The 144,179-nt window shown below is 44.5% G+C and overlaps 2 protein-coding genes, 1 long non-coding RNA gene and 1 pseudogene across 14 annotated transcripts; 3 read left to right on the top strand and 1 right to left on the bottom strand.

Annotated features, from left to right (window-relative positions):
- The first annotated feature begins 19,384 nt into the window (after window positions 1-19,384).
- LOC110485941 lies at window positions 19,385-26,930 on the top strand. Of its 3 annotated transcripts, none has more exons than XR_005035494.1 (4): window positions 19,385-19,633; window positions 21,158-21,221; window positions 21,954-22,129; window positions 26,473-26,930. It is a non-coding gene; the product is annotated as an uncharacterized LOC110485941 (long non-coding RNA). The 3 variants fall into 3 exon arrangements; XR_005035495.1 differs by lacking the exon at window positions 26,473-26,930 and adding an exon at window positions 25,713-26,466; XR_002468011.2 differs by having other exon boundaries at window positions 19,405-19,633; window positions 26,519-26,930.
- A 1,674-nt stretch (window positions 26,931-28,604) lies between these two features.
- LOC110485940 (SEC14-like protein 1) lies at window positions 28,605-86,188 on the top strand. Of its 4 annotated transcripts, none has more exons than XM_036940610.1 (17): window positions 28,605-28,987; window positions 34,685-34,774; window positions 65,007-65,156; window positions 65,592-65,723; window positions 74,914-75,042; window positions 75,664-75,970; window positions 76,160-76,269; window positions 76,484-76,673; window positions 78,582-78,670; window positions 78,774-78,844; window positions 79,634-79,805; window positions 79,967-80,101; window positions 80,282-80,416; window positions 80,916-81,173; window positions 81,508-81,686; window positions 81,989-82,015; window positions 83,164-86,188. In XM_036940610.1, exons 2-17 carry the CDS (start codon window positions 34,712-34,714, stop codon window positions 83,261-83,263), a joined length of 2,247 nt encoding a protein of 748 aa, XP_036796505.1. In that variant the 5' UTR covers window positions 28,605-28,987; window positions 34,685-34,711; the 3' UTR covers window positions 83,264-86,188. The 4 variants fall into 4 exon arrangements, with proteins under 4 accessions (XP_036796505.1, XP_036796503.1, XP_036796506.1 ...); XM_036940608.1 differs by having other exon boundaries at window positions 76,439-76,673; XM_036940611.1 differs by lacking the exon at window positions 81,989-82,015 and having other exon boundaries at window positions 28,607-28,987.
- Window positions 86,189-87,927: 1,739 nt separating this feature from the next.
- Window positions 87,928-143,228, top strand: LOC110485939 (endonuclease V). Of its 7 annotated transcripts, none has more exons than XM_021557186.2 (10): window positions 87,928-88,309; window positions 94,835-95,006; window positions 99,973-100,107; window positions 101,655-101,694; window positions 101,905-102,017; window positions 107,049-107,117; window positions 107,276-107,404; window positions 112,516-112,572; window positions 120,280-120,384; window positions 142,921-143,228. In XM_021557186.2, exons 1-9 carry the CDS (start codon window positions 88,266-88,268, stop codon window positions 120,337-120,339), a joined length of 819 nt encoding a protein of 272 aa, XP_021412861.1. In that variant the 5' UTR covers window positions 87,928-88,265; the 3' UTR covers window positions 120,340-120,384; window positions 142,921-143,228. The 7 variants fall into 7 exon arrangements, 6 of the variants coding, with proteins under 6 accessions (XP_021412861.1, XP_021412862.1, XP_021412863.1 ...); XM_021557187.2 differs by having other exon boundaries at window positions 120,280-120,354; window positions 142,921-143,225; XR_005035493.1 differs by lacking the exons at window positions 112,516-112,572; window positions 142,921-143,228 and adding an exon at window positions 120,063-120,183.
- Window positions 96,019-97,197, bottom strand: LOC118938483 (annotated as a pseudogene).
- Window positions 143,229-144,179: the final 951 nt, after the last annotated feature.

Here is a 144,179-nt window from a genome sequence, read left to right as displayed (position 1 = left end):
AGCTTCCACGTCTGTATAGGACAAGAGATCATTCCAGTTCATTCCCTTAATTGCGTTTTCAAAATAGCTTAATTCACTCTTAGTTATTAGTTGATCCGGCTTTCTAACAGTAGAGAGGTTAAACCTGCTCTTAGACAGCTATCTGGCTATAACTGTCAGATGATCAGACAGCCCAGTAACCATATTGACTGATTTAGTCACTCTCTCTGGTTTATTACTGAACACCAAATCAATCTGTGTTTTAGAGCAACAAGTCACCCTGGTTGGACCTTTACTTGAGAGTTCTCATAGAATAGATGTTTCGGCGGTTGTCGGTATTCTCGTCCTAGGTTTACGTCATTTCTAGCTACAGACCAGTAATTCGTGTCTCACTTATTGTGTAGTGAATCGATAGTCTCAGAGTTGAACCATTTCCAGCCGTGTAACCAATGTTCCACGTGGTATAGTCCTTGTCCTTTGGTAGTTGTAGTTCAAACCACTTCACACACCAGCGTCACCCGGCATGTTTTTATCTTAGAAATTCGACCATTTGCTGCCTTAGTTTAAACTGTGGTTTGTGTGGTCTGGCGTGAATTTCATCAGGAGTGGGTTTTATAGGTTTCAGTAGAAAAGGGCGGTTCCATGATGCCTAATGTGATGTCTGGGCTCACGGGGGCGTGGTCACTGACTAGTTCATCTTTATATGAAAATCCATACTCTCATTTAGAAGGTGAATATCACATGACATCTTTCACAAATAGTTTCATGTTTAGTCACATACTTTCCACAATATTTAGATGTAAACCTGACAGTTGGGAAATGTACACTTTAAGAGATACCGTTATGTGTGTTTCCTGTCCTTTATGAGATCACCAGATGCACTCGTCATAATTGTCCCTTAAGTGTCTACGGACCCGTCCCACATTCTCAAAAGTAGAAATGGTTTAATTCTCCCATTTTGGGGATTTAGGAGTTTCTCTCTCTGTGCCGGGGGGGGGGGGGGGGGGGGGGCACTATCGACACCAAGAAAGGGCCACTTCGTTACAGTACAGTACAGTAGGGTTTTTGATTCCATTGGGCCTTTAATCTTCTCTTCAATCTTCTTCTGAAGGCAGCAACACCCCACCTATTGCTGAGCATCTGAAAGAGAGCATAACGCATTATAATCACACATTGGCTTGTGGCACAATGAACATAAACAGGCTAACTCTTTACCTAACAAATGACTTTGGTTTGTCTCAATCAAATCTTCAAAGCAGTGATTTCTCCTCTGCAGACTGGGCTGCCAGAGTCTGCCGATCTCCTTCTCCGCTTTCACCAGCTTTGTGGATAGCTCAGTGCCGGCCCCAGGCTCTTTTCGGAAATGCCTCTCTTCCTCCATTATTGCCATCTTGCCCTCCAGCTTAGCCTTGAGCTGCTCAAAGGAGATCCTCTTCGCCTGCCACGGCTCCACTTTGTTCACATTAGCCTGGATCTCCCTCCTCAGCTGGGTGCAGATGGTCGAGCCTGTTTCACTTTCAGCCAAGTTATTCTCCAGCTAACTCTTCTTCTCCTCAATTTTCCCTGGCTCACTCCTTAGCTCGTCGCAGGCGTTCTGCTCCTCTTTCAAAGCTCTGGCCAGCCGAGAGGCCCTGCTCTCCTCGCCCTGCAGCCTGGCCTCCATATCTGCCATCTCCTTCTCCAGCTGGGAGGCCCTGGTCTCAGACTCCTCGCTGATCTTAAGTCTGTCTTTCAGAGCCTTCTCCAGCTGGGAGGCCCTGGTCTCAGACTCCTCGCTGATCTTAAGTCTGTCTTTCAGAGCCTTCTCCGGCTGGGAGGCCCTGTTCTCAGACTCCTCGCTGATCTTAAGTCTGTCTTTCAGAGCCTTCTCCAGCTGGGAGGTCCTGCTCTGCTCTCCCTTCAGTTGATGACATGTCTCTTCAAGGTCTCTCTCCATCCACAAGGCCCTGACTTCCACCTCATCCAACTTCCTCTGCCGCTCCTCAATGGTTCTCTGCTGCGTGGCTCCACTGAGCTAGCTCCTCTTCAGGATGGCCTTGACGCTCTGCAGCTCCTCAATGGTTCTCTGCTGCGTGGCCCCACTGAGCTAGCTCCTCTTCAGGATGGCCTTGACGCTCTGCAGCTCCCAAAAAATGTATTTGAACATTTCATCGTTGGTGTTCTGCTATAGATACGTTTCAACACAGATCCCAAAAATGATTGTACGCGATTGAGAAAAACAGTAAGTAATGAAAGATATTTATTTTATTTTTATTTTATTTATTTCACCTTTATTTAACCAGGTAGGCAAGTTGAGAACAAGTTCTCATTTACAATTGCGACCTGGCCAAGATAAAGCAAAGCAGTTCGACACATACAACGACAGAGTTACACATGGAGTAAAACAAACATACAGTCAATAATACAGTATAAGCAAGTCTATATACGATGTGAGCAAATGAGGTGAGATAAGGGAGGTAAAGGCAAAAAGGCCATGGTGGCAAAGTAAATACGATATAGCAAGTAAAACACTGGAATGGTAGATTTGCAATGGGAGAATGTGCAAAGTAGAAATAAAAATAATGGGGTGCAAAGGAGCAAAATAAATAAATAAATTAAATACAGTAGGGAAAGAGGTAGTTGTTTGGGCTAAATTATAGGTGGGCTATGTACAGGTGCAGTAATCTGTGAGCTGCTCTGACAGTTGGTGCTTAAAGCTAGTGAGGGAGATAAGTGTTTCCAGTTTCAGAGATTTTTGTAGTTCGTTCCAGTCATTGGCCGCAGAGAACTGGAAGGAGAGGCGGCCAAAGAAAGAATTGGTTTTGGGGGTGACTAGAGAGATATACCTGCTGGAGCGTGTGCTACAGGTGGGAGATGCAATGGTGACCAGCGAGCTGAGATAAGGGGGGACTTTACCTAGCAGGGTCTTGTAGATGACATGGAGCCAGTGGGTTTGGCGACGAGTATGAAGCGAGGGCCAGCCAACGAGAGCGTACAGGTCGCAATGGTGGGTAGTATATGGGGCTTTGGTGACAAAACGGACTGCACTGTGATAGACTGCATCCAATTTGTTGAGTAGGGTATTGGAGGCTATTTTGTAAATGACATCGCCAAAGTCGAGGATTGGCAGGATGGTCAGTTTTACAAGGGTCTGTTTGGCAGCATGAGTGAAGGATGCTTTGCTGCGAAATAGGAAGCCAATTCTAGATTTAACTTTGGATTGGAGATGTTTGATATGGGTCTGGAAGGAGAGTTTACAGTCTAACCAGACACCTAAGTATTTGTAGTTGTCCACGTATTCTAAGTCAGAGCCGTCCAGAGTAGTAATGTTGGACAGGCGGGTAGGTACAGGTAGCGATCGGTTGAAGAGCATGCATTTAGTTTTACTTGTATTTAAGAGCAATTGGAGGCCACGGAAGGAGAGTTGTATGGCATTGAAGCTTGCCTGGAGGGTTGTTAACACAGTGTCCAAAGAAGGGCCAGAAGTATACAGAATGGTGTCGTCTGCGTAGAGGTGGATCAGAGACTCACCAGCAGCAAGAGCGACCTCATTGATGTATACAGAGAAGAGAGTCGGTCCAAGAATTGAACCCTGTGGCACCCCCATAGAGACTGTCAGAGGTCTGGACAGCAGACCCTCCGATTTGACACACTGAACTCTATCAGAGAAGTAGTTGGTGAACCAGGCGAGGCAATCATTTGAGAAACCAAGGCTGTCGAGTCTGCCGATGAGGATGTGGTGATTGACAGAGTCGAAAGCCTTGGCCAGATCAATGAATACGGCTGCACAGTACTGTTTCTTATCGATGGCGGTTAAGATATAATTTAGGACCTTGAGCGTGGCTGAGGTGCACCCATGACCAGCTCTGAAACCAGATTGCATAGCAGAGAAGGTATGGTGAGATTCGAAATGGTCGGTAATCTGTTTGTTGACTTGGCTTTCGAAGACCTTAGAAAGACATGGTAGGATAGACATAGGTCTGTAGCAGTTTGGGTCAAGAGTGTCACCCCCTTTGAAGAGGGGGATGACCGCAGCTGCTTTCCAATCTTTGGGAATCTCAGACGACACGAAAGAGAGGTTGAACAGGCTAGTAATAGGGGTGGCAACAATTTTGGCAGATAATTTTAGAAAGAAAGGGTCCAGATTGTCTAGCCCGGCTGATTTGTAGGGGTCCAGATTTTGCAGCTCATTCAGAACATCAGCTGAGCAGATTTGGGAGAAGGAGAAATGGGGAAGGCTTGGGCGAGTTGTTGTGGGGCAGTGCTGTTGACCGGGGTAGGAGTAGCCAGGTGGAAAGCATGGCCAGCCGTAGAAAAATGCTTATTGAAATTCTCAATTATGGTGGATTTATCAGTGGTGACAGTGTTTCCTATCTTCAGTGCAGTGGGCAGCTGGGAGGAGGTGTTCTTATTCTCCATGGACTTTACAGTGTCCCAGAACTTTTTTGAGTTAGTGTTGCAGGAAGCAAATTTCTGCTTGAAAAAGCTAGCCTTGGCTTTTCTAACTGCCTGTGTATAATGGTTTCTAGCTTCCCTGAACAGCTGCATATCACGGCGGCTGTTCGATGCTAATGCAGAACGCCATAGGATGTTTTTGTGTTGGTTAAGGGCAGTCAGGTCTGGGGAGAACCAAGGGCTATATCTGTTCCTGGTTCTAAATTTCTTGAATGGGGCATGTTTATTTAAGATGGTTAGGAAGGCATTTAAAAAAAATATCCAGGCATCCTCTACTGACGGGATGAGATCAATATCCTTCCAGGATACCCCGGCCAGGTCGATTAGAAAGGCCTGCTCGCTGAAGTGTTTCAGGGAGCGTTTTACAGTGATGAGTGGAGGTCGTTTGACCGCTGACCCATTACGGATGCAGGCAATGAGGCAGTGATCGCTGAGATCTTGGTTGAAAACAGCAGAGGTGTATTTAGAGGGCAAGTTGGTTAGGATGATATCTATGAGGGTGCCCGTGTTTAAGGCTTTGGGGAGGTACCTGGTAGGTTCATTGATAATTTGTGTGAGGTTGAGGGCATCAAGTTTAGATTGTAGGATGGCTGGGGTGTTAAGCATGTTCCAGTTTAGGTCGCCAAGCAGCACAAGCTCTGAAGATAGATGGGGGGCAATCAGTTCACATATGGTGTCCAGAGCACAGCTGGGGGCAGAGGGTGGTCTATAGCAGGCGGCAACGGTGAGAGACTTGTTTTTAGAGAGGTGGATTTTTAAAAGTAGAAGTTCAAATTGTTTGGGTACAGACCTGGATAGTAGGACAGAACTCTGCAGGCTATCTTTGCAGTAGATTGCAACACCGCCCCCTTTGGCAGTTCTATCTTGTCTGAAAATGTTGTAGTTTGGAATTAAAATGTCAGAATTTTTGATGGTCTTCCTAAGCCAGGATTCAGACACAGCTAGAACATCCGGGTTGGCAGAGTGTGCTAAAGCAGTGAATAGAACAAACTTAGGGAGGAGGCTTCTAATGTTAACATGCATGAAACCAAGGCTATTACGGTTACAGAAGTCGTCAAAAGAGAGCGCCTGGGGAATAGGAGTGGAGCTAGGCACTGCAGGGCCTGGATTCACCTCTACATCGCCAGAGGAACAGAGTAGGAGTAGAATAAGGGTGCGGCTAAAAGCAATAAGAATTGGTCGTTTAGAACGTCTGGAACAGAGAGTAAAAGGAGGTTTCTGGGGGCGATAAAATAGCATCAAGGTATAATGTACAGACAAAGGTAAGGTAGGATGTGAATACAGTGGAGGTAAACCTAGGTATTGAGTGATGAAGAGAGAGATATTGTCTCTAGAAACATCATTGAAACCAGGAGATGTCATTGCATGTGTGGGTGGTGGAACTAATAGGTTGGATAAGGTATAATGAGCAGGACTAGAGGCTCTACAGTGAAATAAGCCAATAAACACTAACCAGAACAGCAATGGACAAGGCATATTGACATTAAGGAGAGGCATGCTCAGTCGAGTGATCAAACGGGTCCAGTGAGTGGAGAGGTTGGTTGGGGGTCACGGCGATTTAGACAGCTAAATCGGTAGCAAGCTAGCATAGGAGCAAGCTAGCATAGGATGGAGGTCTGTTATTAGCTAACTCTTGCGTTCCGTCAGTAGATTAGTGGGTTTCCGTGTGGTAGAGGGGATTAATCCAAATCACACAACAACAACAAAAATAAAAACAATAGATATAGTTATAGAGGCCCAAGAAGAAAAATAAATAAATAAAAATAAAATAAAAATTGTCCGATTGTCTATTCAGATAGCAGCCGATAAGATAGCCAACGGCTAGCAGGCCGCAGATGGGCGCCCAGGCAACGTTGCGCCGGAGGAGCCAGCCGGACAATTCCCTCGGGTAGACAACGTCGGCAGTCCAGCTGTGAAGGCCCGGTGGGGCTCCGCGGAGGCAGCAAAACGGGTCCGGATAGGTGACTGCAGCCCAGGAGTGATTGATGGAACTCTTCAGCTGGCTAGCTCCGGAACAATTGATGTTAGCTCCGGAATCGACGAAAGCCGATAGTCACACGGATAGCAGCTAGCTAGCTGTGAGATCCAGGTATGGATGTCCAGAGCCAGCGGCCGAAATCCAGGGACATGGAGAGAAAAATTGGTCCGGTATGTTCCGTTCCGAGCCGCGCTGCGCTGCACCGCGCCGTACAAAACTGGCGATAGATTCTCGAGCCAAAGGACAGCCGATGACCACAAACCGTGGTTAGCTGAGTACTAACGATTAGCCAGTAAATAAGCTAACTAGCTTCTGAACTAGCTTCTGAACCAGCTTCAGAGTAGCTTCTGGACCAGCTTCTGGCTAGCTCCCGGCTAGCTTCTGGCTAATTTCTGGCTAATTTCTGGCTAGCCTCTCGGAGGATTACAGATCTGAGGTAAATAATACTTTTTTATATAAATATAAATTGGTGAAGCGGATTGCAGGAGAGTGTTCTGAAGATGAGTTTTTGGAAAATTAAAAATGTATGTGAAAAAAAAAGTTGTAAATATATATATATATATATATATATATATATATATATATATATATATATATATATATATATATATATATATATATATATATATATATATATATACGGGACACGACAGGACGAGGACAAAAATACGTCTGAACTGCTATGCCATCTTGATGGATGGATATGATGCAACACAGAGGATAAACATATATTATAGCATACATACCTATCTTGTACAATATATTGTATACCACCTTATAGAATTACATTTGAGTCATTTAGCAGCGCTCTTATCCAGAGCAAATTACATTTAGTGCATTCATTTTAAGATAGCTAGGTGGGACAACCACATATCACAAGCATAGTAAGTACACCTTTCCTCAATAAAGTACTTCTCAGCAAAGTCAGAGTTAGAAAGGGGGGGGGGGGGGGGGGGGTAATTGTAAGTGTTGGTTCAGGAAAGTTATTATTTATCCAGTACAGTATATTCCTTTGACTCTTTAACACATCACAAAAGTTTTCATAATATTGACACTAGTGGAGCCTGCTGAGGGGAGGACGGCTCATAATAATTGCTGGAATGGAGTCAATGGAATGGTATCATATATATTTAAGCAATAATGCACGAGGCGGTGTGGTATACACCACGGCTAAGGGCTGTTCTTAAGCACGACGCAACGTGGAGTTGGCCATCTACCACAAACCTCCGAGGTGCCTTATTGCCATTATCAACTGGTTACCAATATAGTTAGAGCAGTAAAAATACATGTTTTGTCATACCCGTGGTATACGGTCTGACAAGCATTTCGCTACACTTGCATTGACATCTGCTAACCATGTGTATGTGACAAATACAATTTGATTTGATATACAACGGCTGTCAGCCAATTAGCATTCAGTGCTCGAACCACCCAGTTATAAATATATATATATATATATATATATATATATACATACAGTGCCTTGCGAAAGTATTCGGCCCCCTTGAACTTTGCGACCTTTTGCCACATTTCAGGCTTCAAACATAAAGATATAAAACTGTATTTTTTTGTGAAGAATCAACAACAAGTGGGACACCATCATGAAGTGGAACGACATTTATTGGATATTTCAAACTTTTTTGACAAATCAAAAACTGAAAAATTGGGCGTGCAAAATTATTCAGCCCCTTTACTTTCAGTGCAGCAAACTCTCTCCAGAAGTTCAGTGAGGATCTCTGAATGATCCAATGTTGACCTAAATGACTAATGATGATAAATACAATCCACCTGTGTGTAATCAAGTCTCCGTATAAATGCACCTGCACTGTGATAGTCTCAGAGGTCCATTAAAAGCGCAGCGAGCATCATGAAGAACAAGGAACACACCAGGCAGGTCCGAGATACAGTTGTGAAGAAGTTTAAAGCATGATTTGGATACAAAAAGATTTCCCAAGCTTTAAACATCCCAAGGAGCACTGTGCAAGCGATAATATTGAAATGGAAGGAGTATCAGACCACTGCAAATCTACCAAGACCTGGCCCTCCCTCTAAACTTTCAGCTCATACAAGGAGAAGACTGATCAGAGATGCAGCCAAGAGGCCCATGATCACGCTGGATGAACTGCAGAGATCTACAGCTGAGGTGGGAGACTCTGTCCATAGGACAACAATCAGTTGTATATTGCACAAATCTGGCCTTTATGGAAGAGTGGCAAGAAGAAAGCCATTTCTTAAAGATATCCATAAAAGTGTCGTTTAAAGTTTGCCACAAGCCACCTGGGAGACACACCAAACATGTGGAAGAAGGTGCTCTGGTCAGATGAAACCAAAATTGAACTTTTTGGCAACAATGCAAAACGTTATGTTTGGCGTAAAAGCCACACAGCTCATCACCCTGGACACACCATCCCCACTGTCAAACATGATGGTGGCAGCATCATGGTTTGGGCCTGCTTTTCTTCAGCAGGGACAGGGAAGATGGTTAAAATTGATGGGAAGATGGATGGAGCCAAATACAGGACCATTCTGGAAGAAAACCTGATGGAGTCTGCAAAAGACCTGAGACTGGGACGGAGATTTTGTCTTCCAACAAGACAATGATCCAAAACATAAAGCAAAATCAACAATGGAATGGTTCAAAAATAAACATATCCAGGTGTTAGAATGGCCAAGTCAAAGTCCAGACCTGAGCTCGAGCTGTTTTGCAAGGAGGAATGGGAAAAAAATTCAGTGCATGTGCAAAACTGATAGAGACATACCCCAAGTGACTTACAGCTGTAATCGCAGCAAAAGGTGGCGCTACAAAGTATTAACTTAAGGGGGCTGAATAATTTTGCACGCCCAATTTTTCAGTTTTTGATTCGTTAAAAAAGTTTGAAATATCCAATAAATGTCGTTCCACTTCATGATTGTGTCCCACTTGTTGTTGATTCTTCACAAAAAAATACAGTTTTATATCTTTATATTTGGAGCCTGAAATGTGGCAAAAGGTCGCAAAATTCAAGGGGGCCGAATACTTAGGAACACCTTCCTAATTAGGAACACCTTTCTAATATTAAGTTGCACCCCCTTTTGCCCTCAAAACAGTCTCAATTTGTTGAGGCATGGGCTCTAAAAGGTGTCAAAAACATTCCACAGGGATGCTGGTCCATGTTGACTCCAATATTTCCCACGATTGTGTCAAGTTGGCTGGATGTCCTTTGGGTGGCGGAACATTCTTGATACACACGGGAAACTGTTGAGGGTATTAAAAAAAACAGCAGCATTGCAGTTCTTGACACACTCAAATCACTGCGTCTGGCACCTGCTACCATACCCGTTTCAAAGGCACTTACATCTTTTGTCTTGCCCATTCATCCTCTGAATGACACACACGCAATCTATGTCTCAATTGTCTCAAGGCTTCAAAATCCTACTTTAACCTGTCTCCTCCCCTTTGTCCACACTGATTGAAGAGGATTTGACAAGTGACATCAGTAAGGGATCTTAGCTTTCACCTGGATTCATCTGGTCAGTCTATCATGGAATGTTTTCCTAACGTTTTCCAAGTGAATTAAGTATTTTTTATTGGGCATGTATTCCCTACAATACTGTAGCTAATGTAAATATATATACATAAAGTTAGAATACACATTACATTAGATTTTTTTTTGCCAACCTGGAGGATGGTATTACCAATGGTGTATTTAAAAAGGAAGTTCAGTGTTTTACAACTTCATGTTAGATGGTCCAGGCAAGGTAATAAAGAACAAATTCCTATTTACAATGACAGCCTGGCCAGTGACGAATGAGAAGTGCAGAGCGATGCATAAAATAACAAAACAACATTGAAATCACAGGACAAGACAGACAGAAGGACATATGACAAAACACAAAAGTTACAGCACAAGGAGAACAGATATCACAACCCAACGGGACAGGACCACATGGCCACAACACAACACAACACAACACAACCCAATGGGACAGGAACACATGGCCACATCACAACACAACCCAACGGGACAGGAACACGTGGCCACAACACAACACTTAGTAAAAACAGTCAGCATAGATAGTAGACAGTCAGCAATACATGTGACAGAATATCAGGTAGAGTATCTATATGGAACATTTTAAGCGTCCATTGGAATGTTCATAATTCACATGCTATTTGTTAGAATAACTGTCACGACTCCTACCGAAGGTGGCTCCGCTTCCCGTTCGGGTGGCGCTCGTCGTCACCGGCCTACTAGCTGCCACTGATCTTTTCCTCCCCCTCCTTGTCTGTTTATTAGTTACACCTGTTGTTAATTAGATTTATTAGTTGGACTTTATTAGCCAGCCGGCCCGCCTGCTGGGTGTGCGGGATTGTTTTATGTGTACTCATTATACACGCCTGTAAGTCACAGTTGTTCGTGTACGTGAGTTGTTTTTGGGACTGTTTAGTTCCCCTGTGTTTTTGGGGCATTTGTTTTGAGTGGCGTCTGTTTTCACCTGGTTGGTGAATAAAGAAGTTGCGCTACTCTGAAACTCTCTGTCTACTGCGTCTGACTCCTTCCTCCGCTACACCCCGGGCATTACAATGACACGTTTTCAGTGAGAATGACCATGAATGACATGATTAGATAGATAGGTTGCTGTGTATCCAGGTGGAACCCAGACCCAGGGCGTTGAGTGACCAGCTGATGGAGTGGAGGCCACCGTGGAAATGCGGGACCGGGGAATGCAGGAACAGGCTTGGACTAAGCAGCTGGGCAGCAGGCAAATGCCGGGACCTCAGAGTGGACGGTCGTCATGTAGCCACAGGTAGCGGGTGTGAGGAGCTGCGATTCTGTTTGTTGACAATCACTAATTAGGATCAGAAATCTTATCTAATCCTAAAGAAGCTCCAACCAAATCCTAAAGCTGCTCCAATGGCCATGGTGTGACTGTGAAGCCTCCCTTTTTCTCCCCAGTCTGTTAAAGAACTTGATGTCGCCTATAGGAAGTCCATGGAGTTTCCTCCTTGGCTACATTCTTCCGCGTCCAGGTTAAAGTATTGTCAGCCAAGTATTGGTTCATGATGAACATGATGATGATTACAGAGTATGCTGTGTACTTGTCTTGGATAATTTGCAGGTCCTCCCGGTGGTTCAAAGTACTCCTGAGGTTAACCTGAACCAGCCCTCTCAAAAGATGAATGCTCCATCCAGCGATGATGTCCTACAGACTACGGAGGGTAAAGCCAAACCCCTCGGACGACAAACTTATCGATAGCCCTCCTGACAATGAACCACCACTCTGTGACAACATACAGGCCTTCCCTCATGGGAAGGTATAGACCTCCACCCATGTCGAATGGCCAGGACAACACTACCGACGCTAACAATACAACGGAGGATGAGAATGCCATTTCAACAAGGAACAAGGTTTTGGCGTGAGATACGACCCTTCCATTACTCCTGTCAGACCGTCGCCATTCCACCCGTGGCTAATGAGGAGATCTCCCAGGCTATTCCTCTCGCCTTTGCCATTAGGCAGTCCCCAAATGTCAACGCCCCACCTCCCAATGATGCCAGCTCATTTGCCCCAAACACTGAGGGGTGGTTCGGCCACCTCTTTCATTGGAGGAATGGGGACTTTGCTGGCTCTCCTCACAGGACAAGACAGACAGAAGGACAGGGACAGGGACATATGACAAAACACAAAAGTTACAGCACAAGGAGAACAGATATCACAATGATATCACTCCATGAGTGCAGGTGATTGTTTTAGTCAACACGAGGTTTAAACTCTAATACTGTCAGCCACCCGTGTTACACAGCTTTATACCTGGTAATGAACGTCTCAAACAACACATCATCGGTCATTATCTTCATTTCTTGACCTTGTATTTGTTATGAAGAAGATGACGTTATGTTTTTCTTCTCATGTAGTAATTGACTTTTCTTTCTCAATCATTTAACCCCAAAATCAGGAGGTCTCGAGGCATGGTCAGCAGCAGCATCTTCAAAGGCATCTTTGAAATGTTCAAGACAACGTATGAAACAGCTTCTTCAAAACTGAATAAACACAAGATGTATTCAGGTTAATTCTACTCTCAGACATTTCTTCGGAATAGGTCAAGTTTGAAGTAGTATTTTTTTCTGATTTTACATGGCCATTGACTATTCCATGGGCCATGACTTATTTTGAATTATTTTGGTCAATTGTGTCTCACTCCTTGGGCTACATTTCCCTCTTCAATTAAAAATGGTAGGGGGGGGGGGGGGGTGCTCCCCAAGAGAGAGAAACTGAGAACAGCTGCACAGTGATACAGAAGAAGAGGACCCGACATGTGGTCTCAAACCACAATTCAGTGCACATACACACCCACATTATTTTACAAACATGTCTGCGTCCCAAATGATGACCTCTACCCTTTATAGTACACTACTTCTGACCAGAGCACTGGTCAAAAGTAGTGTCCTATAGAGGGAATAGGCCATATGAGATGCATAAACATTCAGATACAGTGCATTGCGAAAGTATTCGGCCCCCTTGAACTTTGCGACCTTTTGCCACATTTCAGGCTTCAAACATAAAGATATAAAACTCTATTTTTTTGTGAAGAATCAACAACAAGTGGGACACAATCATGAAGTGGAACGACATTTATTGGATATTTCAAACTTTTTTAACAAATCAAAAACTGAAAAATTGGGCGTGCAAAATTATTCAGCCCCTTTACTTTCAGTGCAGCAAACTCTCTCCAGAAGTTCAGTGAGGATCTCTGAATAATCCAATGTTGACCTAAATGACTAATGATGATAAATACAATCCACCTTTGTGTAATCAAGTCTCCGTATAAATGCACCTGCACTGTGATAGTCTCAGAGGTCCGTTAAAAGCGCAGAGAGCATCATGAAGAGCAAGGAACACACCAGGCAGGTCCGAGATACTGTTGTGAAGAAGTTTGAAGCCGGATTTGGATACAAAAAGATTTCCCAAGCTTTAAACATCCCAAGGAGCACTGTGCAAGCGATAATATTGAAATGGAAGGAGTATCAGACCACTGCAAATCTACCAAGACCTGGCCGTCCCTCTAAACTTTCAGCTCATACAAGGAGAAGACTGATCAGAGATGAACTGCAGAGATCTACAGCTGAGGTGGGAGACTCTGTCCATAGGACAACAATCAGTTGTATATTGCACAAATCTGGCCTTTATGGAAGAGTGGCAAGAAGAAAGCCATTTCTTAAAGATATCCATAAAAAGTGTTGTTTAAAGTTTGCCACAAGCCACCTGGGAGACACACCAAACATGTGGAAGAAGGTGCTCTGGTCAGATGAAACCAAAATTGAACTTTTTGGCAACAATGCAAAACGTTATGTTTGGCGTAAAAGCAACACAGCTCATCACCCTGAACACACCAACCCCACTGTCAAACATGGTGGTGGCAGCATCGTGGTTTGGGCCTGCTGTTCTTCAGCAGGGACAGGGAAGATGGTTAAAATTGATGGGAAGATGGATGGAGCCAAATACAGGACCATTCTGGAAGAAAACCTGATGGAGTCTGCAAAAGACCTGAGACTGGGACGGAGATTTGTCTTCCAACAAGACAATGATCCAAAACATAAAGCAAAATCTACAATGGAATGGTTCAAAAAATAAACACATCCAGGTGTTAGAATGGCCAAGTCAAAGTCCAGACCTGAATCCAATCGAGAATCTGTGGAAAGAACTGAAAACTGCTGTTCACAAATGCTCTCCATCCAACCTCACTGAGCTCGAGCTGTTTTGCAAGGAGGAATGGGAAAAAATTTCAGCCTCTCGATGTGCAAAACTGATAGAGACATACCCCAAACGACTTACAGCTGTAATCACAGCAAAAGGTGGAGCTACAAAGTATTAACTTAAGGGGGCTGAATAATTTTGCACGCCCAATTTTTCAGTTTTTTATTTGTTAAAAAAGTTTGAAATATCCAATAAACGTCGCTCCACTTCATGATTGTGTCCCACTTGTTGTTGATTCTTCACAAAAAAATACAGTTTTATATCTTTATGTTTGAAGCCTGAAATGTGGCAAAAGGTCACAAAGTTCAAGGGGGCCGAATACTTTCGCAAGGCACTGTAGATGGCACAGGGGGGTGATAATAAAAGTGGTCTGTGATGTTCTACTCCAGATCATGGTTCAGTTTGCTCATGAGTCCCCGTTGAAAATTCAAACACAAAGGTTTTCTGCTACATGTTTTGTGACCTCTATGCATTATGTTATATTAGATACCAGACAGACAGAAGATGCTTCTGAGAGGAAAAGAAGACGCCATACCTAGTGTCTATACCGGGCCTTCGGAAAGTATTCAGATCCCTTGACTTTTTTCACGTTTTGTTAAGTTACTGTCTTATTCTAAAATTTATTTTAAAAATATATATTCTCAGCAATCTACACACAATACCCCATAATGACAAAGCAAAAGCAGTTGTTTTTTAAAAACATTTTAGCAAATGTTTTAAGAATAAAAAACAGAAATACCTCATTTACACAAGTATTCAGACCCTTTGCTATTAGACTCGAAATTGAGCTCAGGTGCATCCTGTTTCTATTTATCATCCCTGAGATGTTTCTACAACTTGATTGGAGTCCACCTGTGGTAAATTCAATTGATTGGATGTGATTTGGAAAGGTACATACTTGTCTATATAAGGTCCCACAGTTGACAGTGCATGTCAGACCAAACACCAAGCCAATGAGGTCGAAAGAATTGTCCGTAGAGCTCCGAGACAGGATTGTTTGGTGACCTAGAACCCGATGGTCACTCTGACAGAGCTCTAGAGTTCCTCTATGGAGATGGGAGAACCTTCCAGAAGGACAACCATCTCTGCAGCACTCCACCAATCAGGCCTTTATGATAGTGGCCAGACTGAAGCCACTCCTCAGTAAAAGGCACGTGACAGCCCGCTTGGAGTTTGCCAAAAGGCACCTAGTCTGATGAAACCAAGACTGAACTCTTTGGCCTGAATGCCAAGCGCCACGTCTGGAGGAAACCTGGCACCATCCCTACAGTAAAGCATGGTTGTGGCAGCATCATTCTGTGGCAATGTTTTTCAACGGCAGGCACTGGGAGACTGGTCAGGATCGAGGCAAAGATGAATGGAGCAAAGTACAGAGAGATCCTTGATGAAAACCTGCTCCAGAGCGCTCAGGACCTCAGACTGGGGCGAAGGTTCACCTTCCAACAGGACAACGGCCCTAAGCACACAGCCAAGACAACGCAGGAGTGACATTGGGACAAGTCTATGAATGAACTTGAGTGGCCCAGCCAGAGCCCGGACCTGAACCCGACCGAACATCTCTGGAGAGACCTGAAAATAACTGTGGAGCTACCTGACAGCTTGAGAGGATCTGCAGAGAAGAATGGGAGAAACTCCTCAAATACAGGTTTGCCAATCTTGTAGCGTCATACTCAAGAAGACTCGATGCTGTAATCGCTGCCAAAGGTGCTTCAACAAAGTACTGAGTAAAGGGTCTGAATACTTATGCAAATGTAAAAATGTTTTATTTATTTTATTTTATAAATTAGCAAACCTGTTTCTGCTTTGTCATTATAGGGTATTTTGTGTAGATTGACTGAAAAAAACAATTGAATCAATTTTAGAATAAGTCTGTAACGTAACAAAATATGGACAAAGTCACGGGGTCTGAATACTTTCCGAAGGCACTGTATATCCTCCTGAGACCTAACAATTATTTTTTGTGCTCTCTAATGGACATTCGTTTTTATTTTGTCTCTAAGGCCACACATGCCACGGTTTTAGTGCCTGTTGTACCTTTTGAGAGGACATTCCAGGCCTTTAAATGATATCACAATTCATACCACTTTATCAAAATGATAAATCATAAAGTTCTTATTGAACTCAAAAGCTACAAAAAAATATAATTGCTAAACTGTCCATTGACTATGAAAATAGTAGATGAAGTGCGTATGGGTGGCTGGTTATTGAGGGGGGGGGGGGGGGGGCTGGCTGAAGGTTTCAGTATAGTAAGCTGCTCTTTATAGGAGGCGTTGGGAGTTTCAGAGCTGCACTGAAGTGAAGACAGAAGTATGTGAAGACATCTCTTTCTCTGATACCACCTCTGGTTCCAACAGAAGAGATCACCATGTTCCTTTCTACTGCTTCTATCACAACCCTGCTACTCACTCTGTCTGGCAGGACCGATTTAACACTGACTAACTCCAGTAAAATGAAATCACTGACTACAGATTATATTGTAAATTTGGAGATGATTACTTCCAGAAGTATTAATACCAGATCCATTGATATACTCTGCAATCACTAAGAGGCACAATGGGCTTGTAGTTTAGGATCATGATGATGTATTTTTTATCCACAATAGCAAAATGTTTCTACATTTCTGCAGGTATGGAAGCTCTGACACTGACCCAGGAAAAGTAGTTTCAATGAGCAAGGCAAAGGCAAAAGCCTGATATGGACAGTGGTGGTGCAAAGATCGCAGGAGCAGGGGAATAGTGATACTAAGGGCAGGCATTTATTTCAAGTAAGAAAGTCGGGGAGGGGAAGACGGTAGGAAGGGACAGAAGAGAGGTTATTTTTTACAAGATTAAGGGTGGGACGCAGCCGGTTGAATAAGACTTTAAATGTGACCGGAAAGCATCCAACAGGAAAGTGTGATTATTGCCAGGAAACCATTGGGAATGCATTGTTACAGTGTGGTCAGTGGGAAAGAGAGGTGGCTCTCAAATGGAAAAAGAGCGAGAGAGAGTATCCCCTTTTCCCTCTAGTATGAGGAATTAGTTTCACAAATATATTGAGTAGAACGTCATTAGATTAGATTTAGTCTCAAATAGTTGATATTTTTTAAGAGAAACGGGGCTAACAAGTACAGTAGGATTTCGATTCTCCCTGGCTCTGGCCCACACTCCAGTACACTAGGTGGCGGTAATGCACCATAACGCTGGATGCCAACCACCGATACATGTATTTTGTCCCAAACATGTAGTGGGGATTACACAGGTCTTCTGAAAGATCTGGTGAAGGAGAAGATTACGGACAAGAAAAAAAGAACGGTGGAAATGGTTATGACGGAATATGGAACGAGGGAACTTTTCAAAGAACTTGAGGAAATGGAGAGCGACGAGAGTGAAGATGAATTAGATGTGGTGGTAGGTGCAGTTATGACTGTTGAGAAGAAGTAGAGTGTAGAGGGAAGCAGTGAGGCGAGGAAGGTTGGCGTTAAGTGCAAAAAGAGGGAAAAGTGTTCCAATAGCTCAGAAATGGAACCCTGACGAGAGTATGGATGAAGTTCCTGCAGTGAGGACCACCGTGGAAGGGCCTCGGTCCGAGGGTGTAAAGGATGATTATGGCCCAGTGGTATTAAGATTTGTGGAGAGAATGGATCCTTGCATTTTGGCTGATCCAAATGTGGTGTTAGGTTGGGTGGAGAAGAGGTTGGGTACTGTTGAGTTGCTAAGTACTGTAACTAGGAGTGGACTAATGAGAATTTGTTGTGTTTCTTCAGCCCAGAGAGAGCGGACGTTCTGGATGACGCGAATAGGGACAAGAAATGTGACTTGCTTTGCTCTCCGGAGCAGAGCACGGTTGAAAGGAGTGATAACTGGGGTGGCATTAAATGTTGAGGAAGATCAGTTGAAAGTGAAGAATCCTGGTGTCTGTGATGCTTGTCGTTTGGTGAAACGCAGTGGAGAGCGTGGGGAAACAGAGAAGACGTCTTTTCTGTTGAGTTTTGATGTAGAGTCTTTGCCAGATAAGGCTAAGTAGGTAGTGTAAGTTATCACATGAGAGTGTTTGTTCCTAAAATACTTAGGTGTTTTAGGTGTCAGGTTTATGGTCATGTGCAGGAGGGCATAAGACAAAGGAATGTGTAGTTTTGGTAGAGAAAGTTGTGTGTGTTAATTGTGGGGGTGCCCATGTGGCTGAAGATCGGACGTGTCAGGTTGAGGTTGCTAGGGTCAGAGTAGTACATGAAGTGTTGTATGCTGAAGCAGTGAAGAGAGTGGCAGAGGACTTGGGATTGCAAGGTTTTTCCTGCAGAAAAGTTGCAGGGGGTGTTGAGTGGTAGAGTTCTGTCCCTCCAGACCATTGGTCTGGAGTAGGATTAGACAGGGTAAATAGTGGGGTGGTATTTTTATGTATTTATAACATTTTTAAAGAGAGGGCTAATAGTTGGCAGGGTAATTTTTCCTTTTCCCGAAATGTTATAGTGCTGTATTACAAAGAATTGAATGTATACTGAACAAAAATATAAACAGAGTTACACAAGCATTTCGCTACACCCACAGTGACATCTGCTAAACACGTGTACGTGACCAATAAAATTTGATTTGATTATAAGGGAATCAGTCAATTTAAATAAATGCATTAGGCCCTAATCTATTGATTTCACATGACTGGGCAGGGGTGCAGCCATGGGTGGGCTTGGGGAGCCAGGCCCAGCTAATCAGAATGAGTTTTTCCCACAAAAAGGGCTTTATGATAAACATAAATACTCCTCAGTTTCATCAGCTGTCTGGGTGACTGGTCTCAGACAATCCCGCAGGTGAAGAAGCTGGATGAGGAGGTCCAGGGCTGGAGTGGTTACACGTGAACTGCAGTTGTGAGGCCGGTTGGACATACTGCAAAATTCTCTAACATTATTAATATTCAATTCTCTGGCAACAGCTCTGGTAGGCATTCTTGCAGTCAGCATGCCAATTGCACACTCCCTCAAAACTTGAGACATCTGTGGCATTGGGTTGTATGACAAAACTGCACATTCTAGAGTGGCCTTTTATTGTCTGCAGCACAAGGTGCACCTGTGTAATGATCATGCTGTTTAATCAGCTTCTTGATATGCCACACCTGTCAAGTGGATGCGTTAACTTGGCAAAGGATAAATGCTCACTTACATGGATGCAAACAAATTAGTGCACAAAATTTTAGCGAAATAAGCTTTTGGTGCGTATGGAACTTTTTTTATATATTTTATTTCAGTTCATGAAATGGGACCAACACTTTACATGTTGGGTTTATATATTTTTGTTCAGTATAGGTAGGTCGTGAATGGTCTCTCTCCAGTACAGTAGGTGGCAGTGTGCAGCTTAAATTGGATGCGCTCCGCCAAAGCAATCCAAAAGAAGAAGTATTTTTTTTGTCCTCGTCTGAGGCGGCAAACGAGCGAAGTGGAGCACCTTTTTTAAAAACTTTTGTTAAACCCTTACATGTTGCTATGTCTTAACTAAAGGAGATGATTCGCATGGATGGAAATGACCGAAACGAATGGTAAGAAATATGGTCTTTGCTAACTTGCCGGCCAAACGGTAACTTTAGCTAGCTAGGTTTGTTAAACGTCCAAGCAGGCCAAACAAGTGACGGGGTCCAAATTTGTAAAGAAAAAAATAAGGCGGTACTTGTTTCTCGTAACTGTTGTATTTATAATATGTGTATCCGTTCCAAATGCCACCCTATTCCCTATTTTGACCAGGGCACTTAGGAAATAGGGTGCCATTTGGCAATCAATGTGTAGCGATAGCTAAATCTGGTTTTGGACAGGTATGTAGGGTAGCCGTCAATGGCCGTAGGCTGCAGCGTGTTAAAATCTGGTGACTGACGTACACACTTTAAACTACCTATACTACTTAGAGACCCCTCTTTCAAAGATGCCAATCTCTTCTAGTCATGGTAGTGAAAATAATAGGCGACTTGGCATTTTTATACATGACCCAAAGCATTATCGGATGTTAATTGCTTGACGAATTCAGAAACCACACGTGTGCAAGCTTTCAATACACGTTGTATCCTTTATATGCTCAAGTGTTTCCTTTATTTTGGCGGTTACCCGTATACTAAAGCAGTGGGTTTTGTGAAGCCTGGCAGTTGTGAGCATGTATACAGCAGTTTGACGCTCATATGATAATGCACACATACATTTTGTCTTTTAGAAAACATAAATGGTCCCTTCCCTCAATTGTTTTGTGTTAATCTAAAATTCAGTAATGTATTTACTATTCAACTAGATTCGTTTTCACTAGCAAGCTATCTAACTTCAGTGGCAAAGGGGTACTATAGAAAATAGTATAGGTTTAGCTAGTAGTCAAATCAAATCAAATTTATTTATATAGCCCTTCGTACATCAGCTGATATCTCAAAGTGCTGTACAGAAACCCAGCCTAAAACCCCAAACAGCAAGCAATGCAGGTGTAAAAGCACGGTGGCTAGGAAAAACTCCCTAGAAAGGCCAAAACCTAGAGAGGAACCAGGCTATGTGGGGTGGCCTGTCCTCTTCTGGCTGTGCCGGGTGGAGATTATAACAGAACGTGGCCAAGATGATCTACACCTGCATTGCTTGCTGTTTGGGGTTTTAGGCTGGGTTTCTGTACAGCACTTTGAGATATCAGCTGATGTACGAAGGGCTATATAAATAAATTTGATTTGATGTTCAAATGTTCATAAATGACCAGCATGGTCTAATAATAAGGCAGAACAGTTGAAACTGGAGCAGCAGCATGGCCAGGTGGACTGGGGACAGCAAGGAGTCATCATGTCAGGTAGTCCTGGGGCATGGTCCTAGGGCTCAGGTCCTCCGAGAGAGAGAAGGAGAGAATTAGAGAACGTCTACTGCCACAAAGATTTCCCTGTTGCTGGTAATGATACCTGTTGTCCAGTAGAGGGAGTGCATGCTAGGATAAGATCAATACACATGAGGGACAGAAAATATTCTGTCTAATATATGAAACCAATGTTTATAACCTCAACAATAAACTGCTCTACTAAAACACTGATCTCCTACCTTTCCCCATCCTGTAGTGGCTCAGCATATCTCAACGAGTCCGGTGTCCTTGAAGTCAAGAGATGCATGCTGACAATAAAGGTGCAAACATATTTGTGGTACCAAGATCATGGATCCCTCACCTTTTGCTTTTGAATGTGCATGCTTTTGATAATCTGGTCTTGGGCAGGTGCTGCAGTTTGGATGTATGCTGCAGCGTGCCTTGTTGGACCTAGACTATAACGGGGGTTCTGTGAAGCCTTCCCTAGCAGTTGCAGGTGTGAGCATGTATACAGCAGTTTGATGCTCTTGTATGATACTGCAGACAAACTCTGTTGATAAAATAAGTGTCCCTTCTATCTTTTTGTGTTGAGATGCTGTAGATGTATTTACAATTCAATTAAGCTAGATTGGCTTTTGCCAACTGACTTCAGTGGGGATAGGGGTACTGTAGAAGAATATACAGGTTTAGTAGTCTAACTCATTCCATGCCTTTTTTATTTCCTTTTCAATTTGTGTGCAATAAAGACCTAAACAACCAGGTGACTGGAGTTTAAAACTAATCAATGAGCTGAATTGATCACGCAAGTACAGGAGAGAAGTGAAAACCCGTAAGCACTTGTCCCTCAGCGGAGTTTGACACGTGGTCTAGTGACAGATTTCCCTGTTGGTGATAACGTTGTCCAGTAGAGGGCACACTAGGATAAGATCAATAAACTCATGAGGGACTGATCAAATATTGTCTTATAAATTGAGCTGTCTGACATATGAAACCAATGTTTCAGATCAGCAAACTACTGTACTAAAAACGTATCTTCTGTTTCTCACCTGTAGTGTGTCGGCATCTCATCGTGTCCGATGTCCGTGATGAACTCACATGGTGGGGCGTCTATTGAGACCAGATGCATGACTACACCGAAGGGGCAAAGCATAGAAATATATTGACAGATTCTATTTCTGTTGGATCTAGAAATAGATCCTTCTCACCTCTGCTGTAATTAGCCTACCTGGTAAGTAGGCTATGTTGGTTTGGCCTATAGTGCATCTGTCCTAAGTGACTCCCTATTTGATGCAGTACTTTTGACCTGGGCCCATGTGGCTCTGGTCAGACGTGAACTACATAGGGAATGATGTGTCGTTCTGGACGTGCATGCTTTTGATAATCTGGTCTTAGGCAGGTGCTGCAGTGTATCCGTCGTGGCCGTATGCTGCAGCGTGCCTTGTTGGACCTAGACTATAACAGAGGGGGTTCTGTGAAGCCTTCCCTGGCAGTTGCAGGTGTGAGCATGTATACAGCAGTTTGATGCTCTTGTATGATACTGCACACGTCTTTAGAAAACAGATTTATCCCTTCCTTATATTTTATGGTGGTTAAATGCTGTTGGTTTATTGTGCAACTCCTAGCCTATTTCCTCATTGCATGTGTCATGCTTCGTAAAAAGAAACGCACACCTATTAAGACGAGGTGCTGGCTAGCGGAGTAGAAAACTTGAAAATAAAAGAGCCGCACACAGGCTACGCCCACCATTTTCAACATCTTGTATGAAGGTTTGTCAATTACATAAGGGATAATCAAGGGGCTGTGTGTTCTGTGGAAGGCGACGCGCTAGCGGAGTGGAACTTACCTACCAGGGAGTTGCATTATTTTCTAGCGAACACATAAAACCCCCGCGTTAGTTATCCGTTTTGTACCATGGCAATAATTTGGCACATTTACCAGGATAAATGTGTTCCAAATTCACTGAAGTAGCTAGCAAGTTTAAAGCAAGACTTATTTAGCTAACCAAACCAGAGATGGGATTCCCGTTGGGCAATGGAGGAACTCATAACGCCTCCGTCAGCAGATTGTCACCCAATCGTGTTCACATTGTCATGCAGCATCCTGCGGTTATGCTAATTGCCATACAACTCTCCTTCCGTGGCCTCCAACTGCTCTTAAACGCAAAAAAAAACTATGCATGCTATTCAACCGATCATTGCCCGCACCTGCCCGCCCATCCAGCATCACTACTCTGGGCGGCTCTGACTTAGAATACGTGGATAACTACAAATGCCTAGGTGTCTGGCTAGACTAAACTCTCCTTCCAGACTCACATTAAGCATCTCCAATCAGAAATTAAATCTAGAATCGGCTTCCTATTTCGCCACAAAGCATCCTTCACTCATGCTGCCAAACATACCCTCGTAAAACTGACTATCCTACCGATCCTTGACTTCGGCGATGTCATTTACAAAATAGCCTCCAACACTCTACTAAGCAAATTGGATGCAGTCTATCACAGTGCCATCTGTTTTGTCACCAAAGCCCCATATACACTGCTCAAAAAAATAAAAGGAACACTTAAACAACACAATGTAACTCCAAGTCAATCACACTTCTGTGAAATCAAACTGTCCACTTAGGAAGCAACACTGATTGGCAATAAATTTCACATGCTGTTGTGCAAATGGAATAGACAACAGGTGGAAATTATAGGCAATTAGCAAGACACCCCCAATAAAAGAGTGGTTCTGCAGGTGGTGCCCACAGACCACTTCTCAGTTCCTATGCTTCCTGGCTGATGTTTTGGTCACTTTTGAATGCTGGCGGTGCTTTCACTCTAGTGGTAGCATGAGACGGAGTCTACAACCCACACAAGTGGCTCAGGTAGTGCAGCTCATCCAGGATGGGACATCAGGAGGAGCACTGCCAGAGCCCTGCAAAATGACCTCCAGCATGCCACAAATGTGCATGTGTCTGCTCAAACGGTCAGAAACAGACTCCATGATGGTGGTATGAGGGCCCGACATCCACAGGTGGGGGTTGTGCTTACAGCCCAACACCGTGCAGGACGTTTGGCATTTGTCAGAGAACACCAAGATTGGCAAATTCGCCACTGGCGCCCTGTGCTCTTCACAGATGAAAGCAGGTTCACACTGAGCACGTGACAGTCTGTAGACGCCGTGGAGAACGTTCTGCTGCCTGCAACATCCTCCAGCATGACTGGTTTGGCGGTGGGTCAGTCATGGTGTGGAGTGGCATTTCTTTGGGGGGCAGCACAGCCCTCCATGTGCTCGCCAGAGGTAGCCTGTCTGCCATTAGGTACCGAGATGAGCTCCTCAGACCCTTTGTAAGACCATATGCTGGTGCGGTTGGCCCTGGGTTCCTCCTAATGCAAGACAATGCTAGACCTCATGTGGCTGGAGTGTGTCAGCAGTTCCTGCAAGAGGAAGGCATTGACGCTATGGACTGGCCCGCCCGTTCCCCAAACCTGAATCCAATTGAGCACATCTGGGACATCATGTCTCGCTCCATCCACCAACGCCACGTTGCACCACAGACTGTCCAGGAGTTGGCGGCTGCTTTAGTCCAGGTCTGGGTGGAGATCCCTCAGGAGACCATCCGCCACCTCATCAAGAGCATGCCCAGGCGTTGTAGGGAGGTCATACAGGCACGTGGAGGCCACACACACTACTGAGCCTAATTTTGACTTGTTTTAAGGACATTACATCAAAGTTGGATCAGCCTTTAGTGTGGTTTTCCACTTTAATTGAGTGTGACTCCAAATCCAGACCTCCATGGGTTGATAAATTAGATTTCCATTGATCATTTTTGTGATTTTGTTGTCAGCACTTTCAACTATATAAAGAAAGTATTTAATAAGAATATTTCATTCATTCAGATCTAGGATGTGTTATTTTAGTGTTCCCTTTATTTTTTTGAGCAGTGTACTACCCACCACTACGACCTGTACGCTCTCGTTTGCTGGCCCTCGCTTCATACTCGTCGCCAAACCCACTGGCTGCAGGTTATTTACAAGTCTCTGCTAGGTAAAGCCCCGCCTTATCTCAGCCTACTGGTAACCATAGCAGCACACGCTCCAGCAGGTATATCTCACTGGTCACCCCCAAAGCCAATTCCTCCTTTGGTCGCCTTTCCTTCCAGTTCTCTGCTGCCACTGACTGGAACGAACTGCAAAAATCACTGAAGCTGGAGATTCTCATCTCCCTCACTAGCTTTAAGAACCAGCTCACAGATCACTGCACCTGTTCATAGCCCATCTGTATATCTATCTACCTCATTCCCATACTGTTTATTTATTTTGCTCCTTTTGCACCACAGTATCTCTACTTGCACATCCATCTTTTGCACATCTACCATTCCAGTGTTTAATTGCCATATTGTAATTACTTTGCGACCATGGCCTATTTATTGCCTTAACTCCCTTATTTGACCTTATTTGCACTCACTGTATATAGACTTTCTTTTTTCTTACTGAATTATTGACTGTATGTTTTGTTCATTCTATGTGGAACTCTGTATGTGTCGAACTGCTATGCTTTATCTTGGCCAGGTCGCAGTTGCAAATGAGAACTTGTTCTCAACTAGCTTACCTGATTAAATAATAGTGAAATAAATAAAATAATTGTCATGCAATCCCTTCTCAAAGTCAGGGTATTAGTTGAGAAACCTGCCAATTTTTCTCAACAGTACTTAATGTCACTGAGAACAAGTTAATGATCTTGAGAGAGAAATGTTTAATGTTGTACTTCTTGATGAAATTCATGCTAATGTTTTCGTCCACATTGACTCCCCTTCACTCCTTGTCCCAGAAAGCACCGCACGGCCCATTGACGACACATGGGCAACTTACACAATGGCCGTTAATACGATTCCAATGGAATTTCCCCATATCCTCAAAAGTATCTCTGACCAACCCAGCAGTCCTATTTTGCTATTATGAAAATGTAATTCAACAATGCCAATGTTTTAAATGTGTCTTTTACTTTCAAAAGCAGTTCAAACAGAGAACATGGAAGACTGAACTGTAGCCACTGAATTCTACCGTGCTGATGTATTGTGCGTTATAGGGAAATAATGCACGCTCTAAAATGCCCTTCAAGCCAATCCGTAACGAGTATTTAACAATGCTGTGGTATAAAGTAGGGGGCATGAGAGCTACTAAAAAAAATGAAGTGTAATTTATTTTTATGGCTTTCAAATGGGCCCGTTCTTTTTGTCATAACTGGTGAAATAATGGTTAATACACAACTAAGGGGGCCCCATAAAATGTATTCAGGATTTTTTTCGTTTAAATGTTACTCTCAGTAGGCTTAATATAAATATATATTGACAATGAAAAATGATGGTCGGGGGGGACTAACAAATTTGAGTTTACTTCTCTATGCATTAATCAAGAAGGGAATGTCTGCTGCAGCACAGTTTGCTAAACAATGGCTACCCAATTGAGACAATCATATATTTTTGTCAGGTAAGCCTACTAATGTCAATGTGGCGTTGATTGGGTAGCACCCGGGAGCTTTTTGTTTATGACCGTCTGCGATAGAACTCATAAAAAGCATATATTTTCAGAATTGTTGGAGAAAAAGTTTCCAAACCCATCTGTTTGAACCCCCAGGAGGTGATGCCCAGTGGGTTCTGACTCATCAGTTGATGCACTTCCACCACTTCCTGGTTCCAACGCTTGTCCTGATGGAGTGAAGGAGCAGAATCAAACTAACCGTTGCTGTTTTGACTGTATATTCATAGAAATAGATTAAATGTAATCTATAGTGGTGTATTGTCACCAGGAGAACCATTTGTCAAAGATTCAGTGAAGTATGATATTATCCACTTCCTCAAGGAGAAGGTAGCATGAGAATGTTATTGCAATGCTCTTGCAGGGGGCTCTGTAACGCCCATATCACATTGGTATGAATGTATTTCTGGAATATACTGTTCTCTTAGTGGCGTAAACTAATGTGGCATGATGTCAACTATTTTGCCTTACATTTGTCCATGATTCATCAATAAAACTAGTAAACAAACTTGTATCCATGTCAATCTATTCCTTTTTAATACAGCAAACATTAAACCAAATTAAGACATTTTGCACCACCTACTGTAGTTTTAACCTTGGTGGGTTTGATGGTAGACTTTGGTTTGGGGCTGAATGTTACTAGTTTGCCTTTGAAATGTGATTGCCTCCATTCTATCAGCACTACCCATCTGTGCCAAATGTCTTGCATACTTAGTGTGTAATTCCATGGCCCGGAGAATAAGCTTCGTCCCAAGGCTGCTGCTTATGCCCAGAAAGCCTTGTTATTGATGGCACTGTTATGAAATATGACCTAAAAATCCCTATGTACTCAGAATGGAGAGGATAGACTGACATTGCCCTGTGTGGATCTTAGAGGATTATCTTAAAGTTGTTCTACTTATATCGAATATCCGAACTCTGTGCATGATTCCACGTCCATGTGAAATGTTTCCATATTGAGGCTGAACGCAAATGATTCATACCTCTTAATATCCCTGCTGGGATTTGGTCTTCTCAAATGGTTATTCAACAGGAAGCCCAGCCCTAGGGGAAGTGGGTAGTTGTGAGACTACACATGTAACACGCAACAGTTCACACTGTGACATATTGTCCTAAATGTATCAAAGGGAATGTTGATAAAGGCATTGCAACGTGGAAGCAGATCTTATTACATGGCTAATGGGGTTAGTATTGAAAATGTCATTAACAGTTTATTAAAGTTTAAATTGAAATCATGCACTTTCAGGTTAGGTGGAAATCCTGAAACTATCTTATCAAATGGTTCCTCCTTTGTATCCCATGACTCATTTTGCTGTACAGTATACTGGTGATTGAATTCCCAATGTTGACCCAATGCAGCCTATTACATATTCCTTATGCAATTGTATCTTATAACATAATCGTTTTGGGGGACCCTTCAACTCATGCTTATGATGAACTGTACTGCCAACTCACTTATGCCACTTTTTTTTTTATTTTTTTTTATTTTTTTGAAAGACTGGCACGTGCACATGGACTTTATCAGAATTGAGCTGAAATCCAGTAAATGGATTCTAGAGACTGAGTTGTGCTCATGAGTTGTGAAGTGCATGCCATGTCATGCTGTATTTTAAATGGATAAAGCCCTCTTATAAATTATGCAAGATTCAGGGATTTAGATTATATTTGAGTGCAGAATTAGGCAAATATCTTATGAATGTATTATGGATTTTAGGGGATCCGCACACTAAATTACACTCATTTTGCAAATGGAAGTATGAGGAAAGAGCTCAGTTAACAAATGTCACATGGTCCTATTTCCAATATCATGAATTGATGCATGGTCATGAGAACTTTTTTCAAATTTGCATGTGCCCAGTTCCCTGAGCAGTGAAGCTGACGTAGCTTTATCCTCTTCTCATCACGGTATAAAGGACATTTTACAATAATCTTGTGACCGCTGAGCTGGTAGCATAAATGTAATTTTCAAGCACCATATGGCAGCTCCCGTCTCATATTCTGTCCCATCACTCAACTATTATTTCCCTGATAGGTCAACATAATATTTAGAAACTGATTCACATTCAGTGATTACATTTTAAAATATATATATATATATTTTATTGTAACCGTATATGAAAAGGATGGAGAAGCAGTGGAATTGTTTTGTATGAGCGGACCGCACCGCGGCACTGCTGAGCTCCGTCCGTACCAAATGGGAGGGGCGTAACTGTCAATGCGAAAACTCCAGCTTTCAAATAGTCATTCTCCGGTCCTCACGGCTCAAACCTTCAGCTGGCTGTTTTTTTTTTTAGCTCGCTAGCGGCATCTGGAATCTTTTCACTGTGTTAGCTCTCTATGCGTTTTTAAAATGCTGCTGTTGTCGTTATCAGGTCGATGGCTAACTGGCTAGCATAACCGCTAGCTAACGTTCAGCACTGGTTCGTCACCGACCGGCGAAAAAGGAACCGAATAAGATTATGGATTAACAGTATAACGGTACTTGAGTGCCCTGCCCAGACTAAACAATACGAGCCAAATATATCGAAAGAAGCAGATAATTGCTAAAGATATCCCGTTTATTCACTGGTGAGTATCATTTATAGTTGTTCAGTTATGCATGTGTGATTTCGTATTACCTGCAAGCCACATGCCTGCAGTGATTGTGTACTGTGATGACCTGCTAATGTAGCTCAAATGTAGACTAAATAACCTGAACTATGCTTTTAACGACTTCACATGTTATAGGTTGTAGCTACAGTATATAGCGTGTGTGTGAGAGAGCGCGAGACTGTCACTCACTGAGCATCACTGAGTGCGTGTTCTGAATTTCTGAAGGGCTCAGCTATGTGTTTGAGTGGCACTGGCACAGCTTGTTTGTACTGCATTACAATGCTTCTGGACATCGCTATGGTATAATGGACAACATTGAACAAAGAACCTGTGTTGTGGTTTGCTTTCTGAAATGTCACCTGTTCTTTTCTCCTTGACTTACATATTTTGTTCAACAGGGAAGTATCATCTCTCTTTTGAAACATGACGGTAACAATTGTTCACCTGTTTTTTTAAGTAGCCTAAATAACCCCTATAGTTGGCTAAATAGCCTAGTTTCACTAGTAGAATATGATGAGCTTTTACAGACAGTAGAATAGATGTAGCCTTGTTGCCAGTCTTCTGCTCTCTTGCCAACTCCTATGAAATTGTCATGCCTAATAAATATATATATTTTTTTTAAACACGGACTGACACCCAGGCTAGTGTGATGTTTTAGTTGAAAAGCCCCATATCCCTCAGAAGTATAGCTCTGGTCCAGTGCGTTACGAGCGGCTTATACTTTCTTAAACGTTGGAGGCTCACCCTAACCCTAGCCGACCCTAACGCCCTGGTTGGATCAGACCTACCAGAAGTAGTGCTGTGTAGCAAGTGTTAACACCCCTATCACACAAGGTCCCTCCCTTCCTTGCGCACTGCTGCTGAAAACGTCAAGCAACACTTACTGCTCAATAACATGTATCTGCACGCTAAATAAATCAACAACACTGAACAAGTAAGGTTTGCCATGTAAAGACAGGCAGAGTACCTGCCCAATCTTATCGCATGTCCTTGTCGGTACAGGTTTACAGCAACACTTACATTTCACAATGTGATTTTTCTTTTGAGATCTGGGTTGTGTTCAGTAGGCACAATGCGTAAGAAAATGGTCTGAAACAGGGAGGTAGTACAATCTGAACCTGTCCAATAAGAAGCGCTCGTTGTGGCCCTAATAAACACATCCCTGGCTTACCCAATAGCTGTTAGACAACAGGGCGATTCCACGCCAGGACAGTCCGGAAATATTTAACGTATCCAGATTGGTCTGGCAATTCTCACAAACTTTTGGAGGAAGTATGTTTGACATGCTTTTGACATTTGTATCACAATCCATTTGAGAAAATCCTAATGAAAGTGGCAATTTTAGGCCCTTTTTTAGACTATAGGGCCTACATTTCTCCATGACCAAAGACCCATAACCCGTACAAGATAACGTCTGTGTCCAAATACCCATACCAGCGTACTAAATAGTATGCGTAAAAGGAAGGGTTATAGTATGATATTTTGAAAATGTGTTGCGATTGAGTCCCACCATTAGTTTATTTTGGTACAGCGTGTCAATTTATCCGATTATCAGTTGTCAGACACGTGAGTCAAAAAAGATGAGTGAATTATACTAGATTAAGGCTCGGTTATGTTAGGGCGGGCCTTCCCTTAATAAACACAAACTCACGTCCTTCTGCTCCGTGCAGCACAAGAAGTATGAATGTCCTGATTTCTGCTGATGCCGTATCACTGTAAATGCTGCACGGCCAATGCAGACGTTGGATTGACCATGCAGTGCCTGAAGAATGCACGTCTTTCTCCAGAATGTGGTCTCTCCTGACAATTTATGCACATTCATTGTTTCATAACTTCATTGTTTGATTGTTAGTGTCTATCAATTCCCCATTACATACAGTAGCTCACTAGTAGTACATTTACTGTTAATTCCTAATCTACAATGTTTGTTTGGTTCCAGTCATTTCTGTTAATGCGTTCAATGTATTATTATTCCAGTCTTTGACTATTCTCATTGTCTGAGTGAACATGTTGTTTGCAGAGTGCATAACCTGTGGTACACTTGTGAGAAACAAGTTTTGGTTTATTTCATTCCATTTATGAGTTTTATCAATTTAGTTGGAGCGCTCCTGTCAATGTTGAGTAAGGACGTGCACCTGATTCCGCATAGAACTAGGCCTATAGGCTACATGGCCTGCGTGCAAATGTAGGCATATACAGTTGAAGTCGGAAGTTTACATACACTTAGGTTGGAGTCATTAAAACTTGTTTTTAAACCACTCCACAAATTTCTTGTTAACAAACTATAGTTTTGGCAAGTCGGTTAGGACATCTACTTTGCATGACACAGGTTATTTTTCCAACAATTATTTAGACAGATTATTTCACTTATAATTCACTGTATCACACATAATTCCAGTGCCTTTAAACAGCTTGGAAAATTCCAGAAAATTATGTCATGGCTTTAGAAGCTTCTGAGGCTAATTTACTAATTTGAGTCAAGTGGAGGTGTACCTATGGATGTATTTCAATGCCTACCTTCAAACTCAGTCTCTTTGCTTGACATCATGGGAAAATCAAAAGAAATCAGCCAAGACCTCAGAAAAAGATTTGTAGCCTCCCACAAGTCTGGTTCATCCTTGGGAGCAATTTCCAAATGCCTGAAGGTACCACGTTCAACTGTACAAACAATAGTATACAAGTATTAACACCATTGGACCACGCAGCCGTCATACCGCTCAGGAAGGAGACGTGTTCTGTCACAAAGCCCTGACATCAATCCCATAACAAAATTGTGGGCAGAACTGAAAAGGCGAGCAAGGAGGCCTACAAACCTGACTCAATTACACCAGCTCTGTCTGGAGGAATGGGCCAAAATTCACCCAACTCATTGTGGGAAGCTTGTGGAAGGCTACCTGTAACGTTTGACCCAAGTTAAAAAATTTAAAGGCAATGCTACCAAATACTAATTGAGTGTATGTAAACTTCTGACCCACTGGGAATGTGATGAAAGAATTAGAAGCTGAAATAAATAGTTCTCTACTATTATTCTGACATTTCACATTCTTAAAATAAAGTGGGGATCCTAACTGACCTAAGACAGGGAATTTATACTAGGATTAAATGTCAGGCATTGTGAAAAACTGAGTTTAAATGAATTTGGCTAATGTGTGCGTAAACTTCTGACTTCAACTGTAAATGTGCCCGTTTGGGGATCTGATCGTATTTCTGATTGGCTTAACGCACCACCGCTAATGAGCTGTGGAGCTTCTCAAAGTCATGTTTTCTTCACATCAGACAGCAAGCAAATAAAGTCTGTTTTTACATTAATTGAGAATGACAATAGTTCCTAAAAGTATTTTTTAAAATCTTTCCAGCTTTCTCCCTTTCGACAACCACTTGGCGTGAAAGGGGAAAAATGTCATGCTCTAACCCAGTGGAAGCGTCATGAAATAGGCCTACTTAATGACTTCTTATCCGTTGCGCAAATAGCCTACAGCTGTGTCTGTCCTGAGTTCATTGGCACAGGAAACTCTGAAGGCCCAGAATAAGTTAATAGTTGATACGTTTCAAGTAGTGATGCACCTATATGATATTTTTGGCCGATATCCAATATTTTCCTTGCCAAAAGAAATGATACCGATATTTACAATTTTAGCTGCCTTTTTAAGCATTCTATTACAGTTAAATAGTTAACACACATGGACACTGCATCTCAGTGCAAGAGGCGTAACAACAGTCCCTGGTTTGAATCCAGGCTTTATCGCATCCGGCAGGGATTGGGAGTCCCATAGGGCGGTGCACAATTGGCCCAGTGTCGTCCGTGCTGTCATTGTAAATAAGAATTTGTTCTTAACGGACTTGCCTAGTTAAATAATGGTTACACACACCACACTGACCAAAAAGTTATTTTGTTGTCATTTACGTATTCCCCCACTACCAGTAAAACATAATCAAAAGCTATTTCTTTCACTTACTTTCTGTACTGTTTCATTCATGTGTTCAGTCATTTCATTCTCAATCAGGATTTCATTATCTTGACTTTAATGGATTTCACCTTTTTGAGTTCTTGCTGAAATGTTCTTACTCTTTCAAATGACTGCCCAACTTGTTGACTGCTCGATCCACACAGCAGACATTGTGGGCTAGGTTAGGAATGCTGTGTTGCACATGTAGTGAAAAAAATTACATGGTGTCATGTACCTATATAGGTGTGCACAGTAGCTTTGACATCCGTTTTTTAACATCGGCGTTAAACTACACATCGGGCCGATACCAATGTGGCTATTTTAGGTAATATCGGCTGATTCCGATATGTTTACCAATTTTTTTATATTGTGCATCCCTAGTTTCAAGTTCATTGCAGACGTTGGGATTTATAGTATATTTATTATTATCAGGATATGTTCTACCTGCAGGCTACAATGTTTTTATTTGTTGGCTTTATAGGCAATTTTTACATAGTTGGTAATGGCAATAGAAGTTACTTTTTAGGATTGTATCATTTTTTATTTAGATTTGGATATCATTTTGATTAACCACATGACAATGATTTTGATAGTAAGTTTCAAGAAAATATACACATGAAAATTATAACTGGCACACAGATAGGTAGAAATGGTAAGATAAATTGGCATTCCGCATGAGAAAGGTTACACGTGGAGTTGGCAACCTATTACAGGCAACTTCAGGAGAGTAATGGCAGAATCTGCGAAAGCCAGTAGAAGTGGGAGAATGGTCGGGTTTAGTTTTTGTTTGTTGTTATCTTGATCTCTGGCTCCCTCTTGAGTCATTTGTCATATTTCATCAAACAGTGTGCATAAGGCATCAGACAAGCTCAATGCATCAATAGTTGATTTTATTTAAACACACAGGGTGTGTCTATATATGGAGAAAAAAAACACGTTTTTTAACATTTTGATCCACCCCCCCCCCAACCTCCAAATTAGCATGCAGTGGTTTCAGGGTCAATATCTGTTGGCTCTATCAGGACTATAGCCTAGTCCTACTGTATTTGCCGATGTCTGCACTGTGGTTACCACCACTAAGTTCTTGGAATGCCCTGCTGACCTTTTACATTACCGAGTATTTCATCAATTCTCTGCGGCCAACCACCCGTTCATGCGTTTACATAGGCTGTAGTGCCGTATTAATGACTCCCAAGCGTTCAGCTCTACCGCTAGCTCCACATAACATTTACATACGCATCATTGTAGGTTTACCTGAATAGTTTCAGTCATGTGGTAGTGACTAGTTGGCACTTGGCAGTCCCTGACATTCCAGTATTTGGCCATGTCTATCTCAATTTCTGTTCGCTATGCAGTTCAGTTCCTGAATGTGTGATATATGGTGCGAAACGTTGCCTTCATTGATCAGTTCAATGAGATGCGCTTCCTCACCCACGGCAGAGCAGAGTGTCTTCCTGCAGGCTATCACTGCAGAGAAGCTGCCAAGTCCTCCGGGCTCCCCGCCAGCTGCTACAAACACACAAACCTGGCTTACTTAATGACATGTCAGATGCCTCCAGCGGGGCCATCCAGAATGATACTGGCATTTTACCACCTCAAGCACTATTTTCTTTGTGTTTTACACTCCCAGTCTAATGTGGTCTGGCCCATTTTTGTCTTCTCTCACCAAGACAAATCTGTGATGATGGTTATTATTAAGCTCTAATATCAGATTGTTTTCTCTTAGGTCGTTGGCACCACAGTCGTTCCCACCATGGTGCAGAAGTATCAGTCACCCATCAGGGTGTACAAGCATCCCTTTGAGCTGGTGATGGAGGTAAGTGATACTCTGCCCTAGACTCTTGACCTCCATTGACACTTCACATAGATATTAGAGGTATTGTAGTGGTTATGCAATGGTCCCCAAGACCACCTCTAGGAAGTGGTGGGTAACGACGTTAGGACTACCTTGTCCTTCATATGATTGACTTGAACTTGACAACATGGTTGTATGAGATGTAGCCTAGGTCTAACAAATACCCAGGCAGTAGCGGTTGGTAATGAATACAGTTATTCTAAAATGTTTATTCTCATCAATCTACACACAATATCCCATAATGACAAAGCAAAAAAAAAAATGTTTTTTAGAAATGTTTGCAAATTTATATTAAAAAAATTAAAATATCACATTTACATACAGTTGAAGTCGTAAGTTTACATACACTTAGGTTGGAGTCATTAACTTGTTTTTAAACCACTCCACACATTTCTTGTTAAACTATTAGTTTTGGCAAGTTGGTTAGGACATCTACTTTGTGCATGACACAAGTCATTTTCCCAACAATTGTTTACAGACAAATTATTTCCCTTATAATTAATTCACTGTATCACAATTCCAGTGGGTCAGAAGTTTACATACACTAAGATGACTGTGCCTTTTAAACAGCTTGGAAAATTCCAGAAAATGATGTCATGGCTTTAGAAGCTTCTGATAGGCTAATTTACATAATTTGAGTCAATTGGAGGTGTACCTGTGGATGTATTTCAAGGCCTACCTTCAAACTCAGTGCCTCTTTGCTTGACATCATGGGAAAATCAATAGAAATCAGCCAAGACTTCAGAATTTGTTTTTGTAGACCTTCACAAGTCTGGTTCATCCTTGAGAGCAATTTCCAAACTCCTAAAGGTACCATGTTCATCTATACAAGCAAGTATAAACACCATGGGACCATGCAGCCGTCATACTGCCCAGGAAGGAGACGCGTTCTGTCTCCTGGAGATGAACGTACTTTTGTGTGAAAAGTGCAAATCAATCCCAGAACAACAGCAAAGGACCATGTGAAGATGCTGGAGGAAACGGGTACAAAAGTATCTATATCCACAGTAAAACGAGTCTTATATCGGCATAACCTGAAAGGCCGCTCAGCAAGTAAGAAGCCACTGCTCCAAAACTGCCATAAAAAAAGCCAGACTACGGTTTGCAACTGCACTTGGGGACAAAGATCGTACTTTTTGGAGAAATGTCCTCTCGTCTAATGAAACAAAAATAGAACTGTTTGGCCATAATGACCATCGTTATGTTTGGAGGAAAAAGTGGGAGGCTAGCAATAAAAATAATAGCATCCCAACCGTGAAGCACGGGTGTGGCAGCATCATGTTGTGGGGGTGCTTTGCTGCAGTAGGGACTGATGCACTTCACAAAATAGATGGCATCATGAGGGAGGAAAATTATGTGGATATATTGACGCAACATCTCAAGACATCAGTCAGGAAGTTAAAGCTTGGTCACAAATGGGTCTTCCAAATGTACATTGACCCCCAGCATACTTCCAAAGTTGTGGCAAAATGGCTTAAGGACAACAAAGTCAAGGTATTGGAGTGGCCATCACAAACCCCTGACCACCTCCTATAGAACATTTGTGGGCAGAACTGAAAAAGTGTGTGCGAGCAAGGAGGCCTACAAACCTGACTGTTACACCAGCTCTGTCAGGAGGAATGGGCCAAAATCTTGTGGAAAGCTACCTAAAACATTTGACCCAAGTTAAGCAATTTAAAGGAAATATTCTCAATTAGTATTTGGTAGCATGTAAACTTCTGACCCACTGGGAATGTGATGACAGAAATAAAAGCTGAAATAAATCATTCTCAACTATTATTCTGACATTTCACATTCTTAAAATAAAGTGGTCATCCTAACTGACCTAAGACTGGGAATTTTTACGATCCAGCTGCTTGGGTCTAACAAGCACCAGCAGTCATAATACTGTGATGGTCTTCAACTGGTCTTCTTGACTGGTCATTTGTGTACTGTACCAAGCAGACCACTCAAGAATTGTCCAGTCCAGGATGCACAAATCACTTCCAGTCCATAGTATGTAGACAACTCAAACCCCCACACCATCTCAGGCCATTGTGAGAACCACTGACAGCTATGTCGCTGCACCAACCCTTTTAATATCTGAATAGCAAACGATGGGAACTGTTATGTTGAACAGAAGTACCATTGCCGAATTGGTTGCTGGTCTGTTTCCTCTGTTTAAAAATGCAGCACCTGTGCAGGCTTTTGGTGAATGAGTGTCTCTTCTGGCTCCTACAGTATGCTAGAGTTGTACTCACTCACCCAGATCTGATGAGGATGCGTGCAGTACAAAAACTGGAAGTATAGATGGAGCGTCTGCCTCTCTCTGTCGTCTGTCTGCCTCTCTCTGTCGTCTGTCTGCCTCTCTCTGTCGTCTGTCTGCCTCTCTCTGTCGTCTGTCTGCCCCTCTCTGTCGTCTGTCTGCCCCTCTCTGTCGTCTGTCTGCCCCTCTCTGTCGTCTGTCTGCCCCTCTCTGTCGTCTGTCTGCCCCTCTCTGTCGTCTGTCTGCCCCTCTCTGTCGTCTGTCTGCCCCTCTTTCACTCTGTTGTCTCTCGCTCTGTGTCTCTCTTTTTCTCTCTGTCCCTCGCTCTCTCTGTTTCTCAATGAGTATGTTTACATGCACGCAATAATGTGATTTATTGTGGATATTCAGATTAATAGTTTTTACATGCTTTGCAAGATGGACGATTTCCCTAATAATCCTGTTTACATGGACACATCTGAAATCAGGATACCTGATGGCAGAAAATGCAGAAAATCCCCAATCAAAATAAACATTCTACCACAGCGACCATGTTATTTTTGGGAAGCATATTTAATTCTGAACTACTTTGCATACATTCAGCTGTTCCAAACTCACCTCGCTCGCGCTAAAGAGGGAGGCTCACTCGGCTGGTGCTAGTACATGCACAGATCAAATGCACAGCTGGAACACCGATTTTTAAAACCAGGTTTTGTAATCGGTCTATGCTTACATGGATACCTTACGCCGATGTAAGATAAGCAGAGTAAGATGTTTACGTGACTATTGCATAACCTGCCTACTATCTTAATCAGTTTAATATCAAAATATTACTGTGCATGTAAACGCACTCACTGTCCTTCTCTTTCGTTCTCTCTTTCGCTCCATCTTTCTCCCTCTCTTGGCACCCCCCCTATCTCTCTCTGCCTCTTTGCTCAGCCTCCAGAGCTAGAGGACAGGCCTGTCAGGCAGGGCTGTCACTGAGGGTTCACTAAATAAACGGTTCAGTGGCAGATGAGCAGTGGAAAAACACTGGCTTATTCAGCCTCAGCCTCTCCACAGTACAGTGGCTACAGGCCAGGAGGCGCATGTTCACTACATTAAACTGGGTTATGGTGGATTATTATCATCAGAATAACTCTCTGTTAACTTACTAGTGTTTCTTCTTCGTGACCGTGTTGCACAGAGCTAGGAGGAGGACATGTTTTCATCATTTTCCTTAACCACCTCGTCTTGCTTTACTTAATAGGTGTTACTCAATTTCCATTGGGAAATCAAAGTCGGCCAACTTCAAGACCTGTAACTATTTCTAGAAGACATGCGATCAAAGCATTGTTTCAGTTCAATCCAATTAAACTGCACTTCAATTGAATGTGATTCAATAAACTATTTTGAGTTAAGCTATTATAGCCATGCATTCAGGTTCTATTTGCTGCCTCAAATCAGCTTTCTCCACTAAAGCAAGGAAGAGAGGCAAATCTCCTCCCTGGTGAGTGGTGGGCAAACACTGGACAGGGGCCTATAAATAGTCTGAGTGGAGGCTGCTGGAGCACAACACCTGGGGGGGCAGGAGGGGAGGGGGACTGAACTGAAATAGCAGTAAAACCACATTGGGCTGCCTGAGGGGCTTTGTACAGTAGATGACCCTGCCTAAGGGACATCCGAGCTGGGATGAGCTGCCCTAAGGCTTCAGTTCGGCTAGGTGAACCGAATGTTTTTGCTCGCGCGACCCTTAAAACGCCTTCACTTGAAAAACCAGCTGCAATAGTACTGTTTGTCCATCATGAGACGCTGTAGCCAGTACACACTTCCTAAAAAGTAGTCATGATTAATCTAACGCAAGAGATCTGTCATTCATTTTGACGTTTATCCTGAGGAGATCTTAACCGTGCAATTTTACATCTAACTAAGATGTTTGGTGCCGTATTTCTCAAGTGAAAACAATTGCATGAAAACAATTAATCTCTCGTTGATTGAATAATCCCTAGTGTTGACCAAACACCAACAAAGGGGCCAAGACTTCACTACCATCTTCGGCTTGCCTCGAGAAATGTTTGTGTGTGCACAAACAGCCCCCACCCCCCTCCAAAGAAACCTTGCAGAAGACCAAAACTAACAAAATGTACAAAATGTTGTCATAACATAAGCCCGAACTGTCGAATGGGAAGCATGCGGACGCCTTTTTGAGTCAGATGGGACGGGTTCTGTTAATCTGGGGCAGTAGCGGCGGGGGAGGAGAGAACCAACATAAGAAGCTGGGGAATCCAAGGCAGAGGGTTATTTGGCAGGCAAAATGGTTGAACAATGCCGATAGAAGTGGTTCACTGTGCGTCGTCATGGCCAATTGTTTTGTCTCTGTCCTGTCTTTTCTTGATTTGAAATCTCTTTTTAACAAGTCGGCCTGAATCCTGAAGCCTAGTCGAAGAGCGCTGGCTCACTATGCCACGTGTTCTCTAGCCTGTTATCTGTCCTTTGTCTTTTATTGATGTGAGATTGGTACATGTACACCGACTGATATGGCCCATTTCTAAAGCTAATGCGTTTGAAGAGGCAGTTTTGATATATTCTCTCTCCATGGGGAAATGACAAATTGGCAGACACTCAGGGTATTTTCTGGATCAAAAGGGGGCTGAGACGGTGGTCCCCCATCTGGGCGGCGTAGAGACATTTTAGCATTTTTAAGACTATTTCCCGCAATTATACAGATTTTCTCAATGGAGCAGAGATTGTTGCAGGTTTAAAGCAATTTCCTGCAATTTCCTGTAAATATTCTGCCATGGAGCTGAGAGACTGAAGGGGAGGAAAAAAGTTTTTCTACGACGTGCCTTACTGAACAGAACATTGCCCTGGTGTTATTGACGCCCGAGTGAGATCACAAAGCCATGCAAGCGGTCTGTTCCTGCTCTGCCCTCGGCCTAACGCCTTGACTGCACCTATCGGAGTCTCCCTAGTAGTGAGGCAGCGTGTTCTACTTTGTGCCACACCTTCATGCAGCATAGCCGGGGGTGTGCGCCGCACGTGAATATACATGTTTTTGCAGGGTGCGTATGATTTGATATGTGGGTGTGTTGTAAACCGTGCTGTGTTGCCATCAGATTCTGTTTGGTATGACTAGTCTTGTTCTCCCCTTGCAGTTTTGTCTTTCAATAGACTTGAAAGTTGGCAAACATGGCTTTTCATGCTCTTTTTTTCATTTTATTTGATATTATGCTTTGAGGAATGTTGCATGTCTCGCTTTCCTTCCCTGTCCCCTTTTTTTTTTCTTCTCTCTTTGAAAACTGTCAGTCTTCTGAAACGCACTCTTACCGTCTTTTGGAAGGAGAGAACTGAAGCGCTGCGTTCCTCTTGACTGTCAATTACCTTTTTAAACGCATTCCTTCTAGAAGAAATACAGCCTCTTTCTTTGCTGTGCCTCAACCACCCACTCAAGGCAAGGACAGGATTGAAGCAAAATGTTTCCACCTAGCAATGTTGCCATTGGGCCCAAAGGAATATATTAACAGCATCACGAAGTCCTTAGCCTGTTCTTGCCTTGCAGCTGTCTGTTTTCCATAAGTATTAAAATAGTTCTATCCTGCTTTGACTTGAAGCAGGATTAAAGTAGGCCTACGTTGCATTAAAGCCACTTTTTAAAATGAAAAACCATGTTTGATGTATTTGATACCATTCCTTCTCCAGCCTCCCAAATAAGGTGCCACTAACCTCCTGTGCTGGACCCATGTATTAGGGGCCGATGATTAGGTCTATGTAGCATAGTGTTATACAATATGACTCCAATTAGTTTGCCTTTGCGCCCCTCCTAAGAAATAGCGGAAACGCTGAACGTTAATTCAAAAAAGATCAGACCGCTAACTTGAGGGATTTAGCACTTTGTCATTTTCCAAAATTACAATTTTTTTGTAAGGTGAGTCAGGAAATAATTGCTCAGGGCTCCTGTGAAAGTGACTGATAAGGACAGAATTGCTGAGAAACACCGACCTCCAGCAGCCCAGCAATGGGAAACACAACTTCCTCTTTAACTTGGCCAGATGAGTCTCTTGGAAGGAAGTGTCCATTGGCTGCTACTGCAGCAGCTAACTAGTGTGCTTCAGTAATCTGGACACGTGCATATGCATGGGGTCGCACGCATACCGTCCAGCTTTCACTCGTGTAATATTTCTCTAGAGGAAGGGCTTTGGAAGGAAGTAAAACAACAATAGCTACAGAAACACAATAGTGGCCCATAGCCTCCCTTCAGCATACACTCCCGACTCGTACCTGCCTTCTCCGCAATAACAGGAAGTGTAGTCGATATTATTGTTGCTATTAGCACGCCGGGTTCATGGAGCCCATGAGCATTTCACAAGCATTTCACTACACAAACTTCTCACTACACAAGCATTTCGGTACACTCGCAATAGCATCTGCTAAATATGTGTATTTAACCAATAACATCTGATTTGAGATGGTGTTCCCCATGGGAGGAGAGGGGATGTCGAGAGACTTGTTGTTCCAGATTAGAAGACTCTTTGTCCTCCTCCTTGAAGCAAACAACCACCATTTCCCCTAAGGACTATATGAGTTTGAAGGTTTGCGCTTTGGGGGAAGTTGTGTTCCCAAAGTAGGCGAGAGACGAACACTGTTTGTTGTTTCAGGTGAAGAGAGGCTCTGTGTTCTCATTAAAGCAACCAACCCCTTCCCTCCCTCCTCTCCCTCAGACTCCAATAGTGTCCAGATCAGATTTGATTAATTAGAGTAGCGTAGCTCACTATTTACCATACACCATACAAAGCGACTTAGACTAGACCCACTAACAATGTATGTACTCTGTGTTTGTGATCCTACAGGAATTGAACCCACGTCCTTTGGGTTGCTAATGCCACGCTCTTACCAACTGAGCCACAACAGACAGGGGGATACGCTAATCCACTAGATTAGGAAAAAGCACCACCGTGTCATCGGGTGAAGCATCAGTGTCCCATGCCAGCCTGCTACACATCTGGGCATGGTCAGAAAGGTGATTTTTAGCGTGGCTGTAAGCCTAGCCTGGCATGCCCATTTATAAGTGGAGGGTTGCGCTAGACTAATCCGCTAGGACAAAATGCCTGCTATTGCAGCTGTACATCTGTGCACCTCTTTTTAGTCATATCCTCTTTGGATTGCAGCCTGGCCACCTCTGCACACTCTAGCAGATAGAGAGAGGCCATCTAAGGGTAATCTCCCTTAATATTTAATGGAAATGTCTGGGTTTTGCCATCAGCCAAGCAGCTGTGTGGCTACAGACTACTATAGACTACTGATGCGATTTCCATGGCACTAGTGAATTAAGTAGAAAAATGACATGCAAAAATGTAAAAACATGTTTTCACTTTGTCGTCACGGGGTATTGTGTGAAGATCCATTTTGAATTCAGGCTATAGTATGAATACTTTCTGAAGCGACTGTAGCCCTATCTCTTCACTATGATTCTACACTGACAGAAAGTGCATTAGAGGCTTGGCTGTAGAAACCTCAGAATCTATAGTATTATGACGATATAATTGAAACTAGATTATATAAAAAATAATAATAATATTTCACCATTCACCAAATTCTCATTTACAACTGCGACCTGGCCGAGATAATGCAAAGCAGTGGGACACAGACAACAACACAGAGTTACACATGGCGTAAACAATAAACAAGCCAATAACACAAACAAGTCAATGACACCGTAGAAAAAAGAAAGTCTATATACAGTGTGTGCAAAAGGCATGAAGAGGTAGGCAATAAATAGGGCATAGGAGTGAATAATTACAATTTAGCAGATTAACACTGGAGTGACAAATGAGCAAATGATAATGTGCAAGTAGAGATACTCGTGTGCAAAAGAGCAGAAAAGTAGTTGATGTTTAAAGTTGGTGAGGGAAATAAGTATCCAACTTCAGCCATTTTTGCAATTTTTTCCAGTCACTGACAGCAGAGAAATGGAAGGAAAGGCGACCAAATGAGGTGTTGGCTTTGGGGATGATCAGTGAGATACACCTGCTGGAACGTGTGCTACGGTTGGGTGTTGTTATCGTGACCAGTGAACTGAGATAAGGCGGAGCTTTACCTAGCATAGACTTATAGATGACCTGTAGCCAGTGGGTCTGGCGACGAATATGTAGCGAGGGCCAGCCGACTAGAGCATACAGGTTGCAGTGGTGGCTGGTATAAGGTGATTTGGTAACAAAATCAATGGCACTGTGATAGACTGCATCCAGTTTGCTGAGTAGAGTATTGGAAGCTATTTTGTAGATGACATCGCCGAAGTCGAGGATCGCTAGGATAGTCAGTTTTACTAGGGTATGTTTGGCGGCGTGAGTGAAGGCGGCTTTGTTGCGAAATAGAAAGCCGATTCTAGATTTGATTTTGGATTGGAGATGTTTAATATGAGTCTGGAAGGAGAGTTTACAGTCTAACCAGACACCTATGTATTTATAGTTGTCCACATATTCTAGGTCGGAACCGTCCAGGATGGTGATGCTAGTCGGGCGGGCGGGTGCGGGCAGTGAACGGTTGAAAAGCATGCATTTGGTTTTACTAGCATTTAAGAGCAGTTGGAGGCCACGGAAGGAGTGTTATGTCCACCTGACAAGAATTCTGACCCCTCTACCTCACAAAATGAGGATTGAATTTATACAGTATTATAAGTGGAATCTTTAGGTAGAGGCCATGTCGAATCAAATCAAATTTTGTCACATACACATGGTTAGCAGATGTTAATGCGAGTGTAGCGAAATGCTTGTGCTTCTAGTTCCGACAATGCAGTAATAACCAACAAGTAATCTAGCTAACAATTCCAAAACTACTACCTTATAGACACAAGTGTAAGGGGATAAAGAATATGTACATAAAGATATATGAATGAGTGATGGTACAGAGCGGCATAGGCAAGATACAGTAGATGGTATTGAGTACAGTATATACATATGAGATGAGAATGTAAACAAAGTGGCATAGTTAGTGACTAGTGATACATGTATTACATAAAGATGCAGTAGATGATATAGAGTACAGTATATACCCTACATTATTCATCTCATATGTATACGTATGTAAACATTATATTAGGTAGCATTGTTTAAAGTGGCTAGTGATATATTTTACATTTCCCATCAATTCCCATTATTAAAGTGGCTGGAGTTGAGTCAGTGTGTTGGCAGCAGCCACTCAATGTTAGTGGTGGCTGTTTAACAGTCTGATGGCCTTGAGATAGAAGCTGTTTTTCAGTCTCTTGGTCCCAGCTTTGATGCACCTGTACTGACCTCGCCTTCTGGATGATAGCGGGGTGAATAGGCAGTGGCTCGGGTGGTTGTTGTCCTTGATGATCTTTATGGCCTTCCTGTGACTTCGGGTGGTGTAGGTGCCCTGGAGGGCAGGTAGTTTGCCCCCGGTGATGCGTTGTGCAGACCTCACTACCCTCTGGAGAGCCTTACGGTTGTGGGCGGAGCAGTTGCCGTACCAGGCGGTGATACAGCCCGACAGGATGCTCTCGATTGTGCATCTGTAGAAGTTTGTGAGTGCTTTTGGTGACAAGCCAAATTTCTTCAGCCTCCTGAGGTTGAAGAGGCGCTGCTGCGCCTTCTTCACGATGCTGTCTGTGTGGGTGGACCAATTCAGTTGTCTGTGATGTGTACGCCGAGGAACTTAACTTACTACCCTCTCCACTACTGGTGTTCCCTCTGCTGTTTTCCTGAAGTCCACAATCATCTCCTTAGTTTTGTTGACGTTGAGTGTGAGGTTATTTTCCTGACACCACACTCCGAGGGCCCTCACCTCCTCCCTGTAGGCCGTCTCGTCGTTGTTGGTAATCAAGCCTACCACTGTTGTGTCGTCCGCAAACTTGATGATTGAGTTGGAGGCGTGCGTGGCCACACAGTCGTGGGTGAACAGGGAGTACAGGAGAGGGCTCAGAACGCACCCTTGTGGGGCCCCAGTGTTGAGGATCAGCGGGGTGAAGATGTTGTTGCCTACCCTCACCACCTGGGGGCGGCCCGTCAGGAAGTCCAGTACCCAGTTGCACAGGGCGGGGTCGAGACCCAGGGTCTCGAGCTTGATGTCGAGTTTGGAGGGTACTATGGTGTTGAATGCTGAGCTGTAGTCGATGAACAGCATTCTCACATAGGTATTCCTCTTGTCCAGATGGGTTAGGGCAGTGTGGTTGAGATTGCATCGTCTGTGGACCTATTTGGGCGGTAAGCAAATTGGAGTGGGTCTAGGGTGTCAGGTAGGGTGGAGGTGATATGGTCCTTGACTAGTCTCTCAAAACACTTCATGATGACGGAAGTGAGTGCTACGGTGCGGTAGTCGTTTAGCTCAGTTAGCTTAGCTTTCTTGGGAGCAGGAACAATGGTGGCCCTCTGTCTAGGCCTATATATTGTGAAATATAAAGAACTTTTGTAGAGAGGGTTTAGATTTCACTCGAGGGTTGAGGGCACTCGACTCCCCTTGCGCCAAGGCAACACTGGGTGTTGGATTGGCTGCGGAGACGAAGACGAAGAGTCTATATATGCAGTAACTGTGTATGTAACCAGCTCATTATGAGGATAACAAACTTCTCTTGGCAACCGCTGGACAGAGCTGATATCCGTCAACTGGTTCCAATTCCCTCTCCATCTTTCCTCTCTCTGTCCTTTCTCCCTGGACCCTCTCTCCTTTCCACCTTCTCTGTTTCTCTCTCCCCCACTGTGCAGTGTGTCGTCAGCTGGCTGGTTAACCTCGCTCTTTCTTACTTTCCCCCCTCTCCTTGTCACTTCTGTTTCTCACTCCTCTATTTCTCTCTCTCTCCACTTTTCTCACTTTCTCTCTGTGGGGTGTTTGGCCTCAGTGTAAAGGTGTGCCAACAGTGCAGCAGGTCTGGCCTATGGGCAGCGTAATCAAATCGGCCTGCCACTTTTGGTTGTCCCTCTGAGCTTCTGGCCCTATAGTACTGTTTTCACTGTGTACTGCATTTTCAAGGCCTCATCGCGTCCTTTCAGGGATGAACCTACAGCCAAGGAGAAGAAACATTGGAGATGATCACACAAACCTTTTGTTATGAAATCAAGCAGATTATTGCAGATCCAACGCACATCTCCCCAGGCCAATGGAAATATCATTTGAAACCTGAAGACCAGTCAGACTAGATTGCGTTAACCTCACTACCTGTCCTTTCTCCTTTACTCACTACAGGTGGATCTGTTTTCCTCCAAGGCCCTATTTCTAAACTAGGTTGCTGACTTGGCCAGCTGTGCTCCGTCTCTGTCTGTCTCTGGCCCAGTATAGAAGAACAATTCAGTATGACGGGGCAGCCATCCCATCCCTCATCCTCCCATGTATTGACCCCATTCCTTCATCCCACTTCCTCCATCCCAGATCTAGGCTATTTCAGCCGTCGCAACATTCTCACCTGGGGTGCTATAGCTGATCTCTATCTCTAGATGTGTTGTTCTAATCTCCTTACCATCTCCTATACACCCTAAGCCTGGGGATTGTCCATTTATTCTCTCAATGCATCCTGTCCAGCTTCGTCCCGTTCAAGGCTTTTGTCATTAGGATTTCAACAGTAGTAGGCTACGTACAGCTGATTCATTCCTATGTTAACCTAGTGAGCTAATGGGAATTCAAGTGCACTTACTGCGCTAATGATAATTTTTATGCAAGACGGAGCCATTTTTCGCGTTCTTTTGGGTTAGGCTAGAGGTCTTTTAATTGAGGTTTTGGGAAACATGAACTCTTTACATATTGCCTACAGTATTTCCATTCTCTGTGATGCGAGTTGTTTATGCATTATGCAGAGAGTTGCCTTCTCCCCTGTGGCTGGCGTCATGCCAAAATCTTTTGCTTCAGAATTGTTCCTTCACACACTTTGTGAATGCGTCTGTCAGCGAGCAGCATCCGCCTGCGGAGTGTAATTTACTTCGTCGGACACAGTTCTGCGTCTGCCAGAGACTGGTTATAGCCCCTAGAGAAGCCCTCTGCTCTGTGAGGCAGCATTGAGGAAAGACTGACTCTGGGCCTGCTATGTGCGAGTAAGCTGCATTAATAAGCGTGTCGGTTTCTACCAACTGACTCGGGCCTGTGAGAATTATCCTGATCTGTTTCACTTATCACAGGACAAGGTTGAGATGCTGCGACGACAGCCCTCCCCCACTCCACCGCCTCGCTCTACCAGCAGTGGCGCACACACACACACATCTAGGGATGGGTACCGAAACCCGGTATTAAGCTGGCCCCGGGGATAAATTATGAAAGACCATAGTATCGATAAGCTCCGATGTTGTCGGTTCTGATTTCGGTACATGTCCTATTTATTGTTGCTTACCTAAACGTTATCTTGCCCATTTTATCTCACCAACCGTTTCTGATTTGCGATAAGATGAAGACATTCGTCTTTGATGCATTTTTAGCTCTTCCCAATCCAGAAGAGCGAGATCTCTGGCGCGGAGCCTGTCTCTCTCACATGCTACAGCATACGCACACAAGAAAGACCCTGCTCTTAATTAGTGACGAGATTGAGAACATGGGTTCATGATTAAAAGGAACCATTAGCCAGCTGATTGTTTAGCTATGGGTGCGTTCAGATATTCAATCACCCATTTTTAAAGATTTTGCAACTTGTTTGTTAAAGTTGCAGCTACAATGAACCAATCCACTCCTCCCTCTAATACCGCTGGTCCAAGCCAAAGACAAGCCCACAGCCCCTTCACACTGGCGGCTAGTAGGAGGATGACTGAGGAGAGGGTGAATGAGTGACACCTAGCTGTGACCAAGTTCATAGTGAAAGGCCTACACCCCTTTGCAACAGTGGAGTCCAAGGGCTTTAGGTAACAGTCTGTCAGTCTATTGAGTTGTATTCCTGTTTAGGATATAGTAGTGTAAAAGGGTTGTATGTTAGTCCCATCACTCCACAATACAATACACAACAACAATTCAATAATGATAATTCAACACATGAAAATGATCAGCTGGCCATCACGTCAGACGGGTGGCCCAGCCACTGTCAGGACCACTATCTCACTGTTACAGTGCACTACACAAGCCAGGGACAGTGTAAAACGGGTGGTCCTCCACACCAGGACAGTGTAAAACGGGTGGTCCTCCACACCAGGACAGTGTAAAACAGGTGGTCCTCCACACCAGGACAGTGTAAAACGGGTGGTCCTCCACACCAGGACAGTGTAAAACGGGTGGTCCTCCACACCAGGACAGTGTAAAACAGGTGGTCCTCCACACCAGGACAGTGTAAAACAGGTGGTCCTCCACACCAGGACAGTGTAAAACGGGTGGTCCTCCACACCAGGACAGTGTAAAACGGGTGGTCCTCCACACCAGGACAGTGTAAAACAGGTGGTCCTCCACACCAGGACAGTGTAAAACGGGTGGTCCTCCACACCAGGACAGTGTAAAACAGGTGGTCCTCCACACCAGGGACAGTGTAAAACAGGTGGTCCTCCACACCAGGGACAGTGTAAAACAGGTGGTCCGCCACACCAGGGGCAGTGTAAAACAGGTGGTCCTCCACACCAGGGACAGTGTAAAACAGGTGGTCCTCCACACCAGGGACAGTGTAAAACAGGTGGTCCTCCACACCAGGACAGTGTAAAACAGAAGGTCCTCCACACCAGGGGCAGTGTAAAACAGAAGGTCCTCCACACCAGGGGCAGTGTACAAATCGCAAACTGGCGAAGTAGTGGCAGAGGAGATCTCAGACATTCTGGAAGAGTTCTGAGCTCTGAGACGGAGCCGAGCAAGCTTGCAGCTGTGACTATTGATAATGCTGGCAATATGGATGTTGCCATAAAGAGGCAGCACAGAAAATCTACAAAATTACTTCCATTTGATAAATGGGCAGCCCGAATCAGAGCAGTGGTCGTGTGGTTCAAGAGATCCTCGATGCCCAAAACAGTCTTGAAGGAAAAGCAGCAGCTCCTTGGTAAGAAGCCAGTTCAATCTATTAAAGTATTATTTTGAAATTCCCACATTGAACAATATAATTCAATATAGTGTGCGGTAATGAAATGTATGTTGTGTTTTTTTGTTTCAGTTCTTCCTCAACACTCACTCATCCTTGATGTGAAGACCAGATGGAACTCTATGTAATGAGAGATTCATGGAGCAGCATCCAGCCAGCCAAGCAGCAGCAGCCTTGGACTCACGACTGCAAAAAGCAATGAAGGACGAGGACTTCCATAAGGCTGAGGAGTTTGTCCAGCTCATGAGAATCCTCTACACATCCACACTGTGTGTGTCATGTGAAATGAATGCCACCTGTGGACAGATCAAACCCATCCTCCACAAACTGGAAGAGCACTTCACTGTGAAGCATGAAGATACGTTTATGGCAACCATCAAAGAGAAGGTGTGGGAGAACCTCTCCGAGCGCTATTAGGATGAGGAAATTCAAGCCTTCCTGCATGCGGCCACAGCAGTGGACCCCAGATTTAAAGGGAGGCTGGTGAGTGACGCCACCTGGGACAGGCTGAGGAAGGCAACTGTTGAGGCCAATGTGACAGGAGCAACACCAGGGCTGTCAGAGGAGCTGGAGCAGACAGACACAGAGCAACAGGAGGAGGAGTCTGAAGGAGACGAAATGGAGGAGACAGTCCCTCCATTGTACAAAACAAGGAGTGCCTTGGGAGAGCTGTTCTCAGAGGAGGACAGGGAGTTGAGGTTGACGATCCAACAGGACTCCTCGTCCCTCACCCTCATCGAGCATGTTGACCTAGAGGTGGAGCTCTACAAAGGCCTGCCTCCCATCCCCATGGCTGAAGATCCTGTGATGTAGTGGTGGTGGGAGAAGAGAGCTACTCTGTGCTCAAGCCTCCTCCACCCCTAGCGGGAGGGTATTTTCGACTGCAGGGAACACAATAAGCCAGGAGTGGTCCCGACTTCTGCCAGACAAGGAAATATGTTGATCTTTCTCCAGAAGAACTGTTAAGAACTGTTAGTCCTTTTGCAGCCTACTTGCAGGCCCCACCCGTGTTGCTCTATACCACTGTATTGTCTTCTGCAGTCTACCTGCAGGCCCCACCCGTGTTGCTCTATACCACTGTATTGCCTTCTGCAGTCTACCTGCATGCCCCACCTGTGTTGCTCTATACCACTGTATTGCCTTCTGCAGTCTACCTGCATGCCCCACCCGTGTTGCTCTACACCACTGTATTGTCTTCTGCAGTCTACCTGCATGCCCCACCTGTGTTGCTCTACACCACTGTATTGCCTTCTGCAGTCTACCTGCAAGCCCCACCCGTGTTGCTCTACACCACTGTATTTTCTTTTACAGTCTACCTGCATGCCCCACCCGTGTTGCTCTACACCACTGTATTGCCTTCTGCAGTCTACCTGCATGCCCCACCCGTGTCGCTCTATACCACTGTATTGTCTTCTGCAGTCTACCTGCATGCCCCACCCGTGTTGCTCTATACCACTGTATTGTCTTCTGCAGGAAAATATTGTTTATTTCATTTGTTATGCATTTCTATCGTCACAACATTAGTCTATAATAGTAATTTGTTCAAAACATTGCTGTTTCTTTTGCTGTAAATAATTGCTTAATTTTTGTTTTACATTTCAGAAAATAAAGCAATGTTAATTCTGTTATTAATTTGTTTCTGTTTTTTTTTTTTTTAATAACAAGAGGAACCAATAAGAATACCGTTAAAGTGCAGTATCGGTAAGAGTAGTAATACCATTCAAATCTTAACGATACCCATCCCTACACACGTCACACAGTTGACCGTTTGCGTATTCTGCTGCACCAACATGGTGCAGTCTGTGACTCACTGCAGACATAGGGAGCCAGTGTGACGTTCATAGGAATATGATTGACCTACATATTCCCATACTGTGTGTGTACATATGTATTGTACAGTTGTGGCCAAAAGGTTTGAGGATGACACACACATTGATTTCCACAAAGTTTGATGCTTCAGTGTCTTTAGATATTTATTTTCAGATTTTACTATGGAATACCGAAGTATAATTACAAGCATTTCATAAGGGGGGGGGCAAGGTAGCCTACTGGTTAGAGCAGATTTGCAAGTTCAAATCCCTGAACTGACAAGGTACAAATCTGTCGTTCTGCCCCTGAACAGGCAGTTAACCCACTGTTCCTAGGCCGTCATTGGAAATAAGAATTTGTTCTTAACTGACTTTCCTCGTTATAAAGGTAAATAAAAAAAAGTTATAAAAAAGTGTCAGGCTTTTATTGTCAATTACATGAAGTTGATGCAAAGAGTCAATATTTACAGTGTTGACCCTTTTTCAAGACCTCTGCAATCTGCCCTGGCATGCTGTCAATTAACTTCTGGGCCACATCCTGACTGATGGCAGCCCATTCTTGCATAATCAATTTTTTTAGTTTTTTAGAATTTGTGGGTTTTTGTGTCCACCCACCTCTTGAGGATTGACCACAAGTTCTCAATGGGATTAATGTCTGGGGAGTTTCCTGGCCATGGACCCAAAATATTGATGTTTTGTTCCCCGAGCCACTTGGTTATCACTTTTGCCTTATGGCAAGGTGCTCCATCATGCTGGAATAGGCATTGTTCGTCACCAAACTGTTCCTGGATGGTTGGGCGAAGTTGCTCTCGGAGGATGTGTTGGTACCATTCTTTATTCGTGACTGTGTTCTTAGGCAAAATTGTGAGTGAGCCCACTCCCTTGGCTGAGAAGCAACCCCACACATGAATGCTCTCAGGATGCTTTACTGTTGGCATGACACAGGACTGATGTTAGCGCTCACCTTGTCTTCTCCGTACAAGCTTTTTTCCAAATGCCCCAAACTTTTGGAAAGGGGCTTATCAGAGAAAATGACTTTACCCCAGTCTTCAACAGTCTGTCCAATCCCTGTACCTTCTGCAGAATATCAGTCTGTCCCTGATGTTTTTCCTGGAGAGAAGTGGCTTCTTTGCTGCCTTTCTTGACACGAGGCCATCCTCCAAAAGTCTTTGCCTCACTGTGCGTGCAGATGCACTCACACCTGCCTACTGCCATTCCTGAGCAAGCTCTGTACTGGTGGTGCCCCAATCCCGCAGCTGAATCAACTTTAGGAGATGGTCCTGGCGCTTGCTGGACTTTCTTGGGCGCCCTGAAGCCGCCTTCACAACAATTGAATCACTCTCCTTGAAGTTCTTGATGATCTGATAAATGGTTGATTTAGGTGCAATCTTACTGGCAGCAATATCCTTGCCTGTGAAGCCCTTTTTGCGCAAAGCAATGATGACGGCACGTGTTTCCTTGCAGATAACCATAGTTGACAGAAGAAGAACAATGATTCCAAGCACCACCCTCCTTTTGAAGCTTCCAGTCTTATTAGAACTCAATCAGCATGACAGAGTGATTTCCAGCCTTGTCCTCGTCAACACTCACACCTGTGTTAACGAGAGAATCACTGACATGATGTCAGCTGGTCCTTTTGTGGCAGGGCTGAAATGCAGTGCAATTGTGTTTTGGGGATTCAGTTCATTTGCATGGTAAAGAGGGGCTTTGCAATTAATTGCAATTAATCTGATCACTCTTCATAACATTCTGTATATGCAAATTGCCATCATACAAACTGAGCCAGCAGACTTTTGTGAAAATTAATATTTGTGTCATTCTCAAAACTTATGGCCATGACTGTATACCAGTATCTAGGCTAGGCTATATGCACAGTGTGTGAGTCCCTCCCCCATACTATGTAAGTGAATACGCAGGAACACACTCTCCTTCTGTGCCGTTAATTCTCTCTGACGCAGTAAACCACATCACTCGCGCCCTGCTCCCCCCCCCCCCAACCCGGTCTTCCTCGTTGTCCCACGCTACATGGCCCATAGCCTCCTGACACAGCAGCCTTTATTTCCAGGAAGCAATGATGACATGCTCAATGCAGCCTCTGCACCATTCACTAATACAGTCAATGGAGATGCACCACAGCCAGTGAGGATGGGAAGACATTATGAAAAGAGGACCAGTTTCCAATAGCTGTCAGTGAAGATGCCATATTGTTTCCTTTTAACTAGTTAATGGGGATGGGAAGATTCCCTCAGCCATCAATAAAGATGCCCGGGATATGTGTTTCCTGTAAGTCAATGGAGGTGCAGCGCTGGCCATACAGTCCCTTCAGAAACGATTCGAACCCCTTGACTTTTTCCACATTTTGTAAGGTTACAGCCTTATTCTAAAATTGATTAATTTGTTTTCCCCCTCAATCTACACACAATATCCCATAATAACAATGCTTTTTTATTTTAATTTTAAATGTGCTAATTTATTTAAAATATAAAACATTATCACATTTTACATAAGTTTTCAGACCCTTTACTCAGTACTTTAAGCACCCTTTGGAAGCAATTACAGCCTCAAGTCTTCTTGGGTATCACGCTACAAGCTCGGCACACCTGTATTTGGGGAGTTTCTCCCATTCTTCTCTGCAGATCCTCTCATGCTCTGTCAGGTTGGAGGGGGAGCTTTGCTGCACATCTATTTTCAGGTCTCTTCAGAGATGTTTGACCGAGTTCAAGTCCGGGCTCTGGCTGGGCCACTCAAGGATATTCAGAGACTCCTATATTGTCTTGGCTGTGTGCTTAGGGTTGTTGTCCTGTTGGAAGGTGAACCTTCACCTCAGTCTGAGTTCCTGAGTGCTCTGGAGCAGCTTTTCATCAAGGATCTCTCAGTACTTTGTTCCGTTCATCTTTCCCTCGATCCTGACTAGTCTCCCAGTCCCTGCCGCTGAAAAACATCCCCACAGCATGATGCTGCCACCACCATGCTTCACTGTAGGGATGGTGCCAGACAGTTTCCTCCAGACTTGATGCTTGCCATTCAGACCAAAGAGTTATATCTTGGTTTCATCAGACCAGAGAATATGATTTCCGATTTGGTCTGATAATCTTTAGGTGGCTTTTGGCAAACTCCAAGCGGGCTTTCATGTGCCTTTTACTGAGGAGTGGCTTCCGTCTAGCCACTCTACCATAAAGTCCTTATTGGTGGAGTGCTGCGGAGATGGTTGTCCTTCTGGAAGGTTCTCCCATTTCCACAGAGATCTGGAGCTCTGTCAGAGTGACCATCAGGTTCTTGGTCACCTCTCTGTCCAAGGCCCTTCTCCCCCGATTGCTCAGTTTGGCCGGGCGGCCAGCTCTAGGAAGAGTCTTGGTGGTTCCTAACTTCTTCCATTTAAGAATGGAGGCCAATGTGTTCTTGTGGACCTTCAATGCTGCAGAAATCTTTTGGTACACTTCCCCAGATTTTTGCCTCAACACAATCCTGTCTCTGAGCTCTACGGGCAATTCCTTTGACCTCATGGCTTTGTTTTTGCTCTGACATGCACTGTCAACTGTGGGACATATATAGACAAGTGTGTACCACAGGTGGACTCCAATCAAGTTGTAGAAACATCTCAAGGATGATCAATGGAAACAGGATGCACCTGAGCTCAATTTCGAGTCTCATAGCAAATGATCTGAATACTTATGTAAATAAGGTATTTCTGTTTTATTTTTCATTTTAATAATGGAAACAGGATGCACCTGAGCTCAATTTTGAGTCTCATAGCAAATGATCTCAATACTTATGTAAATAAGGTATTTCTGTTTTATTTTTCATTTTAATACATTTGCAAAACATTCTGAACATCTTTTCATTTTGTCATTTTGGGGGTAGATTGCTGAGGATGTGTTATTAAAATCAATTTTAGAATAAGGCTGTAACAACAAAGTGTATAAAAAGTCAAGGGGTCTGAATACTTTCCGAAGGCACTGTATATAGTCAAAGGGGTTAGGAAGACATTATTTCTCAAACTTCAATGTAGATGCCAGTGTTTTCTTGTTTCCTGCCACAGTCAATGATGGTGCAGGTCAATGTGTCCATAGCCAGGCAATTAAGATTTGATACTTACAGTATTTCCCATTACAATCAATGAACCTGCAGCACTGCTCATTCAAGATGTGTTCCCTTTACAGTCACTGATATGATACTGTCTACTTATAAAAGTTGATGAAGATGGTAGTTTTAATATATTAGTTGATGATTAAGTAAATTTCCAGTCAATAACATGCCATGTAGCCTAATACCAACAACCAGACTGGTATGTTTAATGCAGTAGTCAGCATCAGGAAATGCTGTGGTGGCAGACAAAATGTAGGCTATGAAACAACTATCAATTGGGACCGCCTCATTCTGCCCTGACACCTCTTTTTCTAGTAGCCCAGCTCCGTTGGTTAAATATAAGGACTACTTTATGTTGCAGAGGTAGAACCATTTGTAGCATTACGGGGCAACACATTAGCTTTGTGTATGTCACGTTGGCAGTGGCCTCTCTAAATGCCAGCCTGGTCGTGGCACAGTGAGTGTGTACTTTTAGCTCAGCATTTCCTGTTTTGATGGCAAGAGTGTTTGACAGATGGGCTTCCTCTGCTCTCCTCGGTCCTCTCACTCACTCACACACCATCTCATGCCGACTGCATTCCCAGAAAGGGGGCCCATGCCCACTATACCGTCCTTGGCAGAGCCAAGGATTCTGCCCTGACAATACCCTCTGTGTTGATGAGAGCTGTAGAGTGGGTGGTGGTGGGTACTAAGTAGCTGCCCTATACAGAGCTTAGGCTAGCTATGGAGCTATTCAAATAGTTCTAATAGTTTTCACCCCTACACACCTCCCCACGGAAACACAATCTTCTTGAGTGTGATGTACAGTCCTGGTGCTTGTTGCACCATGCTGAATACTGCAGTTAAACTCTGTCGCTACTTAGCATTGTGATTATGAGTGTGGGATACAACCAGGATATTAACAAATAAAGTAGCCTTTTCACCTGAATGTCCAAAACAATAGGAACACCCCCTTTAGCCCTCAGAACAGCCTCAATTCGTCAGGGCATGCTCAACAAGGTGTCGAAAGCGTTCCACTGGGATCTTGGCCCATGTTGTCCCCAATGCTTCCCACTGTTGTCCCCAATGCTTCCCACTGTTGTCCCCAATGCTTCCCACTGTTGTCCCCAATGCTTCCCACTGTTGTCCCCAATGCTTCCCACTGTTGTCCCCAATGCTTCCCACTGTTGTCCCCAATGCTTCCCACTGTTGTCCCCAATGCTTCCCACTGTTGTCCCCAATGCTTCCCACCGTTGTCAAGTTGGCTGGATGTCTATTTGGTGGTGGACCATTCTTGATACACACATACAGGAAACTGTTGAGTGTGGGAAAACCCAGCACCGTTGCAGTTCTTGACACACTCAAACCGGTGCGACTACTACCATACCCCGTTCAAAGGCACCCCGTTCAAAGGCACTCATTCACCCTCAGAATGGCGCGCACACACAATCCATGTCTTAAGAATATATATATTTTTAAAAATCTTTCTTTTACGTGTCTCCTCCCCTTCATCTGCACTGATTTGAAGTGAATGTTGGTTTTCCCCTAATGATTTGTACTCTGTGTATAACATATAACAGGGAAGCCATTGCATCCTGATATGCCCCACTTTAAAAGCTGTATAACCTGTTAGCCTATGCTCTGTATTGAGCAGGAGTGACCGGCCTCAGTGTATTACCCAAGGACTCCCAACGGCAGAGTTCCACCTACTCCAGGCCACATGAACTATTCCCCATTCAACACTCAGTCAATAGCTATTATCCTATTAAACAGGAGAGGTGAGGGACTGGGCAGGATAAGGAAACCGGTTTTGGTGAGCAGTGAAAAGACTTTAAATGGAGGCCATGACACCTGGCAGGAGTTTGCCACTTAAAGGGGATGTAGGCTATTCTACACTGCCTACAGAAAGGACAAACCATAGAAATGTAATAGGAATACTCAAAGGGATCCTTAAAGTCCCTAGGCTGTGTCTCAATAGCTTGTAATGGCTTCCTTCCTCATCTCCTTTCCTTGACCACTAAACCTAAAGGATGTGATGGTTTATGAAATCTATCCAGCCCTGTTCAGTACTCACAGAGGAACGGAGACGAGGAAAGGGAGTCACTCAGGAGTATTAAGACAAGTAGGATCAAGTAAAAATAATAATTAACCTATTTTTGTGAGACTTACCAAGTCTGCACTTGCACAAAACCAATATTTTCTTAGCATTTCGACCATTCAGAACAGTCTGGAACACAGCGGTCTCTCAAACTGCTCACTCTGTAGATTTTATCCCCGTCTCTCTCTCTCTCTCTCCCAGTGCTCCGCTGTGACCTACTTTTGACTTTATGGCTTTTCTGGCTAAACTCTGAAAATTAAAAACCATGAGGATCCCCCCCACACACACACACACACACATTACATTTGGTGCAGCCTGCACCAGGCAGTCGTGTGTGTGTGTGTGTGTGTGTGTGTGTGTGTGAGATCTTCATCTCTTGAATAGATGTGGAACTATGTGCCATATTTCAGCCTAAATGCCAGTGGGAGAGGTGCCCAAAGTATTGCCAGTTGGACTACATAGCAGCAGCACAGGACCCAGCCACAGGCGTTACATACACTCTGGGGTCAAGTGGTTATTTTACCAGCACACACACACACACACACACACACACACACACACATACACATACACATACACATATACACACACACACACACATCATCCTCTCTGCCAGCTAGGTCAGTAGACATGACCCAGTCAGTCTCATCAATAGCCACTACGCCCATGCCACCCTGTACCGTCCACCTGGCTGCAGCCTGCATGTGACACTCTGACACATGCCGCCACCCTACAGTCCTGCTTAAGAACATATTGAACTGTCATGGAACCCTGGGCCATGTTCAATAGTGGTGCACTATATAGGGAATAGGGTACCGTTTCAAACACACTCAATGCGTCCATTGATCACTGCCATCATAGTCAGCAACACAGCACGCCCCTGGCATCCTGGCATTGGCAGTGCTGTACTTTCCAGAATAGTGCCGCAAGCTAACACAATAATGCTCCTTTTGTTCCTCTGTTTACAAAGTGTGTGTGTGTGTGGGCCTTGCCCTGAATTCAATCCACTTTGTGCTGGAAAAAGAGAAGAGAAATGGAATAATGGATATAGGGAAAGTTCAAAAGGGGGGGAGGGGGGGGGGGTTCTAATTTCAAATATTACTATGGCATGTCACCTGAAGACTTGTGTAGGTCTGTTGGACCAAAGAGCTCCGTATGTAACCGAACTCTCCAAATACCTCAATCTCTTTTGTACAAATAGCTTCATTCTAAGGTAATCAATCGTCTGTCTCTTTTTCAAACAAGATAATAGTTTCGTCAACAGCAAAAAGAACGTTCTGGCCCTATCACGAACATCTAAATGCCTTTGTTTTTTCCTTTTGTTTTGACATTGCGCGGCAACCAAGCCCCCCTCATCAAATGTCTTCATCTCAAAAGCGGCCCCTCACCAAAATGTCCTCCTTGTCGCCGTTAAACGGCTGTTAGAAATATAGGGACTGACGTCCTGTTGGCTCTTGGCTCTTGTTGTTACACAGCAATGCTGACGCAGTCCGGAGACGAGACGACATTCGCACCTAACTAGGAAGTCCACTGGAGTCCATTTCAATTGCGTTTGAGATGATGTCCCTTGCAACTGTGACCGTTTCTTTCTGTAACACCGGCACTGTGGTATCGTCACTGTAAACAGTGTGTTGATATAAGCCGTGGGTCCCGACATTACTGTATATTGATTTAACCATTAGGCTACGTCAGCACTGTGCAATTGCATCAATATTCCCTCCGTGTGTATGTGTGTGTGTTTTAGGGAGAGTGTAGGACTAGATATCTGTGATCTGCGTTGGCCATTTTTTTTAAAGCTCTTAATCAGATCCTGTCATCTGATCTAGAGTCAGTTCTCAGTGTCGGCTAGATCTCTGCTGATTGCCAGGCAGGGTGAAGAACGGATCTCAGAGCAAACCTTAGCTTAATTAGAGCTGATGTAATTGTTGTGACGTGAGGATGATATGTATGTGTGTGTGCCGTGCAGACGGGCTGCTCCGCCCCAAGCAACAGGAGTCTCTACTCTACCCCACTTCTTTCACACACACACAGTGGGCATACATAGCAGAAACAGGTCTCATAAACACACTGAGGTCCAGTGGTCATTGACCATCGCAGGGCAAGTCAATTTCCTTGACCAACACACACACATTCTCTCACACACACACACAAACATTATTACCGCTAGCGACGAACGTTGCGGCAACACTGAGGCAGTCACACGCCCACACATCAGCTCCAGCAGTCTGACCTTGGCCAGTGTCCTTCCATTTCTAAAGACCAGCCTCTTTCAAAGCCACACTCAGACACCATCTAGTCTCCTCTAGTCTGGAAATATTCTTGAATAATATCCTGTGGTTCCTTTTCCACCCGACTAATTTATTCCCACTGTTTTCACTTCCTTGCTTTCCATTCCAACGTGTCCTCTGTTCCCCTTCCTGAAAACACTAAGAAATAGTTCCTCTTCCGCCTCCCGGGTGGCGCAGTGGTTAAGGGCGCTGTACTGCAGCGCCAGCTGTGCCATCAGAGTCCTGGGTTCGCGCCCAGGCTCTGTCGTAACCGTGGGGCGACGCACAATTGGCCTAGCGTCGCCCGGGTTAGGGAGGGCTTGGTCGGTAGGGGTGTCCTTGTCTCATCGCGCACCAGCGACTCCTGTGGCGGGCTGGGCGCAGTGTACGCTAGCCAAGGTGGCCAGGTGCACAGTGTTTCCTCCGGCGCATTGGTGCGGCTGGCTTCCGGGTTGGATGTGCGCTGTGTTAAAGAAACAGCGGCTTGGTTGGTTGTGTATCGGAGGACGCATGACTTTCAACCTTCGTCTCTCCCGAGCCCGTACGGGAGTTGTAGCGATGAGACAAGATAGTAGCTACTACAACAATTGGATACCACGAAATTGGGGAGAAAAAGGGGTCAAATTCACAACAAAAAAATAAATAGTTCCTCTTCCAGTCTTCCATGCCCAGAGTCTTACTATCCTTTCCTAAAGGAAGAAGGCCTTTCTATTTCCTGGAAAGGATTAGGTATTGTGTATTGTTTTGATATTTCCCCCATGCATGTCTGGAAAGTGATCCTATAAACGTCCCAGCTAAATTCCTGGGAATGTTACTCACACACTTGGCCTGCCTATCCTTTAGTGTATCCTGTAGCTATGGAGACCTGAGCTGACACACACACACACACACACACATATGCTTTTGTGCTTATTTGTACACCCTCATATGGCCAATTTAGTCAAATATTTTCTCCTTTCCTTTTTGTTGTTGTTGACAGCTAGCCTAATCTGCTCCAGGGAAGGGTTGCGCTGGAGGCAATCAAATCAATATTTTTCCCGTGCTGTGTTGGAGCTCCATCAGTTGGATCTGTTTGGATTAACTGCTGCATTTGACTGCCTGTAGCTCTGTTTGTATCAATCAGTCAGTTCAGTTATAGAACCCATTGGGAAAGGGGGATACCTAGTCAGTTGTCGAACTGAAATGTGTCTTCCGCATTTAACCCAGCCCCTCTGAATCAGAGATGGGGGGGGGGGGCTGCCGTAATCGACATCCACAGCTCTGGTGTGGGTTAACTGCCTTGCTCGGGGACAGAACGACAGTTTTTTTTTTTACCTTGTGAGCTTAGGGATTCGATCCAGCAACCTTCCGGTTACTGACCCAACGCTCTAACCACTAGAATCATGTGACAATGGGGCGGTGGCTCGCGTGACTGACTAGGCCTTTGTCCCAATTACTGTTTAATCTTTTTAACATTCTTAAATATTTTCACCTTCCTTGCCGTCACAATACACAACCTCTGCTAGAAGTCAAAGCAACATGTGGGGAAACCATCCAGCCATTTCACCGATAAGCATTAATGATGGATATGAAACAAGGAAGGAGACCATGTCAGAGTATTGGAACATGTCCTCGTCTTCCTCTTGTCACCTGTCAACGCCGAGCGTGACACACTTCTTACGTGACTTTAAGACACCTTTATCTTGAATTGACTTTTTAATAGCACCATGATGCTTTGTCAATATTAGACAGCCTAAGGCCTAAATATTGACCCAGTCGCCCTTGCGAGTTTTGGATGTTTGAGCATGTGCTCAGCTGTGACAAAACATCGAGTCATGCTTGCAAATGTGGTATTTGACTTTCGGTGATGTCACTCGGGCCTTTTGAAATGTAATAAGTAGTTCATTTCCTGTTTGGAAGAGGCATCCCGGATTGATTTGACCTGTATCTCGAGCATCATGTGACACCTTCAACAAACTAGTACATTGTCTTTGGGTTACTGCTAAAAACCACTACAAGGTACACTCTGCAACATGTTTAGAAGGCACTTGGTGGGTTATGTAATTTCTAGTTACCCATCGTTGTTTTTCCCTCACTGATCTGAAAGTCAGCTCTTCCCCCTGAGTCAGAACACTGAGTACTGGCTTGAGTGGTGTTGTGACTTGTGTGTCTCTGTTTTAAATAGTCACTATCGTGGCCTTTACAATTCCTGTTTTGCTTCCCTATTCATTGTGGAGTTTGTTTTCCTTTGTCATGTGACCTTTGTTTAACATTGGGGGTATGTTGACTCTTATGTACATCTAACCTCCAAAATAAATCAAACACTTTTGAGTGAATGAGGGATACAAAGTAGGCTTATAATTAAAGTACTTGGTTCCACACAGGTGTGGTTCCTGAGTTAATTAAGCAATTAACATCCTTTACTATTAACAGCCATTACTATGGCAACCAGGGCTATGCCCCCATCCACAGAATTTGAGCATGAAAACGATTGTAAAACGTATGCCATAGCCCTCTGTCACCAGATCTCAACCCAATTGAACACCAGATTCTGTAATGGTGCCTGAGACAGGGTTTTCCATCAACAAAACACCAAATGATGGAATTTCTCGTGGAAGAATGGTGTCGAATCCCTCCAATAGATTTCCAGACACTTGTAGAATCGATGCCAAGGTGCATTGAAGCTGTTCTGACTCGTGGTGCCCCCTCTATTAAGACACTATGTTGGGGTTTCCTTTATTTTGGCAGTTACATGTCTTTGGCCTTGTTTTTGGTCTGAAACGTCATGTTTGACATAAGGGTAAATCCATTTGGTTTCAATCACTTTTTGACTGCATCCCTTTTAATTAAAACAACTTTCCATGTGTGTTTGCCCATGGAAGAAGTGGTCATAAAATGACTTTTTGGACCTTAATGCCAACACATTTTGGAGATTTTAAAAGCTAACAGTGATATCAAACTATTTTATTATTTCATGAAATAGATGTATGGAAATATGACATTTTAAACCTTTTCAACTGATTTGTGTAATATTTGCAAATTATATTATTTTGTAGCTTAGACCCCATTTCATATCATCTGAGTTTTTTTGTGTTGTGCCTGCCATCGGTTGAGACAACATGCTCTTGAATACAGGGTGGGCGTAATGAATCATAGAATTCATAAAATGGACCTATCTCTTCAGACCACTGCAATTTAGCCACAGAAATGCCCATCATTCCACCCACTGTCAAATGTCAACTTAAATGGTCATGACTGTTCTATTATCTATATTTCTATGATTTTCAATAGGTTTGCTATGGAAGATTAACAGTATAATTTAAATGACCAGATATTCCCATTCAAGTCAACGTCCTCTGATGTGTGGACCTCCAACCATCTTTTTGTTACCATTTTGAAAGTAGAAATGTTAATTTTTGTTCCCCTTTTAGTACATTTATCAACACCCATAACGGGCGCAACACAAAAAACCTTGGATGCAAAATAGTGTTTAACCTGGAACATATGCCAATATGTAAGAAACATGTGTTTTTTTCTCTCTCCAGAAATGATCAAATAGGTTGACAACCCTGTTTTGTGAGCTTTTAAATATCAATCTCAACTGTTTATCTTTCCCAGTGATGAAGACATGGATGTCTCATGGTATGGTGGGGTATGCAAAATGCCTCAAATTTGATCACCTTTATCTCTTGGCATTCAGATCCATCACGTCACTTTCTGAGCACTTCTACAACGGGCAAATATTTACGGGGTGTTTTGTTCAAATCAAAAGGGGAGCTGTCAAAGTGATTTGAATTGAAATGGATTTACCAAGAAATGTTTGCTTTGTTTATGCAGTCTGTGGTGTGAATTGTTGTTATTGGGCATGATTGACATTGTTTTATATATATATATATAAAACAGTCTGTTTTGTGTTGAGGTATTTTGTTGGGTGTGAAGAATTCTGTTTGTTGTGTTTGGCCTGCCCCTTCATGTGATGTTTAGCGCCTTTGAGAGCATTTTGTTGATGTTGATGCAGTAGTCTGTTTGGATGGGCGAACACCAAACACCGTGTTTACTCCTGCCATAGTGCTGACTACGCCTCTGAGAGCCTCTGTTCTAGACCAGAGAGAAAAACAGAACTCAGCATGATTATAGTGGGCCCAGCTCAATGGCTGTGTCTCAAATGGCACCCTATTGCCTATATAGTGCACTATTTTAGCACTTTAGGGAATATATTGCCATTGGGGACGCAGGCAAACAGCCCTGGCCGTTTTATTAGGCAGTCTGGTACCATGCTGACTGGAGCTACAAAGAATGGGGGGGTGCAGGTATTGCCAATTTCCAAAGCCCCTACTTAGCCTGGTTTGCTCATGGCCTCACACCCCGGCCTGAATACCGGTCCCATTTTTAGCAGGGTAAGCTCTAGCCCTTTACAGTTATATGACAAGGCCCATGTCTAGCATTCAGTGGTGTTTCTCAACCTCCAGTCTGTGGCCCCAAAAAGGAAAAGCCATAGCTTGCGAGTCCCTGGTATGAAAATGATTTCAAAACACTGGTTTTAGAGGACGGGGACATCTTGCTCCAGTAGAACTGATGATCGAGATGTGAACACAGCCAACCTCGCTCTCTTACTTAGCTTTTGGTGAGTGCTTTTACATGTATGTTTCCAGTCTGAGCCATCTTGACTAAGTGGTTGATTTGTGCCCGGTGGTGGCCTCACATTGCCCGAACGACCACTTCCCTCATTTTTCTCTCTCCTTCCTCTCTTCTCTCGGTCGCTCGCTCTCTCCAGACTGCAGGATCCAACTGGGCCAGGATAAGAGTCTGCCCATTCAGCACAAAATGAAATAAAATAATGGCGTCTAGAGCGGCCAAGAAGAAGTAGACCAAATGAGTTCCTTTATTACAACACAGGGCAAAGACTTGGCCTAGAATTAGCAAAGACGCTGTCATCGTGTACAAGTCCCTAGACTGTTCTGAGCGCGGTGTCACTTAGCTGGAGCATCACCTTGTCTCCCACACCTCTCCAAACTGATCGGGGACCTGTCGATACATGTCTTCTCATGTCCCCTGGCTGCTTACATAACCCTCCCAATCAGGTCCAGGATCAGTAATAAAACATTATGAAAGCAATGCCAGGTTCATTGTGGGCCAAGGACCTTACGTTGTGTAACAGCTGCCTTCAGCAGCACAGTACATCGAGGGCTGTGTCTGAAATGATACCCTAATCCCTACATCGTGCACTACTTTTGACTAGGGTGCCATTTTGGTCGCAACTTAGGTGGTGTTGTGGTTTATGAGCAGAATTCTACTGATATATATTGTGCCTTGGGGTGCCTTTTTACTAGGCTTTTCTTATTACTGGGCTTGTTATTACTTGGCCTATAATTTTGCATCCCAAGATAATGAAACGATGCATTGTGTATTGCTGGCGCGTGTGCCAGCTGCTGGGACAATTGGATACGAGTCGACGTTAGTGAGGGGATGTGTGGGTCGCAGCGTTGAGTAGACATGAATGGTGTTTTGTCTCTCTCTGTCTCTCTCTGTCCTAACCTCTCGTCCACCTTTATCACTTTCTTTCTCTTGCTCACTTTTGAGATATGAGAACAGCTGACAATGTTGATTTTGGGAACAAGGCTATTTCATTAAATGTCACCGTTGGAGATACAATGGCTAGAATATCTTGTCTGATACCATCTCACTCTCTCTCTCAATTCAATCAACTTTATTAACATGGACGGTAAAGGAGTTTGCGTTGCCAAAACACACGAGTCCCACACTTAAAAACCCTTTCTCTTTCCGTCTCTCTCGCAGGCCTACGAGAGGCGATTCCCCACGTGTCACCTGATTCCCATGTTTGTGGACAGCGAGGTTTTGGAGGAAACTGAGAGCGAGGACGGATCCGTACACAATGTCCAGCGCCGCTGCAAACTGGACGTGGACGCCCCTCGTCTCCTCAAGCGGGTACGGCTAACCTGTCGCTAACTTCCCTCGAGTCTGGTCGGTCAACCAATCAAATGTATCCTCAGGAAGATGACATGTTCTATGAGGAAATAGCAAGCATTTTTTAAACGGCCTATTTGAGATACAAGTTTGGTATTTGAGCGTTTTTCTCCAATTTATTTGAGTATAGGACGGGTCAGCAACATTATTTGGATACGAGTTAACAGAATATTCATTTTAAGTGAGATTTTCAGGGGACAGTTTAAATGAAGTAGCATTTGAAACATCCTTAGCTTGTATTCTAAGCGAAGCTGACATGACGGGGGAAACAACCAAATCAAAAGACCTAAACACTCAAATCAGGCATCGGCCATTTTGTAATCGGTGTATCCGTTTTTCCTTTTTGACCATTTAGTTTTGCTGCAACTGGTTTCATCAGTGTCCTTTTGTGTGCAGATTGCGGGGGTGGACTATGTGTACTTCAGCCAGGAGAACACTCTGAACAAGAGAGAGAGGACGCTCCACATCGAGTCCCACAACGAGACCTTCTCCAACAGAGTCATCATCCACGAACTCTGCAGCTACTCGGTGTGTTACACACACACACACACACACACGCGCGCATACACACACACTTGCCATACACACACACATTAAATTGTAGCTTTGGTTAGAATGGTTACATAAGCTACCTGTCCATTCGCTAACACGCATTCAAGCCTTGGCTTTAATTTGTCAAACGCGTGCACACACACGCGCACACTTACACACACACACACACACACACACACACAAAGCCCTGTTAAACCACTTTGAAGCCAGCTGTCGACAGCACACCTATGCATTCACAATTTCTCTTCAAATGGACGGATCAAGCGGCGTTCTAACCAGCTCCTGATATGTAGCTACAGTACACACACGTCAAGTTTTCTATCGCCTTATCTCACACGACACTTACACACAGCCCTGTAAAAGCAAGTTGTTGACAGCACACTTATGTCTGAACCCCTTCCCTCCAATGCACTCACAATGCTTCTCTCCAAATAGACAGAGAAAGCTGTGTTCCAACCAGCCTCTCATATGCTGCTTCCTTCCCACTGAATAATTCAGACCTCCCATTGTTACCGGCAGCACTCCGCCTCAACACACTCACACACTGTTCTGGAGTCAGTTCTTTCACACCTCCCAGGCCTACTGCGGTGTGTTGCTCCACTCCCTCCTCTGACCTCAGTGCTACTCTCACCAGGCTCCCGTGGTGAGTGAATGCGCTCTGAGTTAATGAGGTCAAGCACATTGCATTAGCGTCTAACGAGGCTAGCGGGCCTATTTTAGGTCCACTATGCAGCTTTGTGAAGAACAGTTACAGTTAGCCTGCGGGTGCTAACAAGGCTAACAAGGCTGACACTCCCAGTCCTATCTAACACACTAAGCTCCCTGACATCTGACACTGTCAGTCCTATCTAACACACTCCACTCACTGACATCTGACACTGCCAGTCCTATCTAACACACTCCACTCCCTGACATCTGACACTGCCAGTCCTATCTAACACACTCCACTCACTGACATCTGACACTCCCAGTCCTATCTAACACACTCCACTCCCTGACATCTGACACTCCCAGTCCTATCTAACACACTCCACTCACTGACATCTGACACTCCCAGTCCTATCTAACACACTCCACTCACTGACATCTGACACTCCCAGTCCTATCTAACACACTCCACTCCCTGACATCTGACACTGTCAGTCCTATCTAACACACTCCACTCACTGACATCTGACACTGCCAGTCCTATCTAACACACTCCCAGTCCTATCTAACACACTCCACTCACTGACATCTGACACTCCCAGTCCTATCTAACACACTCCACTCCCTGACATCTGACACTCCCAGTCCTATCTAACACACTCCACTCACTGACATCTGACACTCCCAGTCCTATCTAACACACTCCACTCACTGACATCTGACACTGCCAGTCCTATCTAACACACTCCCAGTCCTATCTAACACACTCCACTCACTGACATCTGACACTGCCAGTCCTATCTAACACACTCCACTCACTGACATCTGACACTCCCAGTCCTATCTAACACACTCCACTCACTGACATCTGACACTCCCAGTCCTATCTAACACACTCCACTCACTGACATCTGACACTCCCAGTCCTATCTAACACACTCCACTCACTGACATCTGACACTCCCAGTCCTATCTAACACACTCCACTTACTGACATCTGACACTCCCAGTCCTATCTAACACACTCCCAGTCCTATCTAACACACTCCACTCACTGACATCTGACACTGCCAGTCCTATCTAACACACTCCACTCACTGACATCTGACACTCCCAGTCCTATCTAACACACTCCACTCACTGACATCTGACACTGTCAGTCCTATCTAACACACTCCCAGTCCTATCTAACACACTCCACTCACTGAACTCACTGACATCTGACACTGTCAGTCCTATCTAACACGCTCCACTCACTGACATCTGACACTTCCAGTCCTATCTAACACACTCCACTCACTGACATCTGACACTCCCAGTCCTATCTAACACGCTCCACTCACTGACTTCTGACACTCCCAGTCCTATCTAACACGCTCCACTCACTGACATCTGACACTCCCAGTCCTATCTAACACACTCCCAGTCCTATCTAACACACTTCCAGTCCTATCTAACACACTCCACTCACTGACATCTGACACTCCCAGTCCTATCTAACACACTCCACTCACTGACATCTGACACTCCCAGTCCTATCTAACACACTCCACTCACTGACATCTGACACTCCCAGTCCTATCTAACACACTCCACTCACTGACATCTGACACTCCCAGTCCTATCTAACACACTCCACTCACTGACATCTGACACTCCCAGTCCTATCTAACACACTCCACTCACTGACATCTGACACTCCCAGTCCTATCTAACACACTCCACTCACTGACATCTGACACTCCCAGTCCTATCTAACACACTCCCAGTCCTATCCAACACACTCCACTCACTTACATCTGACACTGCCAGTCCTATCTAACACACTCCACTCACTGACATCTGACACTCCCAGTCCTATCGAACACACTCCACTCACTGACATCTGACACTCCCAGTCCTATCTAACACACTCCCAGTCCTATCTAACACACTCCCAGTCCTATCTAACACACTCCACTCACTGACATCTGACACTCCCAGTCCTATCTAACACACTCCACTCACTGACATCTGACACTCCCAGTCCTATCTAACACACTCCACTCACTGACATCTGACACTCCCAGTCCTATCTAACACACTCCACTCACTGACATCTGACACTCCCAGTCCTATCTAACACACTCCACTCCCTGACATCTGACACTGCCAGTCCTATCTAACACACTCCACTCCCTGACATCTGACACTGTCAGTCCTATCTAACACACTCCACTCACTGACATCTGACACTGTCAGTCCTATCTAACACACTCCCAGTCCTATCTAACACACTCCACTCACTGACATCTGACACTCCCAGTCCTATCTAACACACTCCACTCACTGACATCTGACACTCCCAGTCCTATCTAACACACTCCACTCACTGACATCTGACACTCCCAGTCCTATCTAACACACTCCACTCACTGACATCTGACACTGTCAGTCCTATCTAACACGCTCCACTCACTGACATCTGACACTCCCAGTCCTATCTAACACACTCCACTCACTGACATCTGACACTCCCAGTCCTATCTAACACACTCCACTCACTGACATCTGACACTCCCAGTCCTATCTAACACACTCCACTCACTGACATCTGACACTGTCAGTCCTATCTAACACACTCCACTCACTGACATCTGACACTCCCAGTCCTATCTAACACACTCCACTCACTGACATCTGACACTGTCAGTCCTATCTAACACACTCCACTCACTGACATCTGACACTCCCAGTCCTATCTAACACACTCCACTCACTGACATCTGACACTCCCAGTCCTAGCTAACACACTCCACTCACTGACATCTGACACTCCCAGTCCTATCGAACACACTCCACTCACTGACATCTGACACTCCCAGTCCTATCGAACACACTCCACTCACTGACATCTGACACTCCCAGTCCTATCGAACACACTCCACTCACTGACATCTGACACTCCCAGTCCTATCTAACACACTCCACTCACTGACATCTGACACTCCCAGTCCTATCTAACACACTCCACTTACTGACATCTGACACTCCCAGTCCTATCGAACACACTCCACTCACTGACATCTGACACTCCCAGTCCTATCTAACACACTCCACTCACTGACATCTGACACTCCCAGTCCTATCTAACACACTCCACTCACTGACATCTGACACTCCCAGTCCTATCTAACACACTCCCAGTCCTATATAACACACTCCACTCACTGACATCTGACACTCCCAGTCCTATCTAACACACTCCACTCACTGACATCTGACACTCCCAGTCCTATCTAACACACTCCACTCACTGACATCTGACACTCCCAGTCCTATCTAACACACTCCACTCACTGACATCTGACACTCCCAGTCCTATCTAACACACTCCACTCACTGACATCTGACACTCCCAGTCCTATCGAACACACTCCACTCACTGACATCTGACACTCCCAGTCCTATCTAACACATTCCACTCACTGACATCTGACACTCCCAGTCCTATCTAACACACTCCACTCACTGACATCTGACACTCCCAGTCCTATCTAACACACTCCCAGTCCTATATAACACACTCCACTCACTGACATCTGACACTCCCAGTCCTATCTAACACACTCCACTCACTGACATCTGACACTCCCAGTCCTATCTAACATGCTCCACTCACTGACATCTGACACTCCCAGTCCTATCTAACACACTCCACTCACTGACATCTGACACTCCCAGTCCTATCTAACACACTCCACTCACTGACATCTGACACTCCCAGTCCTATCTAACACACTCCACTCACTGACATCTGACACTCCCAGTCCTATCTAACACACTCCACTCACTGACATCTGACACTCCCAGTCCTATCTAACACACTCCACTCACTGACATCTGACACTCCCAGTCCTATCTAACACACTCCACTCACTGACATCTGACACTCCCAGTCCTATCTAACACACTCCACTCACTGACATCTGACACTGCCAGTCCTATCTAACACACTCCACTCCCTGACATCTGACACTGTCAGTCCTATCTAACACACTCCACTCACTGACATCTGACACTGTCAGTCCTATCTAACACACTCCCAGTCCTATCTAACACACTCCACTCACTGACATCTGACACTCCCAGTCCTATCTAACACACTCCACTCACTGACATCTGACACTCCCAGTCCTATCTAACACACTCCACTCACTGACATCTGACACTCCCAGTCCTATCTAACACACTCCACTCACTGACATCTGACACTGTCAGTCCTATCTAACACGCTCCACTCACTGACATCTGACAGTCCCAGTCCTATCTAACACACTCCACTCACTGACATCTGACACTCCCAGTCCTATCTAACACACTCCCAGTCCTATCTAACACACTCCACTCGCTGACATCTGACACTCCCAGTCCTATCTAACACACTCCACTCACTGACATCTGACACTCCCAGTCCTATCTAACACACTCCACTCGCTGACATCTGACACTCCCAGTCCTATCTAACACACTCCACTCACTGACATCTGACACTCCCAGTCCTATCTAACACACTCCCAGTCCTATCTAACACACTCCACTCACTGACATCTGACACTCCCAGTCCTATCTAACACACTCCACTCGCTGACATCTGACACTCCCAGTCCTATCTAACACACTCCACTCACTGACATCTGACACTCCCAGTCCTATCTAACACACTCCACTCACTGACATCTGACACTCCCAGTCCTAGCTAACACACTCCACTCACTGACATCTGACACTCCCAGTCCTATCGAACACACTCCACTCACTGACATCTGACACTCCCAGTCCTATCGAACACACTCCACTCACTGACATCTGACACTCCCAGTCCTATCTAACACACTCCACTCACTGACATCTGACACTCCCAGTCCTATCTAACACACTCCACTCACTGACATCTGACACTCCCAGTCCTATCTAACACACTCCACTCACTGACATCTGACACTCCCAGTCCTATCTAACACACTCCACTCACTGACATCTGACACTCCCAGTCCTATCGAACACACTCCACTCACTGACATCTGACACTCCCAGTCCTATCGAACACACTCCACTCACTGACATCTGACACTCCCAGTCCTATCTAACACACTCCACTCACTGACATCTGACACTCCCAGTCCTATCTAACACACTCCACTCACTGACATCTGACACTCCCAGTCCTATCTAACACACTCCCAGTCCTATATAACACACTCCACTCACTGACATCTGACACTCCCAGTCCTATCTAACACACTCCACTCACTGACATCTGACACTCCCAGTCCTATCTAACACGCTCCACTCACTGACATCTGACACTCCCAGTCCTATCTAACACACTCCACTCACTGACATCTGACACTCCCAGTCCTATCGAACACACTCCACTCACTGACATCTGACACTCCCAGTCCTATCTAACACACTCCACTCACTGACATCTGACACTCCCAGTCCTATCTAACACACTCCACTCACTGACATCTGACACTCCCAGTCCTATCTAACACACTCCACTCGCTGACATCTGACACTCCCAGTCCTATCTAACACACTCCACTCACTGACATCTGACACTCCCAGTCCTATCTAACACACTCCACTCACTGACATCTGACACTCCCAGTCCTATCTAACACACTCCACTCACTGACATCTGACACTCCCAGTCCTATCTAACACGCTCCACTCACTGACATCTGACACTCCCAGTCCTATCTAACACACTCCACTCACTGACATCTGACACTCCCAGTCCTATCTAACACACTCCCAGTCCTATATAACACACTCCACTCACTGACATCTGACACTCCCAGTCCTATCTAACACACTCCACTCACTGACATCTGACACTCCCAGTCCTATCTAACACACTCCACTCACTGACATCTGACACTCCCAGTCCTATCTAACACACTCCACTCACTGACATCTGACACTCCCAGTCCTATCTAACACACTCCACTCCCTGACATCTGACACTGCCAGTCCTATCTAACACACTCCACTCCCTGACATCTGACACTGTCAGTCCTATCTAACACACTCCACTCACTGACATCTGACACTGTCAGTCCTATCTAACACACTCCACTCACTGACATCTGACACTCCCAGTCCTATCTAACACACTCCACTCCCTGACATCTGACACTGTCAGTCCTATCTAACACACTCCACTCACTGACATCTGACACTGTCAGTCCTATCTAACACACTCCCAGTCCTATCTAACACACTCCACTCACTGACATCTGACACTCCCAGTCCTATCTAACACACTCCACTCACTGACATCTGACACTCCCAGTCCTATCTAACACACTCCACTCACTGACATCTGACACTCCCAGTCCTATCTAACACACTCCACTCACTGACATCTGACACTCCCAGTCCTATCTAACACACTCCACTCACTGACATCTGACACTCCCAGTCCTATCTAACACACTCCACTCACTGACATCTGACACTCCCAGTCCTATCTAACACACTCCACTCACTGACATCTGACACTCCCAGTCCTATCTAACACACTCCACTCACTGACATCTGACACTCCCAGTCCTATCTAACACACTCCACTCACTGACATCTGACACTGCCAGTCCTATCTAACACACTCCACTCCCTGACATCTGACACTGTCAGTCCTATCTAACACACTCCACTCACTGACATCTGACACTGTCAGTCCTATCTAACACACTCCCAGTCCTATCTAACACACTCCACTCACTGACATCTGACACTCCCAGTCCTATCTAACACACTCCACTCACTGACATCTGACACTCCCAGTCCTATCTAACACACTCCACTCACTGACATCTGACACTCCCAGTCCTATCTAACACACTCCACTCACTGACATCTGACACTGTCAGTCCTATCTAACACGCTCCACTCACTGACATCTGACACTCCCAGTCCTATCTAACACACTCCACTCACTGACATCTGACACTCCCAGTCCTATCTAACACACTCCCAGTCCTATCTAACACACTCCACTCGCTGACATCTGACACTCCCAGTCCTATCTAACACACTCCACTCACTGACATCTGACACTGTCAGTCCTATCTAACACGCTCCACTCACTGACATCTGACACTCCCAGTCCTATCTAACACACTCCACTCACTGACATCTGACACTCCCAGTCCTATCTAACACACTCCCAGTCCTATCTAACACACTCCACTCACTGACATCTGACACTCCCAGTCCTATCTAACACACTCCACTCGCTGACATCTGACACTCCCAGTCCTATCTAACACACTCCACTCACTGACATCTGACACTCCCAGTCCTATCTAACACACTCCACTCACTGACATCTGACACTCCCAGTCCTAGCTAACACACTCCACTCACTGACATCTGACACTCCCAGTCCTATCGAACACACTCCACTCACTGACATCTGACACTCCCAGTCCTATCGAACACACTCCACTCACTGACATCTGACACTCCCAGTCCTATCTAACACACTCCACTCACTGACATCTGACACTCCCAGTCCTATCTAACACACTCCACTCACTGACATCTGACACTCCCAGTCCTATCTAACACACTCCACTCACTGACATCTGACACTCCCAGTCCTATCTAACACACTCCACTCACTGACATCTGACACTCCCAGTCCTATCTAACACACTCCCAGTCCTATATAACACACTCCACTCACTGACATCTGACACTCCCAGTCCTATCTAACACACTCCACTCACTGACATCTGACACTCCCAGTCCTATCTAACACGCTCCACTCACTGACATCTGACACTCCCAGTCCTATCTAACACACTCCACTCACTGACATCTGACACTCCCAGTCCTATCGAACACACTCCACTCACTGACATCTGACACTCCCAGTCCTATCTAACACACTCCACTCACTGACATCTGACACTCCCAGTCCTATCTAACACACTCCACTCACTGACATCTGACACTCCCAGTCCTATCTAACACACTCCCAGTCCTATATAACACACTCCACTCACTGACATCTGACACTCCCAGTCCTATCTAACACACTCCACTCACTGACATCTGACACTCCCAGTCCTATCTAACACGCTCCACTCACTGACATCTGACACTCCCAGTCCTATCTAACACACTCCACTCACTGACATCTGACACTCCCAGTCCTATCTAACACACTCCACTCATTGACATCTGACAAAATCTATTTTGATACAATCTCAGGCTGTGTGAATGTGTTTTCTGTGCTTGATACCGTCACAAAATCCCCCCCTACTGTCAATATATGTTGGCATATAACGGCACAACCTGTCAGTATTGGTATAATGCCAGTGGGTAGTGTCATCGGTACGCACTCCCACACACAGCTGAGGATGTGTGGCTTGTAGTGTGCGTCAGCGCTCGGCACAGAGTCAAATTGCCGTGTGTGGTTGCCACGGTAACACTTGTATCTTCTCTTTCGTGTGCGCAGGCCCACCCTGAGAATGAGGACTGGACGTGTTTCGAGCAGTCGGCCAGCCTGGACATTAAGTCGTTCTTCGGCTTCGAGAGCACGGTGGAGAAGATAGCCATGAAGCAGTACGCCAGCAGTATCAAGAAGGTGTGTGTGACAGCCGGATTTGATCAGGGTCATATTCATTAGACACTGACAGTAAGTAAACAGACTGAAAGGTAGCGGGACGACCTGAACCTTGTCCAATAAGAAATGTTGGCTTTCGTTTATCGTTGGTACTTTGCACCCTACTGAATACAACCCAGATGTATCATATTTAGAGAATTCACCAGACCAGAATTCATCAAACATTCTCCTCATGCAAAAAATGATGAATCCAACTAGGCTCCATTTCAACTCAATAAATGAATTGACAGTTCTTTTTTTTATTTTTTTTATGACCTAATTGTATTGTGAATTTAATTCATCTCCTGCATTGAGTTAAATGAAAAGGAACTGGCCCAACCATGGAATCCAGTGTTAATACAGCAGACATGCCATTGGGCCGTGAGTGGTGAGGTCTAGTGCAAAGTGGCACTTATTATGTAATGTAAGCCAATTTGCCGAGCCAGTGTAAACAAAGATAAGCTCCTAGTCCCTGTTTAGCCTCCTTCCATATTAGTAACTCTAACTCTCTCCTTTTCCTCACTCTGTCGCTCTTTCTCTCCTCCCCCCGTACTCTCACCTCCCCCCTCTCCATGTCTCTCTCCCTCCCTCTCTCATCTTCAGGGTAAGGAGATCATAGAGTTCTACCTAAACCAGCTGGAGGAAGAGGGGATAAGCCACGTGCCCCGCTGGACTCCCTCCCTGGATGCTCCCTCCTCCTCTTCCTCCTCCACCGTCACCACCAAACCTGTCTGTGCCACTCCGAAGCTCCTCCAGCTGGAGCTGCCTGTCACGCCCGCCGTCTCAATCCCTGTGTCCACGGATGCCAATGACCGTGAGCTTGCCGATGCCACCCAAAGTGAAGCCACCAGCAACGATGCCACGAACCAACCTGACGACCAGATGGAGAATCAGACGGGCACGCCCGATGGTTAGTACTGATGGATAATTGAGAAACTGTTCAAAAGTTTCAATATGTTAGGAAAATGGGAAACACGATTTTTAAGTGGCGTTTAGCTGTGTGATTTGATTATGAATGAGACTGAATTGAGAATTCCCCAAATTGTGTGTGTGTGTGTGTGTGTGTGTGTGTGTGTGTGTGTGTGTGTGTGTGTTGTAGACAAGTTGGATGCAGACTACATCAAGCGCTACTTGGGAGACCTGACTCCTCTGCAGGAGAGCTGTCTGATCAGACTACGACAGTGGCTGCAGGAGAGCCACAAGGGCAAGGTGAGACACACACACACCCTTACAGTTTTCAATACACACATACTAAAGCATATTCTATCTTTTGAAATCATACTCTGCTACTTGAGACAGAAACATAGAGGCATGTGTGACATGCTCACACACGCACGTTCTTACCCTGCCCCCTCTGAACCCCCCCCCCCCCTTGGAGACCCTTACCCTCACTCCCGCCTCTCCCTCCTCGCCACCTTTCCAGATCCCTAAGGACGAGCACATCCTTCGTTTCCTGCGGGCCAGGGACTTTAACATGGAGAAGGCCAGGGAGATCCTGTGTCAGTCCTTAACATGGAGGAAACAGCACCAGGTGGACTATCTGTTAGAGACGTGGACCTCGCCACAGGTCCTCAGTGACTACTACACTGGAGGGTGGCACCACCATGATAAAGGTATGGAGTATGGAGACTGAGAGAAAGAGATGCTCAGGCAGGCGCCCGCATACACGCACACAATTAGTCGCTAATAATTGTCATGGAGTCTTGATGTATAGAGGGGTAGTCTGATGATGATCACAAAATACAGTTGTCGCTCAGAATTAGACACACGGCACAAACCCCCCTGTACTCATATTATTTACGCATGGTTTAATAAAACTGTTGTGTGTGTGTGTGTCCTGTTTCTTTGTAAGTTGTGAACAGAAGTAACTTCCCAAAATGTCACTTTTTTATTTCACTGTAATAGAAAAATAAGTCCCTGTCTACGCCACAACTTCCTGTCATACACCATATTCGTCCAATGAAGGAATACAACTTAGAATTGACTGCATTGCAGTTCACCAGTCCCAGTTTTAAAAACGTTGTTACTGCATATTTTCCCTGGGTATTTGCATGCTCTGGTTTATTGCACGTCTTCGCGGCAGTCCCAAGGCATTGCCCTCATCACACAATGAACTGTATAAGAGCCGAGTTTGAGGAGTGGAATCACCTATCACCTGTTAGGCAGCGCGAGAGCAACTCCTCAAAAAGCTGGTACTGGAGTCTAACGTGCTTTTTGAAATCCAGTCATTGCACAACCAAATAACAACACACGATTGCACTTTGAATTAACTGTTTTGATGACCACGATTGGGGAAAAAAGAGCTACTGTTTTTATTTCTCAACTCGTAATTAAAGCGCGCCTCCCATTCGCCGTTGAAGTGCATCTGCTAAAGTCAACATTAGGCAGGCTGTCAGCAGGTCACCCACCACTTTACAATGTGAGCTTGAGGCAGTATAATTGTTTGATACTTGAAAGTTTTACTTCACTTGAAATAATGAGGCATGTTTTACCTTGCTTCAAAGTAGCATAGCCAAAATTCCAGCATGAAATTTTATAAAGACTTCCCCGTACTATTTAACCAGCATGATTTTTATAAAGACTTCCCCGTACTATTTAACCAGCATGATTTTTATAAAGACTTCCCCATACTATTTAACCAGCATGATTTTTATAAAGACTTCCCCATACTATTTAACCAGCATTATTTTTATAAAGACTTCCCAATACTATTTAACCAGCATGATTTTTATAAAGACTTCCCCATACTATTTAACCAGCATTATTTTTTATAAAGACTTCCCCATACTATTTAACCAGCATGATTTTTATAAAGACTTCCCCATACTATTTAACCAGCATTATTTTTATAAAGACTTCCCAATACTATTTAACCAGCATGATTTTTATAAAGACTTCCCCATACTATTTAACCAGCATTATTTTTTATAAAGACTTCCCCATACTATTTAACCAGCATGATTTTTATAAAGACTTCCCCATACTATTTAACCAGCATGATTTTTATAAAGACTTTCCCATACTATTTAACCAGCATGATTTTTATGAAGACTTTCCCATACCTTTCACCTGTTCTATTGGTTTTCATATTAACTTTATTTCACAGGCACAATCCTGGTCATATTAGCAACTCATCCTAGTTGTTGTTATTAGATTCCCCCTCTACGTTTCTAGCAGAGATTTTAATCTCTGTCATATATGGAGCCATTGTCATTGGGTGCACTGTTTTAGAGCTGTGTTTTCCCACGAATTGTGTTTTGTGAATTGTTATATTAGCTGCTTCATTACAGGAGTTGCATGTTCAATAAGCTTGCTATTGTTGTGTGTTTCTCGTAATGAAACATATCTATTCCTTATATGGGTTAGGGTTAGATGGGTTACATGCATGATATTTTACTGTTTAGAATAGTTTTTTACCGTTTGTTGACTGGTTAATCAGGGTTGGTTAGTCGGAAGCAAAATTTGACCGAAATGTGTATCCCTAGACGATACAAATATACTTATGTCTGTGTGACCCTCAGAGGGTCGTCCTCTCTATATCCTGCGCCTGGGACAGATGGACACCAAGGGGCTGGTCCGAGCCCTGGGGGAGGAGTCTCTACTCAGACACGTGAGTGGGCCTCTTCTGCTGTTAATCTCAGATGTGGTAACTAAAGTGTGTGTTTCTGTGTGTGTGTGTAAGCATACCTACATTGTGTTTTTTAACCCTTCAGGTTCTATCTATAAACGAGGAGGGCCTCAGGCGCTGTGAGGAGAACACCAAAGTCTTCGGCCGACCAATCAGGTACACACCCCGTTGCTATTTGGTAGCAGCTCCACCACTCCCTCTGATAGGTCAAGTGGAGTTTAAGCCATATTGCATACATCCATCCAGGCCTCTCAGATCTACAGGACACAAGTTCTGTGGGAGAAGGGGGACTCAACAAGTAATGAGTCCTATGGGGCCTCTGAAGCTGTTGCTAAGCTAATGTGAATCATGGGAATTTGCCTTGGTGCAGTGGGGTTATTAACGCAGGGGCTGCGGAGTGTGGGGCATGCTCTTTAAAGTTCTCTAGGCAAGATGGAAAGAATGTGGAGGGTTCCTCTGAAAGGTGTGGGTGAGAGCGAGATGAAGGAAAAAGGAAACCGCAACCTGCTCTTGGTAGTATCGCTGATATTTAAAAAGCTTACAAATCTGCCTTCGTCAGAGCTTTTTTGAAAGGTGTGGGTGAGAGAGACGGGGAAATTGGGCGAGTGAGAGGAGGAATGGAAAAGAGAGGGACGGGGAAAAAGAGAGCGAGAATGTGAGAATAGGGGTGTTATCTGGCAGCTGTCAGGCTTATCAGATGGACGTGACTATGGAGCGAAGCCATGCAGGACTGTTTCTCGAGTGTGCTAGGGTGGAAAGCCAAGGAGCTTCCCTCGCGTAAGACCGAGTCCCGGATTGAGAGAGGGGGAGGAATCTGTCTCTGTTTTTTGACGTCGAGGTCGAATTTGGAAATGTAACGTGTAAGAGTACTTTAAAATCTGTGCATAGTACTTCAAATGTTCTCCAACCTCTCTCTCTCTCTCTCTCTCTCTCTCTCTCCTCTAGTTGTTGGACGTGTCTGGTGGACCTCGAAGGGCTAAACATGCGCCACCTGTGGCGACCGGGGGTTAAGGCCCTTCTGAGAATCATTGAGGTGGTGGAGGCCAACTACCCAGAGACCCTGGGACGTCTGCTCATACTGAGGGCTCCTAGAGTCTTCCCTGTGCTCTGGACCCTGGTGAGACACGATGAAATGCTATGGCTGGAGACTCCTCTAAACGGCACCCTATTCCCTATACGGTGCTTACGGGGCACTAGATGAGATGCCATTAGGCATGATGTGTTTAGGTGGGAGCAGTAGGGTGTTGACTCGTCCCACCGTCTCTGTCCTGTGTTTAGGTGAGCCCGTTCATCGACGAGAACACCCGTAAGAAGTTCCTGATCTACGCTGGAAATGACTACCAGGGCCCCGGCGGCCTGCTGGACTACATAGACAAGGAGGTCATCCCTGACTTCCTGGGAGGAGAGTGTATGGTGAGTGTGAGTGTGTGTGTGTGTGGTGTCATCACCCAACATAGTCACATTGTCGTGTGGTTGCCATGATCACGTTTGTAATCCCTTTCTTTTTCGCGGCTGTGCGGCGCATATACACGATATTATCCGTGTGGAGCAGAATGACATGTACTTTCTCGTATGGCCTAATTCTGTGTGCAGTGTGAAGTCCCAGAGGGAGGCCTGGTTCCCAAGTCTCTGTACCGTACTGCAGAGGAGCTGGAGAACGAGGACATCAGCCTGTGGACAGAGACTATCTACCAGAGTGCCAGCGTCTTCAAGGGAGCGCCCCACGAGGTGAGACCCCAACACAGTGCACCTCGGCTGGGGCGGAGCAGAGAGGACTCGAGGAGAGCGGGGTGACTGTGGCCTTGGCTTGAGCTTTTGAAGTCGTTTGTGGGGGGGGGGGAGAAGGAGAAATAAGTTGCTTGACCGACACTGCCACCCACTGGAGAAGTCCTGAAAGTGCATTCAAACTGATCTTCAGACATTTAGCCACTGTTCTGTCACCAATTGAACATGAATGTTGCTTTGAGGGGAATCTGCACCCATTTGTTATTTTTGTTTCTGTTACATAAAAGTAGATGGATGATATAAATCTGTTTATAAAAGGAGCCGTGTGGTAACTAGTCGGTAGAAATCTGCTGTCTTTCCTCCCTCTGTCATCTGTCCTTCTCTCTCATTCTTTTTCTTTCTTTTATTTCTACTCTTCGCATCCCTCCCCCTCGTTTCTCCTTTTCTCTCCCCTCTCTCCTTCAACCCCTCCTCTCTTCATCTCCCTGCTTTCCCCTGCCAGGTGGTGCTCGAGATCATCGACGCCGCCTCCGTGATCACCTGGGACTTTGACGTGTGTAAGGGCGACGTGGTCTTCCACCTCTACCACTCTAAGCGCGCCCCACAACTCCCCCGCAAGGACCCCCTAGTGGGGCAACACAGCAGCATCACCACCCCCGGGGGGAACAACGTCCAGCTCATAGACAAGTCCTGGACCTTAGGCCTGGACTACAGCATGGTGGAGTCACCACTCACCTGCAAGGAGGGCGAGAGCGTGCAGGTCAGCACTGGAGCAGCACTCTAGTTCTTCATAGTGTTGAGAAAGACATGAGGCATGCAGGTGGCTCTTTTTGTCAGTGCCTGAGAGAATCTCTTGACTGAATGAATGAATTAAGATTGACTCATTCAAATATACAGGTTTGCGTATTACACCCATGTTGAAACCAGTTGTTGAAACCAGTTGTTGAAACCAGTTGTTGAAACCAGTTCATTCAATACTTAATGAATCTAATGTTAAGAACGTTCAGATTGACAATGATTTAAAACCTCTCATCTAATGCATTTCTCTCCCACCCCACCCCCACATCTCCCCCTCTCGCCGCCCCTCTTCCCAGGGTTCCCACGTGACCAGGTGGCCCGGGTTCTACATCCTGCAGTGGAGGTTCCACACCATGCCGGGCAGCGCCTCCACCAACCTGCCCCGTGTGGACGACGTCCTCGCCTCCCTGCAGGTCTCTTCACACAAGTGCAAAGTCATGTACTACACAGAGGTCATTGGCTCCGAGGACTTCAGGTTAGTAGCAGTGTGTGTGAGCTGATATCAAATGGGTTATCAAACTAAATGTTATCTTTTTAAATCATACCGTATTTTGTGTTATTATTGTATTGTATCATCACTTTTTTCCATTTTATATTTTTTGTATACAATATTGACATTAACATTAATGTAACCATTATTATGAAGTGCCAAGTGTAGGCTTCCCCTCCTAAAGAGAGAGTTGTCCTTTTTACCCTCCACTCTTTCTTTTCAATGCGCTCCTGTCCTCTTATCGCTCACCAACACCTCTTCCACTCCTTCTGTCTCTTCCTGTGAAGAACGGCTTGCTTTGACGTTCAAAGTTTGTAAGTGGACTTGTGTTCCCTTAGCTTTGCATTGCGTTTGGTTGCTTACGAGAACTCCCATTAAACAGTTAGCGACAGCTCTGTAAGACGCTAAGCATCCTGACCCTTCGCGTATGGCTTTATTTGAGCATTACCTCACCAGCAATGCTAGGCTTTCTCTTTTTGTGCTTCAGCTAGAGAAAGGCCACTCACACTCACTCACTAAGATAGTCTCACCCTTGCTTGCATGAATGACTAACAGACACATGCTTTTTTTAAAGTTTGAGTTGCCTTCCTCTTTTGCCACAAAGGGCTTCCTGTATTTCAGGGTTCCCCTACTGGCGGCTCGCGGGTATTTATTTATTTACATTGTTGGACATAACAGAATGATTTAAAGTGATTTTTTAATTTAGGAAATCTGTTCCCAAGTATTCCCATGCATAATGGAGGCATGTGTCGTCATACAAATCAAAGTCAATGTAAAATGATTCGGGTTTTAATCCAAAAATGATTTCTGTTTGGGCGTCTTGCGGTCAATTTGCAGTCTACAAATGATTTGTAATTATGTTCCGGCCCACAGCTGAATGTAGCTGATGATCCCTGCCGTGTTTTTCTGCCTCTGCAAATTGGTTGATAAGGATAAGAAGTCTTTCATTCATGCCCCTCGAAACTAATCACTGAAGCATGAGAGGCCATGTTTTAGTCACCGTGGGTTAGAGGAACTTATTTAGAGCAGTATGCTAAATGAGTGCCTCACACAGTGGATTCACCTCCGTTTGGTTTGACTTGCTGCATGATCTACACTATTCGGCACTAGACTTGACAAATCAGGAGCTGGAGATGGGCGTCATTAATACCAGACCAGGGATCAAATACTATTTGAAATCATTTCCTATGTGACAAAACATTATTTTATTTTTTTTATACTTAAGCTGTGCTTGATTGAGCTTTCCTTTTGCAATATAACCAATAAACGAGTCCCACAAGTGCAAACCCCTCCCACCTATCACAACTAATGCAAACACTCAAAGAAATTGAAACATTTCAAATAGTTTTTGCACCCAGGTCTGTTTTAAGCCCATTTAGTATGTAGTTCTAAAACTTGTTAGGCCAACAATAATAAAACATTTAAATAAATTCATCTAACTTTTTTTTTTTTACTCTCTCAGGGGCTCTATGACCAGTTTGGAGTCGAGCCACAGTGGTTTCTCCCAGCTCAGCCACGCCACCTCTAACCACTCCCAGTCCAGCTCCATGATCTCCAGGTAGAGGACTACAACTCTTGCCAAGGACTGCAATTCTTCCTCTTCTGAACTACAAGTCCCAGCTCCTCCAGCCTTCACAGTCCACACTTTCCGCCCTAACCACCTCAAACCTGTACTACTATTAGTCAGTCACAATGTGGATCTGACGCATGCTTGCACAACAGAGGATAAAGAACATGTCGGCAGTTGAAAAACTGAGAACAAAGACTTGTGATTTAAAGGGCTCCGTTTTTTTCTTGCAGCAGGCCATGTATATTTCTTCCCAGCTTTCTGCTGGGCTGCTGAACAGAACGTTGGCAGAACGTTTTCTGCTTGCTGAGACTTTGGTAGGTGTGGGAAGTGTCGCATCCATGGATGCCGGATCAAGCAATTGTCACACTCATCTAAGGAGCTGTGAGACCGGATGCGCCGTTACATATATGCATTAGAACACTTTACACATATGCACACCTCCTAGGTGTTGGTGATACGGGATGCGCTGTTACATAAGAACATGGACACTTTATAGGTTGAAGAAACAGGATGCGCTGTTACATAAGAACATGGACACTTTTTATAGGTTGAAGAAACAGGATGCGCTGTTACCTGCAGACAAACATGCTCAAACATCGGAAGACGCACAAACGCATACTGTATCGACACAAATCATAATCACACCTGCAATGACATGCAAAACTACACAGTGTTTGCCATATCACCAGTGGGGTTTGTCTCTACTCGGTGAATTGTTTATAGGTCCAGATTGGGGTAAAGCCGTAGCGAGGTATCGTTTAGAAGCAATAAGAGTTCGAATTTATACTATTGACATAATTACATTTCTATTTATCATAAAAATGTGTGTATGGAGGTTTGTCCTCATGGGTGCAATGTTTAGGTGACCTTCCAGTTCCTGGGTGACTAGATGGATGGACAGACGGGCACATTTTTAATTTAGCTAAACTTTCATTTGGAGAAATTGTCAGAGGTTATTTTGGAAATTGGAATTCACAAATGGAATGTGTTCGCAAATTAATCTACACATCTACTAGTCTCTTTTTGGCACGAGACACTTAACCAGTGATTCCTTTTTAAATTCTTGAATTTCAATTACTCGGACTTGAATGGATTCCGCCCCAAAATGAGTGTTTCCCGTCTCTTCCCCGACTGCAGGAATGAACCTGACCCGTAGCTAGGTGTGGTGTGCTTTCGCTAGCCAAAGGAATGTCCCGAACTGTCATGGTCACAGGTTGAATAGGTCAAATTGTTGCTATTCTTTTTAAAGGTGTGGATATAGAGGGAGGAAGTGAATGTTTTTTTTTGTGGTGAAAGCTTAGTCATTTGCTACTGCTCCATTCATAGAAATGTATTGATGCGCACATGTACTTGGGCTTGTGCTGGTTGGGTTGTGTTTTCAGTGAGAGTGAAGTGTGTTCCTGCATGCTCATATGGGGATATGGTTGATTGATTTTAATTTAGGAGTTACCATAGTAACTACTCATGAGCCATTTGTTAGGACCATTTTAGCCTTTGTAACTAACCATGTATATAATAAATATATCTGCTTGGTTAGGGGACACCCCCTTTGCCTCGACTGAGCGAAGTGGACGAAATTGACGATGTTTCCATTGTAATGCAACGTACCCATGCAAATAATGTTCTGTACAGCCACCTTGTGCTTCTAAAGCACCAAAGACCAGCCAACAAAAAAAACTGTCCTTTCCATCTTCTAGTTTCAATGTTGTTGTTTTTTTGTCAAGCTAGTTTGGAGTGTTTTAGGGGCTGTTTTGTGAGCTTCAAGCTCACAGAAGAGATATTGAACTTTTCTACAGATCAGACTATAGGCCTGTTTCAAAGAATTGGCAAGCTTTTTGCCTTGCATTGCAAGCTGAGGCTCTCTCAAGACAAGCCCATCCAGCCTGGTCCGTGCCACCATGCTGCTGCTTGACGTCAGAGGGCCAAAGACATGTTTGTTGATGGGCGTCGTCGGATCTCACTCCCAAGGATTATCGGCCAATCAGGACCAGTCTTTTTTTAACAGCTTTTTGAGATGCTACTTTTTTTTTTAACGATGATAATGAAAACCCAAGGTCAAAGTGAACAGTCTATAAATGTACAGTGTGTGTCTAACTGGAATAACGAAGTGCTTTTCTCACTGAGGAAAGGATCCGCTCAGAACGAGGGCTGTTCAGAATGAACTCATTTATTAAGTTCAGAATGAACTCATTTATTAAGTTAAAGTGATGGAATGGAATGAATAACTGTAAATGTCTGTAAGGGTGTCACCCAGGTCAGGTCTGAGGATGTGTAGTTGTACGTAACGTGTTTTCTTCTGTACTAATTTTAACCTTGAAGTATGTCTCGAGATAGACTAGGATAGTTTCCTACTTTCCAGCTCTTTATCAAAGGAAACTCAATGTCCACAATGTGTAACATAATATCAACACAATGTGTAACGTGCTCAACGGTTCACCGAGCTGTAGACAAAGGTTCCAGTCCTGAATAGGTCTTTGTTCCCTCTCAACAGTCCTGTCGTGTTCCAATGTTCGTTTTTCTTGGAACAGTGCTTTAGAAGTGTCTCACTGTGTTGTTTTAAACCAGAGACCGATTTCTCCCGTTACCTTTCAGTTTCATCAGCTGACCTCAACATGGGGTCACTGCCACGACTGAAATGTGTCTGCTATGTAACCTGCTTTGCTCTACTTCTGTCAACCTTCACTTCTACTTATCTCATTTACATATGAGGGCTATTTCTGTCTTGTTTGTCTGTGTCACCAACCATATCCTGATTTCTCCATTTCTCTCATCTAGCCTCCCTTCCTATAAGACAATGATAATATTGCATATCTTTATTTCCCTCGAAATTCATGTTTAAAGAAAGAACTTTAAATTAATATAAAATAGCGCCTTTACAATTTTTCAAACCATTAAACTTGAATTATGAGAATTTAAAGTTGTCTTGTTTGTGAAACATATCTTTCTACGGCTTCAACCTGCAATGCACGCAGCAATCTTAGTTTAAACTCTACTTGACTGTGTCAGTGTGGATACATTTAGTTATCTGTATGTAGGTGACTTGAGCTATCTCAGACAAAATGATAATCAGAAAGAGTTGAACATAGAATGGATGAATAGCTGAACCGATGGATGGGATTACGTGAAAGCCAGGGTGAAAAGGTGGGTTTTCAGATGGGAATGGAAGATGGTCACTGAATTACAGGCAGATAGTATTCGCTGGGGACCAGTTTGAAGCCTAAAATCTCATTTGAAAGTGCTTTCTTGGTAACAAAAAAAAGTGAATTACTGTATGGTATTGAGGAGCTGTCCAAGGTACTACTGACTAATGCCCACTAGATGGCAATCATAAAATATAGAACAGAATTTGCACAAACAAATCAAAATTGTATTTGTCACATGAACCGAATATAACCGGTGTAGTAGACCTTAGTGACATGCTTACTTACAAGCCCTTAACCAACAATGCAGTTTAACTCTACATGTACATATAACCTCGAATAACCTGTACCCCCACACATTGACTCTCTACTGGTACCCCATGTATACAGCCTCGCTATTGTTCTTTTACTGATGCTCTTTATTTTTTACTTTTTAAAAAAAAAGTGACTATGCATAGATAAGAGAGTAGCTGCACTGTAAAATAGGGGCTTGGGTAGCCATTTGATGACCTGTTCAGGAGTCTTATGGCTTGGGGGTAGAGGCTGTTCAGAAGCCTTTTGGACCTAGACTTGGTGCTCAGGTACCGCTTGCCGTGCGCTAGCAGAGAGTCTATGACTGGGGTGGCTGGAGTCTGACACTTTTTAGGGCCTTCCTCTGACACTGCCTGGTATAGAGGTCCTGGGTGACAGAAAGCTTGGCCCCAGTGATGTACTGGACCATACGCACTACCCTCTGTAGTGCCTTGCAATCGGAGGACGAGCAGCTGCCATACCAGGCAGAATGCAACCAGTCAGAATGCGGGTCCACAAACTAAAGACAAGTTAGGATTTGAACTGCACATTTTGTACAATGCATATTTTATGAGTCTGTCTCAGTTGTGTTTGAAAGACGGTACAAGTACCACTGCAATGAAACTGCTACATGTGAACTGTCGTGTGACACTTGGTGTTTTCAAGATAATTGGGAACTGGGGGGGACTAGGTCAAATCATAACGTCCGTGATCGTCAGTTCGGGAAGCCAGAGCTCTAGAAAGATGCCCGAGTTTCCGACTTGGAATACCAACTTGGATGATGATTCAAAACGAATCGCGGTCGGAGTTTTTTTCAACAGTTTCCAGTTGTCTTGAAAGCACAGAAGTCGGAAATTTCCCGAGTTCCCAGTTGTTTTGAAAGCACAGAAGTCGGAAATTTCCCGAGTTCCCAGTTGTTTTGAACGCGGCAAGCGCTGTTTGGTTCCGCCCATGTGGAGATACGTTGCAAAACAACACAAGGTACGACCAAAGATATTTATAGCTAACCCAAGACAGTGCATCTGTGTCGTTTACAGTTGGAGCAAATGCAGCATAGTGGGCAGAACATGCAATGAGGTGGACAAAGCCAAGCACGAGCTAGCGAGATCCTATTGGTAGCATGTATTTGTATATTTCCGTTAGGGAACGCCTCCTCTGAAATGCGAACTCAATTCGACGTGTCACTCCTTCTAAACAACGCCCCTTTTAAAACGTTGGCAAAGCATCAAGTCTATAAAAATGTGTGCACTATGCTCGTAACAGATTATAGTTTTGGGAACAGAAATGTATTGAGAGCAGTTTTTTCAAAGATGAAAAAAATGTGCACAACGTCGGCCCAGTTTAACCTAGTCCCATCCTCTCACTACCCGTGACTGTACTTCCTCTCTACCATATTTGTTGGTGAAAAAACGAACGCTTCAGCTTTATAGCCCCTGTGACGCGTCTGAGTTTAACCTTCTGTCTGTGGTACAACCGTTCTTTTTATACGTCAGTGGTACAACACGGAAGAAGGTCTTCGCTGCAATAATTTGACACTTCTGCTTGTTCACTTCGAGTAACTACATGTCTATTCTTCCTCAAGAAGAATTGGTCAAGAAATGGGAAAGGTCAGACACGTTTCTCTTAATTTGACATAATAAAATGGCAATATGTAAACTGTATATCACAGCGAAAAGGAGCACGCGCTGCTCCTCCTCACCTGTGTCATATTGTCATTTGATTAGGACATCACAGACAGGTGTGACAGCTAGCTAGCTATCTAGCTAGCTCACATAATTTGCTAGCCCCCTGGTAGCTACAAATACAGTGCTCTCTAGTTAGTATCAATCAAGCCAGACATTACAAGAGGCAGAGCAGTTGTCTGGCACATGGAGCAGTGGCAGTCAGTGCCGTTCAAGATGAGGGAGGGCAGATATTCTTTTCATGAGCATGGCCTTGTTTTTCTATTACAGCATATTGGATGAATGTCATTCATATTCCATTCACCCAGTTCGTTGTAACAGCAATATGTTTAGGCTACAACATTATACTCAAATTGTCCCTATACCCATCATGAGGTTGCTACAACCAAGCCTATGAATGAGTTTACAACGTAGGTGCACACAGGTCGAGAGATACATTTCAGGTGACAGACCGTGACATTCAATACCGCCTTGCACACACCTGCCTGTATCAAGCTGATATAGGATGTAATTATTAGTCCAACAGTTGCAAGAGTTTCTATTGGACAAATTCAAGTACGTGTTTCTCCTGTTTAAGAAATGTTTTTCAACAGAATCGGTGGGATGAATACACCACTGATCACGCTGTATTCCTTCTCGCATCCATGCGCTCTCCTCCTCTCACCTCTTCCCTTCGCTTGTGGACTTCAATGCACAACACATCAGCTGTATGTGACCAGGCAGAAAAACCTTTCCAGGCCAAACTGCTTAAACACAGCCTACATCGTTGTCACCATATTAGCTAAAGTAACGTCATAGTCAGCATAGCTAATAGAACTAACGCGTTAGTAAACCCGCTACAATCATGCAGTAACGTTACAGTGTACAGTCAGTAAGCAGTTACACCGGCAGGCCCCGGTGGCAATAAATGAGTAAAACCTTGACTTGGAAGAGTTCCAGTGTTGTGTTGGAGAGTCATAGCCAGCTAGCTAACACAGCATCCCTCTGTTTGAGCAGGGTGTTTCAGTAGGCTAAACTAGCCAGCTGCATTTTCTAGCTAAGTAAGTGAAACTGAAAGTGAAAAAAATGACAATCTCTGTATATATATATATATATTTCTTTCTTGCTTCTCCATTTTGGAATAAATACATTTGTTCAAAACTGTTCACTACTCTCTTTGAGTAAATAGACTCACCACATTTTATGCATTGCAGTGCTCTCTAGCTGTAATTTATGCTTTCAGTACTAGATTCATTTTCTGATCCTTTGATTGGGTGGACAACATGTCAGTTCATACTGCAAGAGCTCTGATTGGTTGGAGGACATCCTCTGGAAGTTGTCATAATTACTGTGTAAGTTTGTGGAAGGGGGTGCCAACCAGGAGCTTCCTAAGTTTTGTATTGAAGTTAATGTACCCAGAAGAGGAAGGAAGCTAGCTGTTCTCCGGCTACACAATGGTGCTACCCTATAGAGTGCTGTTGAGGCTACTGTTGACCTTCTTTGAAAAATAATGTGTTTTAATCAATTATTTGGAGACATGATTATATTTAGCGTAGTTCTATCTAAAAAGGATAACTTTTTAAATGTCTTAAAATTTTTATTTTTATGAAATTCATTGACGAGGATGGTCCTCCCCTTCCAACTCTGAGGTATCTCATAACTTTGAGGGTTGTCAAAATGTGTATGTTTTGTGTTTTTTGGGGGGGGGGGGGGCACAGGGCAGGGTAGTGCACAATGGTGTAAAGTACTTAAGTAGTACTTTAAAGTATTTTTACTGAACTATTTTTTGGGGGTATCTGTACTTTACTATTTATATTTTTGACAACTTTTACTTCACTACATTCCTAAAGAAAAGTATGTGCATTTTACCCCATACATTTTCCCTGACACCCAACAGTACTTGTTACATTTTGAATAGCAGGACAGGAATGGTCCAATTCACGCACTTATCAAGAGAACATCCCTGGTCATCTCTACTGCCTCTGATCTGACAGACTCACTAAACACAAATGCTTTGTTTCTGAATGATGTCAGAGTGTTGGAGTGTGCCCCTGGCTATCTGTAAATAATAAAATACACTAACAATTCTGCCATCAGCTTAATATAAGGAATTTGAAATGATTTATACTTTTACTTTTGATACTTAAGTAAAATTTTGCAATTAGGTTTACTTTAGATACTTAAGTATATTTAAAATCAAACACTTTAGACTTTTACTCAAGTAGTATTTTACTGGGTGATTTTCACTTTCACTTGAGTCATTTCCGATTAAGGTATCTTTACTTTTACTCAAGTATGACAACTGGGTACTTTTTCCAGCACTGGTAGTGCATTTTATTCCCTGCTTTACAATCCCATTTTGCAGGCTTTACTATAGAATTTCTTCCATATAGCCACATTTTCTCATCTGCTTCCCCTATCAAGGTGTTTTTGTACTTCCCTTATGCACCACGCTTTTCTGCATGCTTGCTATACTGTCAACTCTATTCTGCCCTCTATCCATAGTGTGTCGTGGCAATTTCCTGTATTACCAAATGAGGAGAGTTACAAACCACACAGCAGTCAGAGTTATACTTAAACTTCATCTTTAATAATAATTCAACTTTCCAATAGCATTTGACTTTCAACAATTCACTATCTCCAATGAATAGTTGAGTGTCAACATAATGGCAACTGAGATCTTTTATAGCAAAGATCCACCCCTCTCAACTTACATGACGAACCACAGATCTCAGGAACTCTTCACAAAGGGCCTTTTACTTGAGAAAGGAGTATCCCTTAGCCAGTTAGCATTAGCTATACATTATCGTTCAGTTTGGTCTCAAAGACGAGGTTCTAATCTCGTTCCTGGTAATTCATAGTACCAAAACATTACCTCATCCAAGGCATAACTCAATTGTCAACTCTATGTACTCCCATCTCAAGTAAACCCCCTCTTCTCCCCACTCCTGGACAAGCTCACTGAGGGGAGTGACTTGCGCACAGACATTGTGGAGCCAAGAGATAATTGGTTCCCCCTTAATCACGCCATCGCTTCACATGGTTTAACAGATACATTCACATATGAAGACAATGTTCCATTCTGACGTCTCCCCTCTCTGGGCCCCAAGTGACTGAGCCCAAGCTGAGAAGGGAAAAGTGCAACTGCCAACAGTATAGTCCAAAGGTATACATTCTAATGACAAGTATCTCACATAAGCATAGTATGTAAATAAAACATCTTATTTATCTATGTTACCCAACTAATTCTGATTAATCCGCCACAAGTGACAATAGTGGTAGCTGGATTGTTTGTCGAGATCTGCAATAGGCTAACTAGCAATCATACCACACATAAAATTATTCAAAGCTGCTAAAAATGTTTTACATAAATCCACAAGAACATAGAGGAATAGCTGATATGCAGCGGAGAGGCCTGGTGCGTCATTGCACATGAGAAAAACCTTAAGACACGTCGCGGCCGGTTACGATAGAGCCTGAGCGTGAACCCAGAGTCTTTGATGGCACAGCTGGCGCTGCAGTACAGCGCCCTTAACCACTACGCCACCCGGGAGGCCCTGATAGCTTGATAATTTGAATCAGTGGGGTGCACATTTGTTTTGAATACTCAGCCATCATATGTGCAGTACAGAAACCTGACAGAAACACTGCTAGCCTAACAAGAAATGTACTGTGACTAAAAACTCGGTTGGGACATGCTTTCAATGGTTCTCTCCAACACCTGGCACTAATATAGTGGATTAGGGGGGGTACCCTAACTGTGACTCAAACCCTGGTCCCTATGACTGTCATTCCAAAAACCATTATACTGTCACAATCCTCGCTATATGAGCCATGATGAGGGTGGCAGGTAGCCTAGCGGTTAAGAGCGTTGGGCTAGTAACTGAAAACTTGCTGGTTTGAATCCCCAAGCCGACTAGGTGAAAAGTCTGTCGATGTGCCCTTGAGCAAGGCACTAAACCCTAATTGCTCTGGATAAGAACATCTGCTAAATGTAATGATACAATTCCTACCAAGTGGATTAGCCCTATTAGCACGATCCATTGGGTGTTTGCCTTTCACGGCAGAGACTCGGTTTAACTTCCTTGTCCTACCATTTGCTACAATGCTGTTTGAAGTGGGATGGTGGCCGTGCCTTCAAGTACAGAGGGGGCAGTGTCGCAAACCTCACACTATGAGCCGCGGTACAATTCCCAGCAACCCTATTGGCACGATGTTTTGTCTTTCACGCCAGCAATCTTAGTTGTATTCCCTGCCTCACTGTTCAGTTCACTACAATACCAAAAGGCTAAAGTCTCTTGGTGAGGTTGTTAGGTGTTGTACATAGGTTGTTTAGTATTATTACAAGGGGTGCAAGTTTCATTCCATTTTAAAATTAGGATTGTTGTTTTCTGCTGGCTCGCTTTACATTTCAATTTTTTTTAATCCGTTTTACAGTTAATTCAATTTGTATGGTCTAAGGGACATTATTGTTTTCAAGTGAGTACAATTCTACTCTAGACTGTAAATTGCAGTGAAAATGTAATTGAAATAATGGTGCAAAAGCCCTGTTATTTGAATGTTCGATTCCATTAATTCCATTTGGATCAGTTGTGGGTCTACTCTCAGATTCTAAAGTCTAGAAAGGCACAGTACAGGACAGTCCGGCTGTATTTTTACTTCTGATGCTGATGCAATGTCTGTTGCTGATCATCATTCTCCCACGTCTTCCTATATAGTGAAGCCACATAGGCCTATGCTCCCAGCAGGCCTTGTTATTCAGAGAAGCTTAACGCCCGTTCTGCCTTCTTTCCGACCCGAGCAGCTTTTCCTCGATCTAGAACCTAAGGCTTCAAAATAGCCTACATATTTGTCATTTAACTTTTAAAATGTATTACCTTTTTTTGTGTGGCAGAAACACAACTAGTCATAATGTTTTAATCTGATTAGGCTACTTCGAAAGTCTCCTGTAACCTACCTTCGCACGTTATCCACTCCACTCAAATATAATCCAGTTTCCCAACTGCACACTGGCCATTCAATCAATGGCAAGAGACATCTGTTACAAAACACCCAAACGTTTATTGACATTCGTAGTTTGTCAAGCCAAGCCTTTGATACGGAGTAGGGAGGGATCTGTTTTCTGTTTGTCGAGATTGACATACTCTATTTGATTGGAGTGTTGAAAACGTAAACCAAGATGAAGTCGGTAATCGGTATGCAGTTATGCATTGCTTATTGGTTGTGTGTTGGCACAGAAACCTGTTGGTGGGGAAAACGTTGCATATGTTTTATATACTTGTAGTAATAAGGTACAAGGGGGTGTGGTATATGGCCAATATACCTCAAACCCCCAAGGTGTCTTATTTCTATTATAAACTGGTTACCAATGTAATTAGAACAGTAAAAAGTGATTTCAGCGAATCAGCGTACAGGTTTCGAACCACCTGCTTTACAATTATAGATATATCATACAAATGTACATCTGATTTCCCCCTGGCTAATGATTATTGTCTGCAGCCGTCTCTGATCGTAGTGTAGTGAGGCAGGCAGGGGGATAGAGCTCATCAGTGGTGGTCGGCAAACCCTCAACCTTCTGGCCCGTAGCCCTGCCCGGCATCGACTGTGCAACAAAACCATGCTGAAGTGGTCAATTCGATATCCACGTTGACTCATTTTGCCATGGGGCAAAGACACATTTTTAAAGCTCATTTCCAGCATGACTTATGCCATGTTAATGATATCTGAGTGACTAACAAAATCAAAGGCGGCCCCCTGGAGGTCAGCATCCCTGGGCGACTGACAGAACAAGAACAGAAAAACTGCTGATGCACAACCAAAATTTGAAATTGCAACTTGTGTATTCTACTATTCTAACTCTCAACAGTACGTTGAGACCCAGACTGAGCTTCTGGGTCTCCGATTGTGCTTGGAGCCAGCCCTGCACAATTTGGTATTTTAAACTCAATGAACTGTGCTCATGGAATATCACATATCAACCACAAAACCATGTAAAAGGTCTGAATGTCGGCCTAGTTATTCTTGTTCAATACTGGATAGCCCTTGTGAGGTTCAGGTAGGGTTGTCTTGGGAGAACAGTAGTAAGTTACCCTATGACACCAGCGGAGGGACACAGCATCTGGGCAGGTGAGGTGAGGCCTTTCTGCAAGAGAGAAGTTTCCTGCCAACAGTAACCCTGGAATGCTGCCAGTATCGGCTACCTCTATCAGCCGTTGACTTGTGAATCTATTGTGACCATCACTAATAATGGTATCATGTCCCTTTTCCCAGCGCCGCCTCCTTGTTAGATTTGTGTCTGACGCTGGAGATGTAGAAGCCAAGCAGATGGTGTAGGGGGACCGGTGCTGTAGAATGCCTCATTGCTAGTAGAAGTCTTCATCCGCTGTTGGCCAGTCCAAATTTGCACCCTACCTCTCCCCCTTGGCCACTAACCCTTTGCGGTTTTCTCTCCCTCTCCTCTTTCTCTCCTAGTGAACAGGCCAGCCTGAGGCAGCAGGTGGTGGAGGAGGACACAGAGGATTGGCAGAGATGTCCCGACTTCACCGGGCTGGAGAGGGTTGGAGGAGTGGACCTGTCGTTCATCAAAGGAGATGACGTCAACGCCTGTGCCCAGCTAGTGGTGCTCAGCTACCCAGACCTAGAGGTAAGGCACTGACTCAGAATATTTCTATGCTAATGCTAACCATAGGCTGAGTCTTAATGCTATAAAGCCCAAACGGACCATTTCTATGCTAATGCTAACCATGGGCTGCGTCTTAATGCTATAAAGTGGTTTCCTTTCCTCCTCTGACTCACAGGCACTGTTTGAGCATACTAGATGAAAGAAAGATGGTGTTCTTTTTCTATTTCACCTGAATAGCTATTCTGTAGTAGTGTGGATCAAAGAAAGGAGACAAGGAAAGGAAGTGACTTGAAGGTATTGACACACAGGCCATGTCTGTTCAGTCATCCTAGCAGTTTGTGACCACGAGTCTTGCCTCAACTTTTCATTGCCTCTATTTTTCATTCTTAACCGTTCCGCTCCCTCTATTGGACCCGACCCTAATTCTCCATCAAGGGCTGTCAACACATTCTGAAACACAACCCATCATAATTAATGATATTTGCCAGCTTGTTTTGTTGATACATGGACCAATTTTGTTGTAATGTTATTATAGTACGGCTAATTAAATGTTCCCCAGTCAGTGCAGACACAATAATTTACCCAGAGACTCTCCCATTGGATTTTATTGGATTTATTCACAACACAGTGGTTTTTGCATCATAAGCCCAAACAATTTCAGAATAGCCAAGAGCCACAATGAATTTTTACAAATTGGCTACTTGAAGTTTAAAATAGTTTTGAATATCCAAGGATGAATATCTGAGTAATATTCTGAATTATAGTAATTTGTGTGACATTCACATGACAATTAACATAGAAGATACTAAATACAAATTCTGACAATGGCGGGCATTTTAGCAGGAGTACACCAACTTCTCAATCAAATAAAATTGACTTGAAGGAACAATGTGAAATAAATCAACACAATTTATTAAACAAAAAATACACTTGTGTGATACCCATTTCCCAACAAGTTAGTCACAAATACTTGAAGCTCTCAGAAATAATAACTTTTACTTATGAGTACAGTATGATGATACATTTGTATTTTTCAACACAACCTGCAGCAACAGTATTTTACTATAGCTGCATTAGGCAAGAGGAAGAGGAGCACCATTGCCAACAATGTGGTGATGACATCCACTGAGTGGTAGCTGTGTCATGGCATCCTGTGGGACTCTGAGCGCAAGTCAGCAGCCTCTTTGTGTCTCATGACGAACTCGATCCAGTAGACGGCCCTGTCCAGTGGCTTCATGGAATGGTCTGGAGAGCTTCTGCATGTTGAACTTGTTGGCCCCATTGTGGAGAACTTCCTGCAAGCCCTGAAGAAAGATCCCTCTATTGAAACTGCCAATGTCTAAAACCTTGGCTCCTCCTCTCTCTTCCAGCTGGAGAAGATTGTCAAATTGGTCTTGGAACAGTGGCAAACCCAACACCATGGTAAATGGCCTCCTTGACAACATTTGTAAACCCATGTGACACAAATGCTCTGATCTTGTCATGACCAAGGAGGTCAGACTGAGCCAGCCATTTTACCAGGAGGGTATTGTTACCCAAAATGGAGGGCTTGTCACTAACATGTCCCCACATGACTTTCCGAGGCGTTGGGAAAAGGCAAAAGCAATTTCAGTGGATACATCCCTCGTAAGACTGACTGACTAAGGATCCTAACTACATTATAATGACCCCATGTTCTCCAGAGCTCTGAACAAACTCTTCTAGCTCTTTTGAGAGCGGTTGAGCAGGCTTACAGTAGAAGCCATGAATGTGTACGACGTGGAGACCCGAAAACAAAATCAGTGCGAATCAACCATAGGTCAGCTGAACGGAGCAATCTGTAATAATGAATATCTCGGTCAAATTATTTATCACAAAGCTCATCATAGTATAGATTGAACTCTACAATTTCATGGTAAACCATAATACCATAAAACATTATATTTCCGAGCCGCTGTAAGAAATGTATATCCTCCGATAAACTTGATCTAAAAACTGGAACAAATGACTGGCGAGGGAGAAAGAGCAAAATGTGTATACCAGCTGTGGTCCAACGAGCACTGTAAACTAAAGGCAATCTAATATAATGCACCAGCAAGACTCCCCCACCCCATGCAGGTTCTGTGAGCACCTTGTCCTACCTCGCTTCCACAAGGCTTTTCATGTGTTCTTTATCCTCAAACATTGCTCCTACCACACATACTTTCTTGAATCTTTGAAAGTAAACTCAACAAAAAAAGAAACGTCCCTTTTTCAGGACCCTGTCTTTCAATGGTAATTTGTAAAAATCCAAATAACTTCACAGATCTTCATTGTAAAGGGTTTAAACACTGTTTCCCATGCTTGTTCAATGAACCATAAATATTTAATGACATGCACCTGTGGGACGGTCGTTAAGACATTAACAGTTTACAGATGGTAGGCAATTAATGTCACAATTATGAAAAAGTAGGACACTAAAGAGGCCTTTCTACGGACTCTGAAAAACACCAAAAGAAAGATGCCCAGGGTCCCTGCTCATCTGCGTGAACGTGCCTTAGGCATGCTGCAAGGAGGCATGAGGGCTGCAGATGTGGCCAGGGCAATAAATTGCAAAGTCTGTACTGTGAGATGCCTAAGACATTGCTAAAGGGAGACAGGACGAACAGCATGACCACATGTAACAACACCTGCACAGGATCGGTACATCCGAACATCACACCTGCAGGACAGGTACAGGATGACAACAACAACTGCCCGAGTTACACCAGGAACGCACAATTCCTCCATCAGTGCTCAGACTGTCCGCAATAGGCTGAGAAAGGCCGTACGGGAGTTGTAGCGATGGGACTACTACCAATTGGATACCATGAAATTGGAGAGAAAAAATAATAATATTTTTTTTAAACTATGAAATAACACATGTAGTGTAGTAACACATACAAGTGTTAAACCAATCAAAATATATATTTAGATTTTAGTTTCTTCAAAGTATCCACCCCTTGCCTTAATGACAGCTTTGCACACTCTTGGCATTCTCTCAACCAGCTTCATGAGAAATGCTTTTCTAACAGGATTTCCCACATATGCTGAGCACGTGTTCCTTCACTCTTTTCCTTCACTCTGCGGTCCAAATCATCCCACACCATCTCAACTGGGTTGAGGTTGGGTGATTGTGGAGGCCAGGTCATCTGATGCAGCACTCCATCACTCTCCTTGGTCAAATAGCCCTTACACAGCCTGGAGGTGTGTTTTGGGTCACTGTCTTGTTGAAAAACAAATGATAGTCCCACTAAGCGCAAAGCAGATGGGATGGCTTATCGCTGCAGAATGCTGTGGTAGGCATGCTGGTTAAGTGTGCCTTGAATTCTAAATAAATCACTGACAGTGTCACCAGCAAATCACCATCACACCTCCTCCTGCATGTTTCACGGTGGGAGCCACACATGCAGAGATCATCAAGCACGGTGGTTGGAACCAAAAATATCAGATTTGGATTCATCAGACCAAAGGATAGATTTCCACCGGTCTAATGTCCATTGATCGTGTTTCTTGGCCCCAGCTAGTCTCTTCTTCTTATTTGTGTCCTTTAGTAGTGGTTTCAGCAATTCGACCATGAAGGCCTGATTCACGCAGTCTCCTCTGAACAGTTGATGTTGAGATGTATCTGTTACTTGAACTCTGTGAAGCATTTATTTGGTCTGCAATTTCTGAGGCTGGTGGTAACTGTAATGAACTTATCCTCTGCAGCAGAGGTAACTCTGGGTCTTCCTTTCCTGTGGCGGTCCTCATGAGAGCCAGTTTCATCATAGCGCTTGATGGTTTTTGCCTTGTCTTAAAGTAATGATGGAAAGTTGTTTCTCTTTGCTTATTTGAGCTGTTCTTGCCATTATATGGACTTGGTCTTTTACCAAATAGTGCTATATTCTGTATAGCACCATACCTTGTCACAACAGATCTGATTGTCTCAAACACATTTAAGGAAAGAAATTCCACAAATTAACTTTTAACAAGGCACACCTGTTAATTGAAATGCATTCCAGATGTACCTCATGAAGCTGGTGGTGCTCTTGTTCTCCATAGACTTTACAGTGTCCCATAACTTTTTGGAGTTAGAGCTACAGGATGCAAATTTCTGCTTGTAAAAGCTGGCCTTTGCTTTCCTGACTGACTGTGTGTATTGGTTCCTGACTTCCCTGAACAGTTGCATATCGCGGGGACTATTCGATGCTATTGCAGTCCACCACAGGATGTTTTTGCGCTGGTCGAGGGCAGTCAGGTCTATTTTCAAGCATAGTGGTGGCTGCATCATGTTATGTCTATGCTTGTAATTGTTAAGGACTGGGGAGTTTTTCAGGATACAAAATAAATGGAGTGGAGCCAAACACAGACACAATCCAAGAGGAAAACCTGGTTCAGTCTGCCTTCCACCAGACACTGGGAGATTAATTCATCTGTCAGCAGGACAATAAACCTAAAACACAAGGCCAAATCTACACTGGAGTTGCTTACCAAGGAGGCAATGAATGTTCCTGAGTGACCGAGTTACAGTTTTGACTTAAATCTGCTTGAAAATCTATGGCAAGACCTGCAAATGGTTGTCTAGCAATGATCAACAACCAATTTAACAGAGCTTGAATCCTTTTTTAAAGAGTAATGGGCAAATGTTGCACAATCCAGGTGTGGAAAGCTCTTAGAGACTTACCCAGAAAGACTCACAGCTGTAATTGCTGCCAAAGGTGCTTCTACAAAGTCTTGGGTGTGAATACTTAACGAAATTAGATATTTCTGTACTTCATATTAAATACATTTGCAAACATTTCTAATAACATGTTTTCAATTTGTCATTATGGGGCATTGTGTGTAAATGGGTGATAAAAATATATATTTTGAATTCCGGCTGTAACACCACAAAATGTGGAATGAGTTGAGGAGGATGAATACTTTCTGAAGGCACTGTATTAGATATAACACAGGCATACGTTTATACCGGTGTTCTCTGCTGTCTGTTCCCTGTGTCCACTACCAGCTGCTGTATGAGGACAGTCAGATGGTGACCCTGACCGCCCCCTACATCTCAGGGTTCCTGGCCTTCAGGGAGACCCCCTATCTGCTGGAGGCACTGCAGCGCCTGGAGACGACCCAGCCCAGCCTGCTACCTCAGGTCAGGGTCTGGCCACTTTGGCATTGGAGATGTTACAGTTTAACTGACTTAGTTGCTGTTATACTCAGAGAACCCTAATGTCTCAATTTAGTTGAAAGTAAATGTCACTCTGACATGTATTATACTGTCTGACTTCTGTTGAGACTTAAGGTTAGTACAGTTTCATTGATGTTGTCGGTTTTCTATGTCCAACTGTTTAACTTTTCACCTCAGGGCGATACATCTGTGTGTTAATGCCTTTCTTTTCAGCTATCCAATACCCTCTATCTTCCTCTCCCACTATGTGTGTCCATAAGTCAGCTCTGTATCATCCATACCTTTCCACTCTCCTGTGTTAGTCACAGCCCACACAAATCACTCACTCCCACCTCAAGTCGGGTCCCTGTCCACACCCCTCCCACACAAAACACATCTGCCTAACACATGCACGTTGCCCTCGTGGATTTATCACTGACATTTACCAATGGACACTGACAGACCATTCCCTGCTGCTTTATGTACAGCTCCTCAAATTCTTTCTACATGACTTAATGATTCACAGCAGAAGTATGCCTGTACAACCACCTTGGCAATGTAAGAAATCAGTGAAAGGGCTGTTGGCACAGTTCAATACATTCAGTACATCCATCCAACAAAATCTTGTGAAAACTCTTCTTTTGTTAGCCTGTAGAAAGACCTCATGCTGTATAAGTACAAGGGACAGCAGAGAGCTGCTTTGAGACTTGCCCATCTCTCACCCGTTGCCTCTTTCTGTACTTGCCCATCTCTCACCCGTTGCCTCTTTCTGTACTTGCCCATCTCTCACCCGTTGCCTCTTTCTGTACTTGCCCATCTCTCACCCGTTGCCTCTTTCTGTACTTGCCCATCTCTCACCCGTTGCCTCTTTCTGTACTTGCCCATCTCTCACCCGTTGCCTCTTTCTGTACTTGCCCATCTCTCACCCGTTGCCTCTTTCTGTACTTGCCCATCTCTCACCCGTTGCCTCTTTCTGTACTTGCCCATCTCTCACCCGTTGCCTCTTTCTGTACTTGCCCATCTCTTACCCGTTGCCTCTTTCTGTACTTGCCCATCTCTCACCAGTTGCCTTTTTCTGTACTTGCCCATATCTCACCTGTTGCCTCTTTCTGTACTTGCCCATCTCTCACCCGTTGCCTCTTTCTGTACTTGCCCATATCTCACCCGTTGCCTCTTTCTGTACTTGCCCATCTCTCACCCGTTGCCTCTTTCTGTACTTGCCCATCTCTCACCCGTTGCCTCTTTCTGTACTTGCCCATCTCTCACCCGTTGCCTCTTTCTGTACTTGCCCATCTCTTACCCGTCGCCTCTTTCTGTACTTGCCCATCTCTCACCCGTTGCCTTTTTCTGTACTTGCCCATATCTCACCTGTTGCCTCTTTCTGTACTTGCCCATCTCTCACCCGTTGCCTCTTTCTGTACTTGCCCATATCTCACCCGTTGCCTCTTTCTGTACTTGCCCATCTCTCACCCGTTGCCTCTTTCTGTACTTGCCCATCTCTCACCCGTTGCCTCTTTATCTGTCCCCAACAGGTGGTCTTGGTGGATGGGAATGGTCTGTTCCACTACAGAGGTGAGTAGTGAAACAGACGATCTCGGTCTCAAATTAAGACTGATTCGAACTGAGACCGAGACTGGATTCTCAGGCGACATACTGTCTACTAATAGCATTGACTATTTACTACTAACAGTAGCATGTTACATACTTGCATAACAATTCAGACTTCAGCTGGTTGTGACGGTCATGTCCCCTACTATACATATGGGGTTGTCTTTTTTCCAGAGTTTGGCCTGGCGTGTCACCTGGGAGTTCTGTCAGGGCTTCCCTGTATAGGTGTGGCCAAGAACCTCCTGCAGGTGCAGGGTGTGGAGAAGAACGAGAAACACCAGTCACAGGTGAGAGCTCCACCGCTCACATTTCACACCGGTAGAGACCAAAATGATGAACAAATAAACAATTTTTTTTTGGGGGGGGGGAGATGGCATTGAATCAAATGGCTCATTTCCAATGAGTTAATGCCTGTAAGGGCGGAGTGTCGCTAGTTATATTTAATTTGTTCTTTTGTTTTTACAATAACAACTGGTTAACACATTCTGATGGATAGCACTCAAATGAGATCTCAACTGACATTGGACTACTAAACTGTAGCCTACCTACAGTAGGTCTGCATTTGAGAAAATGTCTGACCTCCAATGTGAAGCTTTTGTCAAGCTTTTCCTCTCCTCTTCTGTTGTTGACAGACTTCACATACCATCCTCGGTGGTGTGGTCCCTTTTCTTGTGACTGTATCAAACAACATTTTTGATACATTGATACAAAATAATTATAGGCCTACCTACAGTTTTATAGTGTTAATTTAATATTCATGAATCATTCATGTGGGCTCTTGTCTACCTTTGTGCTCTATTTGTCACACTTAGTCATACTGTAGCTGTGTTGAAATTGGAGTACAGAGAGCACAATGCATTATTCATCATTCTATTGTGATAAATGTTTTACGGTAGTGTGTTTTCTTGCCTGGATCTATTGTAATATTTTATTGTGGGATGTTAGTTTCTCTCCCCAGTGTATCTGTGGCTTGAACTGTATTATACAAGTCGAGCAAAAACAAAAACCTGTTGGTGAAAACCGTAAACCAGCTCTTATTGAAGAGAATACTGGTGGGAGGAGTCTCCAGTAAAATACAGTATATAAACTCAGCAAAAAAAGAAACATCCTCTCACTGTCAACTGAGTTTATTTTCAGCAAACTTAACGTGTGAATATTTGTGTGAACATAGCAAGATTCAACAACTGAGACATAAACTGAACAAGTTCCACAGACATGTGACTAACAGAAATGGAAAAATGTGTCCCTGAACAAATAAAAAGGAACAGTCAGTATCTGGTGTGGCCACCAGCTGCATTAAGTATTGCAGTGCATCTCCTCTTCATGGACTGCAACAGATTTGCCAGTTCTTGCTGTGAGATGTTACCCCACTCTTCCACCAAGGCACCTGCAAGTTCCCGGACACATTCCTGGGGGGAATGACCCCATCCCTCACCCTCTGATCCAACAGGTCTCCGACATGCTCAATGGGATTAAGTTCCGGGCTCTTCGGTGACAATGGCAGAACACTGACATTCCTGTCTTGCAGGAAATCACGCACAGAACGAGCAGTATGGCTGGTGGCATTGTCACGCATGTCAGGATAAGCCTGCAGGAAGGGTACCACATGAGGGAGGAGGATGTCTTCCCTGTAACGCACAGCGTTGAGATTGGCTGCAATGACATCAAGCTCAGTTTGATGATGCTGTGACACACCACCCCAGACCATGACGGACCCTCCACCTCCAAATCGATCCCACTCCAGTGTACAGGCCTTGGTGTAACGCTCATTCCTTTGACAATAAACGTGAATCCGACCATCACCCCTGGTGAGACAAAACCGTGACTTGTCAGTGAAGAGCACTTTTTGCCAGTCCTGTCTGGTCCAGCTATGGTGGGTTTGTGCCCATAGGCGGCGTTGTTGCCGGTGATGTCTGGTGAGGACCTGCCTTACAACAGGCCTACAAGCCCTCAGTCCAGCCTCTCTCAGCCTATTGCGGACAGTCTGAGCACTGATGGAGGGATTGTGTGTTCCTGGTGTAACTCGGGCAGTTATTGTTGCCATCCTGTACCTGTCCCGCAGGTGTGATGTTCGGATGTCTGCCACTGCGAGGACGATCAGCTGTCCGTCCTGTCTCCCTGTAGCACTGTCGTAGGCATCTCACAGTACAGACATTGCAATTTATTGCCCTGGCCACATCTGCAGTCCTCATGCCTCCTTGCAGCATGCCTAAGGCACATTCACGCAGATGAGCAGGGACCCTGGGCATCTTTCTTTTGGTGTTTTTCAGAGTCAGTAGAAAGGTTTCTTTAGTGTCCTAAATTTTCATTACTGTGACCTTAATTGCCTACCGTCTGGGAAACCGTGTTCAAACCCTTTACAATGAAGATCTGTGAAGTTATTTGGATTTTTAGGAATCATCTTTGAAAGACAGGGTCCTGAAAAAGCGACGTTTCTTTTTTTGCTGAGTTTATATATATTTTTTAAAGCAATTTGTTTCGTTGTGGAAAATTCCAATCCAAAATTACAAATAATTTAATTTTAAGGAAATGAATTGCATGCTTCAGGCTTGCATCAGAGCAGGGATATAGTGGGATGGTTTGGTGTCTGTAATGACTGATGGAGAGGTGATAGTAATGAGAGAGGTAAGGGATTCACTCTCTTCTGAGTTTGACAGACAGACAGACATACAGACATACATACATACATGCATGCATGCTTGCTAACAGATTTCCATCGTAAAAGGCCATGGTAGTTGTGGCCATGGTAGCCAGTACCCTGAACACACGCCACCAAAAATCAACTGCCAAACGGCTCCACAACCTAAAAACTCTATTACCATCCAATAACCGCAGCTCAAACCGTGCCCACGACGCACATCTATGTTAGCGTAGCGCACTAATCTTACACAACACTTTGTGAAAAACAGTTGATGTCCCTCAGCTCTGCTTTAGCTCTAACGGCTGTTATGTTTAGACTCAGATTAGGTTTCCACTGTTTATGACCAGAGAAACCGGTAGCGACTCCCAAGTTAATTAGATCTCTCTCGGGCGACACTTAGCGTCTCACAGACGATAGCGATAGCATAAGCCTCACTAACCGAACTACTGTAGCCACGGTGTGGATTGCATTGGCTGAGATTTCTGAGCAAACTGATACAGTATCTGTCAGTTAGCTACTGTTAGCCAAAGTGTTGGCTCTTAGCTAGTCTTTCATTAAGGTATCAGGTAGCTTTTAGCAGTTCAGATACATTTCCCTCAGGCTTTTAGCTAGCGACGCTCCAGTTATTTTAAATGAAACATTAGAACACCTCTTATCTTGACTTTGGTACTGGCGTCAGGCTCTGTTTTCAAATGATGGCTCACTGCGGATTGTAGAATGATAGATGTGACCTGTCTGACTTCAATATACAAGCGTACCGTTAAACTGCCATGTGTGTAGTTGTTTTTGCTCATTAATCACATCGATGCAACATGAGTCATATTTGTTCCTCCAACTGCTCTCACCCGAAATTAGATTAGGGGAATCTGTGTTCATACGTCCAGAGTGAAGGAGACGTCAAAGATACGCACGGACATCCAATGTGTCGCTGGGGTTTCGTTATGTCCTAGGGTTTCGTAACATTGCGCTGCCGCCCAATTCAAATCCCAGCAAAATGTCAATTTAAACATCGCAATACAATTTACGTGAATTGTTCATGGGATTTAAACATGAAGGCGTTTTTAGAAGTTCCTGTGATCATGGCGCCTCTGTTGTCACGGTGACATCACATTTCTGTGTTCCTGTTACCCCCCGCGTCTTATTATGGGCTAAAGGTTTGTATGGCCATGCCACTGTTCTTCTCCCGTTGTGTGTGCATGTGTACATATGTGTGTGTTATGCGTCACTGCAACAGTGGTTCTATTGTGTGCATTGCCAGGGAGTGACTCACTGAGGCCTGTTGAATGAGATGAGCTCGATGGATGGGGGCAAAATTCCATTCACATGGCAGCTGCTGCCCCTGCTTGCTGCTCTGTGGATGAAATTCCTGTCTCTGTCTCTCTTTTTCGCTTCTCTTTCTATGGCTCCACTCTATTTCCCAGCTCTCTCTCTCGCTTCTTTCACTCCTTCTCTCTCTCCTCTCTCTCCAACTGCCGTCTCTCAATATCCCATCATCATTTTTCCCTCTCCCAGTTCTCTCCCAGACCCCTTCACGCACTCTTTCTCTCCCTCCTCCTCTTCCTCTCTGGCACTGAGTCAAACCACTGTGTTATTGATGGTTGGCCTGTCTCATGTCCTACTGCCCAGGGTGGCTGACTCAGACAGACACACTGCTCTCCCAGATACCACCAGATGGGACCTGGGCCCTACCTGGCCCCTCACCTGGCGTATCCTCCTGTCCTGTATTATAATTAGTTATAGTGAAATGGATAAGACATCAAAGCTTTCGTTAGTTTAAAGCCAAGCCCTCATCTCCAATGAGACACCTGTTACAGCATCAGACTTGGCATCAGGGATGAGGATGGTTCGTTTTGATCTGAATGTATCTCAAGCTGATTGCAGGATCTGAGAGCCTCTCTCAAATAAACACTGCATCATCCAATATGTGAAATATCAGATTTTTTACTTTCAAGTTTAAGGTCGAGTGAAGACGGGATTATGTGGTTTTTCACGTACCGATGACTCACACCATCCTATGCACTTCAAATGAGATTTACACTACATGACCAAAAGTATGTGGACATCTGCTTGTCAAATATCTCATTCCAAAATCAAGGGCATTAATATGGAGTTGGTCCCCCTTTGCTGCTATAACAGCCTCTATAACTATAACACGCTTCAGCGTGTAAAATACTGTGAGCTTGTGTGGCACTTACGGTTGACCGGGGCAGCTCTAGCTGGGCAGAAATATGACTAACTGACTTTTTTTATGACAGTGCCATGTTAAAAGTCAGTGAACTCTTCAGTAATGCCATTCTACCATATGGAGGTTGCACGGCTGTGTGCTCGATTTTATACACCTGTCAGCAACGGGTGTGGCTGAAATAGGCAAATTCACTAATATGAAGGGGTGTCTACATACTTTTGTAAATATAGTACATTACCAGGGAGGAAACAAGACAGCTACTAGCATGTTGCCTTGTGAGAAAGACAGGAACAGGGCTGTGAAGAACATGTCAGGGTCTCATCCTCCCCTCGAAGAAAAGAGAGACGAGGAGATGGAAGAGAGAAAGACTTTGATATTGCAAGAAATATAAACACGCGCACAGACAGAGAGAAAGTCAGACTCGGACGGACAGACGAACAGACTGACAGTAGTAGTGTGCATAAATGATGGTCTGACTCCACTCCTCCTCAGATTGCCTCATTGCAGAAGGGAGGAGAGAGCTTCCCTCTGACTAGCGACTCAGGAAAAGTGCTGGGGAAGGTAAGACTCACGCGCACGTTCACTGCATCGCACACAAACGCGTAATCAGTAGTTCTAAACATACAGTCTCTCCTCTCCTCTGTCTGTCTCTCTGTTTCTCCTCTCTCTCTCTCCATCCATCCCTTTTCGTCCTCCCTTTTCGTCCTCTTTCTTTCTAGGCCCTGCGTAGTTCTGACAGCAGTACCAAACCAGTGTATGTTTCAGTGGGCCACAAGATCAGCCTGGACACGGCCCTGCGCCTCACACACTCCTGCTGCCGCTACCGTGTTCCAGAGCCTATCAGACAGGTACACACACACACACACACACACACAGTCAAACACATACACATATTCCCACACGCATACGAAAAGAGCCACTCAGTCACCAGATTAGAAGTCAGTCTGATCAATGAAAGCCAACTGAGAAAAACCCTGTCAAATGGCTGGGAGGAACAGAGCAAATCAAAATGGCTTGCTGGACACGGGACACCATTTCAAGTTAACCTGTCTGCTAATGCTTCTCTCATAGAGAGGGATAGAGGCCGCACTTTCCACAAATCCTGTTGTAGCATGGGCAGCGCCATTAAAGTTTATAATGGCAAAAAGAGGGTGGGCAGGCTCTCTTTCTAACTTGATGCTCATCTCCACCTGCAGTCTGTTAGTGTTATTCTGCATTCCTGCCACTAGACTGTGCTGTTCCCTTAGAGATAAGTGTGGCGGCATAACTCATCTGCCTTACACACTGGGCTGCTGTCAAAACCAGCCCTGCACTGCACCCAGTCCTCTCTCACACACACACACACATGCACAGAAACACGCTCGCTCGCTCACTCACTTTCTCTCTCGCTTTCTCATTCTCTCTTTCTCACTCTCTACCCCCTCTCTGTCTCTGTGTCTTTTTTTCTCCACTGCAGTCGGCACACACACGCACGCACGCACGTACACACACACACACACACACACCTCTATTCTCAGTATATTGCCAGGAGAGCTGCAGCAGTAATGTAGTCTTGGCTAACTCATCTCCTCCTGTGTGTGTGTTCATTTCATCAGTGAGTGTGCTAATGTATTTAGTGGGTGCTGGGGGTTCGTCCAATAAGATTGGACCTGGACATCGCTGAGAGCAAGGGGACTGGCAGAGAGATCACCGCTCTGTTCTTTCTCTCTTCATATCTCTCTCTCTCCCTCATCTCTCATTCCCCGCGTTATTTGGTTCACCTCACTTATCTGTCTATCTCCTCTCTCTCTCTACACTTCTCTCTCTCTCTACACCTCACTCTCTCTCCAGACGGTCGTCAACGTTGACCCTTGACAAGCCATATTGCTGCCAGCCAGCACTCAACCACGTACACACACACACACACACACACACAAACACACTGATGATAGCACAGAGCCAGCAGCGACAGGTTGCCAAGTTTTCTCGTGCTGTGGAAACAACAATATGCTCCTGCTCCTCAGCGTTTAATTGCGGTTTGCTGTTGGGACGCAAACACAGGAACAGGTGGCGGAGGTTTGCCAAATAAGGGCACAGGCATCGTTTATGCATTCAGGAAGAGGGACAAATTGGAGCGTGTACGTTAATGAGGTGTTTTGGGGCATCGGAAGTAGGGATTTGGGTTGACAGGTTGGGTTAAGAACCTGGGTATGTAGACCGTTCATGTGAGATGGGTTGGGGATCATACTGAAGCAAAATCATTTGAACTAGGTTACAGTGGGCACCTGTTCAGAATGTAATCTTAAACCCCTAGCCTCTTTTTCCATCCCTCTTCTCCTATCTTTTCCTGTCCTTTCCACTTCCCTTCTTTCATCTTCTCCCCTCTTTTCATTCCTCTCCTCTATTCTCCTGCCTTCCTCTCTTTCCTCTCCTCCTCCCCTCCTCACTGTACCTGTTCAACCCGAGAGAAAGAAAATCCCTCAGTCTGTCTGATCTCTACAGTTAAAAGAGCGAGAGCTTGAGATGAAAGAGAAAGACGACGTCGCGGTTGGAGTCTGCAGTGAGGAGTTGATGGTGCAGAGGGCTGAAGGCAGAGTCAAGGCACTGCAGCAGAGTCTGTATGCACAGTGCGTTGAGTGCGGAGGAACGCGCGCTTTTACACTAACGGGATGAGGCTCTCCATCTCACCCACTCACGCTCATGTACACTTTTAAACTCGCATAGACTCCCTCTACAAATACACTCATTCATATCAGTATTATGCGCAGTCACTTGCTCATATACTCAGTCACTCACACATATTCTTCTCGGTCGCTGAGGAAGCCTGAGACAGCGTAGCCCATTGAGGACATTCAACCTTTTCCAGGAGTAAACACTCTTAGAGCCCTCAGAGGAAGATTGACTAGTGTGTGTCAATGACACACACACACACACACACACACACACACTCCCCTCTTCCTAGCCTTTCTTAATGAGGCCACAAACAAAGCTAATGGACAGTAGGAGTCCTTTTACCTAATGATGAGGGAGGCCAGGCAGGCCTCCGCACCATTCACACACTCCCAGTGGACCCTGTGTGTGTGTCGGCCTTGTGTGTGTATCTACGTCCACGTCCGCTTGGCTGGTAATGATCTCCGGACAGCAGAAATCCATACTGACAGGAAGACGCGATGTTGTTCATGGACAACAAGGAACCAATGCTAGAGCCATAACACCAGTCTACTCTACTACTTTGGTCTCTTTCCTTTAGGGAGGAAGGACTAGGAGGGCTCACCAGTGAAGTTGATTACTGCAGCTCATGAACAGCACCAGTCTTGTGGTACTGACCATTGCCAATCAGTTAGGGCTAGTAGTAGTAATCAATTCAATTTGGTAAAGCTTTATTGTACCCAAAGGGGTGAATTGTTGACCAGACAAAGCACAATGATGTCAGTGTCACACAAAGTCCTGCAGACAGGGTAACAACTTTTAAAAGTCCTGCAGACAGGGTAACAACTTTAAAAGTCCTACAGACAGGATAACAACTTTAAATGTCCTACAGACAGGGTAACAACGTTAAAAGTCCTACAGACAGGGTAACAACGTTAAAAGTCCTGCAGACAGGGTAACAACTTTAAAAGTCCTGCAGACAGGGGTAACAACTTTTAAAAGTCCTGCAGACAGGGTAACAACTTTAAAAGTCCTACAGACAGGATAACAACTTTAAATGTCCTACAGACAGGGTAACAACGTTAAAAGTCCTGCAGACAGGGTAACAACTTTAAAAGTCCTGCAGACAGGGTAACAACTTTAAAAGTCCTGCAGACAGGGTAACAATTTTAAAAGTCCTGCAGACAGGGTAACAACTTTAAAAGTCCTGCAGACAGGGTAACAACGTTAAAAGTCCTGCAGACAGGGTAACAACTTTAAAAGTACTACAGACAGGGTAACAACGTTAAAAGTCCTGCAGACAGGGTAACAACTTTAAAAGTACTACAGACAGGGTAACAACGTTAAAAGTCCTGCAGACAGGGTAACAACTTTAAAAGTCCTGCAGACAGGGTAACAACTTTAAAAGTCCTACAGACAGGGTAACAACGTTAAAAGTCCTGCAGACAGGGTAACAACTTTAAAAGTCCTGCAGACAGGGTAACAACGTTAAAAGTCCTGCAGACAGGGTAACAACTTTAAAAGTCCTGCAGACAGGGTAACAACTTTAAAAGTCCTGCAGACAGGGTAACAACTTTAAAAGGATAGACTGGTGAAAAACGCCTAAAACAAACAAATCCTTGCTTCTCTAGTGAAATAGTCGTTCTATTCGAAAGGCAATATTTTTTTATGTAAATCCTGCTTCTGCAGGATAAATGTCATGATTCTGGTAGGAGTCCACAACTACAGTAGGAGCGCCGCTCTAGGTGGCCATTCTAGTTCTACCATAACTCCATGCCTACAGTTGAAAGGAAGTTTACATACACTTAGGTTGGAGTCATTAAAATTAGGTTGGAGTCATTAAAACTTGTTTTTCAACCACTCCACAAATTTCTTGTTTAACACTAAGTATACACTAAGTTGACTGTGCCTTTAAACAGCTTGGAAAATTCCAGAAAATTGTGTCATGGCTTTAGAAGCTTCTGATAAGATAATTGTCATCATTTGAGTCAATTGGAGGTGTACCTGTGGATGTATTTCAATGCCTACCCTCAAACTCAGTGCCTTTTTGCTTGACATCATGGGAAAATCAAAATAATTCAGCCAAGACCTCCACAAGTCTGGTTCATCCTTGGGAGCAATTTCCAAACACCTGAAGGTACCACGTTCATCTGTACAAACAATAGTACGCAAGTATAACACTATGGGACACTATGCAAATCTATCCCAGAACAACAGCAAAGGACCTTGTGAAGATGCTGGAGGAAACGGGTACAAAAGTATCTATATCCACAGTAAAACGAGTCCTATATCGACATAACCTGAAAGGTCGCTCAGCAAGGAAGAAGCCACTGTTCCAAAACCACCATTAAAAAAAGCCAGACTACAGTTTGCAACTGCACATGGGGACAAAGATCGTACTTTTTGGAGAAATGTTCTCTGGTCTGATGAAACAAAAATAGAACTGTTTGGTCGTAATGACCATTGTTATGTTTGGAGGAATAAGGGGGAGGCTTGCAAGCCGAAGAACACCATCCCAGCCGTGAAGCACAGGGGTGGCAGCATCATGTTGTGGGGGTGCTTTGCTGGAGGAGGGACTAGTGCACTTCACAAAATAGATGGCATCATGAGGTAGGAAAATTATGTGGATATATTGAAGCAACATCTCAAGACCTCAGTCAGGAAGTTAAAGCTTGGTCGCAAATCGGTCTTCCAAATGGAGAATGACCCCAATTATAATTCCAAAGTTGTGGCAAAATTGCTTAAGGACAACAAAGTCAATGTATTGGAGTGGCCATCACAAATCCCTGACCTCAATCCTATAAAAAATTTGTGGGCAGAACTGAAAAAGCGTGTACGAGCAAGGAGGCCTACAAACCTGACTCAGTTACACCAGCTCTGTCAGGAGGGATGGGCCAAAATTCACGCAACTTATTGTGGGAAGCTTGTAGAGTGCTACCTGTAACATTTGACCCAAGCTAAGCAATTTAAAGGCAATGCTACCAAATACTAATTGAGTGTATGTAAACTTCTGACCCACTGGGAATGTGATGAAAAAAATTAAAACTGAAATAAATCATCCTCTCTACTATTATTCTGACATTTCACATTCTTAAAATAAAGTGGTGATCCTAACTGTCCTAAAACGAGGCATTTTTACTAGGATTAAATGTCAGGAATTGTGAAAAACTGAATTTAAATGTATTTGGCTAAGGTGTATGTAAACTTCCGACTTCAACTGTATATCTGCTCTGCTCATCACACCTGCCCTGTAACATTGTGTTTCCCGCAGCCCTGAGAGCCCTGAGCTGAGATACTCATCCATTACTCTGCTCTGCATCTGAATCAACAGGAAATGCTAAAGCACTGCTGCTCCCCAGCTGGTTGCCGTAACAAATGGATTTTCAATGTGAGCGATTCTTGGAGGTAGCGTTAGCGGTGGGCCGTGGTGGGTCTTTGTAGACAGAGGTAGGGATGCTGATGGTAGTTTTGTGTGCCGGTGTCCCTGCTGAGACTCTGGCTTCTGTGTTTGTTTAAAGGAAAGGCTTTAATCTGTGTTGTGTGTTTTGTGGGCGTCTCTCTATTCCTGCCGCAGCAGCTACACACACAGACCACTTACAGCATGCCTGTCACATTTCTCAGCATCTGTCTGTCTCTCTCCATTTCTCTCTCTCTCTTTCTCTCCCTCCTCCAATCTCTCGCTGTCCTTTCCTCACTCTCTCTCTCCCACCCCCCATCTCTCCCCTATCCTCTCCTTTGAATAATTCAACCCCACAGAGCTTTGTGTTTCTGTCTGTTGACACTGACACATTAACAACACCGACCCACCCAAAACAAACCCAAACACATTCAGTCTACTGCAGGCCTGGATTCAAACCCATATACATAGTCTACTGGAGACCTGAGTTCAAACCCAAACACATGCAGTACTGCAGACATGGGTTCAAACTCAAATACATTCAGTCTACTGGAGACCTGGGTTCAATCCCAAACATATTCAATCTACTGCAAACCTGTGTTCAAACCCAAATACATTCAGTATACTGGAGACCTGGGTTCAAACTAGAGGTCGATACCGATTATTGGAGGACCAAAAAAAAAGCCGATACCGATTAATCGGCCAATTTAATTTATTTATTTGTAATAATGACAATTACAACAATACTGAATGAACACTTATTTTAACTTAATATAATACATCAATAAAAATTTGCCTCAAATAAATAATGAAACATGTTCAAATAAATAATAAATAATGCAAAAACAAAGTGTTGGAGAAGTAAAAGTGTTGTTCCTTGCTCAGAACATGAGAACATATGAAAGTTGGTGGTTCCTTTTAACATGAGACTTCAATATTCCAAGGTAAGAGGTTTTAGGTTGTAGTTAATATAGTCATGTTCTAGTCATGTCATATAGTCATGTTCGACAAAAGCCACACTCGAAGCAGCGTTACCCATTGCTCCACAAAAGCCGCGGCCCTTGCAGAGCAAGGGGAACAACTACTCTTAAGTCTCAGAGCGAGTTAAACGTTTGAAACACTATTAGCGCGCACCCCGCTAACTAGTTAGCCATTTCACATCGGTTACACCAGCCATTAGGCTGATAGGCTTGAAGTCATAAACAGCGCTGTGCTTGCGAAGAGCTTACCATCGCTCAGTCAGACTGCTCATAGACTTAATTATAACATAACACACAGAAATACGAGCCTTTGGTCATTAATATGGTCGAATCCGGAAACTATCATTACGAAAAACAAAACGTTTATTATTTCAGTGAATTACGGAACGGTTCGGTATTTTATCTAACGGGTGGCATCCCTAAGTCTAAATATTCTTGTTACATTGGACAACCTTCAATGTTATGTCATAATTACGTAAAATTCTGGCAAATTAGTTCGCAATGAGCCAGGCTGCCCAAACTGTTGCATATACCCTAACTCTGCGTGCAATGAACTCAAGAGAAGTGACACAATTTCACCTGGTTATTATTGCCTGCTAACCTGGATTTCTTTTAGCTAAATATGCAGGTTTAAAAATATATACTTCTGTGTATTGATTTTAAGAAAGGCATTGGTGTTTATAGTTAGGTACAGTCGTCCAACGATTGTGCTTTTTTCACAAATGCGCTTTTGTTAAATCATCCCCCAGCGTTGCATCGATTATATGCAAAGCAGGACACGCTAGATAAACTAGTAATATCATCAACCATTTGTAGTTATAACTAGTGATTATGATTGATTGATTGTTTTTTATAAAATAAGTTTAATGCTAGCTAGCAACTTACCTTGGCTTCTACTGCATTCGTGTAACAGGCAGTCTCCTTGTGGAGTGCTACGAGAGGCAGGTGGTTATAGCGTTGAACTAGGGTTGCAAGATTGAATCCCCGAGCTGACAAGGTGAAAATCTGTCGTTCTGCCCCTGAACAAGGCAGTTAACCCACCGTCCCTAGGCCGTCATTGAAAATAAGAATGTGTTCTTAACTGACTTGCCTAGTAAAATAAAGGTATAAAAAGAAGAAGAAAAATCGGCAAATTCGGCGCCCAAAAATACAGATTTACGATTGTTATGAAAACTTGAAATCGGTCCTAATTAATCGGCCATTCCGATAAATCGGTCGACCTCTAGTTCAAACCCAAACACATGCAGACCTGGGTTCAAACCCAAACACATTCAGTCTACTGCAGACCTAGGTTCAAACACATTCAGTCTACTGCAGACCTGGGTTCAAACACTATTTGAAATCTCTCAAATACTTTGAGCGTTTGTTTGAAGCCTGCCTGGAGTGTCAGATGGGCGGGAATTATTTTCTTGGACTAACTATTCTATTGGTCCATTGAGCCAGGCAAGCTCAATCAAGCCCAGTTTTGAAATGATTTCAAATAGTATTTGAACCCAGGTCTTGTATCCAGTACATTTGATATCCTCTCCTCTATGGAAACACATGACAACACACAATGCAGGAGAGAGGCTAGACACTAATTATGAGAAATTACACCGGCAGAATCATCACACTAACTTCTGTCCTCTTCCTGCTGTGTTATCATGGATGGGGATTGAGTGCGACAAATGCATCTCACTTAAGGTGGTTAGTGTGCTTAGTGCATGCCATGTGTTCTAGTGTAGCAGGTGATCAGGGTATATGGTAAGATTTCTTGACAAAGGCTCGGAGATGTGACTCAAAATGTTGACTATTTACTTGGGTGCATCATGCCCAAGTGCACCGTGTGTCCAGCTACTGTCTTACAAAGATTTGAACTAGCCTACACTCCGCACAACTTGCATTTTATCTCTGAGCAAATATCGCCAGTTATTAATATTTTGTTATATGTGTGAGATATTGCAGAAATAGTTCATATTCATAATATTGCAGAAAAATAAGTTACTTTGAACGATTTCACTCTGTAAGTGTGCTTTCTTCCCGTCGGTGGAGGCGATACTACTGCAACATTAAACGGTGCTGCTCGTTGAAGCCCTCAGGTTTTCTAAATGTTAATCTATTTCTGTTTGACATTTTCAGCTTGAACCAGAAACCCAGTCCAGCTGGAGGAGTAAAGAGAGGGAGAGGGTTGGAGGGAGAGAGATGAAGAGAGGGATAGTGTAGCCAGACAAACTGCTGTAGGGCTGCAAGGGGAGAGCAAAAGCCGTGCCTCAGGCCAGTGGAACGAGGCCAGGGCACAGAGTTAGAGAAAGAGAGTGAGTGTGTGCGTGCCGCGTGTGTGTGCGTGTCGCATGTGTGTGCGTAAACATGTTTGCATGCATGTGAGTGCGTGAAGGCATGCGTATGTACATGTTTGTGTGAAATGGCGCCAATGCCACCTGCCAAGTGCCACAGCTAAGCTGTGACGGCTCAGTTGTCCACCTGTGCACCCACACCCTGCCAGTCCTGTTCCCAGTAAAAGAGCTCCGTGGGTGACAATGGGAGACTGGTGGACAAAGCTTCAATCAGACCCCTTCATTTCTGTTGGCACTACCTTTTCTACCTTCTACCTCTCCTTCTGTCAACCACACACCAATGCATCACCCACATCTCTCTCTCTCTCTCTCTTCTTTTCTTTTGCTCCCTCCTTTCTCTCCCACTCCCATCCAAAGCAATGACAAATCAGCCGAGTGTTGTCTCTTGTGCTTCGCTGAGTGCTATGGGAAGTTGTGATAATGAGTAAGTTGGAACCCACCTGTTATTTATGCTTGCTCCGCGCCACGCCGACAGCTACTGGAGCAGACTCCAGATGTATCTAAGTTTAACACAGGTCTTTTATGGTGTTTTTGTGATGTGAAGTTTTTAAGGGTATTTTAAGATCTGCTGGAGTGCGTGTTCTCCAGGGTTGTGAAGTGTTTTGTGTGTGTGCGCACAGTGTCTGTCTATGTGCCAGCGTGTGTTTACACATGTTTTCATGCGGGTGCTGGGTAATTCAGGGGCTTCAGCTGCAAATGGAGTGACTCACGTCCTTGCTGATTGATAGACAGAGAAGAAAAATCCCCAGTGGAATTCACACTCTGACTGTTCTCATTAAAGTAACTGACACTAGGGCTTTACCAAGGCCACACAGTCATTACCAAACACATTCTAAACCCCCTTTCATTCTAAATCCTCATATCTACCTTATACCATCCATGACTTACAGCTAAGGCACAAACATACACAAACGCACACATACGCATAGAAACACATATACACACACACACACACTCATAGAAACACATATACACACACATACGCATAGAAACACATATACACACGCATACGCTTAGAAACACATACACACACACATACGCATAGAAACACATACACATACGCATAGAAACACATACACACACATACGCATAGAAACACATACACACACATGCGCATAGAAACACATACACACACATGCGCATAGAAACACATACACACACATGCGCATAGAAACGCATATAGGCATAGAAACACACACATACGCATAGAAACACACACACATACGTATAGAAACGCATACACACACATACGCATAGAAACATACACACACACATACGCATAGAAACACACACACACACATACGCATAGAAACACACACACACACATACGCATAGAAACATACACACACATACGTATAGAAACACATACATACACACACACATACGCATAGAAACACACACACACACATACGCATAGAAACACACACACACACATACGCATAGAAACACACACACACACATACGCATAGAAACACATACACACACATACGCATAGAAACATACACACACACATACGCATAGAAACACACACACACACACACATACGCATAGAAACACACACACACACATACGCATAGAAACATACACACACATACATATAGAAACACATACATACACACACACATACGCATAGAAACACACACACACACATACGCATAGAAACACACACACACACATACGTATAGAAACACATACACACACATATGTATAGAAACACATTCACACACATACGCATAGAAACACACACACACACATACGCATAGAAATACACACACACACATACACATAGAAACACACACACACATACGTATAGAAACACATACACACACACACACATACGCATAGAAACACATACATACACACACACATACGCATAGAAACACACACACACACATACGCATAGAAACACACACACACATACGTATAGAAACACATACACACACACACACATACGCATAGAAACACACACATACGCATAGAAACACACACACACACATACGCATAGAAACACACACACACACATACGCATAGACACACACACACACACATACGCATAGAAACACACACACATATAGAAACACATACGCATAGAAACACATACACACACACACGTATAGAAACACATACGCATAGAAACACACACACACACACACACGTATAGAAACACATACACACACACACGTATAGACACACATACGCATAGAAACACACACACACATATAGAAACACATACGTATAGAAACACATACGCATAGAAACACATACACACACACACGTATAGAAACACATACACACACACACGTATAGAAACACATACGCATAGAAACACATACACACACACACGTATAGAAACACATACACACACACACGTATAGAAACACATACGCATAGAAACACACACACACACACGTATAGACACACATACGCATAGAAACACACACACACATATAGAAACACATACGTATAGAAACACATACGCATAGAAACACATACACACACACACGTATAGAAACACACACGTATAGAAACACATACACACACACACGTATAGAAACACATACGCATAGAAACACACACACACACGTATAGAAACACATACACACACACACGTATAGAAACACATACACACACACACGTATAGAAACACATACACACACACACGTATAGAAACACATACGCATAGAAACACATACACACACACACGTATAGAAACACATACACACACACACGTATAGACACACATACGCATAGAAACACACACACACGTATAGAAACACATACACACACACACGTATAGAAACACATACGCATAGAAACACATACACACACACACGTATAGAAACACATACACACACACACGTATAGAAACACATACACACACACACGTATAGAAACACATACGCATAGAAACACACACACACACACGTATAGAAACACATACACACACACACGTATAGAAACACATACACACACACACGTATAGAAACACATACGCATAGAAACACACACACACACACACGTATAGAAACACATACACACACACACGTATAGACACACATACGCATAGAAACACACACACACATATAGAAACACATACGTATAGAAACACATACACACACACACGTATAGAAACACATACGCATAGAAACACATACACACACACACACGTATAGAAACACATACGCATAGAAACACACACACACACACGTATAGAAACACATACACACACACACGTATAGACACACATACGCATAGAAACACACACACACATATAGAAACACATACGTATAGAAACACATACGCATAGAAACACATACACACACACACGTATAGAAACACATACGCATAGAAACACATACACACACACACGTATAGAAACACATACACACACACACGTATAGAAACACATACGCATAGAAACACACACACACACGTATAGAAACACATATGCATAGAAACACACACACACATACATACACACACACACACGTATAGAAACACACACACACACACATATAGAAACACATACGTATAGAAACACATACGCATAGAAACACATACGCATAGAAACACATACGCATAGAAACACATATACACACACACACACACGTATAGAAACACATACGCATAGAAACACATACACACACACACACACATATAGAAACACATACGTATAGAAACACATACGCATAGAAACACATACACACACACACGTATAGAAACACATACGCATAGAAACACATACACACACATACGCATAGAAACACATACACACACACACGTATAGAAACACATACGCATAGAAACACACACATATAGAAACACATACGCATAGAAACACATACGCATAGAAACACATACGCATAGAAACACATACACACACACACACGTATAGAAACACATACGCATAGAAACACATACACACACACACGTATATAAACACACACATACACTTACAGCTGAAGCACAACCACACACGCACAAACAAATCTCATACACACACAATTCACAACTCTTACTGAGTCACGTAGCAAGAACATAGGCAGGTTGGAAATCAAATAAACAGTTCTAGATTAGTTTTAAACAATTTGATGGATGAATGGTTGGCATTGTCATGTCGAGATGAAGCAAGTCTTTGTGATGGGTTCTTGTTGTTTTTTTGTTGCAGGCTGCTTTTATCCAATCCTATGCGGGGGAGGACAGGGGATCCTAAGTTGAGAAGTGTAGTGTCATAACTCAAACATTCACGGAGATCTTGCATTGTCAGTGAGATATTGCAGAATACGTAGGTGTGCAGTTTTATGACAGTGGGAAGACAAGAGGCCTAATTGGTAGTGTTGACAGCAGCAGAAGTTAACCCCTCTGCTATCTTTTTGGGATTGCAGGCGGACATGCGCTCCAGAGAGTACCTCCGTGTCCACTTCCCAACTGCTGCAGACACCTGAGCATAGAGGAGATTGGTAGGTGTTTCAACAGACAGACACGCAGAGGTAAAGCACTCATTGCAGGCATTTGCTGTGGCTTACAAATACTAACACTTGTGCTGTCCCCACTACTGTGGAGGGAGATAAAGCACTGTCCCATTTCAAACAGATATATTGCTGGTAGTGATGTGACTCTCTCTCTTCGCTCTCTCTTTCTCTCTCACTCTCTTCCCCTCTCTCTCTCTCCTGTCTTTCTCTCTCTGTCTCTCGCTCTCTGTCTCTCTCTGCACTCTGGATCTGTGCCAGGCTGCCAGCCCAGTGCTGAGCCCTTAATGTCCTTACAGAGGGTATTCCACGTACTAGTGTGATCCCAGGACAGCCTCTCTGCAGGGGGAGGTGTGGGAGGTGAGCCAGTGGAACCACCTGGGGTTGAGCAACGAAGGATGGAGGAATAGAGGGAGGGAAGAAAAAGGGTTGTGAGGCAGTGGCTGTTTGTGCCGTTCAAGATTAGGGAGAGGATGTTGGTGCACAGGTTGGAGAGACAAATTTGAGTAATTAATGTGGCAGACAGTGACTCATTTAATACCACTGTGCACACTCTTGCCTGCATCTACCTGATAGTCCAAACAGTTTGCAACTTAAACAATAGTTTATTTTGGACTAATGTAGGTAGGTCCCTCCCCACTTCATTCCATTTGCATTCATTTAAGAAACATTTTGCAACAGAATCGGCGGAATAAATACACCCTGATCACCCCCACACACACTTCACTTTCATAGCAGCCACATACAGCATCATCACTTTGCTCATTGTATAATTACTTCTCACATCTACTGTACACACTCTCCTTCTCTCACCTTTTCCCTTCGCTTGTTGACTTCAGTGCACAACACAACAGCTGTTTGTGACCAGGCGCTAAAAAACCTCTCCAAGCCAAACCTTCATACCGCTAACCAATAGACAGCCTACATCATTGTCACCATATTAACGTTATAGTTAACAAACTAGACCTAACGTGTTAATCAACTCACAATCCAATCCATGTGTACAATCACATTGTACAGTGTGACCATGTGGTGCAAGGACAACAACCTCTCCCTCAACGTGATCAAGACAAAGGAGATGATTGTGGACTACAGGAAAAAGAGGACCGAGCACACCCCCATTCTCATCAACGGGGCTGTAATGGAGCAGGTTGAGAGCTTCAAGTTCCTTGGCGTCCACATCAACAACAAACTAACATGGTCCAAGCACACCAAGACAGTCGTGAAGAGGGCACGACAAAGTCTATTCCCCTCAGGAGACTGAAAAGATTTGGCATGGGTCCTCAGATCCTCAATAGATTTTACTGCTGTACCATCGAGAGCATCCTGACGGGTTGCATCACTGCCTGGTATGGCAACTGCTCGGCCTTCAACCGCAAGGCACTACAGAGGGTAGTGCGTACGGCCCAGTACATCACCAGGGCCAAGCTTCCTGCCATCCAGGACCTCTATACAAGGCGGTGTCAGAGGAAGGCCCTAAAAATCGTAAAAGACTCCAGCCACCCTAGTCATAGACTGTTTTCTCTGCTACCGCACGGCAAGCGGTACCGGAGCGCCAAGTCTAGGTCCAAGAGGCTTCTTAACAGCTTCTACCCCCAAGCCATAAGACTCCTGAAGAGCTAATCAAATGGCTACCCAGACTATTTGTAAGGCGCATATGACAAATTTGATTTGATGTACAGCAAGTGGTTTAGCAGTTACACCGGTGAACCCCGGTGGCAATAAATATTCAAAACCGAAAGCTTACCTTGACTTTGGAAGAGTTGCATTGTTGGATAGCCTTAGCCAACTAGCTGACATAAATAGCATTCCACTGTTTGAGTCAGGATGTTGACTAGGCTAAATTAGCTAAGTAAAAGGTAAACTAAGAAGAAAGAAAATACAATAAAATATAGCAAGCACTACCTCTGCTGCTTCTCCTTAATTTTTTAACAAGATAATGTGTTCAAAACTGTTTAACTGTTGTCTTTCTCTCTATTTGAGTCAACTACTCACCCCATTTTATGCACTGCAGTAGTTTATGCTTTCAGTACTAGATTCATTCTCTGATCCTTTGATTGGATGGAGAAGATATTAGTTAGTACTGCAAGAGCTCTGATAGGTTGGAGGACGTCCTCCAGAAGTTGTCATTATTACTGTGCAAGTCTATGGAATGGGTTGAGAACCATGAGCCTCCTAGGTTTTGTATTGAAGTCTGTGTACCCAGCGGAGGACGGAAACTAGCTGTCCTCCGACTATGGTTCTAACATACAGAGTGCTGTTGAGGCTACTGTAGACCTTCATTGCATAACAGTATATTTTAATCAGTTATTTGGTGATGTGAATATATTTAGTATAGTTTTATTTTTTTATGTATGAAATTCACTGAGGAGGATGATCCTCCTCAGTGAGGAGCCACTGGTGTGTGGTGAGAGCTCCTCGGGATGGTGCGAGGGAGGGAGAGGGGAAAAAATAAGGACAAGAAGGCTAAGGCAGCCTTAGATCCAGAGATCATCCTCTCAAACAACAGTCAGTGCCCCATCATCCCCTCCTTTTAGTGAGTCATCAAAGCTCCAGCGCTTCAAGAGTCATATGAGGATGCAAATGATGTTCGCATACCCAGTTACAGTACAGTACGCACGTGCGTGAGAACACACATACAGATGCACATAGAGATGTGCACATCGAGAGGACATTTGCACACTCTTGCTTACTCTCACACGCATACATACACACACACACACACAGATGCATTCATCCACTGCACGGACCCATTTGAAATGCAGCCCATGTTCCGGCATTCCAAAGTTATCCCCGTTTGAACTCCCCCAGGATAGGAGCGATGCTCTCTCTCACCCATCGTCCTCTTTTGATCATTCTCTCAACAAAGGGGAAAGTGACAGGAAGGTTTTTGCCGAGTGAGCAAGGCTGCCCCTCTCAATCTCCAGGCTTTAACTCCCTTATCTCCCTTCCCCTTTAAAACCTCCCCTCACTCCCTTCCACTTAAAAAGCTTTGTGGATGAGCTATGCAGGGCAGATATTCTGGCGATGCTGGTTCTGGTACTGTTCTAATGAGGGCTGGAGTGTGCTCTCAACCCCTCTAACTGTACAGTATGCTACTGTCGCCGACATGGTGGGTAACGGGAAAATGGGGAGGATGGTGCGTCATGAATCAGTAGTGGTTTCTAGTAGTGGCCATATGGCTAGGGTTTCTGTCTTCCTGTTACATTATTTGTCAGTGCGTGCATGAGGTGGCCTCTGTCTTGTTAAGTTTATCCCATGCCATTTCTCTACAAATAGGGGGGGGGGGTAATCTTACTCTGCAAGTGCCAGTAAATGCGCAGGCTTTTAAATACTTGGTTTGGATTGCCTAACCCCGCACTGTAGTCTTATAGAGTTTAGTCAAAGGATCATTGTGCTCGATTTATCTCAATAGGATCTCCAGGTTTGGATAAAAGATCATTAAAGAAAATCTAAAATGGATACTTCTACGATTGCATTCCACTGCTCTACAGGTTTCTTCTAGTGGTTAGGCAGAGAATCGTTGTGCTCCCTTCTCATAACCAGTCTCCCTTGAAGTCCACAGTCTCTATCTCAATGGAATCCCTTTACAGAAAATGGATATCTCTAGTGCTCCTCTGTTAGATACCCAGAGCCTATCATCCCCTGGACCACTGGGTAGAGCTGGAGTATCCATTCCTCTGTTAGCCTCTGAACTGTGAGCCCACCTGTTGTCTCTCACAACCCCCTCATAGCCCCCTGCAGGGCAAAGGGAATGAGCACCTCTCTCACTGACTCATGCTGGAGGGAGAGAAAGCTTGGCAGGAAAGCAATAGGAACCTGACAGAGAAAGAGGACGGGATGAAAGATGGATCAGCAGGGGAGGAGATGAAGGGATCTGAAGGGAAGAGAGGAACAACAGGAATGGAGACGGGGATGAGGAGGCTGAGGAGCGAGGGAGAAATGGAGTACAGGAATCAATGCAGATTGAGAAGAGCTCTTGTAGTGGTTTGAGGTGTGTGTGTGTGTGTGTGTGTGTGTGTGTGTGTGTGTGTGTGTGTGTGTGTGTGTGTGTGTGTGTGTGTGTGCATTCATACCTGATATATTTAAACTTTTACGAACAAGGACCGTGAGTATTTTCTGATCATGTGACCATTCGAGGCGAAGAACACCTTTCTCTTGTATTTATCCTCATTGATCACCACGGTAACGTTACAGCTAGTCCCTCACAGACCTGTACAGCTCTTCCCTCCCATGACTGATGGATGCTGCCCAATCATTTCCCTCTATCCTCCTCCATTACCCCACCCACCCCTCAATCCTAACCAATAACTGGGGACGCCAGGTGAAAAGAAATTAAATGAATAGGAGTTGAAGTTTTCAATTAGGTTCATGCTGATATACACACTGATGCCCTTTCCCACTGATCTCCAAAATGTCAGGGAAATGTTGTGGAGATGAATAGACTCGGCAGGGAGGAGGACAACTAATTAATAAGAAAACTTCTTGGTGAAAGTAGGGATTCTTTTGGATTATTTAAAGGCCTGTGATTGTGATTTTCCTGTGTTTTATATATATTTCCACACTTTGAGGTTGGAATAACACTGTGAAATTGTGAAAATTATGATCATGCCCTTTTAGTGTAAGAGCTGTTTGAAAAGATCGGCAGAAATGTTTGCCTGTTTTGGTGGGATGGAGTGTTGTCCTGCCATGGTGACATCACCAGGTGGTAAAATTGTTAATAGAACAATAAGAAAGGGAGTTCCAAATCTCTCTGCCAATAACAGCTAATTTTCAGTTTCCCACTCAGACCACTCCCAGACAGTTCTAACAACATTTTTGCTTGAGAAATTGCTTTTTGCTAAGAAGCTATTTTTGTTTATTTTTTATTTTTTAAATTGTTATCTAGAAAATGATTTGATATTGAGATACAAACTGCTGCATTGGACCTTTAATGATTAAACACCAGCATAATGGTATATAGGCTGACTTTGAATGTCCCCAGGGATTCAGATGCACAAATAAAATATTGTTCAGTGACAACAAACCTTTTAATTAGACAAGAAAAGTGTGTGCGTGTTTATGCGTGTGTGTGCAAGTGTAGCGGACTTGAGTCAGTCATGGTCATGTGATGGGTAGCCCTGCCTTCGACTTCAAAATCAGTGTCAGCCAGCAGGCCAAAAGGAAATGTCCAAAGGTCAAGATGTTAGCTTCTCCCGTGGGAGAACAGGGTTCAAATCCTGACAGTTACATAAATGTTATTGTGCTTGTTTGATAAGGGCAAAATGTGAGTGTTCCTTTTGATGTTGAAGCTGAAGACATGATGAGGGAGTTTGATCTCAGAAAAGGAATACCCTGAAGGATACTCTCATCCTCTCTCATTTCCTCTCTCTCTCATCCTTCTTTTGTTTATCCTGAATCTCTGTGTCTTTTTATCTTACCTGCTGTCCTCACTTACATTTCTCTAATATCTCCTCATTCTTTCTCTTGCCTTTAACTCCTCATCCCCCCCCCCTTCTCTTTCCCACCCCTCCCTCTCTCTGAGGCCCAGTGAGTATAGACTAGAGTAGCACAGTGTGCCAGAGGCAGCAGCAGGCATCTGGGCCTTTTCTGGCAGACAGAGAGAGAGTTGGCAGGATACCCGGTGCCTGCATCCATGCCGCTCTTCCCCCAACACGCACTGGGACTGCGCAATCAAAGACACAAAAAGAGAGAGATGGGGAGGGAGGGGGAGTTGTCCATCTTTCCAACTATCCATCTCTTGCCTTTTTCTACTGCTACTCTGTCATCCATTTCCATCCGTATAGACAGAGGCGAAACACAGTGAATAAAAAGAGAGGGAGGGAGGGAGATGAGCATTTTGTACTGCAACCTGGAGAGGCGGGGAATCAGGGATGAGGGATGGGTGGGGGGTGTAAGGGGAGAGAAGCCCATGCCAGGCAAATCAGCGGGAGGAGACCCCCCAATCTAGTATCTACCTGTTTGTTTGATGCGGCAGAGTGGATCCTCAATCGTTTCATCAAGCTTGGCCTCAGGAACGAAAAACCCTGTCATCCCTTCTTTCCCCCAGAACACCACCGCACTGCGCGAACCTCAATCGTTGATAAATCGTTGCCACCTGCCTCCTTTCTCACAACCCGTCCCACGATAACCAGAACAATCGCTGAGCCCCCAGGAATGAGAGATGGATAGAGAGAGAGCGGAGGAATGTAAGAGAAGAGGAGTGGCAGGTAGTCTAGCAGTTAAAGGGCGTTGGGCCAGTAACCGAAGGACACTGGTTTGAATCCCTGAGCCAACTAGGTGAAAAATCTGCCTGTGCCCTTGAGCAAGGCACTTAACCCCAATTGCTCCTGTAAGTCGCTCTGTATAAGAGTGTCTGCTAAGTGACTAAAATGTCAATGTAAGGTGTGGAACAGTAAGGAGAGACAAGCGTAGAGAAAAAGTGTTTTTGAACAGATGGGAAGGGAACTGAGGGAATCGGTGTGTGCAAAGGAAGTATAGAAGTGAGAGAGAAATAAAAGAAAAGACTAAATGTTGTTGCATTCCTCTGAATTGTTGACAATAGCTGATTTTGTATCAGTTCAAGGTCAACACACTCTCACACACACACACATCAAAACACAGAAAGCCACTGGCACTGAGCATGAAAAAGTTTACTCAGCAAGTGTAAAATAATCGTGACACCCCACAGCTTGTGTGTTCACTCTTCACACTAAATGTTATCAAGGACTCCAACAGATGTTTTGCCTGTTTCCAGCTAGCTGGTGCACCAACACAACTCAATGCAGCCCAATAGGCATCTGCTTGAATTTGGGTTTAAAAAAAAGAACTTGTTTAAATCTCACAAATGATTTTCCCAGATTGGGGTTGCTTTTCTTCATGTTGAGAGTTAGTGAATGTCCATTGTGTCCTGGCTGGTGTAGAGGTAATGCCATGGTCTCCTGCACACAAGTCTATGGTGTCGGCATGCGTTCCAATTCAGCCTATTGTCCTTTGACACGACCTCCCTCTGTCTTTCCCCACTGTTATCCTCTCCAATGATGTACAGTGCCTTGCAATAGTATTAATCCCCTTGGTGGTCTTCCTATTTTGTTGCATTACAACCTGTAATTTAAATACATGAAATCTAAATAAAATCTAATGGACAAACACAAAATATTCAAAGTGAAATGAAAAAAATTACTTGTTTCAAAAAATGTTTTTTTTTTTTTTTGTAATTTTTTTTTTTACTGAAAAGTGGTACGTGCATATGTATTCACCCACTTTACTATGAAGCCTCTAAATAAGATCTGATGCAATCAATTACCTTCAGAAGTCACATAATTAGATTGCACACAGATAGATTTTATTTAACTAAGTGTCACATGATCTCAGTATATACACACATGTTCTGAAAGGCCCCAGAGCCTGCAACACCACTAAGCAAGGGGCACCACCAAGCAACCTGCACCATGAAGACCAAGGAGCTCTCCAAACTGTCATGTACTGTCATGTTGTCTTGTCTCTGTCCTTTCCCTTCACCCTGTCTCCCTCTGCTGGTCGTTGTTATGTTACCTTTTCTCCCCCTCTTTTCCCCAGCTGTGCCCTGTCTCCTCCTAACTACCTCGTCACCCCGTTCCCCACCTGTTCCCTTTTTCCCTCTGATTAGGTCCCTATATCTGTCTCTGTTTCTGCTCCTGTCCTTGTCGGATTCTTGTTTGTTTGTTTGTGTGTCTCATGCCTGAACCAGACTATCATCGTGTGTGCTGCAACCTTGTCCTGTCCTGTCGGAATCTACCTGTCCATCTGAGCCCACGTATGTTCGTCATTAAAGTACTCTGTTTGTTAATTCGCTTTTGGGTCCTCATTCACGCACCTTAACAGAAGAATCCGACCAAGAATGGACCCAGCGACTTCGGATCCTCTCCACTCAGCCGTCGAGATCCAGGGAGCGATGCTAGGCAGACACAAGCAGGAATTGTCTGCTGCTCGACATGCCGTTGAGACCCTGGCCACCCAAGTCTCCAACCTCACAGAACAGGTTCACCATCTCCGCCTCGATCCACCGGCCACTTCCAGGGCTTTCGAATCTCCGGAGCCCAGAATCAATAACCCGCCGTGTTACTCTGGGGAGCCCACTGAATGCCGCTCGTTCCTCACCCAGTGTGATATTGTGTTTTCTCTCCAGCCCAACACTTACTCCAGGAGCACTGCTCGTGTCGCCTACGTCATATCTCTCCTTATTGGACGGGCTCGTGAGTGGGGCACGGCAATCTGGGAGGCAAGGGCTGAGTGTATTAACCAGTATCAAGACTTTAAGGAGGAGATGATACGGGTTTTTGATCGATCTGTTTTTGGGGAGGAGGCTTCCAGGGCCCTGTCTTCCCTATGTCAAGGCAATCGATCCATAACAGACTACTCTATTGAGTTTCGCACTCTTGCTGTCTCCAGTGGCTGGAACGAGCCGGCCTTGCTCGCTCGTCTTCTGGAGGGTTTCCGCGCAGAGGTAAAGGATGAGATTCTCTCCCGGGAGGTTCCTTCCAGCGTGGATTCCTTGATTGAACTCGCTATTCGCATTGAGCGACGGGTTGATCTTCGTCACCGAGCTCGTGGAAAGGAGCTCGCGCTCTCCGTCGCCTCCCTCTCCGCATCACTACCATCTTCCTCTGCCGGCTCGGGTGCTGAGCCCATGCGGCTGGGAGGTATCCGCATCTCGACTAAGGAGAGGGAACGGAGAATCACCAACCGCCTCTGTCTCTATTGCGGTTCCGCTGGTCATTTTGCCACTTCATGTCCAGTAAAAGGCCAGAGCTCGTCAGTAAGCGGAGGGCTACTGGTGAGCGCTACTACTCCTGTCTCTCCTTCAAGATCCTGCACTACCTTGTCGGTCCATCTACGCTGGACCGGTTCGTCAGCTTCCTGCAGTGCCTTAATAGACTCTGGGGCGGAGGGCTGTTTTATGGACGAGACCTGGGCTCGGGAACATGACATTCCTCTCAGACAGTTAAAGGAGCCCACGGCCTTGTTCGCCCTGGATGGTAGTCCTCTCCCCAGGATTCAGCGTGAGACGCTACCTTTAACCCTCACTGTTTCTGGTAATCATAGTGAAACCATTTCTTTTTTAATTTTTCGTTCACCTTTTACACCTGTTGTTTTGGGCCATCCCTGGCTAGTTTGTCATAATCCTTCCATTAATTGGTCTAGTAATTCTATCCTCTCCTGGAACGTCTCTTGTCATGTGAAATGTTTAATGTCTGCTATCCCTCCTGTTTCCTCTGTCTCTTCTTCACAGGAGGAGCCTGGTGATTTGACAGGGGTGCCGGAGGAATATCACGATCTGCGCACGGTGTTCAGTCGGTCCAGGGCCACCTCTCTTCCTCCACACCGGTCGTATGATTGTAGTATTGATCTCCTTCCGGGAACCACCCCCCCCCCGGGGTAGACTATACTCTCTGTCGGCTCCCGAACGTAAGGCTCTCGAAGATTATTTGTCTGTAGCTCTTGACGCCGGTACCATAGTCCCCTCCTCCTCTCCCGCCGGAGCGGGGTTTTTTTTTGTCAAGAAGAAGGACGGGTCTCTGCGCCCCTGCATAGATTATCGAGGGCTGAATGACATAACAGTGAAGAATCGTTATCCGCTTCCTCTTATGTCTTCAGCCTTCGAGATCCTGCAGGGAGCCAGGTTTTTCACTAAGTTGGACCTTCGTAACGCTTACCATCTCGTGCGCATCAGGGAGGGGGACGAGTGGAAGACGGCGTTTAACACTCCGTTAGGGCACTTTGAATACCGGGTTCTTCCTTTCGGCCTCGCTAACGCTCCAGCTGTCTTTCAGGCATTAGTCAATGATGTCCTGAGAGACATGCTGAACATCTTTGTTTTCGTTTACCTTGACGATATCCTGATTTTTTCACCGTCACTCCAGGTTCATGTTCAGCACGTTCGACGTGTCCTCCAGCGCCTTTTAGAGAATTGTCTTTTCGTGAAGGCTGAGAAGTGCACTTTTCATGCCTCCTCCGTCACATTTCTCGGTTCTGTTATTTCCGCTGAAGGCATTAAGATGGATCCCGCTAAGGTCCAAGCTGTCATTGATTGGCCCGTCCCTAAGTCACGCGTCGAGCTGCAGCGCTTTCTCGGCTTCGCGAACTTCTATCGTCGTTTCATCCGTAATTTCGGTCAGGTGGCAGCTCCTCTCACAGCCCTTACTTCTGTCAAGACGTGCTTTAAGTGGTCCGTTTCCGCCCAGGGAGCTTTTGATCTCCTCAAGAATCGTTTTACATCCGCTCCTATCCTTGTTACACCTGACGTCTCTAGACAGTTCGTTGTCGAGGTTGACGCGTCAGAGGTGGGAGTGGGAGCCATCCTTTCTCAGCGCTCCCTCTCTGACGACAAGGTCCACCCATGCGCGTATTTTTCTCATCGCCTGTCGCCGTCGGAACGTAACTATGATGTGGGTAACCGCGAACTGCTCGCCATCCGGTTAGCCCTAGGCGAATGGCGACAGTGGTTGGAGGGGGCGACCGTTCCTTTTGTCGTTTGGACTGACCATAGGAACCTTGAGTACATCCGTTCTGCCAAACGACTTAATGCGCGTCAGGCGCGTTGGGCGCTGTTTTTCGCTCGTTTCGAGTTCGTGATTTCTTATCGTCCGGGCTCTAAGAACACCAAGCCTGATGCTTTGTCTCGTCTCTTCAGTTCTTCAGTAGCCTCCACTGATCCCGAGGGGATTCTCCCTGAGGGGCGTGTTGTCGGGTTGACTGTCTGGGGAATTGAGAGGCAGGTAAAGCAAGCACTCACTCAAACTCCGTCGCCGCGCGCTTGTCCTAGGAACCTTCTTTTCGTTCCCGTTCCTACTCGTCTGGCCGTTCTTCAGTGGGCTCACTCTGCCAAGTTAGCCGGCCACCCTGGCGTTCGGGGTACGCTTGCTTCCATTCGCCAGCGTTTCTGGTGGCCCACCCGGGAGCATGACACGCGTCGTTTCGTGGCTGCTTGTTCGGTCTGCGCGCAGACTAAGTCCGGTAACTCTCCTCCTGCCGGCCGTCTCAGGCCGCTTCCTATTCCCTCTCGACCGTGGTCTCACATCGCCTTAGATTTTGTCACCGGACTGCCTTTGTCAGCGGGGAAGACTGTTATTCTTACGGTTGTCGATAGGTTCTCTAAGGCGGCTCATTTCATTCCCCTTGCTAAGCTTCCTTCTGCTAAAGAGACGGCACAAATCATCATCGAGAATGTTTTCAGAATTCATGGCCTTCCGTCAGACGTCGTTTCGGACAGAGGTCCGCAATTCACGTCTCAATTTTGGAGGGAGTTTTGCCGTTTGATTGGGGCTTCCGTCAGTCTCTCTTCCGGCTTTCACCCCCAGTCTAACGGTCAAGCAGAACGGGCCAATCAGACTATTGGTCGCATCTTACGCAGTCTTTCTTTTCGCAACCCTGCGTCTTGGTCAGAACAGCTCCCCTGGGCAGAATACGCCCACAACTCGCTTCCTTCGTCTGCGACCGGGCTATCTCCTTTTCAGAGTAGCCTCGGGTACCAGCCTCCGTTGTTCTCATCTCAGTTCGCCGAGTCCAGCGTCCCCTCCGCTCAGGCTTTTGTCCAACGTTGCGAGCGCACCTGGAAGAGGGTCAGGTCTGCACTTTGCCGTTATAGGGCGCAGACTGTGAGAGCTGCTAATAAGCGTAGAACGAAGAGCCCTAGATATTGTCGCGGTCAGAGAGTTTGGCTCTCCACTCAGAACCTTCCCCTTAAGACGGCTTCTCGCAAGTTGACCCCGCGGTTCATTGGTCCATTCCGTATCTCTCAGGTCATTAATCCTGTCGCAGTGCGACTTCTTCTTCCGCGATATCTTCGTCGCGTCCACCCGGTCTTCCATGTCTCCTGTGTTAAGCCCGCTCTTCGCGCCCCCGCTCGTCTTCCCCCCCCCCCCCCCCATCCTTGTCGAGGGCGCACCTATCTACAGGGTCCGTAAAATCTTGGACATGCGTCCTCGGGGCCGTGGTCATCAGTACCTAGTTGACTGGGAGGGGTACGGTCCTGAGGAGAGGAGTTGGGTTCCCTCTCGGGACGTGCTGGACCGTGCGCTGATTGATGATTTCCTCCGTTGCCGCCAGGTTTCCTCCTCGAGTGCGCCAGGAGGCGCTCGGTGAGTGGGGGGGTACTGTCATGTACTGTCATGTTGTCTTGTCTCTGTCCTTTCCCTTCACCCTGTCTCCCTCTGCTGGTCGTTGTTATGTTACCTTTTCTCCCCCTCTTTTCCCCAGCTGTGCCCTGTCTCCTCCTAACTACCTCGTCACCCCGTTCCCCACCTGTTCCCTTTTTCCCTCTGATTAGGTCCCTATATCTGTCTCTGTTTCTGCTCCTGTCCTTGTCGGATTCTTGTTTGTTTGTTTGTGTGTCTCATGCCTGAACCAGACTATCATCGTGTGTGCTGCAACCTTGTCCTGTCCTGTCGGAATCTACCTGTCCATCTGAGCCCACGTATGTTCGTCATTAAAGTACTCTGTTTGTTAATTCGCTTTTGGGTCCTCATTCACGCACCTTAACACAAACAGGTAATGGACAAAGTTGTGGAGAAGTACAGATTAAGGTTGAGTTATAAAAAAATCCTGAAACTGAAAGAAAAATGTAATTAAATTAATATGGCACCACAACAAACCTGCCAAGAGAGGGCCGCTCACCAAAACTCACAGACCAGGCAAGGAGGACATTAATTATAGAGGCAACAAAGAGACCAAAGATAACCCCGAAGGAGCTGCAAAGCTCCACAGCGGAGATAAAAAAAAGCCATACACTCCACAGAGCTGGGCTTTACAGAAGAGTGGCCAGAAAAAAGCCATTGCTTAAAGAAGAAAATAAGCAAACACATTTGGTGTTCGCCAAAAGGCATGTGGGAGACTCCCCAAACATATGGAAGAAGGTACTCTGGTCAGATGAGACTAAAATTTATTTTTTGGGCCATCAAGGAAAACGCTATGTCTGGCTCAAGCCCAACACCTCTCATCACCCCGAGAATACCATCCCCGCAGTGAAGCATGGTGGTGGCAGCATCTTGCTGTGGGGATGTTTTTCATCGGCAGGGACTGGAAAACTGGTTAGAATTGAAGGAATGATGGATGGTGCTAAATACAGGGACATTCTTAAGGGAAACCTGTTTCAGTCTTCCAGAGATTTGAGACTGGGACGGAGGTTCACCTTCCAGCAGGACAATGACCCTAAGCCTACTGCTAAAGCAACCCTCGAGTGGTTTAAGAGGAAACATTTAAATGTCTTGGAATGGCCTAGTCAAAGCCCAGACCTCAAACCAATTGAGAAACTGTGGTATGACTTAAAGATTGCTGTACAACAGCAGAACCCTCCAACTTGAAGGAGCTGGAGCAGTTTTGCCTTGAAGAATGGGCAAAAATCCCAGTGGCTAGATGTGCCAAGCTTATAGAGACATACCCCAAGAGATTTGCTGCTATATTTGCTGCAAAAGGTGTCTCCACAAAGTATTGACTTTGGGGGGGGGGGTGTATAGTTATGCACGCTCAAGTTTTCTGTTTTTTGTCTTATTTCTTGTTTTGCATCTTCAAAGTGGTAGGCATGTTGTGTAAATCAAATGATACAAACCCCCCCAAAATATATTTTAATTCTAGGTTGTAAGGCAACAAAATTGGAAAAATGCCAAGGGGGTGAATACTTTTGCAAGCCACTGTACCTTTTAGGAGTTGACCTTTCCTTCTGGTTCTGTCCATTCCAGAGGAGAGAGGAAGAGGCACCTTGGGTCAGAAGCCAGAGAAGGTCAGCCATAGTTTAGAGTTGGCCAAAGTTCCTGTAGGTTTTCACCCAAAAGGTGAAAATCAAGATTCCAGAAGTTCTAACAGAGTTTTATACGCAGCTGTTTGCAGCTGAACTTTCATGCCCTACTGTTCATCTAAAATAAAACAACAGTCAACAGTTCTGATCAGCAGTCCAGAGAGCTGTTATTGATAGATGCCTTGGCAGAGATGAGCTGACACAGGTGAACATCTGAGATGGATGGCCTTATTTGTCTTTTAAGAAAACCGACTTTACCTCCTCCCTTGACTTTACTCTCTGACTCTGTTCGGGTGTGAAGTGCCAACGCCTGCCTCTGCCTCCCCTGCCTCTCCTTCCACTGCGAGCACAAATACCCATACCTTGCTCTAAAATGGAAAATCAATGGTGCTTCTATGGGCAAATCAATACAGACCGATCTGTTGCAATAAGGACGAATCAGCCTTGAGATGGGAGAGGAGATGCATCATGGGATGCGTTTTTAGATTTTACATTAGGCTGAGAGGAACTGACTGTGAGGTCCAGTCATTCCTTTTGATTTCAGTCACTTAGTCTCTTCAGTAAGCTACAGTGCAGGTTTAGTTACTGTATTGGCTCAGCTTGTTCTACCATTAGCGATTATGCTACCATACGGTATGCCTCAGTGTTAGCGATGATGCTACCATACAGTCTGCCTCAGTGTTAGCGATGATGCTACCATACAGTATTGGTCAGTGTTAGTGATTATGTTACCATGAGTGTGCCTCAGTGTTAGCGAGTATGCTACTATGCAGTGTGCCTCAGTGTTAGAGATTATACTATTATACAGTGTGCCTCATTGTTAGCGATTTTGCTACCATACAGTGAGCCTCTGTGTTAGCGATATTGCTGCCATGCAGTGTGCCTCTGTGTTAGCGATGATGCTACCATACAGTGTGCCTCAGTGTTAGCGATGATGCTACCATGCAGTGTGCCTCAGTGTTAGCGATGATGCTACCATACAGTATGATTCCGAATTAGCTGTGTTGTCTTTTCTTCTTTAGTGTTGAACCCTCGTTTGAAATATTCTACTCCATAAAGACACAACAAAACCACGTTCCAAAACAAATTGCAGCTCATCCTTTTTCTGTCTATCGCCAACTCCTACGGGTGCCTGTGTCGCTCCGAATATCGGCACACGTTCCATTAGCATCTCTCGGGCCTTCCTTCCGTCGTCGCAGTTTACACTTTCAGAAATCAAATCCATTTTGCTTGCTGATTTGGGGATTAGAGAGATTTAAATGCTGAGTTGTATCTACTAACTAGCCGTTGAGAATATGTAGCCATTTAGGGTAGTGAGCTCTGAGCTACCAGTAGTGACTGCCCGTCTTCATTGCCCTCAGTATATACTGGCAGAGTGTGTGCTGTACGTGTGTGTGCCTGCGTGCGAGAGAGTGTTTGTCCATGGATATGAATGATTGAGCCAGTTGTGTGTGTGTGTGTGTGTGTGTGTGCGGGGAGGCTGTTAATCAGACTTCCCTGACAACAGATGAATATGGATGTGCCTTGAGAGAGCATCAAATAGTCATTTACACCCTGGCGCTTTACAGTGCCTCGCCACAACCAACCAACCAGAACATCACTCGCAGCTATTATCACAAACACACACAGAAACAGATACCCAAAGGTACGCACTGCACACACACGTTCGTAAATCCACTCGCATGCTTATGCATCCACCGGCTTATACGCATTAACTGGCGTGCAACCCCACAGGAAATCACGAGTGCGGACAGTCAGTCATAAAAATCAACGCGATGATCTGCTCACTCTCCTGGTCTCACTCCCCTTGTATGGTGTTGAGTCAGAGGTGTTCGACACCATCCACTGAACTGATGCTGTGAAGAGACAGAGATATCAGTAGGTAGATGACCTCCTCACCCGTGCCCCGTGCCAAATGGTGAGTTACAATCTACTATGATCATGTATGTGTGTGTGCCTTTGCCTCTGTATTCGTGTGTGTGTGTTTTTGACTACACCTGCTTACACTAACACTATGATTCACGGTGCCGGTAACACTCTCTCCCTCCCTCCACCCCTCTTCCGCCCACTGTGAGCCCATCCCTCAGTCTGGCCCAATGGCCATGAGCCTCCATAGAAACACAACCACAATATCTCCTCCCAAACTCATTTACTACAAATAATGGTGGTGAATCTGTGAGCTAAATCATAGTGAATCAGATCTGTTTGGATAGACTGATGGGGTACCACTGGATCCCTCATAATGTGTGCCCACAGACTCGCTTGTAATGTATTAGTGTGTGTATGTCAATGTGAATGTGTGTTGTGGCTAGCCATTGAAGTCTTTTGAAGTCTGTGTTTAGTGCAGTGGGATTCATTGTATCTTTGTTTATTTTTTCTCTCTACCTTTCTTTCTTCCCCTCTCTCTCTCACGCACTCTATCTCTCTCTCTCTTCACCTCTCACTCTCTCTCTCGCTCCCTCTCTTCCCCTCTCTCTCTCTCCTCTCTCTCTCTCTCTCTCTCTCTCTCTCTCTCTTCCACTCTGTCACTCTTCCCCTCTCTATCATTTTATTACACTCTCCCTCTCTCCTGCTGCTGTAATGTAATATGATGCCCTCCAGGGTCACAGAGCCCAGCGCTTTCATGTCAGACAGGCCGCTTCAAACGGCCGCACTGAGCAGAGCTCTCCTTCTCCTCTTGCACATAGCTTTTCTTCATCTCTCTCTGCCCTTTTGTTCCTGCCCTCCTGCCTAGCTCTCTTTCACTCGTCTTTCTGTCCCTGCTGTCTTTCGCCTCCTCCCGACGCTTTCAATCCTTCTCACTATCTCTCTCTCTGTTTTCCCCCTCTCTCTCTCTCTCTCTCTCTCTCTCTCTGTTTTTCCTCTCTCTCCTCCATGTCTCTCTGTTTTTCCTCTCTCTCCTCCATGTCTCTCTGTTTTTCCCTCTCTCTCCCCCTCTCTCTCTCTCTCTGTTTTCCCCCTCTCTCTCTCTCTCTCTCTCTGTTTTTCCCTCTCTCTCCCCCTCTCTCTCTCTATCTCTCTGTTTTCTCTCTCTCTCTCTCTCTCTCTCTCTCTCTCTCTGTTTTCCCTCTCTCTCTCAGTCTCGTACTCCGCTCACCTTGAACAACTTCATAAGCATCATTCTGAGTGAACAACGCTAAAGCTAAACTCAAACGCATCAATCACTAGAGCTGAACACCTTAACTCCGCTTGTCCCTGTTCAGTGTTATGCATCTAGCATCTCCTCGCTACCCTTGCAACGATAAAAGGACATTAACACACACACACACCCACCCACGCTCTTACACACAGATTCACACACTCAGTGAGAGAGCGTGGTCCCACGGGGACAGCTGGAGGAGGGTGTGTGTGGAGAGCGTGGCAGTACTGTAGTCCGGGGCCGGATGCAGAGAGCCCAGTTGTTCTTGTCACACCGCCACCTCTTCATCAATCATGTCACAGTTAGCGTCGCACAGCGTCAGACCAGTCCCAGGGCGCACACACATAATGATTATTATATACACACACACACACACACAGTACACACACAGTACACACACAGAAGCGAAGCTGTAAACGGCACACCACCGTATTCACAACACCCGCACAAACACACCACTTCTAGCTATTTTGATGACACTTAGGTGTGCACCCCATTTCCCCTGAGCACTTATTATATTACAATGCGTATCTAGTTGTATGAATGAATCCTTTACCTTGGTCGTGATCAGTCCAGCTAGTTGTTATTGAGCTCAAGTGTTTATTACAGGGACAGCAGGAGAAATGAGGGCGTAGCTTGTTCAATATGTTTACTGGGAAAACATGTACGGTGAAACTCCACTCAAAATATCATTATACAACTCCCTCAGCAAGGAAACGGTCTGTGACCAAAACAAATTATGAAAGTGAAGTGAAATTGAGATCAACAGACCAAGCTGGTTCCTTGTTGCATATTTTCAAAATCACTCCCCGTTTCGGTGTCTGGGACCTTAAGTGTCTCAGGTGTTTTGTATACAAGGTTTTGATTGGATTAAAATGAAAGGACCCAGGTGGTGATGCAATACCATCGGCAATGTTCAACAGTGTTGCATGGACACGTACCACCTTCTGCTCAGTCATCCAATCAGTCGCTGACTGTGTGTATGGGTGTGACGTGTTGTGTGCGTGTACCTGCTTGTGTGTGTGTATGAGGGCATATCCAGTATGTGCCATGGAAATAGAGATCTCTGGGCCATGGCCTTTCCCCCACTCTCCCCCTCTTCCTCTCCCCACTCCTTCCCCTGCACAAAGGCCAGCCATCATGTCGTGCATCACCGTATTGCCCCTCACCCCAGCAGGCCCCATACAACATGATTCATCCCCCAAAGAGGTGAGGTGTGACTGGGAGATTATTAATACTGAAGGGCAGAGATGAACCGTCGCCCGCCCTGACTGCCTGACTACCTGCAGAGGAAATGGGAAAATATTGCAAATGTTTATGGGGGGTGTGCGTGTGTGTGGCGTCTCATATTTGTAATGCAGGATGCAGGGCTGGGCCAGCCTGCTGTATAGTCTGGTAATGTCTGAGCATGGATAAACAGCACCTCATTTACTGTGGTGAAAATGTGCTGACTCCAGCAGTATGATACGGTGTGTTTGTGTGGCGGTGTGTGTGTTTATGTGCAGGGGGGATTGTGAGTGTGTCTTGGTGGGGGGGGGGGGTGTTTGTGTGTGGGAGGGGGATGGGGACAGGAAGGAGGGGAGTTCATGTGTGAATTTATGTGCCCATGCACACAGTTTTGAGTTGACAATCCATATGTGTGTGTGCTTATTTTGTCGTTGACATAGTGCGAGTTTTGAGTGCAGCAAGTTGTAAACTCCCATCTGGCAGACGCGAGTGCACTTTAGGCAAATGTGTGTGTGCGCTGTTTGAGTCTGTACGTGTATGTGTGTTCATCAAGTGTGTGTGATTGTGTGTGTGTGTGTGTGTGTGTGTGTGTGTGTACCTGTGTGACGACAGGGCCATCTCATTGTCTCCCTCTCTCCACTGAGTTATTTGGCCCTGTGACACCTCCGCTCCAAATCAATAACTCCATCTCTGCCTGGTCATGTCTGCCATTGAACCGTGCGTTAAACTGACATTGAAAACTATATCAAAGGGTGCATTTGACGCTTTCAATTCACTTTTGAAAATATTATTTTCTCCAATAGGCCTTTTGAATGTAATTGCTGGCAAAGCAGTTTTCTACTTTCAATGGAAGATGTCAAGGTGCAAGTCATGTGGTTAGCTAATAGATATGTGTACCAGTAAGGACAACTTTAGTATCGTTTTATGATGGGGTTAACAAGCTAAGACCACATTTGAAAGGGGAAGCTAACCTCCGAAATGCGTTTCCACATCTCTAAAGCTGTGTGCCACTGGTAAGGAGGAAGAGTGTGACAAACGACAATCAGAATGATCGGGGGAAGTGCCCAACAGTCTCACAGAGGAGAAGGGGACAGATCAGCGTGACGAACTCTTACACAACTGCCTCAGCAAGTGAGGCAGTGTGGTTGTTCTTGTCAGAATGTCCCTATGTAGGATTCTTTTTGTTATGATTACTCAGTCCCACGCACATCCCATTGAAGCTTTCACAAACGCTACTTCTCCCCTCTTTATCAGAATAGTAACTTATCTTTACCAAAGAGAGTCTTGCTCTGCCACCTCTGATTACCCTCCTGACACTAATCAGTCAGCGCGACACTACGACACTACTACACCCTCACACAGGAAGTGGCCCTTTAAACCTTGACACTACTCCTGATGCAACTCCAGGTAATGGAAGATAGAGCTGGAGGTGTGGGCTGCATTCAAAATGTCACGCTATTCCCTATAGTGCACTACTTTTCACCAGGTCCCATAGGGCTTTGGTCAAAAGTAGTGCACTATATATGGAATAGGGTGCCACTCGTGGTGAGAGCCTCTATGTGAGGTGTAGTGTGACAGAGAACAGAGAGGACTACTTCCTGTATCCTGTTACTGAAGGAAATGTGTTTTCACACAATGGAGTGAATGGAGGTGAGTCTTGGCCAGCTGAGAGATTCAGATCCGCTCTGCATTCAGACATAACAGCAGCGATTCCACTCACATGTCGTTCACTCCTTGTTCTCTCACGCTGTCCATTGTACAGAGATAATGTGACGGGACAGCAGTGGAGAAGGTGTACATTTTTAAGTTCCTAGACGTACACATCACGGAAAAATGAGGGGGAAAAATACAGAAAATCACATTGTAGGATTTTTTATTAATTTATTTGCAAATTATGGTGGAAAATAAGTATTTGGTCAATAACAAAAGTTTATCTCAATACTTTGTTATATACCCTTTATTGGCAATGACAGAGGTCAAACGTTTTCTGTAAGTCTTCACAAGGTTTTCACACACTGTTTCTGGTATTTTGGCCTATTCCTCCATGCAGATCTCCTCTAGAGCAGTGATATTTTGGGGCTGTTGCTGGGCAACACGGACTTTCAACTCCCTCCAAATATTTTCTATGGGGTTGAGATCTGGAGACTGGCTAGGCCACTCCAGGACCTTGAAATGCTTCTTACGAAGCCACTCCTTCGTTGCCCGGGCGGTGTGTTTGGGATCATTGTCATGCTGAAAGACCCAGCCACGTTTCATCTTCAATGCTGATGGAAGGTGGTTTTCACTCAAAATCTCACGATACATGGCCCCATTCATTCTTTCCTTTACACGGATCAGTCGTCCTGGTCCCTTTGCAGAAAAACAGCCCCAAAGCATGATGTTTCCACCCCCATGCTTCACAGTAGGTATGGTGTTCTTTGAATGCAACTCAGCATTCTTTGTCCTCCAAACACGACGAGTTGAATTTTTACCAAAATGTTATATTTTGGTTTCATCTGACCATATGCCATTCTCCCAATCTTCTTCTGGATCATCCAAATGCTCTCTAGCAAACTTCAGACGGGACTGGACATGTACTGGCTTAAGCAGGGGGACACGTCTGGCACTGCAGGATTTGAGTCCCTGGCGGCGTAGTGTGTTACTGATGGTAGGCTTTGTTACTTTGGTCCCAGCTCTCTGCAGGTCATTCACTAGATCCCCCTGTGTGGTTCTGGGATATTTGCTCACTGTTCTTGTGATCATTTTGACCCCACGGGGTGAGCTCTTGCGTGGAGCCCCAGATCGAGGGAGATTATCAGTGGTCTTGTATGTCTTCCATTTCCTAATAATTCCTCCCACAGTTGATTTCTTCAAACCAAGCTGCTTACCTATTGCAAATTCAGTCTTCCCAGCCTGGTGCAGGTCTACAATTTTGATTCTGGTGTCCTTTGACAGTTCTTTGGTCTTGGCCATAGTGTAGTTTGGAGTGTGACTGTTTGAGGTTGTGGACAGGTGTCTTTTATACTCATAACAACTTCAAACAGGTGCCATTAATACAGGTAACGAGTGGAGGACAGAGGAGCCTCTTAAAGAAGAAGTTACAGGTCTGTGAGAGCCAGAAATCTTGCTTGTTTGTAGGTGACCAAATACTTATTTTCCACCATAATTTGCAAATAAATTCATTCAAAATCCTACAATGTGATTTTCTGGATTTTTTTTCTCATTTTGTCTGTCATAGTTGAAGTGTACCTATGATGAAAATTACAGGCCTCTCTCATCTTTTTAAGTGGGAGAACTTGCACAATTGGTGGCTGACTAAATACTTTTTTGCCCCACTGTATATATTCGATTCCTTTATTTAGATTTGTGTGTATTAGGTAGTTATTGGGGAATTGTTAGATATTGCTGCACTGTCTGAAGTAGAAGCACAAGCATTTTACTACACTCGCATTAAACATCTGATAACCATGTGTATGTGACCAATAAAATTTGATTTGATTTGACACTGTGTGTGTGTCTGACACTGTGTGTGTGTTATACATTAGTCAATCCCCATTGAACCCTCCTTCAGCACCAGCCGAACAAGCACATCCCTTTCTCATCACTGACCATGTCTAATTCTAATAGTTTGTGTACCCTTTAGCATGAGTTATAATAGCTAATATGCCTTCTAGTACTCAGGTACCACTTCTTCCACTGATCTGAGTGCTGCTTCTCCCCTCAGGAAACACAGCAAGGTCTCCTCTCCGTCTGTCTACCGCTGACCTGGGGTCAGCTTTCTGTGATGTCTCCTCTCTGTCTCCCATTATAGGTCTATTATCTATAATGCTCTGTCTGTTATCACCTGGTCAGCACATTGACCCCTTACAGTGTCTGATTGTAATGGACAGCAACCCTGATCCCATTCATTTCCCCTTTCTCCTTTTCCATCTTTCTCCTTCTTCATCTCTTTCCCTCCCTTCCTCCCTCACTCTCTCTTCTCTCTCTATCTCTCTCCAGTTTAATGGAAATGTCTTCTCGGGCAATATCAGTGCAAATTGCATATTAGGTCACTGTAAGCCCTGGCGGATACTATTGAAGGTTATGATAGCTGGTATACCAGGCCAGCTCCTGATACTATTGAAGGTTATCATAGCTGGTATACCAGGCCAGCTCCTGATACTATTGAAGGTTATGATAGCTGGTATACCAGGTCAGCTCCTGATACTATTGAAGGTTATAATAGCTGGTATACCAGGCCAGCTCCTGGTACTATTGAAGGTTATGATAGCTGGTATACCAGGCCAGCTCCTGATACTATTGAAGGTTATGATAGCTGGTATACCAGGTCAGCTCCTGATATTTTTGCTAATGTCTGAAGAGACTTTGGAAATACTTTACTATTTGGGGATGTTGTCTGTTGTAGAATGTGTCGTGTTATGCAAAGCTGACATACCAATCTCAACTCTTTCTCTCTCCTCAGTGCTGGGAAGTGGACACATCATGAAATGCAAAACACAACAGTGATGCCTAACAAGAAGATAGCCGAAGAGCCTTCAACGTGCCTGTTAGTGTGTGAATGTGTTTTTGTGTGTGAGAGAGTGAGTGGGTGCATGAGAGAGATTTACATGAGATTTACAGTGTTTTTATGCATTCTCTTTATATCTACAGTATAGTCTATGGGTATTTTTAAGAATAGAAGAATATATTTATATACTGTACTCATGTTTTGGGCTCTTTTTATACAGAGATGCTTTTTATCCTGTAAATAAATCCCAACTGAGCCCTGAATGTATTCATACTACTTTTTATTAACATTTTGGGGGTCAGAGCCAAAGATGTACAGAATTCAGCTGACTTTTCCCCATGTTAGCAAGCTGAGTTGTACCGTAGTTGTACAGTGAGAGGAGTGATGCAAACACTGACTTTTCCCAATTGATTTACAGTATCTGTGGCTCTGTGTGGTTGAGGTGAGAGGGGTTGTTGTAAGTCATTATAGACTTAGGAGTGACTCACACACTTCTTACATCACATCTCTGTGTGTGTGTGTGTGTGTGTATGTGCCTGCATTTCTTCCTGTGTGTGTGTGTGTGTGTGTGTGTGTGTGTGTGTGTGTGTGTGTGTGTGTGTGTGTGTGTGTGTGTGTGTGTGTGTGTATGTGTGTGTGTGTGTGTGTGTGTGTGTGTGTGTGTAATGGCGGTGCGGTGCCTGGCTGGGCACAAGGATCGGAGCGGAAGGGCAGAGGGGGGTTGACGCTGCAGGGTTCAGGGACAGGATTAGAGCCTACCACTGGGGGCAGTATTGATCAGCATGGGGTTTCAGAACCATCCGGCCTCAAAGGAACTCAGGATTGAACTGTACACATCGAGACCCATTGATATACACACACACACACGTCAGAGGGCTGCAGCCCCAGGAGTAGGCCACGGGCCAGGTTGAGGAGGAGGGGAACAGACTGTGTGTGTGGGTGTGGTAAGTGTTTATTTTTGTAGTTTGTAGAGGGGGTCATGTGTACATCCGGGTGTCTATTTTTGTTGGTGCTGAGTGTGCGTTTTAGAAGGCGTTGAGTCGGCATATTATGCTTGTCTGTTTCAGATTCCCATAGATGCATTAGGCCTAAACATATAAAGATGAGGCCGTAAACTGACATTAGAATGATTTGTTCCAAGACAGCCTCCACGTGTAGCCATTATTCGTTCACCCTTACATTTAGAACAAGATATAAGCGTGCATTACGTTTTT

Source organism: Oncorhynchus mykiss, chromosome 13 (genome assembly GCF_013265735.2).
Source record: "Oncorhynchus mykiss isolate Arlee chromosome 13, USDA_OmykA_1.1, whole genome shotgun sequence".
Classification (NCBI taxonomy): Eukaryota; Metazoa; Chordata; class Actinopteri; order Salmoniformes; family Salmonidae; genus Oncorhynchus; species Oncorhynchus mykiss.
The sequence above is the reverse complement of the archived record's forward strand: the minus strand, read 5'-3'. Positions and strand labels throughout refer to the sequence as shown.

Coding starts and splice junctions, on each gene's coding strand:
- LOC110485940 (XM_036940608.1), top strand. CDS start 34,712: ATGGTGCAGAAGTATCAGTCACCCATCAGGGTGTACAAGCATCCCTTT. Junction 65,157..65,591: donor CCCCTCGTCTCCTCAAGCGG/GTACGGCTAACC, acceptor TTTTGTGTGCAG/ATTGCGGGGGTGGACTATGT. Junction 78,845..79,633: donor GTCTTCGGCCGACCAATCAG/GTACACACCCCG, acceptor TCTCTCCTCTAG/TTGTTGGACGTGTCTGGTGG.
- LOC110485939 (XM_021557186.2), top strand. CDS start 88,266: ATGTCTATTCTTCCTCAAGAAGAATTGGTCAAGAAATGGGAAAG. Junction 88,310..94,834: donor TTGGTCAAGAAATGGGAAAG/GTCAGACACGTT, acceptor TTTCTCTCCTAG/TGAACAGGCCAGCCTGAGGC. Junction 107,118..107,275: donor CAGGAAAAGTGCTGGGGAAG/GTAAGACTCACG, acceptor CTTTCTTTCTAG/GCCCTGCGTAGTTCTGACAG.